At 55.8% G+C, this 134,562-nt stretch overlaps 11 protein-coding genes across 17 annotated transcripts in view; 6 read left to right on the forward strand and 5 right to left on the reverse strand.

The window, feature by feature from the left end:
* Window positions 1–7,663: 7,663 nt before the first annotated feature.
* HELZ2 (helicase with zinc finger 2) lies at window positions 7,664–28,085 on the forward strand. Of its 2 annotated transcripts, XM_064730037.1 has the most exons (19): window positions 7,664–8,803; window positions 8,898–9,081; window positions 9,458–9,565; window positions 10,108–10,631; window positions 10,964–11,596; window positions 12,715–13,498; window positions 13,902–13,977; window positions 15,281–18,791; window positions 19,616–19,701; window positions 20,031–20,162; window positions 20,404–20,571; window positions 20,787–20,928; window positions 21,406–21,522; window positions 21,949–22,141; window positions 22,936–23,070; window positions 23,305–23,523; window positions 23,786–23,942; window positions 24,445–24,612; window positions 25,087–28,085. In XM_064730037.1, exons 1-19 carry the CDS (start codon window positions 7,806–7,808, stop codon window positions 25,209–25,211), a joined length of 8,460 nt encoding a protein of 2,819 aa, XP_064586107.1. In that variant the 5' UTR covers window positions 7,664–7,805; the 3' UTR covers window positions 25,212–28,085. The 2 variants fall into 2 exon arrangements, with proteins under 2 accessions (XP_064586107.1, XP_064586108.1); XM_064730038.1 differs by lacking the exons at window positions 23,786–23,942; window positions 25,087–28,085 and having other exon boundaries at window positions 24,445–24,584.
* An 815-nt stretch (window positions 28,086–28,900) lies between these two features.
* FNDC11 (fibronectin type III domain containing 11) lies at window positions 28,901–32,004 on the reverse strand. The gene is made up of 2 exons (XM_064730136.1): window positions 31,914–32,004; window positions 28,901–29,897 (listed from the first exon to the last, which is right to left on the reverse strand). Exon 2 carries the CDS (start codon window positions 29,877–29,879, stop codon window positions 28,911–28,913), a length of 969 nt encoding a protein of 322 aa, XP_064586206.1. The 5' UTR covers window positions 29,880–29,897; window positions 31,914–32,004; the 3' UTR covers window positions 28,901–28,910.
* Window positions 32,005–42,682: 10,678 nt separating this feature from the next.
* STK35 (serine/threonine kinase 35) lies at window positions 42,683–56,638 on the reverse strand. Its single transcript, XM_064729967.1, has 3 exons — window positions 56,292–56,638; window positions 50,279–51,026; window positions 42,683–44,434 (listed from the first exon to the last, which is right to left on the reverse strand). Exons 1-2 carry the CDS (start codon window positions 56,632–56,634, stop codon window positions 50,314–50,316), a joined length of 1,056 nt encoding a protein of 351 aa, XP_064586037.1. The 5' UTR covers window positions 56,635–56,638; the 3' UTR covers window positions 42,683–44,434; window positions 50,279–50,313.
* A 4,708-nt stretch (window positions 56,639–61,346) lies between these two features.
* PDYN (prodynorphin) lies at window positions 61,347–65,873 on the forward strand. Its single transcript, XM_064729810.1, has 3 exons — window positions 61,347–61,537; window positions 64,324–64,471; window positions 64,714–65,873. Exons 2-3 carry the CDS (start codon window positions 64,343–64,345, stop codon window positions 65,263–65,265), a joined length of 681 nt encoding a protein of 226 aa, XP_064585880.1. The 5' UTR covers window positions 61,347–61,537; window positions 64,324–64,342; the 3' UTR covers window positions 65,266–65,873.
* A 1,166-nt stretch (window positions 65,874–67,039) lies between these two features.
* LOC135456126 (tyrosine-protein phosphatase non-receptor type substrate 1-like) lies at window positions 67,040–82,717 on the reverse strand. Of its 3 annotated transcripts, XM_064729807.1 has the most exons (10): window positions 82,490–82,659; window positions 77,551–77,680; window positions 71,306–71,422; window positions 71,063–71,175; window positions 70,543–70,854; window positions 70,082–70,429; window positions 69,724–69,822; window positions 69,289–69,313; window positions 68,867–68,906; window positions 67,822–68,202 (listed from the first exon to the last, which is right to left on the reverse strand). In XM_064729807.1, exons 1-10 carry the CDS (start codon window positions 82,515–82,517, stop codon window positions 67,948–67,950), a joined length of 1,467 nt encoding a protein of 488 aa, XP_064585877.1. In that variant the 5' UTR covers window positions 82,518–82,659; the 3' UTR covers window positions 67,822–67,947. The 3 variants fall into 3 exon arrangements, with proteins under 3 accessions (XP_064585875.1, XP_064585877.1, XP_064585876.1); XM_064729805.1 differs by having other exon boundaries at window positions 67,040–68,202; window positions 71,063–71,422; window positions 82,490–82,717; XM_064729806.1 differs by having other exon boundaries at window positions 69,289–69,310; window positions 71,063–71,422; window positions 82,490–82,637.
* An 8,215-nt stretch (window positions 82,718–90,932) lies between these two features.
* On the reverse strand, window positions 90,933–93,832 carry LOC135456127 (signal-regulatory protein beta-1-like). 2 transcript variants are annotated; one of them, XM_064729808.1, is made up of 5 exons: window positions 93,757–93,832; window positions 92,505–92,864; window positions 92,184–92,379; window positions 91,767–91,806; window positions 90,933–91,436 (listed from the first exon to the last, which is right to left on the reverse strand). In XM_064729808.1, exons 1-5 carry the CDS (start codon window positions 93,818–93,820, stop codon window positions 91,308–91,310), a joined length of 789 nt encoding a protein of 262 aa, XP_064585878.1. In that variant the 5' UTR covers window positions 93,821–93,832; the 3' UTR covers window positions 90,933–91,307. The 2 variants fall into 2 exon arrangements, with proteins under 2 accessions (XP_064585878.1, XP_064585879.1); XM_064729809.1 differs by having other exon boundaries at window positions 91,185–91,433; window positions 93,757–93,829.
* Window positions 93,833–94,487: 655 nt separating this feature from the next.
* LOC135456131 (signal-regulatory protein beta-1-like) lies at window positions 94,488–96,744 on the forward strand. Of its 2 annotated transcripts, none has more exons than XM_064729816.1 (5): window positions 94,488–94,707; window positions 95,032–95,391; window positions 95,600–95,911; window positions 96,025–96,339; window positions 96,513–96,744. In XM_064729816.1, exons 1-5 carry the CDS (start codon window positions 94,641–94,643, stop codon window positions 96,710–96,712), a joined length of 1,254 nt encoding a protein of 417 aa, XP_064585886.1. In that variant the 5' UTR covers window positions 94,488–94,640; the 3' UTR covers window positions 96,713–96,744. The 2 variants fall into 2 exon arrangements, with proteins under 2 accessions (XP_064585886.1, XP_064585884.1); XM_064729814.1 differs by having other exon boundaries at window positions 94,512–94,707; window positions 96,025–96,360; window positions 96,513–96,739.
* A 781-nt stretch (window positions 96,745–97,525) lies between these two features.
* On the forward strand, window positions 97,526–104,820 carry NSFL1C (NSFL1 cofactor). The gene is made up of 9 exons (XM_064729817.1): window positions 97,526–97,673; window positions 98,383–98,480; window positions 99,064–99,138; window positions 100,212–100,377; window positions 100,700–100,792; window positions 101,455–101,564; window positions 101,989–102,126; window positions 102,607–102,771; window positions 103,713–104,820. Exons 1-9 carry the CDS (start codon window positions 97,572–97,574, stop codon window positions 103,873–103,875), a joined length of 1,110 nt encoding a protein of 369 aa, XP_064585887.1. The 5' UTR covers window positions 97,526–97,571; the 3' UTR covers window positions 103,876–104,820.
* Window positions 104,821–120,011: 15,191 nt separating this feature from the next.
* FKBP1A (FKBP prolyl isomerase 1A) lies at window positions 120,012–129,006 on the forward strand. Its single transcript, XM_064730080.1, has 5 exons — window positions 120,012–120,161; window positions 120,268–120,315; window positions 126,042–126,154; window positions 126,833–126,985; window positions 127,981–129,006. Exons 1-4 carry the CDS (start codon window positions 120,038–120,040, stop codon window positions 126,959–126,961), a joined length of 414 nt encoding a protein of 137 aa, XP_064586150.1. The 5' UTR covers window positions 120,012–120,037; the 3' UTR covers window positions 126,962–126,985; window positions 127,981–129,006.
* A 2,131-nt stretch (window positions 129,007–131,137) lies between these two features.
* Window positions 131,138–134,208, forward strand: SDCBP2 (syndecan binding protein 2). Its single transcript, XM_064730079.1, has 9 exons — window positions 131,138–131,173; window positions 131,767–131,838; window positions 131,958–132,072; window positions 132,308–132,411; window positions 132,572–132,733; window positions 132,970–133,145; window positions 133,483–133,654; window positions 133,762–133,853; window positions 133,937–134,208. Exons 2-9 carry the CDS (start codon window positions 131,785–131,787, stop codon window positions 133,989–133,991), a joined length of 930 nt encoding a protein of 309 aa, XP_064586149.1. The 5' UTR covers window positions 131,138–131,173; window positions 131,767–131,784; the 3' UTR covers window positions 133,992–134,208.
* A 29-nt stretch (window positions 134,209–134,237) lies between these two features.
* Window positions 134,238–134,562, reverse strand: part of SNPH (syntaphilin) — a 12,648-nt gene continuing 12,323 nt past the window's right edge. For both annotated transcript variants that reach the window (XM_064730078.1, XM_064730077.1), the window contains one exon: window positions 134,238–134,562. This exon is cut by the window's right edge and continues 2,234 nt beyond it. The gene's annotated coding sequence lies outside the window, so the exon portion shown is untranslated.

Consider the following 134,562-nt stretch of genomic DNA (forward strand, 5'->3'; position numbering starts at 1 on the left):
CTCCAGGTATCCACGGGAGCAGAGTGCAGTGTTTGGGAAGAGCAGAGGCTCCCACTCCCCGGCAGCACTGCCAGCAGAGCTTTGCCACGGTCCTGCCTGGCAGCTGCCCGTGGTGTGGCAGTGAGAAATCACCAATTCCTCACTTTCTGCGTGTCTCCGGGCAGGTTAGGGCTGTTACCGGGACAGCAGATGCTCCAGCATCCTGGCGGGAAGGCTCTCCCAGCTCCCAGCAGCTTTCCCGGGACGAGCGGAGGTCGCGGCGCACAAAGGGCAGCGCGTCTGGCGCTGGGGCGGGGAGCGCAGCGATGGTTTCCTGGGGAAACCGCTCCGTGACTGCCGCCGTGCTACCTCAGGAATGGAAACCGAAACTCACGGCTTTCGGCTCGGCGTTTGTTTGTCTAAAATCGGCAGATCCCGGGTTTCGGCTCTCCCCCGCCCTAAAGCTGTGGATGTGGTGACGCTGCTTTGCCTCCTCCCTGCTCCAGCAGTGCCTTCCTCCCGCAGGCAGCGATGGAGGGACGGCAGAGCCCGTGCTCCCTGCGCTGCTCCTTGCTGAGCGATGAGCACGGCCGGAAGCTTTATGTAACACAGCGAAAGCTGTTTGTTTGCTTCTAGAGCTGGAGGGAAAATATCCCACCTGTAAAATCAGTGAAACCTCCCGATATCCCACCTGTAAGTCCAGAGTGAAGCCTCAGTGCCAAGGCTGTTCTGCCTGGGTGAGCTGGGCACGGCCCGTCCTGGCTGGGGCACCTCAGGGGAGTGGTGCCAGGTATTTTGTTTGTTTTTCACTGTTGTCTGATGCTGTCACAGAGACCTTTGCTGTGGTTTAGAGTCAGGGCTGCAGAGAGGATGATTCCTGCCCCAGGCAAATGGAGATGGACTCCATCACCATGGACCGCTGATACCAGAGCTGGCCTTTGCGTGGTCACTCCTTCCCAGGCAGGGATGGGATTGGTGCTGCTCAAACCATAACAGTTCCCATGGCAGCTGCAAGGACAAAGCTGGAGAGCCCTTTCCTGGATGGGAACACTGAGCACAGGGGCTGCATGGGGTCAGATCCTGCTGTGAGGCTGAGCCACCCCCTGCTCCTCGCTGGCAGAGCACAGAGTGCAGCAGAGCCAGGCAGCTGTGGCTGTCCTGCCACTGATCCAGCAGTGACCAGGGTGTTGTTGGGCAGCCCTGGTGGCTTTGCTGCCCAGGAATCTCTGGTTCCCAGACACCCAGTGCTCTGCTGGGATCCATCCAGTGCCCTCTGCTCCAATGGGGTCCGTTCAGCACCCACAGACCTGGGCTGCCCCACTCCTCTCCTTGGTGGGAAAACCCTTTCCTTGGCTCCCCAGGGTGCTGCTGATGGGAGCAAGGTGAGAGCTCCCTCTGAGGCTCCCAGTGCCTGCGACTGCACAGGACAGGAAGGTCAAAAACATCGTTTCTCTTCCTCTTTCCACTGGTGCTGACAAACGTGCCAGGTACCAGTCTCTGCCCCTCCTTCCTTCCTGCACCCGTGCCTGCGTGCCCCACGTGCTGGCTCTGTGTTTCCTCCTCCCATTTGCTCTGCGGAAAAACTTTTCTTTTGTCGCTAAGGTTGGCTTTGTTTGAGGTGGCACCACCAAGGACGTGCCCATCTGTTGCTGGAAGGATTGAGCAGTGTCCCCATCAGCAGGGACACTTTGCCTCTGGGGCCTGGATTTCCAACAGCCACTTGTAGCTGGAGGTGTGTTCGTTTTCCCTGGTTGTTTCCAGGGCTTGCAGCTGGCTTCTGGCACGAAGATAATTCCATTAAGTGGGAATGCTGAGGCTTGACCGCAGTGTTTGGCACAGCAGCTGCTGTACAGGTTAGGGCTCTCTGAAGCCTTGTGTCCAGGCTGGGGAGGTGGGGCTGCTGTTGTGGTTTCCTGGGGCTGGCGCTGTTAGGGGAACTTCCTGTGATTTTACTGGGGTGCGTGTGTTTTGGGGTCATCGGGTTGCAGGGTTTTTGGTTCTGTGTGGTTTATCCCGCAAATTTGCGCCATCACCAAACCGCGCAGGGGGAGAGCTGGGATGAGGTGCTAAACTGTTGTGGGATGGGTTTGGTGAGGTGAGAAGGGGCTGAGAAGGGGCTGCACAGCCCCGGTGCTGAGGATCCCCCACTCCTCGGGCGCTGAGCATCAGCTGATGGTGCTTGTGTGGTAACCCGTGCCCACAAACTGGGGTGCGGGTGTTGCCCCCCGGCTGCCGGTGCTGCCCCAGGAAACAGGATGCAAATGAGACTCGGCTGCTGCCAGGGGTGTATTTGAGGTTTGAGGGGTTTTTTTTGGCTCGAGGCTGAGCTCTGCAGCGGGCGCATCGCGCCAGGCGAGGAACCGAACGGAAAACGAAAGTGGTGATGAACAGAAAGGAGGGCAGCGCTCCGCACCGCACCCCCGCGCCCCGTTAAAAGGAGGCGGCCGCGGGCGCCGGGCTGAGGACCGGGACTGCTGCTCAGTATTCACTTCAGACTCCGGTGCCGGCTCTGGACCGAATCTGAGCGCGGGGAATCCCGACCTGCGGGTGAGCAGCGCCCCCGGAGCGGCCCCTCGGCACCTGCTGGGGCAGCACCGGACCGGGGGAGACTCGGCCCGGGATGCGCGGGGATGCGGGGGTGGGTCGGGGCCGGGTGTGAGGCTGGTACCCCCAGGAGAGCCCGTCCTGTTCACTGTGCCATGCGGGCGGTGCTGTCCCGCCGCTGCCGGTACCGGTACCGGAGTCTGCTGCCCTGAATGCCGGTGCCCGCTCCCCTTGCTGCCCCTTCCCCCCGGTGCCTGTCCCTGCTGTCCGGTGCCGGCTCCCCCCTCCCGGTGGCGGTCCCGGTGCCCGCTGTGCCTCCCGGCGGTGCCGGTGCCGCCCCCCCCGCCCGGTGCCCGCCCGGTGGCCGTGCCGGCTCCTGCTCCCCCCGGTGCCGGCGGGCGGGGCGGGGCGGGGCCGCCGTGATGCAATTTCCGTGAAGTCCGGCCCCGGTTTGAATGCAGGGAGGCCCCAGAAGCGAAACTACCGCCGGCGGCGAGTCCCGGGTCCCCGCGGGTCCCCGCAGCGCGGCGGCGGCGGCGGTGAGAGCGGCGGGGGCGCTCCGGGGGTGCGGGAGCTCCGGGCACGGGCGGTCAGCGGAGCGCTCGGGGGGCTGCAGGAGCGGGGGTGCCTCCGGTAGCCCCGGAGCAGCCGTGGGTGCTGCGGGATGCTGGGGGGTGCAGGGAGCGCATCCCGCTCAGCCCCGGCCCGGCTCGCTGCGTCCCTGCTGGGATGGGATGCGTTCGGCAGGGCAGGGTCATGGCCAGGGTGCAGGTTTGAGGTGCAGAGCTCTGTTTGGAGGGTGGGGAGAACCCCGGGGATGCACAGTGCTGCGATCCCCGACCGCGATATTCTAACCCTGCTGCCGCCTCAGAGCTCCGGGAATGGCATCTGGGAGCTCCCGGTGAACTTCTTACAGTTGGATAAAAGCAAACGCAGCATCCGGGGGTCCACGTGTCTCAGGGCTCCGCACACACTGCAGGGTCTGTGCCTGCACACACTGGGGCAGTGGTGTGGCGGCGGTCACTGCAGTATCCGGGCTGGTAGTGCCGAATCTTGGGCGGGATGTGGAGGGAGCTGTCTGGTTGAAAAAGGCTGGGAAGGAGGGGCGCCAAGAACTCTGGCGGCTGTTTTTGCACTGGACGGAGATTCCAGAGCGGTGTGGTTTCGGTGCAGCCAGGAGGACTGCGGGTGGTGGGGTGGCACTGCCCGGCATCTGCCAGGCAGCTCCTCTGCCACCGTTCCCAAACGCTCCCGGCCGGCCCGGCTGCACTGATCGCTGGTGCGATGCTGGAGATGCTGGGAAGCTCTTGCACTGTTGCTCTGAGTGCTGCTTGCAGCTGTAGAAAAACTTCCAAGGGCCCGTGCTTGGCTAGGTCCGGTAACTGGGATGTGGGGCTGCAGCCCCCCGAGGCACACAGATGTCCCCTGTCCCCATCCCACTCCCAACACTGACCCACATCCCTTGCTCTGATCGAGGGGCACTTGGCTTACTCCAGCGTAGCGCGTTGCCCAACGTTCTGTCAATAATTAATGAAGCCAGGAGCTCAGGGAAGGGCCACCTTCCTCCTGGTGGGACAGGATGGGTGCAGAGCATCGGGATGCAGAGGCACAATGAGCATTTCTCCACCACGGCCGTGCTTCCCCTCGCCATTTCCAGGGAAATGTGATTATCTCCGGCCACAGCACTGCCCTGCAAGGCGCCTGCCAGGGGCGATGCTCGGACACAGCGTGGCCCGGCCCTGACCCACAGCGTTTTCCCGAGCGCAGAGGAAATGCCATCAGCGAGGCCATGGTGTGCTCTGTTTGGGTTTGGTTTGTGGCAAGGCTGAACCAGAGCTGGGAAGAGGGTGTGGGGGGGTGTGTTGGTGTCTGAGAGAGAGGCAGAACTTGCCCAGATGGGGCTGAGGGTACAATAAACCATCCTTTGTCACCAGGCATCAGGGTGTGAGTGGCTTTAAATGCCAGGCTGAGCTTTTCAGGATCAGTGTAAAAAACGTCGCTTTTTCTTTAAATATACAAAATTCAGCTTGTAAATCATGGTCTGTGGCTTGCTGGTAAATACTGCTCCCCTTTCGTTCTTACCTGCCCTGAAGCAGTTGGATTTTGCCCTGTTGACATCAGTTTTATTCCCAGTGGGACGGTTGTCTTGGGGCACACCTCCTGGAGCTTCCTCGTGCTTTGTGTCTTCCCTCCACCCGAGCTTGGATTGCAAAAGTTCCCTTAGCATTTTCTTTTTTTTTTTCTTTTTTTTTTTGTTTTTTCCTTTCCTAGTACAAGAGTGCTGTAGAGAGAGAAAAGCTTTAATTTGGCGTCAGCACTAGTGCTGTGCAGATACTTTGAGCGGGGTTTGCACTTCCTCTTCCCTCCCACCTCCAGACCCAGAGCATGTTCTGGCAGTTTGCTCAGAATCAAACGCCTTCTTAAAAAAAATAAACAGCAAGGAAATTGACCCCTTTAAAGGTGGAATATTCCCTCTTATCTTTTTCCAGCTGGGATGCCCTGCCTAGCCATGAATTCTAGTGGCACCCCGGCTGTCCTGCTCGGATTTACGGGCAGTTCTTCAGCGTTCAGCCGGGTGGGTCGGTACCGGCGGGACCGCGTCTCCCGTGAGCTCTGCGGCCCTGGATGTGCCGGGACCGGGAAGTTCGGCTCCCTGAGCACGGAGCCGAGTGCCAGCCGTCAGGTTTGGTCCTCTCCCGCGTGTGGAGCTGAGGTTTGCTGGATTTTCACAGTTACGATGTTGCACGGATGTCGCACAAACCCTGAGCGCCTTTCCCAGGAAGGCTCGGCCGGAGGCGGAGACTTCCAGAGGGAGGAAGGAAGGTGGAAGTGCTGAAGGGCGGGATGCCGGAGTGTTCCCGAAAGTGCCGGAGTCAGTTCCACCGGGAACGCGCTGCCCTGGCCAGCTCCAGAGCAGCTGGAGGCTGAGCGTGACCTGTGTCCCGCTCCGGGTGCGGGTTCGGGAACAGCCCGGCCCCGCTGCCAGCGCCGCCCTCCGTGTCCCCCTGCCTGTGCCGAGCCCCGGGGCAGCTGAGCCTGCGGTCACTCTGCCCTGGGGTCCCGCCTGGCTCCAGCCCATCCCTATCTCCCGGGGAATGCCCAGTGGGAATGCTCCCTTGGAGCAAACAGGCTCAGACAGGAGGGATTTTGGCCCCCGCGAGGTGCAGGGTTTTTCCCTCCTGCAGCCCAGCCCTCGGAGCAGGCTGTGTCTCCCCAGACTCTGCCTGGTTCCCGGTGTCTGGGGGTTTTCTGGTGCTCACAACCCAGAGCAGCTCCAGGGGGTCTGCAGCCCCCCACCAGCACTGTGCTGCCTTTGCTGGGAATCAGAGGAGCATCCCTTGATGCCCTTGGGCATGAGACAGATTCTTCCACTCTCCCTCCTCTCTTCATAGGTGCTTATTTCCAAATTTTCCCAAATTGTTTCATTTCAGTGCAAAGCATTTTATCTGCATCAGTCAGCAATTAGGCAGCACCAAAACCTCAGCTGTGGCTCCAATTTTTCTTTTTCTGTAGTAGAACCAGAACAAACAAAGAGCTCCTGACCCCTGGACTACAGAAAGTTTTATTCCAATGACCATGACCTTGTTTCAGCCAGAGGATAGGAATACCCTGGCTGTCTGCTGGCCCCAGCCAGCTCAGGGTCACTGCTCTTCTTTCACTGCCAGCCTGCACTGACAGCTTCAAGTACAGGTTTGGAATTGAAGGCACAGAGCTGACTCTGGGTGATTCAGCCCTGGATGCAGAGCCCGTGGCATGGCACAGTGGTGTGGCACAGTGACCCCAATCAAGGCAGCGCTGGCGTGGGAGTCTGCCACGGAATCCCACAGCTTCCCAGAATGGAAACCTGCAGCTCTGCCCAGTGCCAGGCTTGCTGCCAGGTCTTGAGAGATAAACTGAGCGGGTGTTTATCCACCGAGCACGTGTCTGACCTGATGCACACACACAAGTAGGATTAGATGGCTCCTTCATGGCTCAGCAGCAGGTGGATGCTGTGAGGAGCTCTCTAAGGGTATGCTGGGAATGTGGGTGATGCTCCAGCCACTTCCAGCTTTGTGTTTGTTGTCTGGAGCTCCAGCAGCCTCAGCACTCCCTGCCCACTTTGCCCAGCACCCTGTTTATCCCAGAAAAGAGCAAAGGATACTTAATTAAAAATGCAGAAGCAATGCAGGATTTGCCTTCCTGCTCCATTGTCCACTGGACCTCAGCTGTAAATCCTGCTCTTCCCTGGCATTGCCAGAGAGCCAGTCTGTGGTGGCTGCTGGCCAGGAGCCCAAGTTGGGTGCTCAGCATGAGGCCGGTGGCTTTTCTTGGCCGCACACCCTGCCCAGAAATGTGCCCCGGCATGTTCCCTTCACCCTGACCACGTGGCCCAGCCACCAAACCCTGCAGCATCATTCCCAGGGCTGCTCCTGGCCTCTGGTTACCCAGGAAACTGATGGCAAATGCCGGAGCTGGTGGCTGGAAGGGGCAGCGAGCTGTGAGTTGCCTTCCCCGCCGCCAGGGCCGAGCTCTCCCAGCCGGATGTTTACGGAGCTGTCGGCCCCTGTTCCAGCATGCCCATCTCCCGGCCTTGGGTGCTGCAACCCAGGAGCAAAGAGGCTGGTTGCTTCATTAATTAGTTCTAATTAATATCTTGTGCTACGGGGTGGATGGGCTGAGGGGCTGGAGCTGGGTTCCTCCTGCTCAGCGTGGAGCTGCCTGGCCAATTTGGGGAAGAAAACAGGATAAAGAAAGAGAAAGTTGGCAGGAGGGACCCAAGGTGGGGCAGGTGCTGGCAGCAGGAGGAGGAAGTTGGATCACGTGTCCATGGTCTGGGGAGATCAGTGGCTGCTGTGGGGACCGTGCTGGGCCCTCTGGAGCAGTTACTGCTTTGCCACTTTGGATGGTAAATGCTGATGGTCTATAGGGACATTGGGGACCAGGCTGAGCCCTGCCAGGAACCAGCACCACTCAGCAGCCTGATCCCTGAGCAAAACACTCCCCTGGGACCTGGGCTGGTGGGGGAACAGAGCTAAGGGAGAGCTGAGGCAGAGATTGCCTGGGTGAGGTTCCTGACTGTGCCAGTGCCTCTGTGTGCACCTGCCAGGGACTGTCTGGTATTTCCTGCTAAGTCACTTGTTGCTTGTTCCTTTGTCAGGCTTCATGAGTTCACACCGATGACCAGCAGGTATGCAGTGAGCTAGGACAAGGCCACTAGCTCCATGGCACCTCCTCTCCACGGCAGCATCACCTTCTAAGATCTTCCCACCATTAATTGTGCCCTGCTCAAGCTGCTGCCCAAGATGCCAACAGCCAACGTCCCAAAGGTGCCGCTGGGCAGCCTCCTGCAGCAGCTGGAGCTGCTCCTGGTCTGTTCCAAGTGCAGTGTGAAGGAGAACGAGATCACCTACCACCCTCAGGAGGTGGAGCACAAGTGCATGTACGAGATCCTGCTGGCGCGCTGCCGCAGCCGCCGGAGCACGGCATGGAGGAAGGTGTCCCGGCGGCCCGGCTTCCCCAACCCGGCGCGCTACGCTGTCTGCAGGTACTACGTGATGGGGCTGGGATGCAGCAGGCACAAGAACCAGTGCACCTTTGCCTGGAGCGCGGAGGAGGCCATGGTCTGGAACTTTGAGAGGGAGCACCAGCTGGAGCGGCGCTGGCTGAAGGCGGCGGTGCTGCAGGCACAGCTGGGGGGCCACCCCGCTGCCGCCCCCCACCTCACTGCCAGCGCTGCCAGCGAGATCACCAGCGAGTTCGGGGGGCAATTCCAGGAGATCTGCAAGCAATGCTTTCTTGGCTGCCCCCGGCGCATCACGGCGGGCGGCTGCGGGTGGCTCTGCGAGTCCCACCGCACCTGGGACCCGCTCCTGGTGCACGCCGTGCTGGACAGCCAGAAGAAGCAGCAGTACACGCCCATCCGGCCCTGCCCCGAGTTCATCGAGAAGCTCTCCTACTGCCGGTACGTGTCCCGGGGCCAGCCCTGCCGGCACGGCCTGCAGCGCTGCCAGTACGCCCACAGCGACGTGGAGATGGCCGTGTGGGAGGCCGAGAGGGAGCGCGGATTGCAGCGCTCCGACCTGCTGCCGTCCGTGGGCGGCAGCACCAGCAGCAAGCCAGCAGCGCCTGAGCCCGTGTACTTCTACTGCCACGTCTGCCTGGTGACCTGCAGCTCGCAGGAGAGCTTTGAGAACCACTGCTCCTCCATCGAGCACGTGCAGATGCTCTCGGCCGACAGCTCCATGCAGTGGGTGCACCGTGCACCACCGCTCGGGCTGACCAAGTTCTCACTGTGCAGCAGGTAAGGCGTCCAGCAGGGAAGAGGGAAGGGGCAGCAGGGAGCTGCTGGCTCCCTGAGGATCCCTGTGCCACCAGGAACGCCTCTCTCCTGACAGAGCGGAGGTGTGTGAAATGGGGAACAGCTGCACCAAGGCTCATTCCAAAGAGGAGCTGCAGGAGTGGATCCAGAGGGTGAAGGTTTCTGTGAAGAAAAAGAAGCAAGCCCTGAAGGACGGGCTCTTGTCCTACCAGGACCGGCTCCTTGCTGAGTATCAGAAGTGCTCCAACGAGGTGTTAATTGTGAGTGGTGGGCACAGGGTGGGAGTGCTTTGGTCCAGACATCGCAGGAATCCTCTGGTGTGAGAGCTTGGGAATGGAGCCCACTGCTCACCTTCCTAATGGGAATGCAAAAAGGGATGTGGCATCCTCCTTCCTCCTTTGGAGACAGCAACCTGAGAGCCTGCTCAGGGTACTTGAGCTATGCCGTGGGTCCTCTTGCTTCCCAAGGCTGCTGTGTGGAGCAGCTGTGGGTGAGGATGGAATATGAGGATGTACTCTTGATCGCTCTTGGGAGGATGTAGCGTAAAGGCAAGGATGAAGATGGCACTGTGGAGGGCTGTGAGGTGTGTCCCTGGGATGCTGCCTTCAGTCCTTCTCCTCTTATGACTCCCCACAGATGGCTGAGCACGTCGAGGGTGTCAAAGTTGTGTGTGAGCAGCCTCTGCATGTGCAGCTGGAGGACAGGAAGAAGAAATACCAGTGGCAGTTCAAGGTCCACTCTAAGGTTAGCTCAGTCCTTTGCAGGGTTTTGTTTGCTGGGGGGGGTTTAGTTATAATTTCTGCAAGGGGCAGAAGGGTGGGGATTTGGGCATGTTTAAATGAGAACATGTGCTGGGTGCACAGGAGCTGCTCAGGTGGTGCCTGCACTGTGGCTGTGTGTAGAGGGTGTAGCCCCTGTCTTGTGCAGTGGTCCTGGGGCAGACCTGGCTGCTCTCAACACCTCCCCTGTATCATCACAAATAACAACATTCAGTTGATTTCCTGACCAGGATTTTGTAGATGTTGAGGGCAAGAGCCTGTCTTCTCCAAAGGAGATTTCCCATTTACTGCACACTGGTTGATGTTAAACTGAAACCTGAGGTTCTCTGAGACCTTAGAGTAATTGCTGTGTGATTGCATGAGGCATAAGCTGTGGTGAGGCTGATACCTCAGAGTTTGGCTCCTCTAGCAGCTTTTTCTAGGGAACGCTGCTGGAGCAGCTCGCCAGCTGCTGGGCTCTTCCCATGGGCTGCCCTCACTGTGTCCCTGTCTTCTCCTCAATGGCAGATGCACCTGCAGCACGTGGCCCTGCTGAAGCGGGACCCTGGAATCAACTTCTACTTCTCGGGGAATGGGCTTTCCCGGGGCCTGCAGTACCTCCGTGGGGACCACGTGGCCACCATGTCCTCCTCGCCCCGCGTCGCGCAGGTGGAGATCAGCATGGAGTGCTGCATCCTGGGCATCTTTGAGCAGTGGGTGGTCTTCGACTTTGGCCAGCGCCCCGTGCTCATACAGAAGCTCAGGGTGAGGGTGGGCCGGCAGGAGGCCCCCCAGCACGTCCCCAGCACCAGGGAGAGCGCCCGCCCCATCAACTTTGTGCGCTGGGATCGCGGCAACCGCATCATCGTTCCCAGCATGCCAAGGACTGAAGAAGACGTGGCGCTGCTGGCAAAGTACAAACCTCCTGCTCTGGCACTGGATTACCAAAGTGAGAGTAGTGCAGTCGTTCCCATCACCCGGCTCAACTATCGGGAGAGGATGCATAGATTCCTGTTCTGTGAGGAAGAAGCTGAGCAGGCTCTGATTGCCAAGTAAGTGCCAGGTGTGAACCCTTTTGGAGATCCCTTTCACTAGGTACCATAAGCCTGTTGCTCACCTTTGGGGCCATGCTGCTCCTGGGGTCTTCTGTTCATTCTGGGTTAGGTCCTGTGGTGCCTTCCCAGAAAACTGGAAACAAGAAGCATGGCTTGCTGGGTCTCATCCTGTGGCCATGGATTAGCTAGAGCATGATTTCTCTCTGTATGTGCTTGGGGGGCTGGCAGACCCTCCCTGGGTGTAGGTGGCAATCCCCTCTCCATGGAGGATGGCCCAGCAACTGACAGATCCTTTCTCTGCTCTTCATTTGGGTGTTTCCTCCTTTCAGACTCAACCTGCGTGTGCTCATCTCACTGACCCCCATGCTGCAGAGCCTCTCCATGGGGGCGAAGTTTGCTCTCTCTGGGGAGCTGTTTGCTGAAGTGCCTACCCCTTACAACCTCTCACCAGACACGGACGAGGGGTACCTGCTCAGCAGGTCTGTGCCCACCGCCTTCCTGGCGCTTGACCCGCCTGTGGACAATAAGGTTTATGAAGTTTTTGTGGAGCATAAGGCCACCACGGAGAACACCATCTGGCTACAGATACCAAGCAGATGCTGCTCGGACCTGAACTTCCAGGCAGACACCTCCCATAAGGTGGAGATCCAGTTCCAAATAGACCAGCTGCTGTTCCGGCAGTGGCACCAAGCTGTGGACAGCCTGTTTGATGAGAAGCTGGTCCTGCCAGATGTTGCCAGTTGCTCCATCCCCTACTCCCTTGGGTCCCCACAGAGAGGGAACAGCAAGCAGAAACAAGCCATCTCCTTCATCACGGGCCAGCCGACCACCAGCCGGCAGGTCCCACCTCTGCTCATCTATGGGCCCTTCGGCACAGGGAAGACATTCACCTTGGCCATGGCCACCTTGGAGATCCTCAGGCAGCCCAACACACGCGTGCTGATCTGCACTCACACAAACAGGTTAGCAGGGAAGAGGCAGTGAGAACTGTGGGCAAGCATTGCTCACTGAGGGGGTGAAGGGGAGTCAGGGTGTATGAGACAGAGTTGACCTTTTCTCAGTGTGCCCTTCAATTGCTTTTTAAATTAAATTAGTTTTTGTTGAATTTGTCTTAAACTGCTCTACTTCCTGTTAGGAGGAAGCCTGGCATAGGTGGAAGTCTTTGCGGAAGAGCCAATGCAGACTTATAGAATCCCTGAATGGTTTGGGTTGGAAAGGACATTACAGCTTGTCCTGCTCCAAAGCCTTCCCCTAGATCGTGTTGCTCCAAGCCCTGTCCATCCTGGCCTTGAGCACTTCACATATTCCTACCTCATCATAAAATGGGAATGTGGCTGGAGAGAGAGTTCTCTCCAGCCTTTACAGTGTACTGCAAGAAGTAGAAAGCTGCTGCCTGACCATGCTATGATGTTGTGCTCTAGTTGCCCTTGAAGGCTGTTTGGCTCTGTATACGTGCCAATCTATTGACTTTTCAAGGGAGAGTTTGGGGAAGAGAAAATGCAGATCTGGTCTGTATGCCATTGGATCTGCCTTTAGAGAAACCAGGCCAAGACTGTTAAAATTAGAGCAGTTACACTGAAAAGAGTGTCCACATCTGATCCTGCAGGCTGTTACTGCCTGCCTTAGTTTTTAATGCATAATAGATGGTGACTGCTAATCTTAGCCTGTTCCAGGCTGTTTGCTTGCACGGAAGCTTCTCCTGTAGGTCTTGTCTCACCAGGGGATGGGGATGCTTTGCTGTCAGAGGAGAGCTCCTTGTCACTTGGCCCTGCACAGCATCAGGGCCTCAGCTTTTGTGAGGCACATCACATTTTTCCATAAGAGTGTCAAGAGTTGTCGTAGTCTCAAATACCAACTCCTATTTTAAATCATGCTGTTGAAAGAGGCTGGGAATTGGTGGCTGCGTAGGCACCCGCTCCTTTGTGCAGTTGTGAATGTCTGCTGTGACAAGTGTGGTGTCACCAGAGCCAGGAGAGAAACTGCATGAGTGTTGCAGAATGATGAGAGAGAACTTTGTGTTGCAGAATTTAAGAACAGCACCGACGATTCCTTGACGCTTTTCCCTTTTGCTCCCCTGCAGCGCTGCTGACATTTACATCCGGGAGTATTTCCACAGCTACGTGACCTCGGGGCACCCCTGGGCCGTTCCCCTGCGGGTCATGTACACGGACCGGCCCGTCAGCGCCACGGACCCCATCACCCAGATGTACTGCTGCCTCTCGCCGGACCAGCGCTCCTTCCGCCACCCCACACCGGCCGAGATCGACAAGCACCGCATCATCATCACCACCTCCATGCTGTCCAAGGACCTGAAGGTGACCCCTGGCTACTTCACCCACATCATGATCGACGAGGCCGCGCAGATGCTGGAGTGCGAAGCTTTGGTTCCACTCTCCTATGCCACTTCGGAGACCCGCATTGTCCTGGCTGGGGACCACATGCAGATAACCCCGAAGCTGTTCTGTGTTGGGGGTGGGCAATCTGCTGATCACACCCTCCTGAACCGGCTCTTTCAGTTCTACCAGAAGGAGACGCATGAGGTGGCCAAGAAGAGCAGGATCATCTTCAATGAGAATTACCGTTCCACCGCCGGCATCATTGAGTTCGTCTCCAAGCACTTCTACGTCGGCAAGGGCAACGCTATCCACGCCAGTGGGAACATCCCACCCCACCCTGAAATTTATCCCCTCGTGTTCTGCCATGTGTCTGGTGTGGCTGAAAGGGATATCTCCATGATTTCTTGGCAAAACATCTCTGAGATAATACAAGTGGTTGAGAAAGTGAAGGAGATCTATCAGAGGTGGCCAGATGAGTGGGGTGTCCGGGATCTGAAGAAGATCTGTGTGGTCTCCCATGGGACACAGGTACCTAGAGGAATCCTGCATTCCACCTGAGGGGGCTATGCCTGCACTGCTGACTAAACACTCCCTAAGAAAGACCCTTTAAATCTATTTATCTGTATTTGTGCTAGTAAAAATAGGAAATCTGGGGTCTCCTGTGCCTTCAGTGGTTTTTTGAGCACTCTCCATTTAGGTAGAGTGTTTGGGTGGTTGGAGCAGAGATGGTGGGATGGCTTAGTTAAACACTTCTATCAGCATCTTCTAGGCAGGTTAATTACAGGGCAGTGGGAGCTCTGGCTGAAGTCAGTCCACATGTGTGGCTGCTTTCAAGTAGTTTGGAGAACCTGCAGCTGGGCAGGATGAGGGACCCTGGTGTTTGGTGGGTGGCCTTTCTGAGCTGAGATCAGTTGTGCCTCTTTCTTACCAGGTTTCTGCAACAAGACAAGAGCTGAGGAAAAAGCAGCTACAAGAAGTGGTGGTGGAAAACTATGAAAATTTGCCAGGTTTGTGTTTTGTGCAACAGTCCCTCATGCCTGGCTGCATTTTGGGGTCTTCTATGTGAGAGTCATACACAGCTTTTGCAGTCATGCTGGTGGACATGAGGGTCCATAGCAACTACAGCCACGGGGTAACAGTCAGGGGGAAGAGACACTGGGGTGTTAGCAGAGGAATTTCCAACATCTTTACATTTTCCTCCTTGTTAACACGCGAAATATTGGCTGTTGTTGTGGAAAACTACCTCTCTGGGAGGTGCTGCCAGACAGAGCTCCCCTGCCCTCTCAGTGTCTCTGCCACCACCACAGTCCCAGTTAGGAGGGAGTGCCTGGAACTCCTTTGGCTGATTTCCATACCCTTCTGGTTGGTAGAGCTTTGATTTTGTCTTTTCCTGCGTGAATAAGATTTCACACTGAATTAAATCTGTGCCCAGCTGATTACTCATTTCAAGTATATGGACTTTGCTTTGTAGGAGGGTAGAAACCCTGTAAGTGCCATCCCAGAGACTTGAGTATGTGTGAATCATGTGAAGCCCTAAGTACCAGTGAGGGAGGCTAGTGACAGAAGGGAATTGAAACCAGGATGGGTACCAATCACAGAACAGCTCACTAGAGGAGGAGTCTCCTGCTCGGGATGACAAGAGGCTGATTTTGTCCTCAAGGACTTAATTTATGACTCATCCGTGTTTGTTTTCTTTTTTTTCTTTTTTTCTTTTATTTTTTATTGCGCAGCTGGGACTCCTCTGGTGAGAATAACTGACCCCAAGGGGTGTTTGTGATCTCCACACTCTTTCTTTGCAGCCTCTTCCCAGCTCTGACATCACTAGGATGCCTCTTGTTGGTTGTTATTTGTTTTGTGACCAGCAGAGCTCTTCCTGACGGGAGAGAGAGATCCTGGCAAATGATCATTGCTCTTGTTCCTGCAAGACCCTCAGTTCCTCATGGAATTTGAGATTCACAGCAAACTCTACCCCTGTTTACTAGGAGGGGCTACTGGTGGCACTGGGCATGCTGGGCTACTCTGTGGGTGCTCATGGGTGCGCTGGTGCAGTGCTCTGCCTTTATCCCATCTCCAGGCTGTCCTTCCCTCCCTGGTGGGTGGGTGGTGGTGCCTGTGATGTCCACCCTGGTTCATGCACAGAGAATCTCAGGATCCCCCTGCTTTACTCACATGGGGTGATCCCCATGTTTCAGCCAAGCAGGGTTACATCAGTCCATGGCCATGTGACACAGCATAGACAGGTGGCAGCCAGGCAAGGTCTTCCCTGCTGGGATCTCATGAGTGACCTTTCCCTTGTCCCCTCTGGTGCAGGGCGTGAGTTTCGGGTCATCATCATCAGCACGGTGCACACCAGTGAGAGCCTGCGTGTCTCAGCCTCCCACCACCTCGAGTTCTTCAACGAGGCCAGAGTGCTCAACACCATCATGACCCGGGCTCAGTCGCTGGTGGCCGTGGTGGGGGACGCCGTGGCCTTGTGCTCCCACGGCCAGTGCAGCAAGGTGTGGAAACGGTTCATCCAGCAGTGCATCGACAAGGGGAGCATCTTCCCGGAGAGCCTGACAATGGCTCACATCAAACAGGCTGCGTGTGACAAGGAGAGCTGGAGCAGGAGCCTGGAGGGGGACAAGGACGACAGTGACGCGGAATCCTCGAGCTCTGACAACGACAGCATGAATGCTGATGATCCCATCCTGCAGGAGCTCTTAGATGAGAGTAAGAACATGCTGGTGACAGTGTCTGACGAAGGGCTGCTGAATGTGAAGGCCGAGGCTTCAAAGCAGTGGAAAGACAAGCGGGAGTACGTCAGCTTCTCCTCTCAGATGATGCAGCAGTACCAGCATATGCACCCCCAAATGTACAAGAGGTGTGAGCTGATCAAAGAGGCGTTCGACAGAGCTTCTGCCTTCACCCTCAATGACTCCCCTGCCATGAACATCCAGATCAAAGGCAGAGTTAACTGTGGGACAGCTTTCACTGGGGACGAGGTGCTGGTGGAAATCCTGCAGAACAGCACAGGTGATGGCAGCAGCCACCGCCCACAGGGGAGGGTGGTGGGCATCCTGAAACGTGCCGAGAGAGAACCCACCTTCATCTGCATGATGGATGAATTTGATCCCCGTGTGATGATACCCATCGATCCCACTGTCACCAAAATATTCGTCCCGGGGCTGAAGGAGAAACCCAATGTCATCCCCATCCGCAGGCTTGTCAAGGGGCAGTACAGAGTGGTCAGCTGTGAGAAGATCAGCCAGGAGATGAGGAGGTGCCAGTTCTTCTGTGTCCAGGTCATCTCCTGGAGGGAAGGATTTTACTACCCTTTGGGGATAATAACAGAGGTACTGCAGGCAGCAGTGACTTTGGAAGAAGGCTTAAAGATCCTCGCCTTGGAGTATGGTTTGGAGAAGAAATACCCAGCTGCTGTCACCAAAGAGTCAGCCAAATACACCTCCAACAACAACATAAACCTCACCAAGGAAGCTCGGAAGGACTGTCGGAATTACATGACCTTCACAATTGACCCCGAAGGTGCCAGGGATTTGGACGATGCCATCAGCGTTAGGGATCTTGGGCGTCACTATGAGATTGGGATCCACATTGCAGATGTGGCTGGCATCATTCCCAAAGGCAGTGCCTTGGACCTGGAAGCAAAGAAGCGGGGTGTCACCTTCTATGCTCCCAAGCAGGAGCCTCTGTGCATGTTCCCACCCAAAATCAGCCAAGATGTCTGCAGCCTCCTGCCGCAGAAAGACCGACGGGTGATCTCCTTGTTTGTCACCATAGAGAAGGAGACTGATCAGATGTTAAAGGGAATCTTCACCATCTCCGTGATCCGCTCCGACAGGCAGCTGTCCTACGAAGAGGCAGAGCTCTGCATTAAGAACTGCTACAGGGGATCAGCAAAAGCCCTTCGTTTTGATACCCTGGAGGACTGCATCGCTGTGGCTTATCACTTCTCCAGGATCCATCGGAAGTCTCGGCTACAGGAGGACTGTTTCTATGACCGGCTGGATGAGGAAAGTTCCCCAGGTAACAGGGGGTCCCATCAGATGATAGAGGAGTTAATGATCATGTTCAATAGTTTCGTGGCCGAGTTCCTCACCAACCAGGAGGTGACCAGAAATGTCACTCCTCTCCGGTGTCAGTGTGAGCCAAGTCTTGCACAGCTGTCACACATGAAAAACAAGTACAGCCACATCATTCCTTTGTCTATTCATCTCTTGCATCACCTTGGAGAAATGCCTCCTGCTCAAGACTCCCCTAAAAATGTGGAGTTCAGCCTTCTGGGCCCCATCTGGGAGCACCTGCAGTCAGCTGCTAATGCCCGTGACTTCCAGAAGATGCTCGACCTCGTTGTCACTGATGACATCCACCCAAAGCTGGCCCCCGTGGTCCTGGAGTTCAGGAGACTGCTCAGCCGCTCCTACTTCTGTCGCTCCAACTCCACCGTGCAGTCGAAGGCAGGCCATTACTCCCTGCACGTTGACTCCTACACCTGGGCCTCCTCTCCCATCCGCCGGTACGTGGACGTGGTGGTGCAGCGGCACCTTCACTCTGTGCTCCGCAAGAAGCCCCTCATCTATTCTGCGGACGACATTGAGTTCCTCTGTCACGACTTCAACAGGAAAAATAGCCAGGCGATGATGTATGAAAAGAGAGCCCACTCCCTGCAGATGGCCAGCCAGCTGAAGGACCAAGTCCTGCAGAAGATTGCCTTTGTGGTGGATATCGAAGAGATGAGCAGGTTCTTTAAAGCCCTGTTTCCCCTGAACAACGAGAGTCTTCCAGATCCGCAGAGAATTAGCTACAGGTCCCTTCAGCTAATAGAGCAGCCTGTGTTCATCCAGCAGCGGAACAGCATCAGGCTGACCTGGAAGAGGAGGATGTACTCTGCAGAGACAAAGGAGCAGAGCCTGCGGGAAGGACGCCTCTCTGACAAGAGTGTCACCCTCTTCCGCACCCAGACGTGGCAGGAGGTGCTGATGGCCATCAGGAATGAGGAGTTTGACAGGGCCGCATCCCTCCTGCGGCAGAGCAAGGACCTGTACCACCGGCACATAGGCTGGGTGAAGAAGAGCTCCTGCTCCCACTACATGGAGCTGTCCCTGGAGCTGAGCGCCGGCGACGCGCTGTGGTTCCAGCTCACCACCGACATCAGCCGCGGCTTCCTGGTGCCCTTTGTGCAGCTGTGGTGTGTGACACCGGGCTTTGAGGTCTGCCTGCAGCACACGGAGAAGCCAATCGACTGCTTCTCGGCCTACGCCACGCTGCAGTCCAAGGACAAGTACAAGAGCGCAACGGAGTACAACAAGGTGTGGATGCCCATGAGTGCCATGGAGTCTGCGTCGTGTGCCGTGGCCGAGAATGACTCGATTGTCCTCCATGATATTAAAATAAAGTGGGCAAAGCAAAGGACGAGCAAAGGACAGCTGCAAGGGAGCTTTGTGGTGAAAAAGAAGTGGTTGGAGGACTGCTCCATTGAAGTGGACTTCTTCCACTGTTACCTGTGCATTCGTTTAGGTGAGCTGAAGCTTCCCAAGAGCCCTCAGAGCGATGAGGAATGCCTCAGCCATGGCCTCCAGAACCTGTCTTTGCTTGACAATGGTAAATCAGAGAACAAACTTGTGGTTGATCCCGATACCTACACCTGGGTGGCTCACGGGGTCACAGAGGAGCTCAACGATGACCAGAAGTTGGACAGGACTAGTCATCAGACTGTGAATTTTTACATCCACTATATGTCTATGGAGACCATCCCTGTGGAGATCTCACAGGATTCTGCAAGGTTCACAGTGGAGCTCATTCCAAAGATGCTGCCAGACATGTAAGTGGGCTCAGCAGTGTGCTCTGGTTAACCTGGCTTCCCACAGGACCCCTCTGCTGCACCCCCAGGGCCTTTTCTCACTGCTGTGGCTGATCCCCTGAAAAACCTGCTCTTATCCTTGCTCTGACTGGCCATACTGTTGGGCTGTGGGTCTTTGTGGGGGAATGGCAGCACCCCTCCTGTCCATTTTCCTGAGGGTCTCATGCTCTTCTGGTTGTCCCTGATAATGGGGAGATAGGGGAAGGTGATGAAATTTCCCTGAGCACCTGCTTCTTATATTACTTCAATATGTGTTTTAAAAGGCCAAGTGAAGCCCTGGAGTGGGATTTGCTTAGTGGAAGAGTTCCCTGATTTCCAAATCATTCCCTTTTGCTGTTGCTGCAAAGCAAGTTGTGCTCTTTTTAAATCAGAGCTAGTGTCTAGTTTGCCTTTCCTCGTACACCGCACAGGCTGCTATGCACCCCCAGTGCTGTAGCATTCTCAGGGCAGAATGTGCTTCCTTTTGCTCTGTGAATTTTAGGAAACATTAGAAGCTAACCCAATAAAAGGGTGTGGGCCATAACAAAACAGACTTGGGACAGGAGTTGTGTTCCTTGCTCTCAACATCTTTGTGGGCTCAGCTTCTCAGTCAGTTGAGAAACGGTCCCATATGCAGAGGAGCAGAATAAGTTTATGTTATTTGTGGTTTAAGTTCTTTATGGAAGGAGTTAATGCAACAACAAAGAAGAGAGTAAGAATAAGTAAGGCAGTTAAGCAAAGCTGTATTACAACTTTTGCTATTTTATGCTAAATTCCATTCATTCCTATTTTTCATTGCCTGTCAGACGGAAAGAAAAAGCAATTTGGAGGCTCAAGTATGCCTCTGACCTTGCTACAAGCATTGCCCTTGGCCACGAACCTCCTCAGAAACGTAAGTGCAAATATTAACCTTTCTTACCTTGTGGCTATTTACTTCTGGCCAGGCAGGTGCCCTGGCAGTTTCTGTGGGTGATAGGGGTGATGCTGCCACGTAATTTGGGATGCTCTGCTGGTGGCTGGCACAGCTGAGATTGTCATCCCCAGGATTCACAGAGATGGTTCACGGGCAGAGTATCTTGGCATGGGACAAGGATTATTTCTAGGTGGTCTTGTAATGGACCACCATCACTAGGTACCTGCTACACCCTCTTGCTGGATCATTTCTGTGCTGCCCTCAGTAACCTTCTTTAAATTTGTTTTCTTGGCTCTTTGTTCTAACAGTGACAAAATCCAAAATACTGCAGCAAAAATCCTTTGATATCCCTGGCAGCAACTGGAAACTTAACAAGAGTCAGAACCAGGCTGTTCTGGATGCTCTAAGAAAATCCTTCATGCTCATCCAAGGCCCACCAGGTAAGAGGGGAGAGCAGAATACACCTGCTGTGGTATGAATGGCAGGTGAGAGGTCATCTGCTGCTTTCCATTGGACCCTTGGTGAAGCCAGGTGAAGGGAGCATGGGTTGGCATCACCCACAGCTGTGCAAGGCAATCCCCTCCATTCTTGATTTTATTTTGTGACTGATCAGCTGGATGCAGGTCCAGAGCATGAGTGTTGTGGTTAAAATGTTCTCAGCAAGTTCCTTTCTTTTTCTAGGCACAGGGAAGACTGTTGTTGGAACTCACATTGTCTACTGGTTCCATAAACTGAATGAGGAGAGTGTTGAGAAGGACCAAACACAGTGCTTGGAAGATGAAAAGGACAAGAAGAGAAAGTGCATCTTGTACTGTGGCCCATCCAACAAGTCTGTTGATGTTGTTGCTGGTAACTACCATCTTTTAAGGCCCTGATGTGGCTTGTACTGGTGGGAGGGAGAACATGTGGAGTGCAGGGGCCAAAAGTGGGGCTGGTCCTTACAGAGGACCCTGCACTGCAGGGCAAGGACCAGAGGTGGGATGATGAGAGAGGGACAGGGAGAGACAGGCCTGAGCACCACCAGTGCCTGGTGCTGTCTGAGCAGACCTGCCCTCCTTCTCCAGAGATGCTGCTGAAGATGAAGAAGCTGAAACCACTGAGGGTTTATGGGGAGGCCATTGAGACGATGGAATTCCCATACCCGGGGAGCAACCGGAACATCTCCCGTAAATCCCTACGGGATGCAAAGCCAAAACATGAGCTCAGGTAGGATGGCATGGCCCTGCAGGCTCCTAGGGTGCTGGGGAGAGGTGGCTTCTACATCAGTAATGCTGAGCAAACCACAGCAAATAGCTTCATTCCACCACTGCAGAGCAGCACTATTAATCTGCTTTCTAATTAATTTGTAATTAATTTTTTCAAGTGAATGTGTACACTCTAATCTGGCACCTAGTCAGGAAATCCAGGTTGTTGAAAAGTCTCTATATGTTTTAATTTCCTTTTGGAACAGCCCTGAACATCTCTGACTTCATTCCTGCTTGCAGCTGCTAAAGGGAAGCAGTTGTATTTTATGTCCTCAAGGCTGAATTATTTGGGCTACAAAGATGGGAAAGTTTGGCTGTGAGTTTTTTAGCTAGTGGGGTTTCTCAACATAGGCAGGTGGTGTGATCTGCTTCACTGTAGAAGAAATTACTCAGGTCTCAGTGTTGAGGGAAAATATTTATATATTGACTCTTTATTCAGTGAAATAATCCTGCACCATCGCATCCGGCGGGCGCCAAGCCCCTTCTGGCAGAGGATCTGTCACTTTGACGCACGGGTGAGGAACGGAGAGGAGATCACAGAAGAAGAAACAAAGGAGTGAGTAGGAAGAGACCGTGGTGAGAGATGGGTGGCTTTGGCTGTGTGCCACCTCTGAAGCACAGATTAATAAACTGTGTGTTCAGAATAATGATAAAAAGTGATGAGCTCGAGGTTACAGGTACAGCACAGAGCCTCTGAATCACTTTTGCACTCGTGCTGTTGTCCTTTTGGACCAAAAATTCCTATTCTGCCTGTGTGACCCTTGAATCCTTCACCTGGACCCCCTGCCCTGTTGAGCTCAGGACAAAGTACATTTCCTACAGTGTCCATCCAAAGCCCTTTTCTGGGAACACCAGCTCATCCTGGGGAGGGAGGTGAAGCCATAAGCTTTTGGGAAAGCACAACCTCTGCCTGGTTCCCACGTGAAGAATCTTGAGGTGTTTCCCTTATGCATTAACCTGGTGTTTTCTGCATCAACACTAGGTACAAAGTTTGGTTGGCACAAGGTCGTTCGTATCAGCTGGCGTGTCACGATGTCATCCTGTGCACCTGCTCTGTCTCGTCTGCCAGCGCCCTGGAGAACCTCAATGTCAAGCAGATAATCATTGATGAGTGTGCCATGTCCACAGAGCCCGAGACCCTCATCCCCTTGGTCTGCCACGGCCGTGCTGAGAAGGTATGTCCCTGCCAAAGACGAGTCTCTGGGACAGCTGCTCAGGGCTCTCAAACCTTTTCCATCCCTTACCATGCTGCTCTTACAAGAACGGTTAGGATTTTAAGGTTTGTGCTTCTTTATGGGGTGGGTGTCGCTGCCACCAAAAAAATATTCTGGCCCAGGTACAAAGTATTAGCATGACAAGAAGCATAGACAGAGTTTGGGCTGTTCAGCCTGGAGAAGAGAAGGGTCCAGGGAGACCTTAGAGCCCTTTACAATGCCTAAAGGGACTCCAAGAGCAATGGAGAGGGACCTTGGACAAGGGCATGGAGTGACTGGACAAGGAGGAATGGCTTCACACTGATAGAGGACAGAGTTAGATTGGATATTAGGAAGAAATTCTTCCCTGTGAGGATTGTGAGGCTCTGGCACAGTTTGCCCAGAAAAGCTGTGGCTGCCCCATCTTTGGAAATGTTCCAGGACAGGTTGGATGGGACTTGGGGCAACCTGAGATAGTGGAAGGTCTCACTGTCCATGGTATGGGGTTGGAACAAGATGAACTTTTAAGGTTCCTTCCAACCCAAACTATTCTGTGCCTCTAGAATTCTTTGGTTCTTTGTGTTCCTCTCATCAGATGGAAACATTATCTAGGACAGCATCTTTACGTCATGTCCAATGTGGTCTTTGGCTGAGGTTGCTGTAAATGTAATATAAATAAGTAGCACCAAATACCTGCGTGCAAACAGCCTTTCAAAGAGCTGATGGCCTTTGCAGTGCCTCCACCTTGCAGCTCAGGTGTCTGCTCTTCCTTGCAGGTTGTTTTGCTGGGGGATCACAAACAGCTGAGGCCGGTGGTTAACAACGATGTCTGCAAGACCCTTGGCATGGAGACGTCTCTCTTTGAGCGCTACCAGGAGCAGGCCTGGATGCTGGACACGCAGTACCGCATGGTGAGGCCCTGCAGTGGGTTGTCTTCTCTCCATCACGGAAAATCCAGGCTTGCCTTAAGCATCAGATAGTCTCCATTAGTGCTTCCCCTTCCTAGACACGGGATTATATGTAGGAATATGCCAGTGCCAGCTCCAGCAGAATGGCATTGTGCTGAAGCCTGCCCAGAAAGATGCTGCAGGCTGAGAAGTTCATTGGGTTTTGTTCACCTCAGTTTCCCTCCCTTTCTCTGCCAGCACAAGAGCATTTGTGAGTTCCCATCCCAGGAGTTCTATGAAAAGCGGCTGAAAACGTGTCCCCAGCTCACTCGGAAACCCAGCATGCTCCACCACAGAGACAACAACTGCTGCCCCATCATCTTCGGGCACGTGGAAGGGAAGGAGCACTCCCTCATGGTTTCCACTGAGGAAGGAAACGAGAACTCCAAAGCTAACCTGGAGGAAGTGGCACAGGCGGTGAGCAGGGTCCTGGGGAATTGCTGGGGATGCAGAAAGGAGGGAGTTTTGTTGGAATTGTGGAGGGATGATAAAGATACAAAGATCAGCAGTGTCTGGCTGGTGCCTCCCGGCTCTGGAGCACACCAGGACGCCCCTGGGCAGAGGCAGGTGTAGGGCAAGGTGATCACAAGGCAGGTGCCATGGGTGGCCTGGGGAGGGCTGCTGGGGGTCTCTTCCCTCCGGCCCCGCTGCCAGGTGAGCAGGACGCTGGTGTCTCCAGGTGAGGATAGCCAAGCAGCTGACACTAGATGGCACCATCCGGCCGGACAGCATCGCCATCCTGAGCCCCTACAGCGCCCAGGTGTCCGAGATCAACAAGAGCCTGAAGAGGGAGGGCATCCGCGGGGTGACCGTCTGCACCATCACCAAGAGTCAAGGTGAGGGGACAGCAGGGACACGGTTGGGCCTGTCCCCTCCTGCCTTCCTGAGGAGCTGCTCACTGATACAGTCCTTGAGCAAACCCTACCCCAGGGTCATTGCAGCCGTGGAAAACCAGATTTCTGGGTGATTTGTGATTATAGTAAATCCTCTGAAAGCCTCTGGAGTGCTTGGGCAGGGTGAGGCTGCTGAAGGCAAGAAGGTGAAGGATCTCTAGTGAATTTCTAATGAAAGGTTCCCTGCCCATGTCAGGGAAGTTGGAACACAGAATGTCCCTTCCAAACAAAACCATTCTGTGATTCTGTGCTTCTATACCTGAGAAGGGTGTTAGAGAACTGCCAGAAGACATTTGTTCTCTTTGGAAAGCAATGACCAGGCGTCCAAAGGCCTCCAAAGCTGGAGAAACCCATAGGGTGGAAGTAGAGAAATGAATGTCCTGTGGGGTAGAGAAATGCTCAGATGCTTCCTTCTAAGAAAATCTGGTTTGTTTCCACTTTCTAGGGAGTGAATGGAAATATGTGATCCTGTCAACTGTACGCTCCTGCCCCCGGTCTGAGATCGACAGGAAGCCCACAAAGAGCTGGCAGAAGAAATACCTGGGCTTTGTTACCGACCCAAACCAGGTCAATGTTGGCATCACACGAGCTCAGGAAGGACTCTGCATCATAGGTTGGTATCCTTGGACCATGCACAAGCCTTCAGGGGAATAGGATTCTTGGATAAAGGGATGGTGATCCAAACTATTACAACCAGTGATCGTGCTTTATTCTTCTGCCCTTTAGTCTGGGGTTTTGAAAACTGGGGAGTCTGGGCAAAGCAGGGTTCATTCCCAGCTTGAATACAGCAACTATAGTTAGTTTTTCTTACCCTTTGTTTTGGACCATGTTGTTTCTGTTGCTTTCATGCTAGAACTCTGTCCTAACAAAAATCTGGCTGCTCATTTTGCTCCTAATCACAAAGGTGTAGGCTGTGATGTGTAGGGAAGCTGCTCACAGATATGACAGCACGGAAAAGGGAGCTGGGATTTCACAGATATCTCCCTGCAAGTGACCCAGCCCCCTTAGCTAGAGGTTATAGACAAAAATGGTATCAGCCAAGCCTCTTCTGGCCACTCACCTGCTGTCCCCATCCCGCTGCCCACAGGGAACCGGTACCTCCTGGAGTGCAACCCTCTGTGGAAGAGACTGGTCCAGCATTACTACCACCACAACAGCTGCACTACAGCCCAGGAGATCCGTGTCAGGAGGACCCCAGCCCTCTCCCGGTGAGGAAGGGCCCTCTCTGCCTGAACTGCATCATGTGTGCCTTGGGAAGGACCAAATCTTTCCAATATTCAATGACCCATGGAGCCAAATGCAGCGGGGGATCTGGGAGCTTCCCGTGACAACTCAGCTTCAGCGTCTGCTTCAGCATCTTGAGGTGTTTTTAATCAGTGCAATCCTGGGCAGGAACTTTCAATTCTAGCAAACCAAAAAGGCATTGGAAATAGATGATGGGCATGTGACTTTAACGATGATGATACTATTTTTGTAACCAAGCTGCTCAGCAGAACAGTCATCCTACTGCAGCTGCAGTTTGGGGGGACCAAATATTTACTCCAGCTGTCAGGGTTGCACTTTGGGGATCAAATGCTCAGTCTGTTCATTGGGGGGGAACGACTGCAAGCAGTGGAGCAGCACAGCAAGATGCTGTTTGCCATGGAGGACCAAAGCTTCTGAGTACTGCCTCTCATTTTAAATCCAAGGACAGGAGATTTTTAAGACTTTTCACTTTTTACTCTTTTTTTTTTTTAAGTGAAGGAGGAAAGCAACAAGAGATGCATGCACCACTCTTTGTCTAGCCAAAATGATGTTGTCTGAGTGTGTAAATATCGCAGTGGCAAGGCCAAGGTGATTTTGTAAATAGATTTATGTGTTCTTTGTAGGAAGGAGGTTTGTCCTCACCAGCATAAAGGCAACGAAAAGCGGGGACCTCTCCTACCAGGAAACCTTGGGATTTGTCAGGCCATTTTAAACTGTTCAGAATTTTATTTGAAATCTCCTGTTGATCCCCCTCTCCCTTTCCTACCCCACTTTTTTTAAAGCTGCTTTTAATTTATTAACTTTTAACTCTGTGAATTTGTTTCACAGCCTTATGGCCTGAGTTTTTAAGAGCAGTGAAAGAGTGTATGTGTATAATGTATTTTTATATTTTCTGTAGCCAAACTGCTGTGAGCTGGAAGCTGTGGTTCACCAGAGAGGCTGCTTTCACCCAGTGACATGTGGCTGGTAGAGATGTATTGTGGTGAATGGTGCCTCTGAAAATCATGGAGCTGCTTTTGGAAGCATGACAGTTTTGAGGGAGGGTGTCTTTTATCTCATTTCAATTCTGAATGTATGAAGTGCCTGCCTCAGCTCTCCCCAAACCACATGCTTGGCTGTCCTTGGGTGTTCATGTGGGATGGAGCTGAGATGCAATCACACAAGTTTCCCTTGTGGTGTGGATCCCTGTGATGTCACTATGGCAGGAGGAATTTTGTCCTGTTTGCAACTGAAATCCAGCGTGGCTCTTTCCCATGTGGAGGAATGGCAATAGGAAAGCATTGTGTCTGTGAAAGTCTCTGTTTAACTCTGTGTTTCTTCTCATGACTCTGTGTAAGACTTGCCTCCAGAACCTATGGAGAGGTTTTCTTCTCTTCCTAGTTAAAACTACCTTCCTGCAGCCTGCCCTTGGGGGGTTTGAGCTGTATGCCAAAGACCACCCAGGCTTGCTCTTGTCCTACTGAAGCATAATAGTGGGCATATGGCTGGCAATTCCATGAAGGATAAAAACCCATAGGAAGTATCTCCTGCTGTTCTAAAGATGCTTGGTAAAAGTTGGTAAGGTGTAAAATTAATTGTTCCTCTTTGAAGTCATCCTGTGTGGGATCTTACAAGATTCTGCAACAGCCTGATTAGCAAATATTATTGCAATTCCAAAATAAGATTGTCTGTGGATCATTCTGTGGACTACTGTAATGAAATCATCTGGTTCCAAAGATGCTATGGAGAATTGCAAAAAATGCTGGAGTTGTTGGGATAACTACTTTAGCACAGTACCAGCTTCATTTAACAAAGCCACCTTGGTTCCTTTAGAACCAGTGGGTCTCATTTTCATTATCTCCTTTAAGTGAAGAGTTTGTCCCCTGGGTTTTGTGCTGGTTATTTCATACATGTAACACAAACAAGGAGACTCAGCCCAAGATTTGTGGCTTAGTCAGTGCTCTTGGGGTGGTTTGGCCAAGAGAGAGTCCTCATAAAGCAACTCCCTTTGTCCTTAGTGGGAAAAAAAGTGTTTATTTCTATTCCATGGAGGTAGAATGAAATGTTTTGCTTGGTCTGTGTTGCAAGACAATATACATGTTATTTTTTTTTTTCCTCTGAGGATGTATTTTATAACTGGTGATTAGGAAATGCACCCAAGCAGCAGGTACAGCCAGGCTGGGCCCTCGGGCTGCTGGTGCTGTCAGCAGGTTCCTGGAGAGATGGTCATGAATAGTCAGGGATAGCAGAAAGTGCAATTAAACTTTTTATAGACTGTAGCTGAGTATCATGTTCTTGTCCTTATGCTCATGGAGTGAATCATAGAAATCAATAGAGGAAAAAAAGTTCAAATTAGCCTGGTTTCATTTGCATGCAGAGTTTTGAATTTACTTTTGGAAGAATTTTATGTTCAAGCAATATTCTTTAAATACCAAACTTTTGGTAATCCCAACAGGAAGACCCTGGCAGTGTGGTGCCCAGGGCATCTGTCCAGTCACAGGCTCTGTGTTCTCCACACTCAAAGACAAAAGCACATGGCTGCAGGACACAAATGTCAGTTCATCCAACAGCATTAACTTAATTTCCTCAGCACTAGCTAGAGCTTGAGCACAAATTGAACAAGGGGAACCTGTGCAGGCAGCCCAGCATCAGGCAGGCTGGACTGTTTTTGAGGATATGGACAGATCTGTGTAGGACAATCAATTTACTGCAATAAATCGGTGGGGTTTTTAAAAATAGAAATGAAATGTCAAGTGTCATGAAGTCTGAATTAAGGAACTTGAAATGGGGCAGGTTTTTATCTTTTGTATGTCTGTGACTCGCAGCAAACCTCAAATGACCTTTTGGATACCAATATTTTTATCTGCTTTGACTGTTCATAAGAATGAATCTCAACATTCCTTTTTTGATATTTAAGCCATAATTGTAAAAATTATTTGAATTTATTTAAATAATAAATTTTATTACTAAAAGGTCTGTTTATGTGATGGTCTGACTAGAATCTGTGTGGGGACAGCTCTCTTTGGACTGAACCAAATGGTAAAAAAGAAAATCAACATTAACTGCGAGTTTTTGGCAGAGAATAATTTTTTATATATTGATGTATTACCCTTCCCTCTTTGTTGGGAGGCTTGGGGATTTATTGTTGGGTTTTTGTTGGTGGGTTTTTTTATTAAAGTGATCTTATCATGCACTATAGAGGTACCATGCTTAGGTACCTATATGGCACAGGGTGTAAAGGGTGAGAGAAAGCAGTGACGGACATACCTCTGGGTGGGTGATTTGAAGAGCTTAAGAATTCAGTTTAGGTATTTTGGAAGAAGGACAATACAAACCCAAAACATCATTGGAAGTAGTTGACACTGATCATCCTTCAGAGGATGGAAAGCACTGGATGGTAGAGATGCTTCTGTCTCTTGTGCTCTGCTTCAGAGGTGTCCTGCAAGATTTTCTGGTTCTGGCTGCTCCTACCATTGCCTCTGGCAGTGGGACAAAACTCTTGAGTCCCAAATGCTGCCTAAAGGTGTTATTTTTTGTGAGAAATTTCAAATGGATTACTGCTAACCTGGAGAGATTTTGGGAAGGCACCTGTACAACTGCTTTTGAAAACAGAACGAGTTTGATTTAAAACAAACTGTTTAAACAATTTCTTTTTAATTACTCTTATTCATCCTTTTCATTAAACCATTAAACTGAGGGAGTCGGTCTCGTGAGCCGCCTCATCAGGCTGCGGTTGGGGGCTTCCTTGGTGTCTTCAGCAGGGTGAGTTTTTGTCTTCAATATAATGCAGTCGTGCCACTGCGAGTAGACGAGCGTGTGCGTGTCGGATCTCCTCACTTTGAACTCGTACAACCTGCCAGGCAGCAGGTGGTTGATTACACATGGGTTGGAGATGACTTCCTGGGTCCGACCGTATCCTGGTTCTGTCTGACTGTCATCTGTCACCAGCTTGATCTCCAGCTGCCATCGTTCCAGGTGGGACTCTTGACTCTCAGTGAACCACTTGAGCTGGGCCCAGGTCTGGCACGCAAACGACTCTATCCGATCAAAAATCGGCGGCTTCTTCGTGTAGAGAGAAAAAGTGATGGGAGGGTGTAGAGCACCCCCGAGATGTATCTGTGACACCAAACTGTGCTTGACGTGCAGCTTCCTTGGCTCTTCCAAGGAAATGAGCTTATTGAAAAACATGGAGAGCTTGAGCACTCTCTTTATATTCAAGTCCCACTGGGAGAGGAAATCTTCTACGTCACAGATCTGTACGTAACGGCTCAGCTCCTCACGGCCTCGTTCCAGCTGTTCCAACAGCTCTGTTAAAAGTGCCAGCTGGATTTCAGTCTGTTTTCTTCCCACCTTCTTGATCTTCTGGAGTTGGCAGGGATTTGCTATTTGCAAGATATCGGCAAAAATCATCATATTGTTCTGGTCTCTCACGCACACGTGTCTGGGCTCAAACTTCAAGTAAAAGTAACACTTCTTCAGAAGATGAACTTTGTTCCAGTGGTACTGGAGGTGGTGGGGGTTCAGGTCAGAGCGCAGGAAATCCAGAACAAGGTTTTTGTTTCTCAGGTACTGCTTCATGCTGGCATTGTCATCCTGTTCTTCTCTGGGTGGGGTAGTGTCCGGAGTGGTTTCAGATTCATGCAAAACCTTAGCCATGTTTCCAAAGCTTGGGTGCTGTGTAGGAAAGCAACAACAAAAACATTAAGAACCAAAGGAAAAGCAGCTGGGAGGGAGTACAATCATGGCTGTGACTCTTCTCTCTTAATTAAAGCTTAGCTTATAAAGAACTGTCAGACTAGATGTAGTTTCAGAGGAATTTTCCTTTATACTTGTCTGGTGTCTAATGTTTTGTATCCTCTACTTATATGTGTTCCAACTGGTCTCCCTCTACCCGCCCTTGAGAGGTTCTACCTCTACTTAATAGATTCACTGACAGGAACTATTCTCTGATACACTCTGCCAAAATTTCTCCCTATCTTATTATCTTGTTTCATTCTAATTAGCTGCCTTTGTACTCCTGTAAGCAATTTCTTTCCATTCTTCTGCCTCTCTGGAGATGCCTATTTTTCTCTCTTTGTAATCTGCCAGGCTGTTGAGGTTTGAGGCCCATCTTCTCAGCCAGTTCTACATAATCACATTGGTGATTCAAATTAACCCTCTGCCCCCACACGAGCTGGAATGCAGCAAGCAGAACAACACACTCCACCAAGTGCCACCTCACGACAGCTTCCAAGAGGAATGACAGCATTTTCCTTGCGCTTCTACCTTCACCAGTGGATTGACAGTCACAACCTGACAGTGTTTTCTGTGATGTGCTGCTTTCCCTGTCTTTGGGTTTAGTTTGAATCATCTCAGACCATGAGGTCTACTTGGATTTTCTGCAATGTACAGCAAGAGGATGACACACATGTAAAGCACCTCTAAACAGGTAACAGTTTGCTGTGGGGGTGTTTAGGCACTGTTTCTTGCAGCACCACTTCTGCTGGCTTAATCTTAGCTGTTTACAGCTAAGTGTAAGGGTGTGGAGTGACAGGACAAGGGGGAATGGCCTCAAACTGACAGAGGGCAAGATTAGATTGGATATTGGGAAGAAATTCTTCCTTGTGAGGGTGGTGAAGCTCTGGCACAGACTGCCCAGAGAAGCTGTGGCTGCCCCATCCCTGGAAGTGTTCAAGGCCAGGTTGGATGGGGCTGGGAGCAACCTGGTCTACTGGAAGGTGTCCCTGCCAAGTCAGGGCATTGGAATGAAATGAGCTTCAAGGTCCTTTCCAACTCAAACCATTCTGGGATGATTTTATATCTCATTTACTGGCAAAGATATGCCCTGCCTGATGATGCCATCTGTGCCAAGGTGGAAGGTGTTTCTGTGTTGTTCTTTAACCGAAGTGCCTGTGGCTCACACAGCTTATGTACCACAAACAACAATTAGCTAAATAAATGCCTGTGTCCCTGTTGTCAGTGATACTGTAATGAAAACCCAGATGGATATTTAGGTGGCTTTCACAAGCTGAATACACTTGATTTGAAAACAAAATAAATATAGCATTCTGAAACCAAGATCTAATTGGGATATCTTAATTCTTACATGCCCTGTAGAAGCTAGATGGGGAAATCTACTTAACAAAGCAATTTTTCTTGGCCTCATTTTCCCTAAATTCATAACAGAGCTAATAACACTTCCTCATAGGAATTCCAAGCATTTGTAAACCTTTCAGCTGTCTGGCCCTGAGCTGCACCACAGTTTATAGTAAGTCATTCATATTCAACTTTATCATCCAAGAGAGCTGTCAACTGAAGAAAAACAAGCTGTATTTCCTTTTCACTTTTTTCTTTCCACAAAAAATCCCGACCTAAACTAAAGCAGTGCCAGCTCCCGGCATCGTGTATGAAGCAGCAGGACCAGCACATGTGCCAGGTGACATTCCCCACTCTTGGAGGGATTTGGCTCTGCTGAGCAATGTGTTTGCCCACAGACCGAGCTGTCATTGTGCTTATTTTCCCTTGCTTTTCCCCATGTTTTTACATCCCTATTTTTCTCTCCTGCCAGGGAGGGCTGGCTGCATTCCCTGCTGTTCTGTTTGCAGCCGGGAGGAGGTGCATCACCCAGGGAGAGGGCTCTGTGTTCACCCAGGATGGGCTTTGGAGAGGTCTCAGGGGCACCAGGGGCTGCCCCCTCGGGCCCTGGCCCACCTTGTCACATCCCAGGAGCAGTGTCCAGGTGCCATTCACCCCCGGGAGCAGTGTCCAGGTGCCGTTCAGACCCCAGGAGCAGTGTCCAGTTGATATTCACCCCCGGGAGCAGTGTCCGGTTGATATTCACCCCCGGGAGCAGTGTCCAGGTGCCGTTCACCCCCGGGATCTGCGTCCAGTTGCTATTCACCCCCGGGAGCAGTGTCCAGGTGCCGTTCAGACCCCGGGCGCAGTGTCCAGGTACTATTCACCCCCGGGAGCAGTGTCCAGGTGCTGTTCACCCCCGGGAGCAGTGTCCAGTTGCTATTCACCCCCAAGAGCAGTATCCAGGTGCTGTTCTCCCCCGGGATCTGTATCCGGTTGCTATTCACCCCCGGTATCTCTGTCCAGACGCTCCGGTCCCGGCGCGGCCCCGCCGGATTCCCCCGCGGCCTGGCCCGGCCCGGCCCGGCCCCGCAGGTCGCGGCCGTTGCCACGGCGACCCCTCGGCCTGGGGAGCTGCGGCCCAGCCGGGGCACCCCTGGAATCGTTCGTAACCCTGCCCTCCGTCACCCACGGAGCCGTTTGCCTTGGAAAGACCATAAAGCTCATCCCATTCCACGCCCCAGCCGTGGGTAGCGATGGCAGTGAATCCCGCTAATCTCCTCCCCAGGCGCTTCCCCCCCATGCCCGTCCCCCGGACCTTCGGAGGCCTCAGGCTCGGTGACACCGGGCGTCGTGGGGAGAGCGGCTCTGCTCTGCCCGTGCGGCCGGATGTGCCCGCGGCGTCTGCGGAGCGGTGACACGGCGGTGACACGGGCCAGCACCGCGGCGCTCGGTGCCCGCCGCTGCATCACAATGGCACCGATGGTGGAACCCGGGAAGGTGGAACGCTGCGGGATGGAACCGTGAAATCACAGGTTCACAAAAGGGCTGGGGCTGGAAGGTCACCCCCTTCCACACCTTACACTAACCCAGGTTGCTGTGTTGCCCTGATTTTTAAAGATTTTTTAAGCCTTCTGGTGTTTACATTCTTGTAGCAAACTTTCTCACACACTTTCTGTAAATAACTTATAGTTTTGCACTCTTTTATGGAGGAGGAGAAATTTATTGGACTGTTGGTCTGTCCAGTGTCATTGGAGAGGTGGCACTGTCACCCTCCAATCCACTGTCACTTTTGGAAAACTATAAATGTTGGAGTCAGAAAATAAACTTCCCTTTTCTTCACCTTGAGAGCAGCATTGTGTGGCTTGTGTTATTCTGTGTCCTATAGTGACATTGCTCCAAGCCCTGTCCAACCTGGCCTTGGACACTTCCAGGAATGGAGCAGCCACAGCTTCTCTGGGCAGTCTGTGCCAGGGTCTCACCACGCTCACATGGAAGAATTTCTTCTTAATATCCCATCTAAATCTCAGATAAAGCCCTCTGGGCTTTATGACATTGCTGCAAATGGGGAGAATCCTGCAAAGTCCTTTTGGGGGAGAATCTTGCAATTCCTTCTGAGGCCAGACACCAGACTTCACTCTCTACAGTGAGACTGAGGCTGTTTCACACTGTCAAGAGTTTTGTTAAACACATAATCCTTATAAAAGAGCTGTGTTGAAATAGGATATAAAATGCTCCATTAAGTGCAGTGAACTTCCTTCTGGGAAGGAAGGGATTTTCCTGCTCTACTTTCCTATGGGACCTGGCTGCCCAACACAGTCAGCTGTGTTGCTGTGGAGAGGAGAGTGGCTGGTCTGGTTCAAGATGGCAAGCTCCACATCACAACTGGTGAACTCATCAGCAAACTGGTCAAGCCTCTGGGGCTGCAGGTGCCTTCGTACTCCCTGTTATTAAATCTTTGGGTCAGGGCTCAGCCTTAATGCTGTCTGGTGTGCTCAGCTGGAGCATCTCTGCTAAGCTTTTTTAATTGAATGACAGGCAAGATTCATAACACCAGCCCTGGGCTCCTGCTCGAACATCAAGGGAGGAGGCGATGTGTCATTTTAAGAAATCAATGCATCTTCTCAAGGCAGCCAGAGCTTACGGTTTCATTTCACAGCTGCCAAGAGATTAACTATACAACTGTCAGGTGTGATCCTCTAACAGACAAGGGAGATAACAAATATGAGTGAAAGCAGGTTGGTACCTTTGTTTGGAGAGGAGGGCCAGCAGAGATTAATATTTTATAATTATACAAAGTTTCTGTGGGAAACGAATGTTCGTGCTTGTGTCATGGGTCTTGATCCTGCTGTTTGGATGGTGTGTGCTGGGAAAAGGAGCTGTCCCTTCCAATCAGCCTTGGTGGTCTGAGGGTGTGAGAAGAGCCCTGTGGAGGTGCAGCTTACCCTGACTCCTGCTCCAGCTGGGCCCTGTGCCAGATGCCCGAGGAGGAATCATGGAATCATAGAATCACAGGGTGGCTTGGTCTGGAAGGGGCCTTACTGCTCATCTCATTCCACCTGAGCACAGCACAGTGCATGTTTGAAATGGGCTTTATTGCACTGAGAGACTTGCACTGAGCTTGCTTGTACTTCTATTGCCATAAATACTAACCTGAATCTCAACTTTAGTGTGGAAAAAGGGAATCCCTTTGGTTGCCCCTACCCTGAGCTGCTGGCCAAGCTGTTTTCTTGGTTTTAGGGATGGGAGAATAAACCTGCTTAGAGTCTGAAGCTGAAATTTTAGTGTTTTCCATCCCTTTGCAACAGGGATCAATTCAGCCACAGGATTTTATAGCCTTCTATGAATGTCTTTGAATTAATACACATACAAATGTGTTTGAAGGCTCCAACACCATGTAACCCTTTGCCCCTCTCATCAGATGAGCTGCCTCTGTGACAGAGCTGACAGCCACTGTCACCCTTTTGTCACTCTGCCTGTTCTGTCCACAGCATCAAAATAAAGAACTTGTTAGTCCTGTCTGAGATCAAGATATAAGCAGACAATTGATTTTCCTCCTTCCTCTCATTAGTGAGTCCTGACACTTAATAAAACATATATTTCCACACTCAGGGTAAGCAAAACATCCAGATAGTGCCTGTCAGAGAAGGCTGGGAGCAAGGATTAGTCTTTATGGAAAATCAATAGCTGGAACAGAAAAATTGGCAGAACCCAAATTAAAAGTCACTGGCAATTTCTGTCTTCATATTTCACATCTGCATTTCTGAGAAAGAGATTTGCTGTAAAGGTAACAACCACAGAGGCAGGGAGGACTTTGTGCCTGGTTCCTCTTCTGTTGTTTCCAGGTGGTACCTGGCAGGTGGAGGTGGGTGCCAGGTTTGGAGCAGCTCTTTGGGCAGCACCTGGTGCAAGGTGATCCCTGTTCCAGGACAGAGGGCTGTGCAACACTGACCTTTCTGCTAGAGGTTGTGTCCCAATGGCAGCACTGTTATTAAATCTCCCAACACCACCTCCTCCAGGGTGCCTGAGTTATCCCTGCAGCCCCAAATCTTACCCATCCTTCATGATATTCACCTGGCTGCGTGGAAGCAGGATTTTCAGAGCAACATAAAGGCTCCAGCCCCCATCATCACAAGGGTATGACTGATTTACTCACTGCTCACTCCCAGTTTCGCTGGTGCCTCAGATACCTGAAATAAATTATACATTCCAAATATATTCCAGCTCTAAATCACAGCCACACATCAGTGAACTCGTGGTGTTCGTCAGACTCTGATTCAGAGGCTCACTTTGAGAAGGAAGAGGAATTGAAGTTTTCTAAGGAACCCGGGGGAAGCAGGGAGGGAATTGCTCCCGTGGGATGCAAAAGCCCCAGCTGGACCAGGGCAGGAAAGAGTTAATTGTGTCCCCGAGGCAGCAATTATCTCCAGCTCATTACACCCACTAATGGCACCCGAGGAGGGAGCCCCAAAGCCTGGACGTGCCAGAGTTTGTAGTGGCTGTTTGTCAATAAATTTGGGGGGTTGGAGGCTGGTTTGGGACAAAAACCTTCTCTGGTCTGAGCCCCGCGATCACGCAGGGCTGAGACCCCCGGATTTCCTCAGGAGCATTTTCCTTCTAGGCTCTGCTTTCTTCCCCTGCTGATGGACGGACAGCCCGGACAAGCCTTGGCACCAAAGGGGACCCCTGGGGTGGACACCGCCTCCTTTCTCCGGCGGTGACATTAATTTAAGCACGTGTGGACATGGGAGTGGAGAGCCCGTCTGAGCCGCAGGCTGCGGCGGGGCTGGGTTATTGATGATCCCGCTCAGGGAGATGGAGCGGGGTCAGGGGAGCTCCTTTATCTTGCTGGAAGCTCATCAAAAGCCCGTTCGGATCTCTTTGTGCTGTGCAAGACAGACGTCCTTGAGCGTGAGTTCAAGGCAGGTTGTCCTGTCCCGGATCCCATGAGACATTCTTGCTGGCAGCCTCATCCCAGCAGCGACTGTGATTCCCCTTTTCCCAGGAAACTTCCCAAGGGAGTCACGTTTCCTTGGATGTGGAAGTGGGAAGCTTGCTGAGCCTGCAGCTCTGTCCCCATGTCACTGCTCGGGTGCAGCACGCCGGGGGAGCTGGACGCCTGCCCTCCCTAGGGAATGGGGCACGGACACAGCTCCGAGCATTGATCCCGCTGGGATCGCGCTGCCGGCACGGCAGGCAGAGCTGCCCTGCTGTGATTTATCGCCCGGCTGGGCTTGTGCTCCCTCCCATCTGTCTGGGCTGCCGTGTCCCGTGGATAAATCAGCCTGGAGCGTTTGATCCCACAACAGCCTACGAGCAAGGGGACTGCAAACTGCCAGGGCAGGAGCAGGGCAGGGGCTTTTATTTCTTGAATGCTACAGTGATTTGAGGAACATTTGTGTGAAGGGCCAGGACTGGGGCATGTCTGTACCTCAAGGAGGGATTGAGGCTCACAGAGAGATAATTGCCTGCTTGGGTTTGTGGACAAGGGGAGGTGAACTCTGCACAGCCAGTTTAGTGCCCTCACTGATTCCCAAAAAGCTTTTCAGGGAGGCACGAGCACCTTTCACACAAGCACAGACACTGGCCCTTCCTGGGTTAAACAGGAGTGTCTGTGGGGCTGGATCTGTGCAAAGGGAGCAGAGTCAGAGCTTGGAGTGATGTTGATGTTTTGCTGCTCACAGGGATGTTCTCCCCCGGCCCTGGGGCTGGGGCAGGGGCTGTGGCACCCCATGGCTGTGGTCTGGGGGTTGATCCAGGGGGGCTGGAGGGGCTGCAGCACAGAGCCAGAGCAGGGGGGTCCCTCTGGGAATCCTGACAGCCCCTGGTTGCAGCAGCAGGACAGAAGGGTGAAATCATGCCCATGTCATCCCATCCATCTCTGCCTCTTGCAGGCTGGTCCCGGGGGAAGTGCAGGCTTTGGCAGCTCTAAGTGGGGTTGGAGGCGGATGCAATTCTGGAGAATAAGATTCCGTTGCAAAACCTGTAAAATAAAAAAAAAATTAAAGTTCTTGGCTGAGAAGCTTGTTTAGAGATCTTATCTCTGGCAGAGGAAATAGTTCTTAATTCCCTCCCTCGCTGCCTCCCAGCAATTTCTGGGTCCCCAGAGGGGCACAGGGCATCAGCTCTGTCAGGAAACGAGCTGGGGAAGCAGCTTTTGTTCACGGAACTGAGACTGACCCAAAGTGGCTCTGGGTGAAGCTGCTGCTACTGCCACGTGCAGTCCCTGCTGTGGGGAGAGGCAGGTGGGGTGTGCGTGGGGTGGGCAGACTGCACAATGCATTTGAGACAGATTGCAGGCAAAAATTACATATTTTGAAGCCTTGGGTGGAATCAGGAGGTGGTTTGGGTAATGTTGCTCCCCCTGCTCCATCCCCAGGTCCCCTGGGCAGGGCTGCCTGGTTTCTGCAGAAGGAGGGATGGGAGCCACAGCCATTCCACACACACGGGGGGCTGCACTGCTCTGTCTGAGCTGGTGAGCTGCTGGCATATTGTGTGCAATGGGATGGAATGTATTTAAGCTTGGTGCCATCCACAGCCTTGTCTGCAGTGTGCCATGGGGCTGGGCTGTCCGAGAGCCCTCGTGACTGTCCTGCCATTGAACAGGGGGACAGAGGGTGAGGCTTCTGCTTCACAATGGGTCAGTGGGGAGAGCAGAGTCCCTGCTCACTCAGCTTTTGTCCCTTGTGTTCATTGTCACCTCCGCCCGCATCGCACCGAGAGCCTCCTGTGAGTCATCTGCCGCTCAATGGAGTGTGTGGGCTTAGTGCAGCTTTAGCTGTTCATCCTCTGCTGTGCTGGAGCCTGACACGGGCAAGTGGAGCAATTCATCAGTGTGGGGATGAGGCAAATGAATGTCCTTTGCCGATACAATGGAGACCTTGCCCTCCTCCCACCAGCTCAAGCAGCAGCTTCCATCTGAGCTGGTGTCGCTCTGGCCCAGCGAGCGCTGCTGAAGTGGCTGCTGCTTGAGGAGCTCAGGAGATCTTAATAGAAATATGGACTTACGTTTTATGATGAATGACTTAGTGCTTCAGCTGTAAAACACAGCCTCTGTGGAGAGGAGGCTCTTGAAAATGTTCCTGTGTGCAGGCAGAGGGAGGGGGAGCAAAGCCATGGCTGCAGCAGCACCTCACCTCTACTCTGAGGTTTAATCCCACCAGGTGAGGTTGGTGCTGGCACTCAGGACTCTGACTGGCCTCATGGCCATGGTGCCTGCCAGGGCTGTCCTTGCCTTCCCCACCCTGGCCCTGCTGCCTGGCTGTGGCCTTTGCCACGTGCAGTTCTGCCCAGCACGCGCTCCACTGCTGGTCCCTGAGGAGCACAGGGCTGGTGGCTCCTGGGGGATTCTGTCAGCTGTCAAATGCTTGAAGCACCTTTGTGGAGTTCAGCAAACCTCTTTGCATATGAAATAGCAGGTCTCCAGAGAGCAAATCCAGAGTGAAACATCTCTCCTGATGACTGACATCAACTTCCTCATTAATGGTGCTTTTCTGCTGTGCTGTGGGGTCACCTGCCCTTACTGGCTCCTCACCTGCAGCACACGTGAGAGGTGAGCCAGGCTCCAAGGCCAAGCTCCTGCTGGGGTTCAGTTTCATCCCATTTGCAAGGGCTGAGTTGGGAGTCAGGGGCCGTGGGGCTCATGGAGCAAATTTTGTGTCTGGTCACAGAGACGAGTGAGATGCCACAAGCCTGGAGTCAACATGATCCTTGTCACCAGTGTAGCTTAAACCAGGGAGAAGTCACAAGAGCAGAAGTGTTTTTGGAGGTGCCCCACAGCATTTGTGACAGAGGTTTTGGGAGTGCCTGCATTTGGTGGGGAGCAGCAGTGTAGCACAATGGGTCTCTGCAGCTGCGTTTCTCACCAGGACAGGGACAGTCTTGGGGCTTGTCCCACGCTGGGAGCCAGTGTGACTGGAGCCAGTGCAGCCCCTTCCCTGCCTGCAGGCAGGATGCTCTGGGCAGGACTGGGGGGATGTTTGAGCCCCCAGGCTGCCCCTCACAGGGTGCCACAGTCAATGCCCGAGCCAACCCAGCAGGAAGAGGGAGGAAGCACAGCTTGGGGCCCCTCGGCATCGCTGCGGCTGCGGTCGAGCAGCCTCCCTGCGGCCCCACTGGGCTGAAAACATCCATTTTAGGTGCCTGTCGGCAGCGATTAAGGCGCACAATGGTGACGGCCGTGCGGGGGGAGCCCACGGCCAGGCGGCCGGCGGCGCTGGGGCTGCCGCAGGGGGAGCGCAGTGAGCACTGCCGGCCCTGCACGTCCCAGCGCGGCTGCCGCGGGTCGTGCGAGGCTGCGGGGCCGTTACGCAAGGGCCGAGGGTGCCGGGACATCCTGAGCCCCACGCCGGCTCGGGGTGGCCCCAGGCTGCTGCACTCCTGTGGGCATCACCCACAGGAAAACCTCCCGTGGCTGCAGGATGCGGCTCAGCCTCGTGATGCTTTTCTCATCCTGGCACCTGAGGCTCCCAGCTGCTGTGACCAGCTTGGGCATCTGGGATTTGGGGCAGAGGGTCTGTGCAAAGGGAGAAGCCCATTGTGGCTGCTCAAGTGGCAGCTCTGCTGGGGATTTTCCTTAGGGGGGTTTGCAGGCACCTCCAAGAGTGGGCAGCCGGTCCTTTCTGGCTCCTGAACCATGGGGGTGCCAGCTTGTGGTCATATGGGGAGGAAGGGGCAGGATGGGGAGGTGTTTCTGTAAGGACAGAGGCCAAGCCTGCCTGTCCTGCTAATCACAATGTCCTACTTGGTGTCTGCATCAAGAACAGGGCTAATCCTAATCCAGGGCAAGGATAAAGGGCCACAAGTGCTCCATGCCAGGGAGCCACGTTGTGGTTGGCACTGGCCAGGGTGCCTTGGTTTAGTGCCCTAAGCCCCGAGGTCAGTGCAGCTAGCCCAGTTCCAGGTAGCCCAGTTCCAGTTCAGGCTTAGCTGGACCTGCCCTCCAGGATGGAGCCAGAGCTGCTTTAGGGCCTTGGTCTGCCCACTGCTGCCAGGGACACCCTTTCAACCTCACTGCTGTCAGCACAGCACAGGACAAACACACAAAGCTCCCGTTTCAAGTTGTGTGTGGCTTTTCAACCCCATCAAATAACTTTATTCACACAAACGTCCCTTAATTTACAAAGCCTCTGCCATTCATACACATCAGGGGATCCACAGTGTTCAAAAAACTTAAATAGAACGTTTCATACCAACCCAAGGAAACCAAGTACAAAAAATATTTATATAAAGTTGTTCACACATAGGTCCTAGATAACCAGCTTCTGTGCAAAAAAAAAAAAAAAAAAAAAAGAAAGAAAAATACAGATTCATTTACTAATATTATCTTTAGTTTGGAGTCTGGGTTTAAGCCTTCTGCTCTTGCTAACTCAGCACAGGAGCTGCGGGGAGAGCCCTCAGCAGGGCTGGGGCAGCCATGAGCCCCTGTCCTGGGGCTCACCCAGAACCCCTCTGGTGTGGTAGTGAAGCAGCTCACCCTGCAAAGCTGCTGTTTTCTGCTGGGTGAGTGAGCTGAAGGTCCATGCTGGCCTGGGCAGCTGCTGGGCATAGGTGCCAGGCTGGGGCCACCAGGCATTCTCATGTGGCCCCTGTGAGCTCTTGCAGCAGCCCAGACACCCTCAGGGCTAAAAGCATTTGTGCAGGCTGCAGAGAAATGATCTGGCAGATCACAGCTGGAAGAGAGCAGCTCCCTGCACTTCCCTTCCAGCTACACCCACCAGACACCCTGCCCTGAAGTGAGAAATGCTTCTGGACACGAAGGGCCCACATGCTGGATGTGCCTGTAGCCAGCTGAGGAGCACAGGCACAACTCCTCCCACAGCAGTGGCACAAGCATTGGCTGCACCCCTGTTCAAAGGAAATGGGGCTCTGCTTTCCCACTGGCTGATGGGATGGGGGCTGTGAGGAGTGGAGCACTGAGCTCACCCACCCCATGCCAGCATGGCCAGGAAGGGGACCAGGAGCAGCCTTGCCCTGGGCAGCTGTAGTGTGAGCCTTGGGCAGCACAGGCCTGGGCTAAGGAAGGAAAGCAGCAGCGTTTCCCTGTTCTCCCGACCTGCAGAGAGCCCAGGGAAACAAATCCCAGTTTGTGGCCTGCAGCAGCTCCCCTGTGATGCTTGGCAGGCTTAAACCCAGACTCGTACTGCATACGGAGGAGACAGACACCGCACACAACGGAGGATTTCCACGACGATGGTAACGCTTGGTTTACATCTTATTGCTCCAGAAAGGCTCTGGGAGCCTGTGATATGTGAAGGAGCTGGGTCCTGAGGAGTAGAGGAAGACCACAGGGGTAACTCTTATCTGTCACTAGCACTGCTGAACCTCAAACACAGCAGCAAGGGGATATAGGGGAGCTAATCTAACCCCTCTAGGCTACAGCCACCTCTGCTTTCCTCCCCATGGACCAAAGCTGGCCGGGAGATCCCCGTGACACCTGCACGATGCCGGTGCTGTCGGCCTTGCTGCAGGCTGGTGCAGATAACACAGTTCCCAATCCTCCTGAGGCTTGGCTTGTTCCCCCCACCCACCCCACATCCCTCTTGTAAACAGCAAAATCAGAAGTAAACAGTTTCATACAATCACTCCCCTGGCGTGGGCACCATCTGAGGCCAACGAGCTCAGAGAGTTCTGCAAGGGGGGCTTGGCTCCCCCCACACCAACCAGCTACCCCCAGCACCTGGATGCTCAGCTTCACTGCAGCCAGGAAGAGACAGACAGCATGGCCCTGGGCTGGGAAATGGGCCATAGGCTCGGGATTGCCTTCTTAAACTTGGAATATCCCAGCAGTGCATCCTGGTGCCAAACATCCACAGCAGAGGAAGAAGTTTGGCCTGCAGGGGCTGGGCAGGTAAGGCCCAAAAGACCCACCTGGGAAAAGACTAAACATTCTCCATCCCACAGCATATGCAGGTTTGAGCTGTTCCCACCTTGTTCTAGAGGGAGTGCTGGTCTGGGCCAAAGTAACTGAAGGAGAGATGTGGGGAGCTGTAAACACAAGGCAGGTTCCTATATAGTCTGGAGAGTTGAGTACAAACAGCAGCAAAATCAGAGAGAAATGCTCTTAAAAGGACAAACTAATCAGGGAAACATCCATGATGGCCAAAGGCTAGCAGCCCTAGGACTCCTCCTTGGAAGTGTTTGCTAAATGCTAAGTAAGGCACTACGGTCTAGCTCACTAACATCAAGCTGCTTGAAAAACACATCTGCAATGCAAAAGCTGAGGTGGACACGTGTGGTTTGAAGATGGCCTGAAACAGCAGTGGACCAAGAGGGCTGACCCTCCCAGGGCCTGCTGGACTCACTCCTGTCCTGAGAAGAACAGGGCAATGCACTCACTGCCTTCCAGCTTCCCCTCCTGCCCTCTTACTGCGCCCCTTCAGGCCAGGGTTTGCTTAGAACAGCTGTGACAGTCAGGAGCAAAGGCTCTGCCAGGTGGAGGAAGGATGGTCCAGTGATCAGGGCACTAACACTGCACTGTTGAGCTAAATGGTTCATTCTCCCCTCCCTGTGGGATGCAGCACAGGAAGCTGCAGGAATCCCACCCATCTGCAGCCCATAGAAACATCCCTAGGGACAAACACAGTGTGAGAACAAGGGCTTGGCAGTGCATTTGTGCTGTCCAAACCTTCACAAGTCACAGACAGCCAGTCTGGAGCCTCCCGGTCCCCCTAAGAAGGACTAGGCCTTTCTGCAGCCACAGCTTTAGCTTTGTGTTCTGGAAAAGATGGAAAAAAAAGAAAGAAGCCCCTCCAACCTTTCCCTGCTCTGCCTGAGCCCACCTGAATTTCCTCCATTTCCATTCATTCCTGTGAGCTCAGCACAGTACACTGAGGAGATACATGGAGGTGCTGCCAGTTAGGAACCTTCCAGTGATGGCAGAGGAAAGCTGCAGGCAAAGAGCAGTTCCCACAGCCAGGGATGAGGGGACCAGGGGGACTCTGTCCTGCTCATGGCCATGGACAGCTCCAGACTGAGCACCCTGGGTCAGACCAGCCCCACTTCCCAAACCACTGCTGGTGATTTCACCTGCTGAGAAACATTTTAGGTGGTTCAGAAGCTGCAGAGTGGAGAAGAGGTGGTGCTTTACATTGCATTTACAGTGAGCAAAGTCTAAAGATCATCAACACAGGGCAGCCCCAGAAAATGAGTTTTGCTTTAAATATAGGCAAGGAAATAGAGTTTTAAGTGCTCAGCCTGAGGTTCCAATCTCCTGACCTGAGCTGTACTATACTGTAGCCTATCCTGAATAGCAGCATTGCCTTTTGCTTCCTGGAGATCATTAGCTAGCAGGGAAAAGTGTCCTGTGGGAGGCTAAAATCCAGCCCTTGACCCATTAGGCCAAACCTCCTTCTCTCCACAGCATTGTTCCTATCGACTGAAGTTTGGCATTAAATGGATCAGAGCAGTGGACTGCTTTTTGTTTCTCTTGTACTCAGATGATGTCAACCTGAAAATGTACTCAGCAGCTCCCCAGTTCCCTCTGTACAGAAATACAGTCACAAAGATGATCATAAAATCCAGCTTGGGAAGACCTACTTTGCCAAATGGCTTTCCAGCTTGTTTATCCTAATGTCAGCTGCTCACAAGCCTGGGCAGCACCACCTATTCAGGAGCTGCCTGGCTATGAAATTATTTAGCTGCTTGCAACATGTGGACCAAGAGATTCCTCTTTCCTAAAGCACTGCACTCCCAATCCAAGCCTACCCACCACTTTGCTCCCATTTTCCCTAGGCAAAATCAATAGCTTTGAACCCAAAGCTGTGCCCAGCTGGACTTAGAGCTGGTGCCTGGCAGTACACCTCACCATCAGGCTGCTGATTCCCACTTCCTTATGGAACCACATCCCTAAAAACATCTAATGAGTCAAACAGCAGCAGAGGAGACACGGGGAGGACTGGGCAAGGGCAGCTCTGCTCTCTGGATCTTGTTTCAAAGTTTTGTGAGTGACAGCTGCCAGCTTGTGTTCTTCCACAGGCACATGCAGCCCCCTCCCACACCCCCACAACACCCTTCCCAACACAAAAAAGTAACACTCAAATATTTCACATTGCAAGAGATCCTGTAGACCAGGGATCTTCTGTATTATCATCTTCCCTTATCTTTGATTTCCTTCTTGCACGTAAATAATGGAGATTATGGGTCCCTGGTAAATAAATCTGCAAGAAAAAACAAGAGAGGAGAAAGAGAGGTCAGGTTTGTCAGTGGTTTGTCTCAGTTACTACATTGTGACTGCAGGCATTGGCTCCTGGATGGAAGGGGTGTAGGACACCACTCCTGCCACCTGCCCACTTACTCCAGTTAGCCCAAAATGGGTGCTGCCACATCTCTCTACTGCCCAGTGCTTTGGCTATTGATCCAGACAGGGACTGGGCTCAGTTTACAGTCAGATTTTATCCCAGAAGGACTCAGACAGCAGTGCATGGAGCACACTGCCAAGGACAGCACACATCCAGCTGCCCCAGGGACAGGCTGGCTGGGGCTGAGCATCTCCTCACACCCCCACACACAGCCCCATCCCACACAGTCCTGCTGGAACAAGGACAAGTGTTCCCACAGCAGAGCCTGGCCTTGAGAGTCCATGTGATGTGTCTGTGAGTGCTGGCTCCATGCACTCCACAGGAAAGGTGGAACAAGCTGCAAGCCCAGAGCTGCCCTGCACCACTCGCCTGCTGCGTCAGCAGCAGCTCGGGCAGCACAAGTGGCTCTGCAAAAGCTGAGTAAAATCCAGGCTGGTGCAACTGGAAACAGAGCAGGAGAGGTTTGGTGGGTAAAATCCAGGCTGGTGCAACTGGAAACAGAGCAGGAGAGGTTTGGTGGGTAAAATCCAGGCTGGTGCAACTGGAAGCAGGGCAGGAGAGGTTCACAGCTCAGCCCACAAGGATGCTCAATGCCAGGGATTTTAGAGTTGGATTTGTTGCATCAATCCTTGCTTTGACAGACCAACCCCCATGGTCTCTGTAGCAGCAGTGGTGCTGCACTCATTCATTCACAGCCCTGGCACCCTCCTGTCCTCTGAGCTCAGGGACATGGAATGCTCAATGCTGCACATAAGCCACCAGCATTTTCCACATAGTTTGTCTGCAACCCAGAAAATTCCCTCTGGACAGCAGAAGAACAGCACACCTATATACACATGACGTCACTTCTGTACTGAAAATCCATCCTTTAGGATGTCCCAAACTCAAGGAGGCACCAGCAGAGCTGAGGGCAGTGGTTGTGCTGGGAAGCAGTGGGGGTGGTTCATGAGCTCTAAACTCAGATGGGAAAAAAATGTGTGGGGTGGATTTAACTCCCCCATTCAGCAGGGGCAGGTCCCAGGCCACCAGGCATGGGCAAAGGGTTCTGCAGGGACACCAAGGGAGCAGTGGGAAAGACTTGCTGCAGAAAAAATGCCACTGCCCAGCAAATTACTCCAATACCTTAGCCCTAGGAAATCTCATTAAAGAAATCCCTGCCTGAGGAACACATTTCTAAAGGACAAGGCTGCTCAGAGCAGAAGGCAAGGTCATGGGCACACTCCTTTCCAGGAGAGGTTAACCAAAGGGATGCCACTTTTGCAAGCTGCCATCAGAATAAAGCCTCTCTGTTTGAGGAGGCGAGAGGCACACAGACATCAGGTCAGGACAAACACAAGGATTCTTCTGGAAGGTTTCTCCTATTTTTCAGCTTTGTTAGCAAGTAGGGCAGGGTTTCTGTTTGTGCTTCCCTGGAGTAGGAACATTATCAGGGAAGGAGCTTGCTTGAGCAGCCCTGAGCTCGCTGCTCTGAGACAGGAAAGCTCGTCCTACTGACGCACGTTTTTGCAGGGGCTTGTTCAAGAGCTTTTAATCCCTCCACTGATGCCACTTATAGCTTTAATCAGCTCCAATGTTCATTTGGCATCAGCAGGATGTGAAGCAGCAGCCCATGGAGCCCTCACCCAGCACACAAGATGACACCAGTGTGTGGGTCACACAGAGGGGCAGTGGGGTCTACATGGCAGAGAGGACTCAGTGCAGAGGAGGGAGAGACAAACCAGCAGCTCCTGGTGTTAGCCATGTCATCTGCCCCTGGGTGGGGACACAGAGTGCAAGGGAACAGAGCTGAGTGCCTGATTTACCTCCTGAGCCTTCCCTCATGCTCTGTACCTATACTTGTGACACATTCCTTGGGTGCATCCTTAAACCCAACTGCAGTGACCTCCCCCAGAGGGCAAAGCAGGGATGACAGCAAGTAAACACAAACACCAATACAACTGGCCAGAGCTGACATGGTCCAGGTCACCCTCAGGCTTCATTTCACCCCAGGTAGAATCAACACTGTCCAGAAAGGTGCCACCACTCCATGGGGTGGCCCCTGTGATGCTGCATTCACTACTACGGCTAAGAGGAACTGACCTTGCTTTTACTGTGGCTTTTGTCCATGCCAACATCCACAAACCACACTGAAAACAGTCCAAAGTCAAAACCAACATTGTTTTAGGAATGAAATTGCTGTTCTTTAGGCCAGTGAGTAAAACTTGAGCTGAGTGATACCAACAGCCAAAATCTAATTGGATGCAGCAGTCCCTGCTCACTGACAGCTCTCAGAGCTGCTGCTGTGTCCCTGATCCCTGTCCTTCCTTCAGCTCTGAAATTCCACAGGGCAGCAGTTTATCAGCAGTGCTGGGGGTGGCTGGGCACAGCACCAGAGAGCTCTGGCCAGGGCAGACACCATCGTGCAGGGTGAGCAGATAAGCTTGTTCAGCATCAGCTCTTGGTGCACGTGTAAAATGCAAAGAGCAGAACAATGCAAACACAAACAGCCACTTTCAGCTGAAACTGGAATAATCAAACCCAGTGAGAGAGGAGTGCTGGAGAGAACCAGACTGGCCACAACTATTGAACACCATCCTGCTCATGACAGCCCCTGAGAGGCTTCAGCCTGCACAGATTCTTGCCATTCATCTTGAGCATCCACCCAAAATCAGACCAACTGTTTTATCCACAGTGAAAATATCATGGAATACAAATCTACCAGAAGAAGCTGCCTCTACACTGATCACAACCATCATAGTTTGATGTCCTGTGTGAACCAAAACTGCAAAGTTTCTTAAACACATAACTGTCAGTGGTGGGTGATGCACAACTCAGCCACTCCCCAATTGTACTAGAAAGGCTTTTGTCCTCTTTGCCCAAAAGGCAGCTTTTGCCAACAACTCTAGAGAGCTGTAGATAAACTTGGCTTTATCTAAATATTTGCAGAAGGTAGGGAAGAAGTGTTCAAATGAAAAACAGAATACCTTTGTTTTTCCCACAGAAATGCTGCCCACCTCTGCTTGAACTACTTGCACCAGTGCCACCAGCAGTGGGAAAAGCAAGGAGATAATGAGTTATCTCCACCTCAGGCAGCCCGCATAAACCAAGCAAAAAACACCTTCCTTTCTGAGAACTGACATTTCCTATCTGCATTTTGGAAGGGTAACAGAGCATGAAGCTCTCAGGTGTGAGCAGCATCTGTGGCAGAACTGAAGCTGAAGCTGCTGAGACATGAAGCAAAATCTGAAGAGGTCAGTGGCATAGCAAAGAATAAGCAAAAATCCGATTCCCTGGGTCAGGAAGGGTTACAGTTTTCCAGGTTATGACATGAACCAAGGCTGAGCAGGTCTGAACTGTCCTGGGGAGGAACCTGCTGCATGACCCAGCAGAGCAAAGCCACACGCCAGTGCCACAAATAAGTTGGGAGAGGTTACGTGAGTTTCTCGGTCAACTAAAATTACCTGAGAGCAGAATTCAGGCTCTGCTCTAAATCCCATTTTAAGCTTCTCAAGCAGGTTTCCAATTTAAGATTTGCATTTAATAGCAGCCAGAAGAAGGCTGATTTGAATACACAAGTACACCAGGAAAACCACACAGAAAGTGCACCATATATATATATATTCTGGCTGCCCCACGAGTGAGGCAAAGAACACTGTGGCTTTGCAGGGACATATGGCTGGTGCTGGGCTCTATGTGGGCCAGGCAGCCACGCTCCATGTGCCAGGTTGGGTTATGTAAGAGCATCCCTGGCTGCCGCAGCTGTGTCACGACGGAGCCATCGGTGCAGACTCACGGATGGACTTGGGGGGGGCTGCAGGAGGCAGCTGGGTCTGAGCAAACAGCCGCGGGGTAGGACTGTCCCCTCGGTGTTTGTTATCCCTTCATGTACTATTCCGCAGATCTGCGCAGGATGAATTTCCCCCGAGGGCAGGGGCCGGTTGCATAACGCAGCAGCATCGTGGCAGCACAGAGGCAGCGCAGATGGCAGAGCCCGGCCTGACCCTCCACGTGCGGCAGCGCTGCTCCCACAGCCCCGGGCACGGGGCAGGGTGTCTGCCCCGCGGCTGGAGCACACCCATCTTAAGGGCTCTCATTTCCAGATTCACTCCCCCACCCTAATCCCCAGCCCACACTTCACTGGGACCAGTATCCAGCCCCAGGCAGCAGTGCTTGAATCAGTTACTCGCACTTGAGATGGGTGGTAAACATTTTGTGGGTGGAAGAGTGCAGAGGGGATGTCTGTGGACTAGTTTGGACAAACCAACAGAGAAGAACAAGATCCACCCAATGGGTTTTTCCATTTCCATCCCTATTTCTCTACAAACAGCACAGAGTGTACCTGGGCACACAGACGGGGGGGTCAGGCCCCACAGCATTTTCCTTAAGCTCAGGAACCCTCAGGTGGCAGCAAAGAGGGGTTTTAACAAAACCTGCCAAAACACCTCCACCTTCCCCACTGCCTGCTGCTGGGGGCTTGCTCTCAGAGCTGGACAGGCACACAGCCATCAGCTGAGGGCTGGTGCATGCTGGCCAGGGACATGATTTCCTCCCTCTTTGCCCTCTTGCATCCATGGTCAGCTCCAGTCCAGCTGGCTGTTTGTGGTTTTGGGGTGAGATGAGGGCTGGGCCCAAGCTGTGGTGACAGCACCTGACACAGGCAGGCTGTCAAAGACCTCCTGGGACCAGTGATGGGCAGGCAGCTCTGCAGGAGCCTGAGAAAGGATGTGGGCTGGAAAGATGTCAGCCTCACCCCTGGTAATCTGTAATTCTTCAGTTTCATTGAAATGTTTGGCTGGGAGAATCCCTAGTAACAGCTTCTGTTTACAGACAGCTTTGCCATGTAGGCAACACCTCCCAGTCCTTCTGTGTCACTGCTGAGGGACACTGCCAGCTAAACCACATCCCTGGGGTCCTTCCTGGCCTGGTGTGACCACCCAGGCCTCAGGATCAAGACCTCTGAGCTTAAGATTGTTTAGCAGGGGGGGAGAAGGGAGGGGACTCTGGACAGAGCTGAGCTCAGTCTGAGCAGAGCTGTTTTTATGCTTCCTTCCTTAGCAGACACAGGTCTACAAACACAGATGCTGGAGACCAAAGCATCTCCTGGGTCTGGGCACTGACGTTCACACCAAAGGGAAGTCCTGCCTTGAATAGGGAAATGAAACAGAGCCACAGGATGGACCCATGTGCCTCGTAGGTGAAAGCAAAGAGTTCTGTGCCAAGCCAGATGTGCCACTTGGTGCTACTCACTGAGCCAGCTGGGCCCCGAGGTGTCCTGTCCAAGTGTCACAGGGGAGGGGGAGGGTGCTAGACAGGGAGCTCTAGCACAGACTGTGAAAATTACATCACACAGCAGAGGAGGCAGAACTGGCAGATCCCTCCCTGACCCTGAGAGAGACAGATGTCACCAAAGCTTATACCAAGTGCTTGCAGGTGTCTCTGCAGTGCCCCAGCCTGTCTCAGTCACTAGCCAGGACTTCTGAGGAGCAAGGCTCCTGCCCAGTCCTTCCAGCTCCACTGGGCCCTTGGGCAGTGACAGGATGTGCAGCTGCTAATTCTATTTCTCACCTCTACTTTATTTTTGCAGTAGAATAGGTGAAAACAACCTCAGAAGCAGTGCTCTGATGAGTCACTATAGAAATAGCTCTAAGAACATAAAAGACTCCTTTGTGTCACTACAAACTGCACTATTGGACAGAAACAAGACAAAAAATGTGAATCACTTACCCAGCTGCAAAGCACAGCGGTGCCTTGCCCTGAATTTAAGCAGCACATGTAACCTGGTCCATTCTGGTTTCAAGCTCAAAGGCATCAGGTCGATCCTGTGGGTTAGCAGCCAACATGTCTTTCAAGAGCTGCTTGATCCCCTCAGACATGGAAGTCCTGCGTTTCTGAGGGATGTGCAGCTCCATCTTTGGGTTTTCTAGCAGCGCTTCCCCGACGGGCACAATCTCGGTCCCCTGCTTGATGTAAGTCCCCAGCAGCTCCTTCTTGGTCTCAGCATCAATGAAGGTGATCCTCTCAATCATGGCCCAGATGATGATGCCGAGGGCAAAGATGTCAGCCTTGGCAGTGTAGTGTCCCTCCCACACCTCGGGTGCCATGTAGAAATCAGAGCCACAGGCTGAGGACAGCCAGTACTTGTTCACATTCACATTTTTGTTTTCATACCCACCCTCCTTGCCCCGAGCAGTCAGGCCAGCACAGACCTTGCTCAGCCCAAAGTCAGCCACCTTGAGCACAGGAGTGCCAGATTTCTCAGTTATCAGGATGTTGTCTGGCTTCAGGTCCCGGTGGACAATGTGGTTCTTGTGCAGGAAGGCAATGGCACTGGTCAGCTGCAGCATGAAGCTCTTGTTGGTGGCAGGGTCGGGCCTTCGGGACAGCACGTACTGGTTGAGGTCTCCTCCTTCACAGAACTCCATGACAAACCACAGGTAGCAAGGCTCCTCTGCATAGCCCAGTATCCTCTCACCTGACCAGAAGAGATAAAAAAAAGTGGGTTTTGTCATACACATTTTAAAGTCCACACTAAGCCAGGATGGCTGAGGAACAGGTCTGGTTTATGTGGATAACAAAAATTTTGGGAATGTGACTGGGACCTATTGCACTGCAGTGATGCTGGCACTGCTGTGGCTTCAAGTGCTTTGGGATCCTGTTGAGCAGGACACACCAGCACCATGTTTACCCAAACCCACTGCTGGGAACCAGCTCAGGGACCTCCTCCTCCCAGCAAAGTGCAGAGAACACATGTTCTTCAGTCCTACCAGCAGGCCATTCTCCCCAGGCTCTGACAGCCAAAGCAGCAGAGGCTAAAAGCATAATTAGCAGTGAGTCTACAGGAAAAATAAATCACTTCTGTGAATGCCTCCTCTCCCACCTCAGCTCTGCTGCAGGAGGCAAGGGCTGGCTCATTGCATACACTTTACTGGAACTGCACACAGGGAGTAAATCACAGCCCTTCACACTGCCAGCACAGACCTGCCAAGAGTGGTCACAGCAGTGTCCAAGCCCTATGGCCCACTGGGTCTTCCCAGAACACATCGGTGCACTTAAGGATTGCATTTGTGCTGGGGAAACTCTGCCACTTCATACAGCTTTCATTAAGTGCCAAGTCTTTAATGAGAAGAAACTGGAGGTCCAAGCTGCAAAATGTTTGGTGAGTGTAATCTCAGCCACACTTGTGACTGTAAATACTCCTACTACTCAGTATTTCACCCCAAACAGCTTCTTCCTTCACCAGACATCAAACTGAGCTCCTCAAGCTCAGAGCATCTCAGGTTTACTCCATAGAACTCCTGCCTAAGGAAGGACTCTCTTGTACATCAATTAGACATGTGAAGAACACAACAGCATCATATCAGCTAATGGGACCAGGTCTGCCACTGGTGCTCCCCAGGGATGCCAGGATGCCCCAGGGAGCATTGGCAACAGACCCATCCCCATTAGCTGATGCCAGGAATGCAAACCCCAGGGTCAGACCCCAAGTCTCCTCCAGAGAGCACCCAGGTGATTGGCAGAGCCTGCACACACCACCAGAGCACCATTTTGCTCCAGAAATTGATTTCTTATCTTCAAGCACCATAAGAGAGAAGCTGGAGGATACCACTCACCTCTGCCACAGCTATAAAGTCCCACAGCTGAACTCAAGTGTTTTGGAAAGCAGTTACATAACTCCACCCATTTGACAAAGTTGGGTTTTGTTTGAGCAAAGCCCTAGAGAGCATCTGGGAAAGCAAAAAACTTCCAGCAGCAGGTAAAGCCAAGGACTACCAGGGCCACCCAGCCCTGGGCTGCACTGGTCAGCAGTCAGTGTGGGTGGGAATATTGGTTATTTGCACAAACAGTCTGTATCCATGGCTACTGCTATGGAAATGGAAATCTGCACAACAGAAAGATTTGGCTGCACCTCCCCATCCTCAGCAATCTTCTGCTGAGATTAGGTCTGAAGGTCAGATCTAGGGGATGAAAGAACAGGGTGGAGTTACACAGGGCACTGGGTGCACTCTGGGGGTCCCATCTGGCTGGAAGGAGGCTCACCATGAAAGGACCAGCTGGGAGCAGCACAGGACAGCTTGGCTCTGGAGACCAAAATGCTGACCAGGAAAAGCAGCTTCTCTGGTGCAAGCCACCTTTGGCATGACAGCATGGGAGCAGAGACCCTGGCACAGCCAGGACAGCCCCAGCTCACACAGCTGCCATCACTTTGATTTGTTAAATCTTAGAGACATCACAGCAGGACACAGGGGCTGGCTTTCCTGCTCCCCTCTGCAGCCACACAGCCCCAACACAGGCAGCAGGAGTGTCTGTCTCTTCTCTGCCAGGAGTCAAACCATGACAGGGAGCACGGCAGAGCCCCACATCCCTCACACACAGCCAGGGGGAGCATCCACACAGCACTGCTGGCAGCCCCTTCCCACAGGCAGTGGCTCAAACACTGGCTCAGCAGCAGCCAGGACCTGTTAGCTCTGACAAGCCAAGGTTTGTTTTTAGCATAAGGAAGGCTCTGACTTAAAACTTGGCCCCTGAACGTCAGCAAACGCAGGAAAGATGACGGGGATCCAGCAGTGGCTACGAGCACCAGGCACTTCACTTTGGGTGGAGCATTGTGAGTGGAGGCTTAAGCCAAAAGTAATATTTCCTCATTTTCTTTCTATAATCTGAAAGTGTTTTAGTTGTTAAATCATCTTCCTGCCTTCAAAACAAACAGCTTTAAACATAAAGAGCTGGCAAGACGCTCCCTAAAGATGAGATGTTAGCAAACTGCAGACAAGCAGTCAGGAGCTGAGGAGATGCCAATGACAGGCTGGACCTGTTCTCTATCACCAAGCCAGCATCCCCATGTGCTCCCTGCCCAAACACAGCATGGCACACACTCACACTCCATCTTTCCAGCAGCACACACACACCTCCCCCACCCCATCCCGGGGAGCTCATTAACAGCGTGCTAATTTGCTTAGCTGCACAGGGGAAATGAAAATCCAGTGAGAGCAGAAGCAGCATCCCAGTGCCCACCAGCACATGCAACCTCTGACTCCCTCTGTGCAAGGAGGCTGCACCAGAGACATGGGAGCTGGCAGCATGGAATTCCAGGCAGTTGGAATGATGGCAACACACAGAGGTGATGCCAGGGCAACCCATGAGTGAGGCTGAGTGCTGGTGGCAGGTTGATGGCCCCACAGATGACATAGGAGGAACAGGAAGCAACACCTTATACCTGTTCACTTAAGGCAGCTCTGTCACTGCTCTAGGTTGGGAACAAGAAGGGCATGTGATGTGCACAAGCACTGGAGGTGCTCTGTAACAGGGCTCTGAGCACATAGCACGGGTGCCTCTCCTCCAGCTCAGCACCGAGCTTCCACCTTCCTTTTCACACCCTGCCCTTTAAATTTAATTATTCCTTCAAATTTAATTACTCCACACCTCGTTAAAACGCTAAAGGTTCAGCCTCTGGCCGTAGCAGAGAGCAAACCCCGCCTGTATCCCGACAGTTGTGCTCCAATTCAGAGTCTCAGATTAATCCTGGCCGTGCCCTGAGCCCCGGCACGTTGGCACAGCATCTGTGCTGGCCCGTAAATAGCCCAGCTGCGGTCGTGCAGAATGGCACGGAGCGCAGCGCCACGGACACCACAGGCAGGCAGGGACAGACCTGCAGGGCTCATCCAGCACAGCCTTTTGTTGTGAAAACATTTATCCACATCTATCAGAGCCAAGGCTTGGGAAGGCAGCGAGCACAGGCTGCCTGGAACAACGCAGCCCCAGGCAGAGGGGAAGGAGAATGTGCCCCAGCTTGGTTTGGGGAGTCCTGCTCTGCTCCTGTCCAGCTCTGCTCCCCTCTGAGGGGCTGCTGTAGGACAAGGGCAGGCAAAGCTCTCCCCACTGCTGGGAATTCAGAAGGCTCAACCCCCTCCAGAGATGGAGCATCTATGGGTCTCCTTCCCCACCTGCACATGGGGCACCTGCAGCTACCCAAGGGCTCTCCCCAAGCCAAGCCAGCTCGCCTCAGGGTGTGCAACACGACAGAGGGGGGAGGACCCCTCACTCCTGCTACAGCTGGACACACCCGAAGGGAAGAGCTGGCTCCTGTCCCAGGGAGCTGTGTGCCCTGGCTGTACAGGAATTTGGACACTGCCCTTCTCAGGGAGCCTCCCTTGGGTGGCTGTGTGAAGAAGATCAGGAGCTGGGATGCACGGGGAGAGCCAGGCACGTTTGGACATGTCCACACAGAGGGGACAGGCAAGGCAGAGACAGTCAGAGCCACAGGTTTGCTCAGAGGATGGATCTCGGGAGCTTTGCATGAACTCTGTGCTTGCCACAGGGTCTGGGGGCTGCCTACACTGGGGATCAGGGACACTGAGCACCCCAAGGAGCTGACAGGAATTCTGGCACAGAAGTTTGGGGAAGGAAGGATTGGGGGGGTTGGTTTTCCTCACAGCAGGCTGGGTGGCACAGGGGCAGTGAGGGCACAGGGCTCCTGTATTTTTCCACATCTTCACAGCACATTGGCAAAGCTGGGTCTGACAAGCAGCCAAGGGAGCAAAGGGAGGGAGCACTTTGGAGATGTCACCATCACAACCATCGACACTGTGACAGGAGAAGGTGACCTCTGACAGCCCCGCGATGCTGCTGAGGGACCCCAGGGAAAATGGAGGTATCAGCCCAGGCTACAGGCATTGGTGCCTCCAGGGCTGTTCCCATAGAGCCAGCAATGGGAGGGACACGGGGACAGTCCTAAAGCTGTGAGAGCTTGAGCCCTAACAGGCTGCAGCCTTGGGGTGCTCAGAGATGGGACAGTACATTGAGCAGAGAGGGGGAGATGTCCCCTTGGTGTGACTGGGGCACAGTCACAGGCTGTGAAGGTCCCCAAGGGGATGTGTGTGGGCTGTGGCACAGGCCAGGGTAGCAGATGGAGCCCCAGGATTTGGGGTGTAAGGGAGGACAAGTAGTGCTGGCCAGGGATCCAGCACACAGGGATGTTCCCCAAGGGTTAGGTTTGAGCCTGGAGGTGGCAAGAGGGCTCCTCAGGACTGGAAGGCACATGGAGGGACCCCACTGGCACTCCTGCAAGACAATGGGTGGGGCTTAGGGAATGGTTTCCTGGGAGAATAGTACAGGAGAGTGGAAGGGATGCAGAGCACAGGGGCATAGAGTCCAGACAAGGGTCCCTCAGGTGTGTTCAGGGTGAGTGGCAGCAAAGTGACCCTGTGGGGAGCCCTGTAGGGACAGGACAGAGATGGGTGATAGGAGCAAGCCTGGAGCAGATAGCCCAGAGAGGACCCCAAGCGTGCAGGGGTGATGGGTGCTGAGGGAAGAGCCCAGAGTGGTTACACTGGAAATGCAGTGAGGCAAGGTGGGAGGAAGGACATTGTGACAGCTCGGGGGAGCTTTGGGTGCTGCTAATCACAGGCAATGCCCAGGAAGGATTTGAGCACTGGGGTGATGGGTAGCAAACAAGGCAGCAGCAGTGCCTGAGGTGTGGGTACTGTGGAAGGGTGTCCATGAAGAAAGGGGACAAACCCAGATGTCCCGCATGGGGCATCCCAGCAGCCACCTGCTCCGGGGGTGTAACTTGGGACTGGGGCAGGAGGATCCGGGTGCGGGGGTCACTGAGGGCAGCAGGGAGGCGGCACATCCAGGGGGTCAGGGCTGGGGATGGGTGACACGGGTGCCAGGGACAGGGCCCCCGCAGGCCCCGGAGGGCGTTGGAGCCGAGCCGGGGCGGCCCCGGGGGTGCCGGTACCTTTGAGGGAGGTCTCGACGAGGCGCAGGTAGAACTGGCTGCGCTTGTTGCCGTGGCTCATGCGCTGCCCCAGGCCGTGCCGCTGCAGGACGCACTCCTCGAAGCGCACCACGTTGGGGTGCTGCCGCCGGAGGCTCGTCAGGGCCCAGAACTCGGCCAGCGCCAGCTCCACATTCTCGGGAGCGTCGCAACGGATCCGCTTCACCGCCAGCCGGGCGCCGCTGCGGCCCGACACCGCCTCGTACACCACGCCGTAGGCGCCGCGGCCGATCTCGGCCAGCAGGCTGTACCGCGGGCCGCCGCCGCCGCCGATGCCCGGCCCGGCCGCCACCGCCGCCGCCATGGCCCCTCGCCGCGTCGCCCGCCGCCGCCGCCCTATCCTTTGTGTCCCGCGGCGGCCGCCGTCCATGGCCCCCCCCGCCCCGCGTGCCGGGCAGCGCCGCGCGGGCGAGGGGGCACGCGCCGATGCCGCCGCCGCGCCGCGGGGCGGAAAAGCGCGCGCTGCCGGCCGCTTTAAGCGCTCGGCCAATCGCGGCCGCGCGGCGCGAACCACCGCGGCGCCGGGGGGGGGCGGCGGCCGCCGCGACGGGGCTCGGCCTCTCCCCGGTGCCGGCCCCGTACTCGGAAAGAGAGGTCCGGGTTTGCCGCCCCGGGCGCGGTAACCGGGTCGCGGGGCCGCCAGCGCGGCTCGGCGCGGCCGGGGCTCAGCGCGGCGGCAGGCCCCTCCCGCTCCCCCGCCACGGTGGTACGCGCCGCGCCGGTGTAAACAGGCCGGTCATGGGGGCCCCGGCGTCCGCCGCGGGTCTCCCCCCTCCGTCCCTTCCCTCCGGGCCTGGCCCGCGGGAGGCGCTGCGGGCTGGGGCCCAGCCCGCGGGGCTCACCTGGGGAGCGGCGGCAGCTCCGGGCCGGGCGCTGCACGGCGCAGTGTGAATGGGCGGGGTGGGGGAGCGGCGGCGGTGGGATAAGAGCGTGACCGCGCGCCCTGACGTAACCCCTTATGTAACGGCGGGGGGTGACCCGCCCCCAGCAGCCCCCTCCCCCCGCCCCGGGACGGGCGGCGCACCGGGGGGGCGGGATGCCCCGGCATGGGATGTACCGGCGGGACAGGGGTGCACCGGGGAGGGCTGCGTGTGATGCCGCTGGGGGTGGGGAATGATGCTCCGGGACACGGTGCACCGGGGAGGGGGGCGGTGCGCACGTTGTAGGTGATGACCCGGCGGGGAGGTGATTCCCCGGGGAGGGGGTGTTGCCCCGGGACCCAATAAATCCTCGGCACCCGGTAAATCCCGGGACGCGCTGCGCCGGGAGCAGCCGCGCGGTGCTGGGTGCTCGGCGAGCTGGCGCTGTGCAGCCGCACCGGGAGGCGCGGGCATGAGGCTCGGGGCCGGTTTCGCAGCTCTGGCGGCATTCGGGGACCCTCCCGGGCGCTGCGCCCACCCCGAGGGTTCGACCCCACTGCCGGGGATCCCCGAGGAGTTTCCAGCTGGAAGTTCCTCGGGAAAGTGGCTGCGATCCCGAGAGGATCCCTGCGGGCCAGGATCGAGGGTTTTGGGGGCGCCCCAATGTGGCGCGGCACCCACCGGGTGTCCCCGTGGTGGAACGGGCACTGGTCACCAAGAGCGGGACACGGTGACCACCCTACGCCGGGACCCCGAGGGGCGGCGAGGGCCGGGGGAGACCGCGGGGCTGCAGTGTGTCCTCCCGGGCTGGCCGTGTCCCCGTGGGGTTGAATCTTTGCTGGTTTGGTGGCCTTTCTCCTGCGAGCAGGTGGGGTGAACCACAGAGGTCCCCGTCCCTAAATTGCTTTTCACTCCCTGAGCCATGAGCATCACCAGTGTCCATCCACTCCGGGCTGCCCGGAGCTCTCATCCTCTTCCTGGCGCTGCTGGCAGCCCCCGGGCTCGGGGCTTTGCACGCCGCCGCCCCGCTCCTCGGGAGGAGGAGGGAATATCTGGGGAGGGAATTGCGATCCAACCCAAATGAACTTTTCCAGCCGCCTCTCCCGCGTTCTCCCGCCCCCCGCGCGGTGCCGCTGGCAGCGGGCACTGCTGCCGGTCAGAGACAGCGTCTGCAGAGCCGGTTCACGGAGGAGCTCTCAAATTCCCAGATTTCTTGCCCCACTGCTGGGCCATGTGCCGCTGCCATCACGCAGCCCCAGCAGCTCCCGGCTGCGTCACGCCGGTGCCCGCGGGGAAGGGACGGCGACCCCCGGAGCCACCGGCGACTCTAATGCGGGGCTGCCCCCGGTGTCACGGCGCCGGCTGCAGCTCCTGCAAGTGGTTTGACCTCAATTTATTTTTAAATGGAGCCGCTTCACCTGCCGGGGAGGCTGCGGGGGTCGCGCCGCAGCCCCGCGCCCCCGGTGCCGCTCGGCAGCGACGGTGGCAGCGGCGTGACTCGCCGTGTTTACGAGAGCGCCGCTCCTCGTACCGCCGTGGAGTGGCACTTGTGCCTCCTGCCCACGCAGGGAGGTCACCGTGTGCCCGCCTGGGCAGCGCTGGCCGTCCCCTGCTCGGTGCTCCATTCGCCGGAGGCTCGCTGGACCGGAGCTCCGCCGGCGGTTTGGAGCAGAAACCGCGGTGTTTCTCCCCATGTCCCGCAAAATGCGTCTGAACACCTCCCTCTCCTGCTTACGGCAAGGCCAGGCAGGAGTGCAAACGTTTTGGGAGTTTCTGGAAAAGCCGTGTCCCTGAACGGGATAAAGCTGACCGTGCTGGAGCACCCACAGCAGCCACTGCCTTCCTGGGGATGCTCCCGCCGGAGCTCTGGGTCGCGGTCCCCCTGCTCAGGGACAGCCCCGGCAGAGCTTGTACCAGCTGCAGGGCCGATTTACCGCACCCCAGAGCATGGGGAGCCCTGGCTGCTCCGGGGCAGGGTCCTTCGGGGGGGCCTGGGGGCTCAGGGACAGAGCGGCAGCGCCGTGTGACGCCAGCTGGCATTAACTCCCACTGCTTCCGCGGGTGCCTGGCACGCTCGGCCCCCTCCGCGCCTTCCACTCATGTAGTTAGGAAAAGTTAACTTTTCTATTACCGCACATTTCACTTACCCAGGTACTTAATTACCATTGTCCCAGGGAAATGTCAGTGTGACTCAGAGACACTTTCCCATTAGGAAGAGACAGATGAATATTAAGTTGAGTTGCTGGTGGGTGGGCTGGCTTCCAGCTCCTCTCCCGGGGGACCCTGTCACCCTCCACGCCCTGGACCCGTGCAGGACCCTCTTACCCAGCTCAGTAGACCGGTGGCACTGTGCTCTGGGGACAGGAGTAATTCGACCTCCCACCCGGAGCAAAGGGAAGGCGCCTCATTCCAAACGACTTTTCCCTCTGCGTCCTGGGGATTTGTTCAATCTCTAACACGTCTCCCTCGTGTGCAATTACCCTGTGCGGGGAGGTGACTGCACCCCAGGCCGCTGGGTGCATATATACATATACACATATTCATACAAAAATAATGGCTTTGGTGTAGAAATGCTCCACCCCGCCGTGTCTGTGGTGCCCGCACGGCCATCAGTCCCAGCAGCACGGGTTAAACTGCCCGAGGGCTGCCCACAGCCCCTCGCCCGGGGTGCTGTGGTCGTTTGCAGATGGGTTTTGTTCTTCTCAGCTTTGTTCTGTGCCTGCCCACCCCAGCACACCCCGACACAGCGAGGCGGGGCCGTGGCCGCCCTCTGCCCCTGCGGGGCCTGAGCTCCATCCGCCCTCCCTGCAGCCCCAGGGATGGAGGGGTGGGTTCCTCCCTTGGCCCTGAGGGGGCTGCAGGGTCTGCCCTGCTCCCTTGGTCCCTCCGTGTTGGCACAGCCCCAGCCTGGATGAGTTAAAATCCACCTCCAGACAAAAGCCTGGGGTCCCGCCTGCTTTTCAAGGAGCGGGGGAATGCCGAAGGACCTGATCACCAGCCCTGGCAGAGAACCACGGGCACAGGCTGCCGTGGCTGCCGGGCGCCCAGCAGAGGGTCCCAGCCGTGTCGATGGCCCCCACTTCCCTCAGCAGTGCTGGAAGGGCTGAGCAAGGGGGGCACCAGGTCCAGCAGCTGGTGTTCGAGCTGGGAGAACAGCAGGTTGCTGGGAAACATCCCTCTTGAGCTCCGATAAAAATAGCTCCATCTTCAAGGCGAGAGGACTGGCTGCACTGCCAGCGGCGCAGGGGATGTGTCTGCACCCTCCGGGGTGTGGGGGCCGGTGTGGGATGTCCTGTGGGGTCTGCACCTCGGACCCCCGTCCCACACGTCTGTTGTGACATGGTGCAGTGGGACAGACGTGCAGGGGATCAGGGATTGCCTGTCATTGCCCCAATGCTGTTCGCCTTTATCCCCAAATCAGACTTGGAAATGTGTGAGAACAGGAATCGGGGCTGAGTGGGGAAAGTGAGGGTGTCTTTTTCCCCCCAGCCAGCTCCCCCTGCCTCTTTGGCTCATCTCAGTGTTTGCCCTCATGAGGAGGGGGTTCAGGGAGATGTGGAGCTGCGCTCTGAGCCCTGGCATTGCAGAGCTTGGGGGGTTTCTATGCAAAGGCTTTTTCACTGACAGCAGCTAGGCTGGGTGGTTTGGGACATCCCTTTCCCGGGCCATGAAGACCCTCTCTCCCTTCTGCAGCTCTGGATGGGCTCACTTCCCTCCTCAGCATCTCCACGAGGTCGGTGCCTCTCCCCAGCCTGGGGAGCAGTGTGAGGGCAGGTCAGGGATTCACCTTTCCCCCTCCACCCTTCTTGGACACGATTTGAATTCACTATCCAGGGGCCAAACCCTTCTGGGACGCAGCTGGGCAGGAAGGCACACAGACCCCATCCCGGTCCTCTGCCACCTTCCTTGTCTGGGGCAGGCGTTTCAGCCCCGAGGACCGAGGCTGGGCACGATGGATGCCTCCGAGCGCACCCCGGGATGCGCACCCCGATTCCCGGGGCGGCCGGGGGCTGCGGGGAGGCCTCGGCGGTGCGGGCGAGCCTGCTGGGGAGGTGGCGGGGATGCTGCGGGGCTGATTATTCACAGCTTCCCTCGCCCCGATTGGCTCTGCCGCCGCGCACAGCCGGGCCCCGCCGCAGGAGGAGACTCCGTGGCCATAAAAGCGGGGTGAGAGGCAGCCGCCGGCGAGTCCGGTGGGCAACCGGGGCGGCACCGCGGGGCCACCTGCCAGTGTGGCCTTGCCACCGATGACTGGCGCAGCCTGACGCTCGTGGAGGGACAGCCACCGGCCACGAGCCGTCCTGACTTGGCGAAGCGGGTGCTCGGCGGGACGGGGAGCAGCGGCAGGTAGGGCTGCCGGGGGTGGCATCCCCCTTCCATTGTGTGGGTACAGTCAGGGCATCGCTCTTGCTCCCCAAAAAGCAACAGTTTAAGAACAGCACTGCTGAGAGTGGCTTGTGGTTGGACTTGTGTTATTTTGGGGAGCTTCCACATGGCTGTAGGTCCCTCCTGTCCCTTGAGTGGTTTCAGAGCCCGTGAGCAGCAGTCCCGAGCTCTGCTGGGGTTCATTTATGCGCTGATGCTGTGCCTGCCATCCTGGCAGCAGAATCACCCAGGGCTTGGAGGGGCAAAGGGAGGGGGCAGAGAGGATGGGAGGGTTCTCTCTCCCCCTTCTTGGCTCAGGCAGCAGTGTGGCTGCAGTGCTTGAGTGATTCTATTCCAAAAGTTACCAGCTTTTTGGAGAAGCCTTGTCCTGATGGTGTTTCCAGGAAATTTTTGGAGGTGAGGAAAGGAGACGTTGGAAGGTTGATTGTTCTCCACAAGAACTATGTGCAGGACCCAAACCCGTGGAGTTGGACCTGTGTGGGAGGAGGGATCTGCTCAGTGTGGGAGAGCTGTTCACATCCTTTGTTAGGTATAATCACAGGTTAGTCAGGATGGGACCAGTCTCTGCTGTCCAGCACACACAGTCCTGATTCCTCATCCCTCCTTGGGTCACCAGGTCTGTAACTGGCCCCTGGGGTGCATGGATGATGCTTGGGGGTTTTCCAAAGCAAAGCCTGGTATTTGAAGTGGAAATGGGACAGGGGAGGAAGGGACATCAGCAGGCACCTGGCACAGGTAGGATGTGCTGAGAGTGGCCACAGAGGCTGGGACTCAATGCTGGCATTGCCAGACCCTGCCATGGACCTTCCAAGGTGTTCCTGCAGGAAGGATGGCTCCGGAGCCTTGGGCTCCTCCAGGTAACGCAGGATTGAGCTCGAACTCTGCTTTTCTTCTTCCTCCCTTTGTGTTCTTTTTGCTTTTTCCTCCCCGCTGCTTCTTTCCTCTTTTGTCCAAAGCCCTTTGTTTTCTTCCCCTTTTCCTGCTCCCGTTTTGCCAGTCCTCCTCATCCCAGCTCCAGGAGCAGGCAGAGCACTGCTGGGACATTTGTGGCACCACCTGGACACGGTACATTTGCAGTGGGGTGTCCCAGGGTGTCCTTGGCCATGCTGTGCTCAGGGAACTGCAGCTCCCCTGAGTGCCATGAAATCCCCCGTCGGCAGTAGGGTGACAGAGATGGGACACACCGTGTCTGGAATGCCAGAGGTCTGAACTGTGCAGTGTCAGACAAACCAGCATGGGAACGTGCCCGGTGCCGTCCCTGTGTGCTGCTCTGGCAGCACCCACGGGGATAGAGGCAGCGGAGGAGCAAGGGAGGGGAGCGGGTGGGAAAGGGAAAGAAAAGGTTCCCGGCGGGGCTCGGCGAAGCAGTTGTCAGCTCTTTGTCGGAGCTTCATTCCCCCTGGAGCTGCAGCTGGCACTTACCTGTGCGGCGGGCACGTCCTCGCTCCTCGGGGCAGTCTCGGTGGCCCTGATGCAATAAGGGACTGTCCCCGTGTCTCAGAGTCCAGGCTGGCTGAGGTCCCACCGTGCCCCTGCCATCCTGGGCAGCTGCCATCCCGTGCCCTGCCACACTGCCAGGGCACTGCGAGGATTCACGGAGCTGGTGGCTGTGCAGCCAAGGAATGCAGACAGCTTGACACACGATGGTGCAGATAATTTAAATTAAATTTTAATCCAGCATGAATTAATACTGTGGCATTAACAATTCTTCATCAGTACCAATTACAGTACATTAGCTGCTACTGCTGGAGAGCACAATAGTCTCTAATATGCGTCATTAATGTGTAACAGATCCCTCTGGGTCATGCCTTACCCACCCTAGATAAAAGCAGCAATGGAGGCGGGCAGGGATTTGCAGCCAGTGCACCCCTTTGGGGCTGGCTCTTACTCCAGGGCTATCATGGTCCCAGTGGCACCGTGATCCTGTGGCAATGCTGCTGGGGTTGGCAGGGGCCCCTCCAGCCTCACCCAGGGTCAGGTTTAGCACTGCCACCTGCAGAGCCCCTCTCCCAGCTGAGCACAGTGTCCTCATCCATCCACAGAGGCCAGAGGCTCTCAAACATCTGGAGGATGGCAATGGTGGTGTGCAGGTAGGCTGGAACCCAGAGTCCTCCTTTTTCCCTTCTCCTGATGCACCAGCCCAGCAGACTTGGTGAGTGGGAAGGAGGGGAGATGAGGCTGCTCTGGTGTGGGGTACAGCAGCCTGGGGTGAGTCCACACTGGGCCATGGCATCCCCCCATCCACCTGCCACCACAGCTCCGTTTGCTGGGGCTCTTTTCCCCAGGGCCAAGGGGAAGAGCTGGTGATTCATCTGCCTGCGCCATGCAGACGTGGCAATCACAGAGAAACCCAGTGCTGGGGGAAAAAAGGGACTTTTCTTTTTAGTGGTATGGTAAGAGATGGAGAGGAACCGAGAGGAACTGAGATATGAGATGAGATGAGATACGAGATGCAATACTGTGGTCCTGCCCACAGTGACTTGGTGGCCACCAGGGGCTGGCAATGGCTCTGGCCTTGTGCCAAGGACCAGGCTGCAGCCAGGGTAAGGGCTCACATCTTGTGGTGTCCTTGCTGGGAGCAGCACCCACAGGTGAATCATGTGGGAATGGGCACAGGCACAGGTCCCTGCATATGATCCCAAGAGCAGCTCACAGATGGAGGTGGTAGGTGCCCAGTGCCTGTGGTGATGGCCCCCAGAGCTGGCACAGGGATGGTGACAGGCTCTGTGCTGTCTTCCCCTCTCCAGGCAGCGTCTGCAGGGCGAGATGGCACGGTGGGCACTGGCACTGGCACTCTGCCTGTCCCTGTCTGCAGTGGCATCTGCCGACTGTGTCACCCAGTGCTCCCTCTGCGCAGCCCAGAGCCGCGGTGCCGAGAGCAGCGTCCAGCCCCTGGTGAGTGCCAGCCCCACGGGGACGTGAGCCAGGGAGCCACAGCAGTGGAGTGTCATGGGTGCAGGGTGGCAGAGCTGGGTGGCACCTGGTGTGCTGGTCATGGGCACCCCAAGGTGCTGGGGTTGTGCAAATTTGGCTTCTCACCGAGCTGAGCAGCACGGTGGGCATGGACCCCTGGGCTCGGGGTGGGGTGGGAGGAAGGCAGGGGCTCACCCCGAGCACCTGTGGCCGCTGTTTTACAGATGTGCCTGTGGGAATGCCAGGGCTCCTTGTCACCCGGCCCCGAGTGGGAGATGTGCAGGAAGGCGCTGGCGCTCCTGGCCCCACTGGTGGCCCTGGCCGAGGGGACAGAGCCATCCCCACAGGAGGCAGAGGAGGATGAGGCAGAGCCAGAGCAGGCTCTGGGCGCTGCAGAGCTGCCACCAGCGCCGGCCAAGCGCTACGGGGGCTTCATGAAGATGATGTCCAAGGCGAGGCTGCTGTCCCTGCTCCGCGAGAACGCTCACGCCAAGGGTGGCCTCAGCAAGAAGTCCGGGGGCTTCGGCCGCAAGCCGGGCGAGCGAGCGGCCCCCGAGGACTACCCAGGGCCAGCAGGGGACGGGGACGAGGAGCCCACGGGGGCCGAGGGGCCGGAGCTGCACAAGCGCTACGGGGGCTTCCTGCGCCGCATCCGGCCCAAGCTCAAGTGGGACAATCAGAAGCGCTACGGGGGCTTCCTGCGGCGGCAGTTCAAGGTGACCACGCGGTCGGACGAGGAGCCCAGCGCCTACTCAGGGGAGGTCTCAGACCTATAGAGCCAGGCGTGGCTCCCCACACTGCCACTGCCACCCCGACCGTGCCATCACCCCCAGCCCTGTCCCCTGCCCGGCCCCGTGTGGCCGGTGTCACCCTTGCCTCATTCGCTCAGGGGACCGTGAGTTCCATCCCATTGTCCCTCTCTGGTTCACCTGCCCATCCTGTGTGCGGAGGGGACAGTGCCACTCCTCCGGCTGCTGGTGGGGTAGCTGTGGCCCAGCCCAGGGTTCCCGGGGGGTATTGCTGGGGACAGAGATCCTCCATCCTCCCGTGGCTGCTGGAGCACAGCAGCATCTGCAAACCACCAGAGCTGAGCTACAGGGCAGGGGGCTCCGAGCACTGGGAAGGATGAAGCAGGGCTGGACTGGGGAGGCCACGGGCAGAGGTGGCTGGTGGAACCACAGCACCATCACCAGGTGTTCAAGCACTGCTGAGCCCAGCCCTCACTCCCCTCCCCGAGCCTCTCACAGTGCCCCACCGATCCCAGCACCCTCCTGGTGCCCCTGGGCTCCCCCTCCAAGAGCGACTCCAGAGGCAGGGTCAGCCCCAAGCCCCAACACCCAACTCCCCCTGCAGTCAATAAAAGGCAGATGCCAACGAAGCTGAAGCCATCTGGGTGCTGAGTGTGCTCTGCAGGGCAGAGCAAGCACCCCAAACTGGGGTGCCCAAATGGGCCAGGGGTGCTGGCTGTGAGAGCTGCAGGCAGCACACAGTAGTGTCCTTCCAGTGCCATGGGTGCCAAAAGGAATGTGGGGCCCCACACACCTCTGGAGCCATATCCTGAGGGTGAAAGGGCCATCTCAGCTGAGCAAGCCATGCTCAGCCTGCTGCAGGGGGCTGTAGGGTGCTGGCAAGGTACCCCCTGCAGCAGCAGGCAGGGGAGACTCCCTTGGGAATCACCACTGCTGCCCAGCTGGGAAGGGGCAGTTGTGCTGAGGGCAGGGGGCAAACTGTCCCTTTTCTGCTCAGTGACCCCTCCAGCAGCAGCTCAGAGCTGAGGAAGCCCAGCCTGGGCAGCAAGTTCCCTTTTGACTGTCTGTGTAGCCCCACATGGCAGTTCCTGGCTCTGGTGAGACAGTTCATGCCCCAGACACATCCCAGGCACCAGCTCCAGCTTGGGAAAGGGGGGAGGTCACTGCAGAGCACTGAACACTCAGCTCACTCACAGCACAGGCTGGAGCCAGCACCCAGCCTGCCTGCACACCAGTCTGGGCACCCCAGCTCAGCTCCCTGCCCATGGGGTGCACTGCTCCCCTCCCTCATGGTGCCCAGGGGAACCAGCACCACAGCCCCCATCCCAGCCTTGACCTCCTGCCTTCCCTGCAGCACACACGACAGGGCTGTGCAGGACGAGCCCTCCTCTCCTCCTGCCTGCAGGACACACAGACCCCCAAGCCCACCCTGCAGCCCCAATGCCAGTGCCAAGGTGACCCCCCTGAGCACAGGGACACGCTCACGTGCGGGAGCAGCACAGGACTTTTCACTTTTATTATAAAAATATCTTGCAAGCAAAAAGAAAAAAAAAAAAACAACAAAAAATGTCTGTACAAGCAGTCACATTGCTCCCAAAGCACCCCAAGGACCCCAGGTGCCCTCAAGCCCCCTGCACTTCCACTGCTGCAGGAGCCAACAGAGGGTCAGACTCCACACGGTGGCCCAGGTAGGGGGCACAGGGAAGACATTTGTCCCCATGGGTGGGCTGGGGGGAGCCTGTCTGGCCCCCAAGACAGAGCTGGGGTGGGGGGAGCATAGAAGTCTCTTATAAACTCTGTAGGGTTTGGGGGATTCTTTACTGAGGCCTCGGTCTTAATTTTGCACATCTTATTCTAGTGTTAAGTACACAGCAGTACACCCACGTACAACACAAAACATTGGGGGTTTCAGCTCTAAAAATTAACAGTTACATGTCAAACAGTCAAAACATGTTACACGGTACCTGCGGGGAGCTCCCGGGGGGAGCCAGGCTGGGGGGGCCCTCGCACGCTTTGTACAAGCCTGGGGCAGCGCTGGTGGGTCCCAGGGCAGGGCAAGGCTGAGCACAGGAAGGTGATGATGATGATGAGGAGGAGGATGCTTGGTGCTGAGGAGCCAGACCTGGAGCTCCCCTGGACGGCAGGGCGGGGGCCTTGGCTCGTTGGCCTTCCAGCCTCTTGGCCTTGTGGCGAGACAGAGGTCCCGCAGAAGGGACACTTGGGAAGAGAGGCGGACACTCGGGTCCTTCCTTTAAAGCCAGAGTTTGGTGTCCAGGCGTGGTGGCAGAGCCCCAGAAGGCAGTGTGGGGGCCCTGCTGGTCCTGGGGAGCCGTGGGCCAGGCAGTGGCATCCCCATGAGAGCTGGTGTGGAGGCACTGTACCTGTCCCCTCAGCGCAGCTGGAGCTTCCCAAGGAGCTGCTGCTCCGCTGGCTGAATCTGCTTGCGGGCAAACCCGGCACACTGAGGTTGAGCAACCCTTGATGGGGGTCCTGAAGGGATGGAGCTGGCAGCCCCAGGACCAAACTGCCCCCAAAAACCATGTCTCTCTGGATGGAAGAAGACCCCCACAAGTACTGAGGGCTCCATTTCCATCCTAAAACACAGGTACCGCAGCGCATCCTCACATCGCTCCCGCTGCTTCCAAGAGAACAGTCTTAGGGAGGAGCAGAGCTGTTCCCAGCAGGACAGGGGGTCCCTGCAGCCACTGCTCACTTCCTGGTGATCTGGACGCTGGCATACTCGGAGCCAGCCTCCTCGGGGCGCGGGGCCGGCCGCTTGGGCGCCTTGCTGAGGTGCACCATGTCCAGGTCGGCGTAGGTGAGGTTGTCGTCGCCGTTGGGCGCCTGGTTGCTCTGGATGCAGGCGTACTCCGACTGCTGGCTCATCTCCACCATCCGCCGGATGCTCTTCCTCTCCTTGTCGAAGTTCAGGTCCGCGTAGGTCAGGTTGTTGGGGTCGGATTCCTGCATGAGGCACCAAGAGTTCCTCCTATGGAACGATGCCCCTGGACCCACAGCCCTGTTCTGGAGTCAATCCCACTGCAGCTCGGCCCGGGGCACCTCAACCTTGCTTCTATGGGGGAACAATGCCAGCAGCCACCACCCTGAAGCCATGCTCTACCCCATGCTACAGCTTCACATCGTGAGCCACCCCATCACCCTGCTCTGGCTTCAAAACCACTGCCACAATTCCAGAGCTGTCACTGAAGCCACTGCATCCCAGCAAGGCCAGACTGCCCAGTGATGCCCACGTGGGAGCTGGCAGTGCCTGGGTGGGATGGACAGATTGCTGCTGATCACGACTTCGCTCGTAGCTGCGTCACCAAATGCAAAATAACTCCACAAATAGCCTGGCTGGCTATCGCACAGCTGGTTCTCCAGGCAGCACCAACCCAGACTTTACTGGGAGGAGAAGGAGAAGAAGAAGGAGGAGGAGGAGGTGGTGGAGGAGGGAGGGTGAAGGCAGAAAAGGTTCAGGGAAGTGGCTATCCTCTTCCTGGGGCAGCCTCTCTTCCACCTCTGGCCACAGAGTGGAGACACTGAGATGTTTCACTGAGAACCACCACCCTCCACTCCCATCTCCAGTGGCTCCCAGCCACTCTCCCTCCCCAGTCCCAGCATCACCCACCTGGGTCGTGGCCTCGCTGCTTTTCTCTGGCTCATGTAACCTGGAAGGAGGGACAAGAACAGTCAGATGGATGGAGGGTCCTGTTGCCCTTTCCCTGGTGATGGAGCAGCTGGGGAGGTCAGATGCAAGCCAAGGTCCTTGCAGCTGCACCCAGCAAGACAGGTCCTGAACATTGGCTTGTGCTGGTCCAGCTGCCTCTCTGCTGGCCAGAGACCAGCTCCCACCATTCTGCTCAGCCCCACCACAAGCAAAAATCCCCAGAGCCCCAGCTGGGGAGATGGGCAGAGACTGTGCTCCTGCCTTCCCCTTCACAAGTTTTGGGGATACAGCTCTGTCCCAGTCCTGAGGGACTCTGTGGACTGGGGGTGTCTAGCTCAGAGTTCCCACAGGTTACCCAGTGACTAGAAGAGATTTGCACTCACCTGGCAGACGGTGAGCTTTTACCTGCTGAAAGAGAAGGAAAAAATTAGGAAAAAACTTAGGGAAAAAATAATTCAGGAAACAAGATAAACGCCCCATTTCCCTGGGCACAGAGATCACATGCAGAGACTGCTTCAAGGACAAGGACATATCTTTTCCCAGAGGCAAATGCTTGCAATTCCCTGGAGTTTCAATCAATTTCATTCAGGACTGCTCCTGGGGGAGCACAGGAGGTGCAGGGCAGGATTCAGACCAGCCAGAGTTTTCCCTGCAGCCTCAAACAACATGGGCAGCTCTATCCATCACCCCACTGGGCAGGACCTGCAGCTGCACTGCCAGGAGTTATTGTCCAATAGGGCAATGTGAAACACATGGGAAAGAGAGGAAAAACGGGGTTGGGAGCAGCTGTCTCCCTGCCCCACACTTGGCTCCCTTACCCTTGATCTGCTTGGTCCGGATCAGGTACAGAATGGCAGCCACCAGCAGGGCCAGCACGGTGCAGACCACACCCACCACGATGTAGATGAGCATATCATCTGAAACATCAATGAAAAGGTCACCATGGCCCAGGAACGTGGTACCACACAGTCCCAGCAGCCTCACAACTGGGACTGGCCCAGTGATGCATGAGGCACCAAGGAGGACAGCTCAGTGCCTGCCACCGTCACATCCCCCAGCCCCCTGATATGGAGATTTGGTCCTTCAACCAGATTTTGACTGGGGCTTTGAGCTTCCTCAGGGGTGACACCACACAGCCACCCTGCCAGGCACCCCATCCCAGCAGCTCTGACGCACCTTTATTAATCTGGAACTTGTTGCTCAATCCTCCCAGGGTTGGGTTGGAGATCCACAGGACGGCTGAGTAGTTGGCAGGGGCCTGGCCATCGTGCACCACCCTGCAGGTGATCGTGGACCCGTTTTTCTCCTCCGTCGCTTGCACCTCCACCCGGCTTCTCAGCTCAAACAAGCCCCGGGACACCTCCAGTGGCCCAGAGAGGTTCTGCCCCTTTATCTCAATCCCATTCTCCAGCCAGGAAACAGACACATTAGGTGGGTAAAACTCCTTCAGGAGGCAGGTGAAGGCCACGGTCTTGTTCACCTCAGCGGGGCTCGGCTCAGGCTGCACATCAATGCTGGGAGGAACTGGGAAGAGAGGCAGAGCTTGGTGTTTGCTGTGCCCCGCAGGGTGCCCTGCCCTCCTCCCAGGGACCCCAGCCCCACAGAGCAGCACCCCCATGCGAGCCCCCAGCCCTCACCTCTCAGCACCCTGCTGAGCCGGAAGCTCCCTTGCAGCGGGGCCGGCAGCGTGGGGTGCGTCACCTCACAGGTGATCTGTGAGCGGGCATCGTCCTTCTGCAGGGCCACCTCCACTGTGCTGGACATGTTGTAGGTTTTCATCCTTGACTGAGTGACCTGGGGTGGCTGAGCCGTCATGGAGTTGCCGTTCTTGGACCATTTCACGCCAATCTTGTCAGGAAAGAACCCTCCAGTCGTGCAGGTGAAAGGCACCGACTTATCCGGCATCGCTCTCTGCTCAGGCCCGGACACGAGCGGGGGGCTGGGTTTGGCTGTGGGGAGAAGCACGGGGCCCTCAGACCAGGCTCTGCCCCCTGCCCAGCCCTGGGCCTGCCTGGAGCAGAGTCTCACACAAGGGCACGGGGATGGCCCATGGGATCCTCTCCTGGAGCAGCCCTGAGCCCCTTCCCCATCCCTGCTCCAGCTGAGCAGAGCCCGCTGGGTGGCTCCCAGCAGGAGCTGCTCCAGAGCCCCACTCACCTTGCACAGTCACCTCGGTGCCACTGCCACGCCTAAAGAACTCATCAGCACCAGTGCTCCCCTTGACAAACTTCACACAGTAGTAGGTGCCCATGTCCTCAGGCTGGACGTTCCTGATGTGGATGGTGAAGTTTGTGTCAGACCCAGGCACTGCCACCGTCACACGGGAGGAGGGATCCTCGTTATTGGGGTCATAGACAGTCTTGCTCCCACTGCCCAGGCCTTTCAGCCACATCACAGGACCTGGTCCAGCATCTCCAGATGCGATGCAGTTCAGGGTGAGATTGTCCCCCGCTGTCACCGTCACCTTGGCCTGGGGCTGCTGCAGAGTGAAGGCCTGACTCGCCTGGGCATCCACACCTAGAGAAAAAAGAGACAAAGTCTTGCCTGGCACCACACATCCAGACTCCTGACGGTTCTCCCAGCCCTAGGACAGGCTGAGCACCCCAGGTGATGGGCTATGGCTACACTGCTCTGCCTGCAGGGCTTGGCAGCAGAGCTGGACAGAGGTTTGCTTGGTGACTGTGCTGAGCCCTGTACAGATGGAGCCCATCCCAGCTGCCCGTGTCTCCAGCACGCTGGGCTGCCTCCCACAGCCACCTGGCTTTGTCAGCCAGGAGAAAGAAGCACACAAAACGAGATGCTCCAAAGAGCCAGCTCCCATCACCAATGTGATACTGCATTTTCTATCCTGAATCTGTCCCATTTTTGCATGGAATCCCAGCCCTGGTGATCCCAGCAGAGCACAGCCAATCCCCCACCAATGCCAGCCAAGCAGGTGCTGTTCCTGCTCAGCAGCAAGCACAGGGAGACATCACCTTTGGAGCATCTCCATACCACTGGTCCCTAATCCAGTCACTTGTGCCACACCTCCCTGCACAGACAGACAGACAGTAACATCCCAGATAACCCTCACTACACACCCATGGCTTACCCAGGGGTTAATTTTGTCAGTGCTTCCTATGCCAATATAGTTATTGCAACCAAATTCACACAAGATTTCAGTCCTGGTCACTGCCTAAAGGAACAGTTTTTTAAGCTGCATGGGGAGAGAAGTGGGGGAACCACTTGGATCCACCTGCTGGTAACAGGTGGCTGTGGCACCCAGAACCAGTGTCATGGTCACACAGAGATCTCTGTGTTTGAGCAGGTAATGCTGAGCAGCACGGGGAGCACATGGACCAGCAGCCCACATCCCTCACAGCAAAATCATGGAATCACAGAATCCTTTAGGCTGGAAAAGCCCTAAGATCGCTGAGCCCAACCATTAAACCAGCACTGCCCAAGCCCCTGACCAAACCACGACCGCAAGTGCCACATCCACACATCTTTTAAATAACTCCAGGGATGGTGACCCCACCACTGCCCTGGACAGCTCTCTTACCTTTTCAGTGAAGAACTCTTCCCAAATATCTAACCTAAACCTCCCCTATACAACTTGAAGCCTCCTGTCCTGTTGTTTGTTATTTGGGAGAGGAGAATGACCTCCACCTGGCTACAGCCTCCTTTCAGGGAAATCCAGGACAGCAACTCGTGCCAAGGCTTCCCTTGGGACCCAGCAGGATAATCTCTGGCTGGATGCTCCCAGGAGGACCTGCTGCAGGACAAGCTGCTCTGACCCCTCTGGCCACAGCTGGCTGTCACAGAGACCAGAGCTGATTTTTGGCAGCTGTTAATCCCTCCTGACTCACAGCGGTATGTGCTGTACCCACAGATGTTTTCACTGTTGCACTGTGTGTGGAATTACTCAATCTCCATGGTCAGAATTAGCAGGAGCAGTTTCTCCAGACTGCCCCAGTTAAAGGCTTTTTGCCCAGGGCACCAGTCCACAGCATCCTCAGCCAAAACCTTCAGGCCTTGGTGTTTTCCTTTGAAGCCATGTCAGGGTTAACACACCAGCAGCATTCAACATGAGAACAAGTTTTTCCCACAAAACAAGCAGAGAGGGACAGAGTTGGTTTGTGTCACGTCCAGATGAGTCACTCACTCTGAGCCTTGGTCCTGCACCTGAGCAGTGGCGCCCTGAGCACCTGCAAGACAACCCTGTGTTTCTCAGATGACACCAAAATTGTGGGGAGCAGCCCTGGAGCAGAGGCCTCGTGCACTCCATATGCTGAACACAGCACTGACACAGGGCAAACACCACCAGATCTGCTTCTGTGGCAGCTCCTGAACTTCTCCATCTCCTGCTGCCGAGAGACCTTTTGCAAGAAATGGTTGAGAAACACACAGAGGAAGTTCACAAGCACAGAAGCATCATCACATCATCTGTCTCATGCCAACCCACTGCACGTGGATGTGACACAGGCAGGGACCAGGCTGCCACAGGCACAGAGACTGGCACCCCCAGCCCTCCCAGGTACCCAGGGGGCCACAACACCAAGCACTGGCTCCACCAAACTGGGCAAACAAAGCTCATTAGCAGGCAGCACTCAGCAAAGCAAGGGACTGCGGCCACAGGAGCAGGGCCACCCCCTCCACTCACTCTGTGCCCTGTGATGAGTGAGTTACTCACTCTTCCCCTCTGCAAAAGCAACTTCTGTGGAGTGGTTACCCCCATGAGGGTCCCCTGCACCGGACAGAACTGCCTGCACGGCCCCACAGAGCCCAACCTGAGCAAGCCGAGCGCCTCCTCCTCATCCTCCCTCTCTCCATCTGCCCATCTCCCCATGAGGCACGCGGTGTGCTGAGGGGGAGAGCTGGGCAAGTGCCTGCTTTGGGACCCCAGAGCTGACCCCAACACCAAAGAGCGTCAGGGTGGGCACTGCTCAGCTCCAAAGGTCATTTCTTGACTGCAGTGGAACATTGAGCTGAGCGTGGCTGGGTGCCTTGCCTGTGGCTGGTGGGCAGCAAGGGCTCCCCACCACCTTGGCACAAGGGTCCTGCCTTCCTGGAGCCGCAGGGATTTATCCCGGCAAGCAGCAGGGATCTCTCCCAGGGTGCAGATTTGCAGCCACAAGTGGATGGTGTGTATGCATTCCACAGCCCCGAGCTCACATTCCCTCCTCACCGGGGCAGCAGCGTGCCCGCCTCCCCTGCGCAGGGATTAGCAGGCACAGAGCGTGCTGTTGTCCAGGGACAGGATGCAAGGTGCTTTCCTGCTTTCCTGACTGCTGCTGCTCCCAGAGGATTGAAGGGAAAAAGGGCTTCATGCTGCCGGCTTCACTGGCAGCTCTTGGTCACTGCACAAGAGTCACACCATGAGGCTCCAGGCAGCCCCTCAGACAGGACTGAAATGGGGCTTTGGGGTATTTTCCCTCATGTTCTGCTCTGCTGCCTCAGAGACCCTCACCCAGCTCTGCTCAGATCACCCTGTTCAGGATTTCTGATCTATGACACAAAGCTCCAGCCAGATCCACCACAGAACACCCCAACCAGGACCACCCCATACCTGGCTCCTCCACTTCCTGCCTGCATCCACCACCCCAACCAGGACCAGCCTGACCCCTTCCTGCTCAGAACGACCCCAACCCCCTGCAGCAGCTCAGAGCAATGCTCCCAACCCCTCCACCCCAAAGGGAAAACACAAAGGGGAAGTCGGCAGAAAACCCCAGAATACATTAGTTAGAAAATGCAAAGTTTCCACCAAAGCTTCTTTCCTCTTTCTCCCTGAACACAGCTTCTCCTCACATGCAGCTGATGCCTTTCCTTCCCCTTTTGAGGTGCTCACCCAGTGGGAGTGGGAGTGAGAGCCCAGCCAAGCTCCCTCCCAGCAGCTCACGATGTGCTTGTGCACCAGGAGTAGGACATTCAGGGGCTTCAGGCCACAAAAACATGAGACACCACAATTTCTGTTTCCCTGCTTCTCCCCTGCTGCCTGATGACACCTTTTTCCTTAGATTTCAAGCCACTAGGAATTGGAACACGATCCTCTTGCCCCCAAGATCATGGGGAACTTAGGTGCTCTGACCCTGTAATCTGTTCTATCCTACACTCCAGAATTAGCCAAGGGTTTTAGAGCCCTGAAATGCATCACCTGACAGTTCCCACGTAGGTGGGAGCACCCTCGCAGTGCAGACCCAGAGCACTTCCAGCCCAGAGCAGAGGCAGGAGCACGATCTAGCAGAGCCTGCCTCCTTCCCCTTATTCAGTTTAATTTGGGAGCAAAATAATCCCAGCTCTCGCTGCAGTGCAAGTTTTCCATGTCGGTGACACATTTTTTTCTATATTCCACCTTTTGAAGTATTTGATATTGAACAGATTGCAAGAGGCCGGGGTTTAATTCAGGAGAGGCTGCTTGGATGCTTCCTGGTAAAAATAGATTTTTTTCCTCTGAAGGAGCTGGGTAAGGAGCTCCGGGATGGCTGCGTGCTCCAGAAACAACGTGCAGCTGGTCACCGGCATCCCAAGCCCCACAGTCACTCACTGAAGGAGCAGGCCAACGGGCAGGGGAACCCCAAAATAATCTTGCTGGAATTTCACCTGCAGCAGGGCTGCCAGGGGCGGAAACTAACAGGTGCTGTCTATAAAAGGCCTGGAATCTGCTGTTTAGGGAAGGCAAGGAGAGCCCTGGGGATAGCTGCTGAGCCCAGAGCAGACCCCAGGGCGCTCAGGGAGGGCTGTAGTAAAGGCTGTGCTTCACATCCGCGACATCAGAGGAAGCCTCAGCTCACAGGCAGCCTCCATTTCCAAGCTCCCCTCCTCCAGCATCAGCAGAAATTCATCCCAAGAGCCAGAGCCCCAGCAGGAAACTGAATTCCCCTTTGGAAGAGGCTCTGCGGAGCACAGCTGAAACCTCTGTGGGGACAGACCGGCCTGGAAGGGCTCTGCAGGGCACAGTTCCTCAATGGGGCTTTGCTGTTTGGTTTCCCACATCTCGCTGCCTTTGCCCCACAGGAAGGTCTCCTCCAGGACCTTTCCTTTTCCCCTTCACTTCTGCAGAAGCTGTCAGAACAGCCGGCAGTGGGAGCCTGGGCCAACTCTGCTGGAGTTCAGCTCAGTTTGAGCCACGGCCCAGGAGGGATTCGCCATATGGAAAAAAAAGACGTGCACGTTTGCACCTAAAATCAGGGATGCAAACCACTTCAAAACACCAGGGTGGTTTTTTCCCATGGCTGGCTCAAAGAAATGGGGTTCTTACTCCAAGACCACATTTAATTAAGTTCAGGAGCTTTGCTGGAGCTATTCTTTCACGCAGGAAATCGCAGTGGCTCACTGGGAAGCCGTACTCACCGCCAAAGCCTTCTTGGCTCTCAGCAGCCTGAGTTTTCAGTTTGGGGCCAACACTTCTCAGTTGTGATCAGGCGACTCAAAGCAAGGAGCGTTGTGCTGAAAGCATTTGCTTTCTACCCAAGTTCGCATCCAACTCTTTGCCCAAGCAAAGCTTTGATGGTAACTATTTCAATGGGCTCGGGAGAATGCGGGTTTCCCCCGCGGAACCTGGGCTGGGCTGCTTGTAGTGGGATCTGGCTGGAAGGGATGGGGTTGGAATTGAGCAGAAAGCTCAGCAGCGAGATGCTCCTGAAGATGCATCATTATTGCTGCAGGTTTGCCTCAAAAACCCCGTCCCTCTTTGGCAGGGAGAGCAATTCCTTCGAAATCACCCAAAACGAAACACCCTAGAAAGGAAGCATCCTTGAAAGCAGCAGTCAGCACAGGGCTCGGTTCCTGGTGGGATGAGAGACTTCCCGCTGCCGGCAAGGGAAACAGCCAAGAGTGGCACACTCTGACTGGTCCTTTGCAGTGTCCCCCAGCTTTTACAAGGGTTTGGTGGAGCCATGAGCCTGTGGGAGGTCTGGGGCACCCTGAGGCGACACAGGACTACACGGCCAGAGGTGTTGCAATTCCACCGCCTCAGTGCCCAACAGCTGAGAGCCCACGGTGGGGTGAAGCAGGAGGGCAGCAAGAAAAACAAGTTCTTGGCAGAGAAAACAGGCAGCCCTCACCAATGCCCCCTCCACTACCATCTCCAAGTGGGAATTCCGGCTGCTTGCTGAGTTTTGCCTCACCCATAGCTGGCAGGGGGTGCTCGCAGATGGGTGGGAACAACATGCCTCTTCATGCCCCTGCCGAATTCCCTGCCTCGCTGGGAAAGGGCATGTCTGCCTGCCTTGAAGTTGGGTTTGGGAAGAGGCAAGGGCCCCGCGGGAGCCCCTCGGCCACCGCCGCTCTCTAGGTCACCGCAGAAAGGTCAAAGCAACCGTGCGCGGAGAGGCGGCGTCATGTCGGTACCGGAGGTGTGCGGGGAGAGGATCGGGGGAAACGGGGGACAGGGCAGGGAGACAAGGGGGGCACAGGGCAGAGGAGAGGAGCAGGGAAAAGGGGGGAAACAGGGCAGAGCGGGGAGAGGAGCTGTGTGGGAGGGAAAGCTGGAAAACAGGACAGAGGAGGCAGGAGCAGGATGGAAAAAAGGGGGGAAACAGGGCAAAGCAGAGGAGAGGAGCAGTGAGAAAGGGGAGGACAGGGCAGAGCAGGGTAGCAGGGTGGGAGGGATAGGGAAGAATAGGGCTAGGAAAGGAGCAGGAAGGCAGGCAGGAGCCATGGCTTACCGGGCAGGGCGAGCAGCAGCAGGCACGGCAATGCCCAGGCGGTACGGCCGGGATCCCGGGGATGCGGCTCCATCGGTGCGGGGAGCGGAGCCCGCGGCTTCAGAGCGCGGCCCCGCGCCCGGCTCGGCGGCTGGGTTTGATAAATAAAACAAATTAAAAAAAAAAAAAAAAAGAAAGGCAAAAAAAAAAAACAAACCAAAAAAAAGCAAGAAGCGCAGAACTGCAGCTGGCGAAGGAAATCGCCCTTCTCAGCCCCAAAATGAGGAAGGAGGCCGGGCTCCCCCCGTTCTCCCCCCGCGGCGGGCGGGCAGCGCACACGCACGCACCGACACGGACCCGCGGCCCCGCCGCGCCCGTGGGCACCGGAGCGGGCTCGGGGCCGCTGACGGGGCCGCCGCGGCGGGGCCCCGGGCGGGCGCGTGCCCCGGTGCCGCGCGGAGCCGCCTCCCCCCGCGCCGCGCCGCCTCCGTTGCCGTGGTACCGGGGAGGGACCGAGCCGGCCCCAGCTCCGAGACCCCTCCGGCTCCCAGCAGCCCCGGTGCGGCGCCGCTTCCCACCGTGGCGGGGGCGAAGCCAGCCCCGCCCGCCCCGGGCAGAGTCCTCCGGTCAGCCCGGTGTGCGGCTGCCTTAAGGTGGGCTGGGAGGGGATCCCCGGCACCGGCCGCCAGCAGCCCCGCGGTGCCCGGCCCCTGCCCGCCGGGACAGAGCGAGGCGGCTCCGTGGCCCCTGGAATGGGGGCTGGGGATCCGCTCACTCGCCACAGGCTGCCGGTGTAGGCAGCGCTTGGGCACGGCCACAACACACAGCCCTGCATCCCCGAGCTGGGAATGGGGACAGGAGCACACAGGGATCACAACACACAGCCCTGCATCCCCGAGCTGGGACTGGGGACAGGAGCACACAGGGATCACAACACACAGCCCTGCATCCCCGAGCTGGGACTGGGGACAGGAGCACACACAGCCTTCGGGGTCCTGAACACACAGGGACCACCGGGGCTGAGCCAGGACCGCCCGTGGCAGAGGCACAAACAGCACACAGTGTTGGGGTGCCCAGTGCCCTCCCAAGGGACAGGTGAGCCCATGGCAGAGGCACAGGGGGTGTTTTGCCGGTGCCACAGGGACAGGTCAGCTTGGCCCACAGGGCTCAGGGCCAGGAGGGGACACTGGTGCAGCACAGACAGGCACAGGGTGGATGGGGAGGGAGAGGAGATTCCTGCCCAGAACGCTGGGAGAATGGGGACATTCCCGTGATGTCCCCTCCGAGGGAGCCTGCAGCAGGCAGAAGCAAGACTCTGAGGACAAGGCAGCTGTAGTGGTGGGCAGGGCTGAGGAAGAGGCTGTCGGGGTGTCAGCATCCATGGGATTCGTGTCCCTGCACCGCCCTGCTTCTCCCTGACACCAAGTCCTTCCCAGGGGAGTCACAAGGACACATTCTCCACTGCCTGCACCTGTCACAGCTTCTCACACCGCCCAGGGGCACTTCAGCCAGGCCAGGCCAGGTACCTGGGATGCCAGGTGCGATGCTGGCAGCTCCCAGCACCACCCCACTGTCCCCTCTGCCCTGGCAGGCACGGGGCAGGCGCTGCAGAGCAGGAGCTGCCAGCCCACGCAGCTCACACCATCACTCTCCCACACTGGGCCGGGTCCCCGAGGACAGCGCTGGGTGCACACTGGAGGACCCGCTGCCGGCTCCCCCTCCTCCTCCTCTCCCTCCCTCTGCAGGCAGCCGCCAGGGCTGTCGGTTTTATTTAGAGCCTCGCACAAACACAGCCGAGATATCTGAAGTGACTTGGCACCATCAATCTGCGCACGGCGTCCGCCCGCGCATCCCCGGCCCCGCCAGCCTCCCCCTCAGCCCCAGCTACGCCCATGGGGCACATCCAGCCTTAATTTAGCGCTGCTGGGACCGGGAACCACTCCCCAGGCTTCTGCACCCACCTCCCTCTGCCATCCCCTGGCAGCTGGAGGCTGCACTCAAGCGTTGTGGCCAGTTCTGATCCCGCTGGAAAAACTTTTGTGGCCAGCAGCATTGGTCCTGGAAAGCCCAGCACAGCCATCATTTCCCTTCACAGAGCTGGCCAGAGTGGCCAACAGGGAGCAGGGGTCCAGAGGAGCACTTGGATTTGGCCTTTTGTGCACAGCAATAATTTCTTTGCACAGGGATGGGACACAGGGAGGACACATCACTACAAGAGGGACACTACACCTCAGAGGAAGCAAAGGTGCTGAGCTCTGCTCTCTGGTGACCAGTGATAAGCCTCCAGGGAACTGCATGAAGCTCTGTCAGGGAAGTTTGAGGTTGGTATTGGAAAAAGGTTCTTCTACCACAGGGTGTTTGGGTACTGGAAGAGGCTCCCCAGTCACAACCCTGAGCCTGTCAGAGTACGAAAAGCATTTGGACAATGCTCTTGGGCACAGAGTGGGGTTCTTGGGGTGTCCTGTGCCAGGACAGGAGTTGGACTTGCTGATCCTTTGGGTGGGTCACTTTCAGCTCTGGATATTCCACAGGATTAGCAGTGGATTGTGGAAGCCCTGCAGCTACACCACCATGGGCAGCGCATCCCACCCAGCCCAAGTCCAGGAGCAGAGACCCTCAGGGCAAGTGAGTGCCCAGCATGAGGGCAAATGCCAGGGACACACTGCAGCCGTTCACAGCCACCTCTCCTGGTTTATTTTTACATGGAAGCACAGATCCTGGAGGCCTGGTTGGCTTCAGCCTGCCTGGGATGCTCTGCTCGGTGTGGAAGGTTCAGACAACCTGTTCTGAGGCGATTTCAGAGCAGAGCCAGCCTGCACACAAGCAGCAGCCACCGCAGAGCGCTCGGGAAGGGAAGTTAGAGCTTTAAAAAGCTCTGCAAGAGAAGGTACTGCACAGAGCAGATGGTGCGGCGCGAGCTTCCCGGGAAGAGCTGCTATTGCTCCCCATTAGGAAGCATATGGGCAGGCTCAGCTGCCTCCCCTCCCACCCATGGCCCTTCCACTCTGCATCACAGGGGCCCTGCTCCAACATGAGAGGTCTGGAGGATTCACCCTGTCAGGGCAGCCCTTGCCCTGCACTGAGAGCCAGGGAGAGAGAAGCATTTGGCTCCTTGCGCTCCTGAGACAGAGGGACAAGGCAAAATTTTGGGAGTGCAACTCTGCCATCATCATCATCATCCTTCTGTACAGAACACCCACGGTGAGCAGGAGGCTGCAGCACTGCTTGGCAGGCCGGGCAGCAGTGCCAGGCTCTCTGTGCTGCCAGCGGGCACCCAGGCTGTGCTTGCTCTGCAGCATCTCCCTGCTTCAGCTCAAAACCCCTGCTCCGGCAGGGAGGATTCCAGAGACCCCAGAGCTGGGCTCTCCCTGGCCCCAGGAGCTGGGCAGCAGCCAGCATGGGGACAGGGCAGTGTTTCTGGAGAGCTTTTCAAGAATGAGTTGATTTTCACAGCTTTGAGGCACAGTGAGGAACTCACATCACGCTGCTAGCACCTGTTTGGGGAAGGCACGAGCTCCACGTGGGCTGGGCCAGGCTCAGCCACCCCTGTGGGTTTGGGTGCTGGGCAGGCAGGGGTCTGCTCCCCTTCCCTATTCCCAACCACAGGCTCAATGTCCTTTTTGCATTCCCAGCTGGGCAGCTCTGCAGGATCTGCTCCCTCACCCATCCACACACAGGGACCCCCAGCCAGAGCAGCAGCACCCCATCTCTTGTCAGAGCCTGGCAGCATGCAGTGGGAACAATTACAACACCAATCCCAGTGGAAAGTCCTGCAGCACTGGTTTTGCCCAGACTGTTCTCTCATGCCTTAATCAGCTCCTGTGTGATCCTCTCCCAGCCCGACTGCCCCCGGGAGCAGCGGTGCCTCCCCTGGCTGCAGGGCATTCACAGGGGATGGAGCTGGGAGAGGCTCCAGTCCCTGCCCTGCAGGGCCAAACCTGGGCCTGCCAATGAATCCCATTTCACTGAGGGAGGTGGCTGCAGTCTTTCTCTGCCTGGAATCCCCATCCTAGCAATGGGGTGGCACAGTGGGCAAAGCACCAATAGCCTGAGTGGCCACATCACACCTGGACACAGCAGCTGTCCCAAAATGCTCAGTCCACCCTTCAAAATCCAAACCAGCTTAGGGATATAGAAAAAAATACCAATACTTTAGACATCAGCCTGGAAAATACCCCAAATTTAGCATCCACAGGTGCTGTTTTGGGGCTGTGGGCACAGAGCCATGCCCAAGCACCAGTGAGCAGCCAGTACTTATGGGAGCCCTCCACAATAATGACTCAATGCTCTTAAAGGTCTTTTCCAACCTCAAAGATTCCTTGATAAACCAAAAAACCCAGTGCCGCAGGGACTCACCACCCTGGGGAAACTCAGAGCCAGCCTGGCCCGGTCCCAGCCACCACCACCTCCCAGCCCAGCCCCTGAGAGGTGCTACTTTCACAGCTCACCACAACAAAACACCCTGTGGGACCACATCAGAGCACCAGGCCCACACAAGGTCTGTTCTGGCACCCACAAGACAGTGCAGCCTTCATAGTGCTTCATGTTCCCCCCATCCATCCTCCAGCTTCAAAAACTAATTCCAAGACCCCTCCAGCTTCAGATCCAGGTGGGCACATCCTCCAGCCTCCCCCCACCCCACCTCTCAGGCTTCAGTCAGCACCCAGAGAGGGCTTTCAGCTGGGAGAGAAGCACAAATGTCTCTTGAAGCGGGGAGCACCAATTACACTGCTGATATTTAGGGCTTCCAGCACAACAAATGGAGCTGCAGCTTCATTAGGTACCTTGCCAATTTAATCCGAGACATGCAGTACAGGGGAAGCTTAAATTAGTTTATCTCATGTTAACTTATAACAAGCAATATGTTAATGTGGGCATGGCTTTCATGGACTGTGACCCAGGGAAGGGGCACCCACAGCCCTCTAAAAGTGGATTTTAGAAGCAGGGGTATGTAGCCTACCTGTCTCCTCATACTCCTGTGGTAGCATCCACCATCATAAACACTTGCAGCCAGGGAAGGGGTGCATCACATCACCCCCTTATATATGGGAGAGACCCTGGATGAGCTGCAGGGGCCTCGTTCAGGGCCCTGGTTGCCAGGAAAGGGTGGGGTAGGCTGTGCAGGATGCTCTGTGGGCAGCCTGTGCCTGGGTTTGCTCCTCACCTCTTGAGGGGGCTCATGAGAACTACCTGTAATTGATTTAGCCAAGCTTTTATTGGGTGATTTAGGAGTTACAGCTGAGTTATATCAGCTCTCTCAGGTCTTTGTTGGGGCTGTGGGGCACAGTTGGTGTAGGCTGGAGGTGAGGTGCTCCTTGGCATGGGGCATTTTCTGAGGAGGCCCCTCTGTGCGCACTGCCTGGACCCCTTATTTCTGCCCCCTCCTTAGGGTTTTGAATCACAGCCCACTTAATTTTAGTGTCCCTCTACCACTGAATTAATCCCCAGCACTGCCAGGATCAGCTGGTTCCCTCCAAGCCCCTGCAATGACAATGAGGGAGGGCTGCAGCTCTGCCTGCTCAGCTGGGCTTTGCTGGGTTGGGGTGATGCTCTGAGTGTCCCCATGGCACACTCACACTGTCACCCTGGCCTTCAGCAGTGGCAGCAGAGCCCAGTGTCAGCCCACCCACCCCCATTAGAACATCCACCATCCACAAGCAAGCAGGAAAACCCGCAGGCTCCAGCAGGGACTGTATCCACAGGGCAGCTGAGCCATCCTGGGGCCGGGCTGTGCTCCCAGGCTGTGCCAGCCAGCAGTGGTGTCCCGTGGGATGCTGCAGAGCAGGGAATTGCCCGGGCTTCCTTAATGCAGCCCAACACAATCACACTGCTCACACTCTGGGGGAATTCCTCACGGCTGTGTCAGAGCAGGAAAGGTGGCTTATATCCTGTGCCTGGCCTGGAAACGGCCCTGGCTGACCTGAAGTGAGGGGTTTTAGGGTAAAACTGCTGACAGGCTGGGAAAACACAGCAGCAGCGTGGGCTGGGAAGGACAGGGCTGGCAGTGCTGGCGCCTGTGCCCGCCGAGGTGCTGCGAGTCCTGGCAGGGCTGTGCTGACCTTGGCTGGCAAACAGGATCCTCCCCTTGCCCCAGAGAAGGGTTTGCTCTCTGTGTGGGTCTGCAACACGTGCACAGCCCCGGGACTAAGCTGCACGGGAAGTGCTGCAGTGACCATCCCTGGAAATGTCCAAAAACATGTGGATGTGGCACTGGGGACATGGTGGGTTGGCAGTGCTGGGAGAATGATTGGACTCAATCTGAGGGGGCTGTTCCAACCTTAACTGATGACAGGGACAGGGCACAAGGGAGACCCTGCTCGGGGCAGCTCAGCAGGGACACAGGGTGGCCTCAATCCTGCACCCTTAGTGCAGTGGCTGCAAAACTGGGAGATGTCTGTGCTGTCTGTATGGGGCATGACTGGGCTCACCCCAGCCCTGATGGGCTCCAGAGCCACAGAGAGCCTTGGTGCCCACCCTGGGACCCTGCCCCAGCCCCAGGAGCAGAAATGCTGTGGAGGAGGAAGCAGCAGGAGCAGGGGGGAGGGCAGGCAGGGTGCAGGCAGAGCTCCAGCCATGCAGGGACAGTTCAGAGCTGGGTGTTAATCATTGATGGACTCCTGGGAGCTGTTTAAACTAAAGCCTCCCTCCCTGCTCTGGAGGGGGAAGTTCTGCACCGTGCTGGCTCCTGGGGATGTGGTGGCAGTGCCAGCACCCAGATTCCCAGCACACAGCCAGCCCCACAGAGCAATGCTGGAGAAGACCTTGATCTCCCCTTGGTGGTACCAGCAGGACTGTGGTGGAGCCTGGCCGAGGGAAGAGAGATACCATCTCAGTTTCCAATGCCAGTTGTTGGGGTTTTTCTCTGCATCCTCTCCAAGTTCTTTGTTGATTGCAAATCGTTATCATGAAAGCGCATCCGAGGCTGCAGCAGCAGATAACGCTGGAGCTCAGAGAGGCTGCACTGCCTCAGAGTCCTGCGGCAGCTGCGGATGGAAATAAAACTGCTAACGTGGGGGATTGATCATGTTCAGCCAGCTCAGCCCATTGCTTCCTGCTTGGCAGAGCCCTTGCTGTGAAGTGCTAAAATCCGGGCTCAGAGGTGGGATTTGTGCTGTGGAACCTGGCGTGTGGGCATGGCCCCTGGGATGCCCCATGGAGGGCTGACACATGGCACATGAGGGGTAGGAGACCTGGTATGACCCTGTGCCACTCTTTACTGCAAAGGAAGGTGCTGTGTCCAGCAGTGGGGACTTTGTGGGGTCATTTGCTGGGTCTGATGCCTCACAGTGGGAATGGCACGACTGCTGGCATGCAGGGGGGCTGCACCCCCTGAAACAGCCAGCCCTTGGAAGAGGATGCTGCCCAGCCCTCAATGCCATCCCCAGCTCTCCTGCCAGGCTGTCCCTGTGTCACTGTTCCCATGTTGTCCCCATAGCCGCCCCAAGGCTCAGGAGCCACATTCCAGACCTGTTGGCTCTATTTTGGCCCCGTTGAGACTCAGTGCTCTCAGATCTGTGGGGCTGGGCTTATTCTTGCCCTGCTGGAGAAAAACGCTTCTCCGTGGGGTTTCTCTTGGTCTGTCCTTTTTTTTTTTAAGTTGAAAGCAACAAAAATCTGGGGGATTATTTCTGGTCGGCAGGATCCACCATGCTCCCGGTGACTGCATCGCTCCGAGGGGCTGGCCCTGATAAGAAGCTGCAAATCCGAGCTGCCAAGCGCTGCCATCCCGCTGGAGCCTTGGAGGGGGATCAGGGATTTAGAGGGTCTGTGTGATGTCTAACAGGTTTAGAAAATATTGCCTGGGATTATCCACTGGCGGCGGTGCCCAGAGACCTCTGAGCCGCGGCGGGTGCCGGCACTGGCTGGTGTTTGCTGAGGGGGGTCCTGTGTGCTGAAATCTGATCTGAGTGTGCCCGCTCGCCTTCGTGGGCACGTTCCCTCGTGTGCACACGCGTGGCTGTGCAGGAGCAGCGGCTCTGGGGCTGTGAATGGGGCTGGTGGGGGCTGAGCCGTGTCCGACCCCCGTGGCTGCCAGCCCCGTGCTGGGTCTGGGGTGCCAGAGGGGTGCTCCAGCCTTCGCCGTGCTGCAACCCTGTAAGGGCAGCTCCTGACCGCCAGCGTTAATGATATCCACCCAATTAGCCCAGCCTAGCCGCAAGGATTAGCGGATGGAACCATCATCCCAAGGCGTAAGCAGTTAACGCTGCTAATTAACCATCGCGTGAATCCCAGCCCGGGCACAGAGCGCAGCGGCCGCGGGCAAGGGGCGATGCCCACCCAGCCGGGCTCCGGGAGACCGGAGCTGTTTACGGAGAATTCGCCGGGCTCGGAGATCCGTTATTTTTACACGTTGCCATAGCTACTGATGCCATTATAAAATTAAGCCTGAACCATGTGGAAGAAATGGATCTGTCAGGAGGAATTATTTTCGGGAGCGCGCTGTGGGTCCGAGCCCAGCCGAGGGGTGATGGGGGTCCCCGCTGGAGGCATCCCGACCACGGGCACGTCCCTGCACCGAGGCGCCGGGCAGGCTGCGGAGCTCCGGCATCGCCGGGAGCCACCGGCGCCAGCACAGCCCCTCCGGGCTGGCAGCAGCGCTGGGCACGTCCAGGGCGAACAAAAGCCCGCTGAGAGGGAGCTTTCAGGCCGTGCTGTGCTCCCTCCCGCAGCGCCTGCTTTCCCCCTTCTCCTGCCTCTCTCAATATTTTTCCCTTTCCCTGCACTTCTCTGCAGAGGGACACTCGTGCGGGCTCGGGGCAGCCAGCGCTGGGGACACGGCCAAGCACAGCCACGCTTTAACCTCGCTCGGTGCCGGGAGGGACAGCGAGCTCCAGGGACCCCACAGCATCCTGCCCTCAGGACAGGGAGCTCCAGGCACCCCACAGCATCCTGCCCTCGGGACAGCGAGCTCCACAAGGAGTTTCCCTACCCTGAGCTCTTCTGGCTGGACAAAACCCCCTGGAGCATGCCCAGGAGCATGCACAGCTCACTTCAGGTACAATGTACATGGGGATGTTGGAGGACCAGGACCACACCAAGAGCTGATCCAGCATGAAGAGCCCTGGGAACTCCAGTGCAGGCAGAGCCCGTCTCCCACCCACTCTGGGACCCTCCCTCGGGCACTGTCAGGGCCCAGCCCTGCAGCTTGATCTGCCCTCCCGTGCCGGCTCCAGAGGGTGATTGTCTTTGGGCAATGTCCCGTCCAACACTGAAAGCACAGTGTGACTCTTTCTTAAGCACTGGATGTTTCTGTTTGTCCCATGGCCCTGGAAACCCCTCTTTAATCACTGCCAGAGCCTTGGCCTCACGGTGTCCTGCAGTGCAGGAGCACACGGCCAAAGGAGCGTTGGGCACAAAGGATGTGCGTGACACTTCTCAGTTTCACTGCCTACCCCTTCCCCTTGTGACTGAAGAGATGAGGAATGGTCCTAGGGCAGCCCCCCATCCACTCCACACCCCTTCAGCTCCAGGGATTTAATGAAAATTATTCCAGGTTGGCCAGAGAGGTTCCCAGCAGCAATAACTGCAATAACACAACCTCCTACTGGGCACCAGAGAACCCACAGGGAAAAGCAGCATCCTCCAAACACCTTCAGCTCTTAGCTAAAAGCCCTGGTCTGCAGCCTGGGGGTCCCAGTTTGCTTCGTGGGCCTGGCTGGGCAGTGCCTGGGAGTCCATCTCCTCCCTGAGCACCCCAAGTGTCCCAGTGCCATGGGGGGCTGCCCTGTACCCCAGCTGTCACTGGGGCTGTGCCTGGGGGCTGGAGACACCCCTGCTGTTCTGGCCAGAGCCCTCACTCTGTCAGGAGGGGACGAGGCTGGCAGTGAGGCTGTGGCACAGAAACTGTTCCTATGACAACCCCAAATCCCAGACCTGTTTATCCCCTTTGGTGAAAATCCACAACAACCGTGAAAACAGGGAATAAGACTCAATAGTAAGAACTGAAATAAATCAGAACCAGTGTAAAGCATGTCACCATTTTACTCTGGCTTCGTTCCTTTCCAAGGAAAAGCCTGAGAAACAGGGAGCTGCAAAGGGGTGAGCTCACAGATTTGGAATTTGAGGGAGCAGGTTCCAACTGTGCAGCATCACAGGACTTCTCCCTCCTGTTGTCTCTTCTGGAAGGGACCCAGCCCAGGCTAGCCAGCAGGCACAAACAAGACCCATGAGGCATTTTTGGGGGACAATCAAAGTATCTTTGACACTGTCTCACTCTCTCCAACCCCCTCAAAGCACCCAACTGCTCCTCCAGCTTCTGCTGCCACACTGGCACAATGTCCCCACGGCTTTGCCTGCTCCCCTTGGTATCATGGGGTCCCTATGGCATCAGGAGGTCCCCAAACCATCACTGGCTGCCTGTAGCACTGTGAGGGCCCTGTGGGGTCCCTGTGGCATCGGATGCTCTCAGACCTGTGGCTGTTTGGGTTATGCTGACGTGCAAACAGACTGGCCTGTCTCTCCCTGGTGACTTGTGGGCACCACGGTCTCACGGAAGCAAGGACAGGGATGGGGACAGGGCTGGGGACAGAGCAGGGGCACAAGGATGTCTTGGGCAGAGACAGCCACAGACCAGGCCCTTGGCTGGAGCTGCTGCCCTGTCAGACCAGCTGGAGCGATGCCTGCTCCTGGGGACACAACATCCCCTGGGCACCCACCCTGTGACAGGCACTGCCTCTGTGAGTGCCTCTGCTTCCCATGGCTGAGCCAGAGCACCCCAGGACAGGGCACAGGGCATTTATCCCTGTCTGTCCCTTGGTCGCCTTGCCCAGCCTGGCCCCAGCACAGCTCAGCATTGTCCCATTCCTCGTGGGTGCAGCCAGCCCTCTGCTGTCCCCAGGACACAAAGGAGGCACCTGCATCCCCCATTTCAGCCAGCCCGTGCACTGACACCGTGCTCTTCCTCGGTGTTAATTGATCGCTGCTCCCCTCCCCTGGCTGCCCGGAGCAGCCCCTCCCATCCAGGCTAATTGCTCCTGTCACTGTGTGCTGCCTGCTGGAGGCTCAGGCTCCCCTTGGCTCCGGGCACAGCCCACGCTTCGCATCCCGGCTCCCTGGCACAGCGGGAACAGCACACCATGGTGCAGACCATGGCACAGACCGTGGCACACAGCATGGTACAGACCACAGCACACCATGGTGCAGACCATGGCACACACTGTGGCACACAGCATGGCACACACTGTGGCACACTGTGGCTGACACTATGGCACACACCATGGTACAGACCATGGCACATACCGTGGCACACACCATGGCACACACTGTGTTACACACCACAGCACACACCATGGCACACACCGTGGCACACAGCATGGCATACACAGTGGCACACTCCATGGCACACACTGTGTTACACACCACAGCACACTCCATGGCACACACAGTGGCACACACCGCTGCCTGGCAAGCCCTGCCAGCCCTCTCACCCTGGCACCTCCAAGGGATGTTTCCCACCTCCTGGCATCAGGAGTGGGTCAGACGCCAGAGCAGCCCCTGGGCATCCCCTGGCAGCCCAGAAACCCATCAGAGTGCAGCCCAGATCAGCCTCCCCAGCCCTTTTCCTTGGCCTTGCCATTGCACAAGGTCCTGGCACTGGGCTCACACACCATGCTGAGGGACAGTCAAGGTAAACCTGGCATGGCACCGCCCCAGAGTGTCCATGCACAGGGACAGAGCCCAAACCTGCTTGAAGCCAGCGTGTTCTCTCCCCCTGGGACACCAACACTGTCCCAGTACCCATCCAGGCACCACCTCTGCTCTGCCCCAAAGTCCCCAGTGGTGGCAGCAGGAGCCTGGTGGTGCCAGCCCCAATCCCAGCACTGCCCTGTGCCTCCCCAGCAATGGCAGCTCCCGGCCTCCCACACACACCCTGGGACCAAGCAGGTCACTCAGTGGCATATGGCAACCAGCAGCACCAGGAAAGCAGCCTGGATGAGCAGTGAATCCATGACCCCAGCACTGCCTGGTGCTGCCCCCTGATCCAGGCTCTGCCCCCCAATCCAGGCTCTGCCCCCCAGCACGCTCCTACCTTGTGTCCGTGCCCAGGCGCTTGTTTGTGCTTTCACTGCCGGCACACCCCAGGCTGAAGGCTTAAAGGATTTTCCTTTAATAACCACTAAATCCCTCCCCTGGGCAGTAAGCTGCAGACCTGGGCCCTTTCCTAGGTGCAGAGCATTCTGCCGGTGCTCTGCTCACTCCCTGCTTTGCATATGCTCCTATCGAACTGGATTTCCCCCCCTCCTGATTCAGCCCCGTGCTTAAAAAGCCCTAAATCCCCTCGAATTTCGTTTCCTCTGGTCCTCGAGGTCTATCCCCGGTTTCGGTCTCACCCACGTATTTTACATACTCGTGTTCACAGCCTTGATGGGAGATTTCTGCCACTTTTGGTGCTGTCCCTGCACAGAGCCTGGGCAGCCCAAGCCCTGCTCAGAGCAGCCACTGCCTCAGCTGGGAAATGATCCAGGGCCTGGTCATGGCTCCAGCATTTCTCCATCACTGGAGAAATGATGCTGGGAGAGGCTTCATCCCAGCACCCCAACCCTCCCACTGAGGGAGCCAGTGCTGGATCCCTGACCTGGCAAACTCATCACCACCACCGTGCCTACAGGGTGCTGAGTGTCCCCTGAGAAAGGACTGGCTCCAAACTGTCCCCACTTCACATCCCCGGTGCAGGTGACTCACATTCAGTCGTGCAAATCAATTTCCGTAGTGGCTTTTCTCCCCACTGTGAAAATTTTGTCCCCTCAAGGATCTCCCTGCCAGCCTCGCTCCCCTGGGTCACACTGTCTTGTTTCACTTCTCTTTTCTTATTTCACAGAACAAAAGTAGATAAAGCTGAAAACTGGTGATCGTATCAACTTTCAAGGTCACAGGCAGCGGTGCTGGCAGCAGGTTCCTCTGCCTGGAAAGTCTGTTTGGGGCTCAGTTCCTCCTGCCAAGGAGGTGCTTGCTGGGGCCACACGTGGTGGGAGCTCAGCTGCCACAGCTGGGACATCATGGCTGTGGGGCTGTGTGTGCTGCCTGCTGTTGCTGGGGGCTGCAGCAGTGCCCAGCGTGGAGTGTGACCTGCAGCCTCCTGCCACGGCCACCTCGCCCCTCTGGCTTGCTTCCCTTGGAGGTGGGCACCACCAAACATGTGGGCACAAAGCAGGGAATGTGCACAGGGCAGATGTGCACTGAGCAGGGGTTCTGCATGGAGCAGATGTGCATGGAGCAGGGGTTCTGCATGGAGCAGATGTGCATGGAGCAGATGCAGGTTTTGTGGGACTGGGCAGGTTCCCTCCCTGGGGCAAGTGGGAGTTGGGAGCTGAGCAGGGGCTTGGCAGTAGCAGAGGGGTGGCACACATCCCCCCAGGACCCTGCAGGACTGGCACTCTTGCTCTTGCTCTGAGCACAGCAGGACTGGACAGCAGGCTGTTTGCTGGCTTTAATGAGGCTGGTGAAAAGATAACACAAATTATGGACCTGTGGGCCAGGAAAGGGCCAGTGGAAGCCCATGCTGGTGGACACAGGTGTGTGTAAGGTCCTCCTGGTGTTATCAGCACAAAACAGATTGCACAAGGCAGAGGTGCTTGGCCTCGTGGTCTGATCCTGTGGTTGAGAAGGCTTCCAGGTCCTGGGAGAGCTCCTCTGAGATGCAAACTTGGTGAGCATGGCGTGCCGAGCTGAGATCAGGGTGCGCCATGCAAACAGCTCCACTTCTTCTTTATGGTGTCCTGCAGAAACGTCCCTTCTTCCACCCTGACACGTCCTGGCTGCACAGGCAGTGGTTCCAGGTGTCACTTGGCAGCTACCCTGAGGCTGGCATACTCGGTGGGGGCTGTGCCCGGGCTCCTGCCATGCCGTGGTGCCGGGGGCAGGGGCTGCAGGTCGGCGTAGTGGATGTTGCTCTCCTCCTTGCTGCTCTGCTGCGAAAGTGCACACAAATGGGGAATGATGCCGCAAGGAAAGTCCCACAAAAATAACCCTAAATCAGAATGTTGAGAGTTGGAAGTGACCCACAAGGATCACCAAGACCACCTTGTGGCCCTGCACAGGACAAGAGCAAGAATCAGGTTCAAGCCAGGCTGGTGATGCCACAGCTGCAGAGGTGGTGCCATGGAGCAGAGGGTGCAGGGACCACATCAGGCAGCTGTTGCCCACCCAGTGTCCCCCTTGCCCCCAGAGACTTGCAGGGCTCCTGCAAGCCAGGGCACCAGCATGGGATGTGCTTCCCCATACTCACAGCTCACTCTTACCTGGCTGGGCAGGTGGGAGCTCTCTGCATCCAGGACTTCACTGTAGGGAGAAGGATAAGGATGGGCATCAGAACTAAAGGAAGCTGGGTCCTTTCCCCACCCAGCACAGCCCTCAATTCCCCTCCTGAATTTCAGCAGGATGTCCCTGTTGAAGGCAAATAGGGACAGAGTGCTGACTGAACATGTGGGCTGGGCTCAGACACACAGTGAGGGGCTGCAGGAGCTTCCTGGTACTGGGTGCTCCCTACCATGAAGTTTCCATGAAACGCAGAAAGAACCAACAGAGCAGTGCACCTGTAAGCAAAGGACCTTTTCTGGGGTGAGTTACAGCTCCAGACAAGAAAGGAAGCCAAGATAAAGCAGGTGGATAAGGCAGTTTGCTCATTTAAGTGAGCAGTAGAGGTGCTGAGTACAAACCTGGGGGTGCTGGGGGTCTCTGCACAGCACTGCAGAGGGACAGACGAGAGGCTGCCCACGGCCACTGTCCTGGCTGGGCAGGGGCTGCCCGCCCCACCTTGGCGCTTCCTCCTGTACATGCAAAGGGCCACGAAGAGGCCGAGGAGGAAGCAGAGCACTACAGCTGCAGCCACCATTCCAGGAACCAGGGCTGCCTCTGTGGAGAGAGAATCAGAGCAGGAGAGGGTGGTGGCTGTGGGGCAGAGCAGGACGTGGCTGTGGGCAGGGTGGGGGCTGTGGGATGGGCTCCCTGGGAGAGGTGTTCTGTGGGGCTGCACTCACCTTGCACAGTCACCTCGGTGCCACTACCATGCTTAAACACCTCATCAGCACCAGTGGTCTCCTTGGCAAATTTCACACAGTAGTAGGTGCCAGCATCATCAGGCTGAAAGTTCCTGATGCGGATGGTGAAGTCTGTGTTAGACCCAGGTGCTGCTGCCATCACACGGGAGGAGGGATCCTCGTTATTCTGGTCATAGACAGTCTTGTTCCCACTGCCCCAGCCCTTCAGCCACATCACAGGACCTGGTCCAGCATCTTGAGATACGATGCAGTTCAGGGTGAGCGTCTCCCCCACCGCCACTGACACCTTGGCCTGGGGCTGCTGCACAGTGAAGCCCTGACCCATCTGGGCACTCATACCTGGGCACAGAGACAGGAGGGTTCAGGGATGAGTGATGGGGTGAGGCAAGGGCAGCCTCACAGGCAGAGAAGTCCCAGTATCCCCCAATTTGCAGCTGAGAGATATCCTGGGATGTGGCACAGACAACATGCAGGCACTGGGAAGGAGGAAACCCTTCAAAAACCGGTTCAAAATTAACAAGGGGCAAATCTGAAAAAAGAGCAGGCTGCCCAGGGCAGTGGTGGAGTCACCACCCTTGGAGGGATGTAAATGACATGTAGATGTGGCAGTTGGTGGCCTTGGCAGAGCTGGGGTAAGGGTTGGACACGAGGATTTCAGAAGGCTTTTGCAACCCAAACAGTTCTGCGATTCTATGATTTGATAAATCTACATCCTGTTCTGTCATTTGCAGGGGGTGCTGCAGCTGCCTGGAGGCCAGAGAGGTGCAGAGGGAGCCAAGGGGAACTCCTGGCAGGAAAAAATTCCTGAGTGCTGTTAAACATTAACACCCTGCCTCTGCTCCACACCAGCCAGGATCATTCTGTGAGGAATTGGGGTTCACAGCCAGGAACCAGAGTTCAGGAAGGATGTGCAGCCCTGGAGCCCAGCACAGCCCCCCGACCCCTTCTTGTCCCAAAACCCCTCCTGCTCCCCAAAACCCCACCTGATCCCCAAACCTCTCCTGCCCACAGTCCCCGACAGGTGCGGCAGCGGCTCGGCAGGGCTGGACCCGGCTGTGCCCACCCCCGGGGCTGGGGCTGCTCTGCCAGCACGGTTTGGGCACGGTTTGACCCCAAAAAGTGCTGGGGAAGGACCACCCTCCGCCCCGCCCGGTGTTTATCCTTGCCGCCCACTCGTGTTCATGGGCAGGGCAGCTCCGGGGGGCTCTGGGGGGCCCCACTTCCCACTCACCCAAGAGCCGCCGCTGGACGGGGCTTCGCTGCCCAGACAGGAGCGGAGCTGCTGCCGCGGCCATGGGTTCTGCCCAAACTTTGGGGAGGAAAAGGGGAAGCGGCACAGGAAATTGAGGCGAGCGGGTGGTTAACGCTTTGGTGTCTGCCCGGGGCGGGCGGGAGCCGGCAGAGCAGCCGGGCATCATCCCCGGCGGGCATAACCCCTGGTGGGCATCACCTGCCGAGACCGTCCGGGCATCGCCTGCCGAGACCCTCCGGGAATCACCTGCCGAGACCCTCCGGGCATCACCCCCGGCGGGCATCACCCTGCCGGGACCCTCCGGGCATCGCTCCCGGGCCACCCGGCACCGAGCGGCTGCTCCGGGCTCGGGACAGGGGGCGGCTTTGCGTCCTCCCCGGTTCGGTGAGGGGCAGGAGCAGCGGAGCTTCGGAATGTGGGACGCTCGGTTTACCCCGGGCACTGCTCTGCACCACCGACCCATCCTGCACCCCGATCCTGCTGGGAAGGGCTGAGGGTCCTCTTTGCCCCCCAGGCTGGCCATGTATAGGGAGTCTGCTGGATCCAGGGTCCCTCTTGCTGGCTGTGCCCATGGCTGTGGCTGTGGCACACATCTGAGTGGAAAGTGGGGTGGACGTCGCCATTATGGACCAGCGCTGTGACAGGAGATGATGTAGGCCTTGAGAAGCAAATGGGACGTGATTGCGTGGAGGAACTGGGCTGGTGGTGGCTCCTTTCCTTCCCCTTTGCTAGGTAAGAGACCAGCACCCTGCTAAGATAAGGCCAGTCCAGCTGAGTCAGCTGAGCCCAGTGCAGCAGAGTCCCAGGGAGCCGAACCCAGCTGAGCAAAGCCCGGCCATCGCGGAGCAAGGTGTGGAATACCCATGGTTCTGGTGGCACAGGAGCTGCCTCTCGTGTGCCTGATGCTGCTCCTGCTCCGCAGAGAGCCGGGTAAGTGGGCCCTGCACAGCCCCATCACATTTCCCATGCACGCTTCCCCACCCTGCAGGCCTGGCAGTGCCTCCCTGTGCCCATGGGTACCCAGGGAGCTCCTCTCACTGCCTCCCTTCCAGCTTGCTTCTATCTCCAGATGAAATTCAGTTTACCCAGCAAGAGTCTGGGCTCTCCTCATCCTGCAGTCCCCAGCAGCCTGGGGATAAAGGGACAGGAATGTCTCTCTGTGCCCTGCTCCAGGCTCAGGGGGTCTGAGGATGCCTTCTGCTGTTCCAGGGCCCTGGGGCCCATTGTCAATTCCAAACCTGTCTCTGTGCCCAGGTGTGGATGCCCAGGCGGGTCAGGACTTCACTGTGCAGCAGCCCCAGGCCAAGGTGACGGTGACAGTGGGGGAGACGCTCACCCTGGACTGCATCACGTCTGGAGATGCTGGACCGGGTCCTGTGATGTGGCTGAAAGGCTGGGGCAGTGGGAGCAAGACTGTCTATGACCCCAATATCGAGGATCCCTCCTCCCGTGTGACGAGAGCAGTGAATGGGTCTGACACAAACTTCACCATCCACATCAGGAATGTCCAGCCTGAGGACATGGGCACCTACTACTGTGTGAAGTTTGTCAAGGGGATGACTGGTGCTGATGAGTTCTTTGGGCGTGGCAGTGGCACCGAGGTGACTGTGCAAGGTGAGTGGGGCTCTGGAGCAGCTCCTGCTGGGAGCCACCCAGCGGGCTCTGCTCGGCTGGAGCAGGGATGGGGAAGGGGCTCAGGGCTGCTCCAGGAGAGGATCCCATGGGCCATCCCCGTGCCCTTGTGTGAGACTCTGCTTCAGGCAGGCCCAGGGCAGGGCAGGGGGCAGAGCCTGGTCTGAGGGCCCCGTGCTTCTCCCCACAGCCAAACCCAGCCCCCCGCTCGTGTCCGGGCCTGAGCAGAGAGCGAGGCCGGATAAGTCGGTGCCTTTCACCTGCACGACTGGAGGGTTCTTTCCTGACAAGATTGACGTGAAATGGTCCAAGAACGGCAACCCCATGACGGCTCAGCCACCCCAGGTCACTCAGTCAAGGATGAAAACCTACAACATGTCCAGCACAGTGCAGGTGACCCTGCAGAAGGACGATGCCCGCTCACAGATCACCTGTGAGGTGACGCACCCCACACTGCCGGCCCCGCTGCAAGGGAGCTTCCAGCTCAGCAGGGTGCTGAGAGGTGAGGGCTGGAGGCTCGCATGGGGGTGCTGCTCTGTGAGGCTGGGGTCCCTGGGAGGAGGGCAGGGCGCCCTGTGGGGCACAGCAAACACCGAGCTCTGCCTCTCTTCCAAGTTCCCCCCAGTGTCGAAGTGCGCGCTGAGCCGAGCCCCGCTGAGGTGAATAAGACCGTGGCCTTCACCTGCCTCCTGAAGGAGTTTTACCCAGCTAAAGTGTCCATTTCCTGGCTGGAGAATGGGATTAGGATAAAGGGGCAGAACCTCTCTGGGCCACTGGAGGTGTCCCGGGGCTTGTTTGAGCTGAGAAGCCGGGTGGAGGTGCAAGCGACAGAAGAGAAAAACGGGTCCACGATCACCTGCAGGGTGGTGCACGATGGCCAGGCCCCTGCCAACGACTCAGCCGTCCTGTGGATCTCCAACACGGCCCAGGGTGGGTTCCAGATGGATAAAGGTGCGTTAGAGCTGCTGGGATGGGGTGCCTGGCAGGGTGGTTGTGTGGTGTCACCCCTGAGTAAGCTCGCAGTCCCAGGAAAGGCTCCCTGCAGGGGGTTGGGATGCCCCTCCCTGGGCCCTGCTCACTCACATCCTCTGTCCCCATTGCAGGTGCGAACGTTCTGTCCAGCCTCCTCCTCCTGTCGATGGGTGTCCTGCTGGAGAAGGGGCTCCTCGGGGGTCTCCTCTTCTTCCTCTTCAAGCGCATGAATAGAAAAGCATCAGAGATGTTGCCCTACCCTGCTGCACCTCAGTCCCCAGCTCCTGCAGTCGGGTCCCAGGGCTTGGCCACTGTCAGCAGTGATTTGTGAACCTGGAAATAAACGAGCCAGCATGCACAGGCTGCCGTGGGCTGTTCCGCGCCGCCATCCCGGCCCCGCCTGTGGCCATAATCCCGCCCTGCCCCGGGGCTTGGCACTGCCCATCCCGGGGCTCCGTGCTGCACACCGGGGCTCGGGGCTGCCCGTCCCAGTGCTCAGCGCCCAGTGCTGCACACACGGTGCCCGGTGCTCGATGCTGCCCGCTCTAGTGCTCGGTGCTGCCCATCCAGGAGCCAAGTGCTCGGGTCCCCCTGCCCGGTGCTGGGTGTTCGGTGCTCTGTGCCTGGTGCCCAGTGCTTGGTACGCCGAGCCCTGTTCCCGCTGCCCGGCACCCCGGTCCCGGTTCCCGGTGCCCAGTGCTCGGTACCCCGTGCCCTGTACCCTGTGCCCTGTGCTTGGTACCCCATGCCCTGTACTCGGTGCCCGGAGCCCGGTGCTCTGTGTCCGGTACCCGGTGCCGGTGCTCTGTGCTCGGTGCCCCGTGCTCAGTGCCCCGTGCCCGGTACCCCGTGCCCGGTACCCCGTGCCCGGTACCCGGTTCCCCCTACCCCATGCCCTGTACCCGGTACCCGTTGCCGGTGCCCGGTGCTCGGTGCTCTGTGCCCGGTGCTTGGTACCCCATGCCCTGTACGCGGTACCGGTGCTCTGTGCCCGGTGCCCTGTACCCGGTGCCCGGTGCTCGCTCCGGGGCCCGTTGCGGTGCAGTGCCACCTCCTGGCCGGCAGGGGCCGCTGTTCGCGGGCCGGGCGCCGCGCGTCGCCCCGGGTGTTTCCGGCCGGGCGGCTTTGGCGGCGCACGCGGGGGCGGCGCGGCGCGGCCCGGCGCGGTTTGGGCGCTGCACCGCGGCAAGATGGCGGACAGGGAGGAGGCGCTGAGGGAGTTCGTGGCCGTGACCGGCGCCGAGGAGGAGCGAGCGCGGTTCTTCCTCGAGTCCGCCGGCTGGGACCTCCAGGTACCTTTGCCGCTGCCCTCCCCGGCCCGGCGCGGGGATCGGCGGGGCCGCCGCTCAGGAGGCCGTGGCGCTGGCGGGGGCAGCGCCGGGCCGGAGGTCGGTGTCCCGCCGGCTCAGGCCTCGCCCCCGTCCATGGCCGCGCTCAGCCCTGGCGACGGGGCCGTGGGCTGGCTGAGGCTGAGGCTCCTCCTGGTTCTGTCGTTCACTTTGTAGGGCGAGGTGAGGGACGGTGGGCCCGGGGTTTGCTGGGGTTCTGCCGGTTTTCCTGGAATGCCGGTGGGGCTGTCAGTGCTGTGCTGTTGGCGCTGTCAGCAAACAATCTGAGGGGGAGTCAGCCACCATTCTGACCTGCTCCTGTCCCTGCTCCTCCTCAAACTGGCTGTGTTAAATTCCGAGTCTGCTCATGACGGCACAAAAGCTGCAGTTTCAGAGCAGTAATTTTGGCATAGTCCTGTGTAAGTGCTGCAGAAGAAGGGCCCTGACATTCCCTGACAGGGAGGGTGACATCCCTGCAGCACTGAGTGTCCTGCCATGACACAGCCAAATGACAAACCCTCTGAGGCCTCGTCTCTGCCAGGACCTGCAGCTGGGGGAATGGCATGAAGTGTCTTTAGTGTGAGGAGTCTCAGGAGATGCAGCGTGACAGATGTCTCAGCTGGGTTGTTTGTGTGTGTTTTTCCTGAGGAGCTTTGGTGGATTTCCTTTCCAGATTGCACTTGCCAGTTTCTATGAGGACGGCGGTGACGAGGACATCCTGACCCTTCCCCAGCCCACGCCCAGCTCCATCTCCAGAGGCACTGGAGCCAGGTGAGGAGGCAGCTTCAGCTCCATACTGGGAAGCTGGCAAAGCACACACGCTCCCTAAAGCACTGTTAATTGTGTTCATTTTCAGGGGGAGTAGCTCTGTGTTTAGATTTGCTTCCCCTTGTGTGGCTCTCTAGAAATTGTGAAAACCTGAGTGTTTGTACATCACAGGCATGGCTGTTATTGCACAACTAAGCCAGGGATCAGTTAGGAAAACTTGCCTCATTGCTCAGGAAAAGCTTGATTTATCTTTTGACATTAAAAACAGTCTGATAGTGACCTTCCATTTAAGCAGATCGTATCTCAGCAGGAAGAGTATTTTCTCATTTTGTGTGACAACTGAGCTGATCAAGCTGAGCATTTTACAAAACAAAAAAGTGAATTTTACCTTACCAAATCCCTTTGCAGTAAGGGAATGCTGTCCAGTCCCAAAGAGGAGCTGCTGCCTTTGTCACGAAGGAAAAGTTCTCTGGGGTCAGGTGCTGTTGAACAGAGCCCACCTTGCAGAAGGAGCCTGTTGCAGTGTGGAATGTTCCAGCTGGGAATGTGCATGGAGGCTGACATCCTTCTTGCTGGATTTTTGCAGTGACCACCGAGTAACCTCGTTCAGAGACCTTGTGCATGCTCAGGAGGAGGATGATGAAGAGGAGGAGGGACAGCGGTGAGTTTGCAGCTGAAGGCTCCAATGCTGGGTGTTTGTCCTTCTGGGAGGACTTGCTGCTTGTGTACAGCTTCTTTGAAAGAATCAGGTTTACATGGATATGAAGTTCTTGTCTTGAAACATTTGAGGTTTGTCTGGGCAGGTTGGTCAGTGCAAAGCCTGTGCACAGCTGTGTAAGCACCAGCTCTCAGCACTGAGAGAAAGCCTAGAGTGGGATGTGGAAGGCCTGGGTTAAGAATAGAAAACAGCCCAGATCCTCATTTGTGTCCACAGGAAATGTGGGAATTATGCAGGGATTGGTTTTCTTACTGCTTGGGGTTTTGGGGGTTTATTTTGGTGGGGGTTTTGGCTTTGTGGTTTTTTTTTTTAAGTGTTGCTTAAAGGTAAGGTAAGGGAGTGTGGAGTCAGAAATAAAAAAGTAGGGACCATTTTCAGAGGAACATGGAGTATTAGTAGGCCAATCTCTTACAGTGTCAGCTCTAAGTAGTTAAATACCCTTAAGGCTGACAGGCAAGGTAAATGGAATGGAACTGATGTATCTGAAGAGGTGGCTCAGCCTGGATGGGCCCTGGTCTGCAGGCAGCTGGGAGCTCACTGTGTGTTACAAGCCATCTGGAAGCTAATAAACCAAATCTTCCAGAAGTGCTTAATTGCACTTCACTGACTGTGCATCCATTGCTTCCAGTTGAGATCCATCCTTTGTGTGGCATGGACGTGTGCCTTCCCTCACAATTCCAGCTGCACGTTGCTCTGCCAGGTCAGAGATTTGCTGCAAGCTTTGCTCAGCTGGGTAACCGAGCTGGAACCGGTGTTTAAAACTGGGCTTGTCCCTCTGGGCTGTTCCTCCTCCCAGCTCTGAGCATTGTTACCACTTTATTGCTATTGATCCACGGGTAATTTACAGGAATTGACATAAAGTCTTTGCAGCACAGGAGCTTGCACATGGCTGGTGGTAGCCAGTGTTTGCAGATCCAGGGGGTTTCATGAGCTGCACCAAGCGAGCCCTGATCCAGCCCGGGGCTCCTGCAGAGGCAGCAGGCAGGGCTGACCAGGAGCTGGGTGCTTTCTGTCAGGTTTTATGCCGGTGGCTCAGAGAGGAGTGGGCAGCAGATCGTGGGTCCTCCGAGGAAGAAGAGTCCCAACGAGCTGGTGGAGGATCTGTTCAAGGGAGCCAAGGAGCACGGCGCCGTGGCCGTCGATCGGACAGCCAAGAGCGGCGGCGAGACCAGCAAGCCAAAGGTGAGGAGGGAGGAGTTCTTCCTTCTGTCCCCCATTTCTGTTCCACCCTGCCAGCTCTTTGGTACTGAGGAGTCCTGGAATTATCTCAGCAGCTAAGTCTGGACTCCTCTCTTAGTGCAGCTCCATTTTGTGTGTCACAGTGACAAGAAAAGCTGCTCTGTTGTGCCACATTTATTAACTTGCTGAAGCAGTCACTGCCTGCAGGGCAGGAGATGTTGCTGATGCCATGAAGGCCCTGTTCAGCCACAGGGGTGGTGGGAGCAGGGAAGCAGCTCTTTGGTCTGTGTGGTTCTGTAACCCTGTGCCTGCCTCTCTCTCACAGCCTTTTGCAGGGGGAGGATATCGCCTTGGGGCTACTCCAGAGGAGGAGTCAGCTTATGTGGCAGGAGAGAGGAGACCGAGCTCTTCTCAGGATGTGAGTATCTCTGCTTGGCTTTGTAGCTGTCACTCCAGGGATTTCTCTGCTCCAGCTACTGAGCTTGCTAGCCCTGAGAGATACAAAGCTTGATAGAAATTCACAAGGACAGAAATATGGTAAATCTTGCTTCCTGTGGGATTTTCAAGTAGAGAATAATAGATGATTAGGTCTTGGGTAAGCAGTTTTCTGGTGATCTTTTAATTAAGAATCTGAGCTTTTCTTAGAAGTGCAGATCAGGAAAAATAGTGTGCAAAGAGCATTGGGAAATCAACTCTTCTTTATCCATTATTATATACATCCAATATACACCCAGAGATGGGAGCTGACAGCATCAGTTCAAGATTCCCTTGTGCTTGGTTTGTGACCAGACAAGGTCGTGGCTGTGGTGGGAGCCTGGTTTAGGCTCCTCACCCACCACATTCCTGGCTCTTCAGCCATATTTATCCAAAAGGGGACCATGGTGCCATCTTCTAGGAATTGACACCTGACCATTACATAAAAGCCAGTGCTTTGGGTTTTTTCCTTAGCTCAGAGAAACCTGCTGGAATGTTTTTGCACCTTGAAGCTTCTCTGCCCATCTGAAACTTTTCACTTTGCCTCAGTTTTTGTTGTCACCAAGAAGCTCAGTGAGGCTGATTGTTCTTTTGGGGCTGCTGCAGGTGCACGTTGTACTGAAGCTTTGGAAGAGTGGATTTAGCCTGGATAGTGGAGAACTGAGGAGCTACCAGGATCCATCCAATGCCCAGTTCCTCGATGATATCCGCAGAGGGTACGTAGTGAGAGGGGAGAAAAGGGACAGCTGCTCCCTGAAACACCAGTGTTTGTGGAATCCAGGCTTCTGAATCCATGGCACATTTCACCTGAGCTTTCTTGCAAGAAATTAGTTACTCTTAATATGGAACATTTGGTTCAGGTAAACAGGGAATGGGTTTGATTTATGTGGGGGCTTGAGAGCTGAAGTAAACAAACATGTTGATATTTGTGTTGAGAAATTTCTGATGCAGTGTCACGGCAGGTGAGGGCCAGGGAGAAGTAACCTTTAATTTGTGTCTGCCAGTGGGGAGGTGTGCATCTGCCCTGTCAGTTAAGCAAAGGCTCTCTGTGATTCCTGAAATTCCACAGATCTTGGGCTTTTTGTCTACACATTCCTGCCTTGCTGCCTCAGGCTCTGCCTTAGAGCTTTCTCTTTGCAGGGAAGTCCCAGCTGAGCTGCGCAGGTTAGCACGGGGCGGACAGGTGAACCTGGACATGGAGGATCACCGTGATGAGGAGTATGTGAAACCTAAAAGTGTCTTCAGAGCTTTTACTGGAGAAGGACAGAAGCTGGGCAGGTGAGAAGATGGTGACACTGGTTTACTACATGTAATGTGAGAGTCACTCAGGCCTTGCAAGGTGGAGCCTTCTGATTCATCCTTCTGAAGTAAAGGTGCTGGGTGCCTGTGGGATGGGAGTTGTTCCTCTAAGGAAACAAGGCTCACTGACGTACTGTGAGGTAGCTCAGCCTCTCCCTGCCAGGAGCCAGATCCCTGGCTTGCAACCTCCATGCTGTGTTGCATTGGAGCAGTGTTTACAATTCACGTTTCCCCTGTTAACTTGTGGGTGTGAGGACCCGTGGCACCAAAGGGGATGGTAGAGTTGAACTTCTAGACAAGTTCCTGCTTGGCTGACTGCAGAATTCTGACTTGCAGCTTGCTTGTGGAGGAGCCCTGGTAGTTGGGCCTGGCAGACAGTGAGCTTGCTGCCTGATCTGCTACCCTGTGGGCAGGTGAGTTTGGTTTCTAACAGCTCACCTTGCGTCTCCCTGTTGGCAGCACCGCGCCCCAGGTGATGGGCACCAGCTCTCCGGCCCAGCAGGCAGAGAACGAGGCCAAAGCCAGCTCTGCCATCGTGATCGATGAGTCAGAGCCCATCACCAACATCCAGATCCGGCTGGCGGACGGCGGGCGCCTGGTGCAGAAGTTCAACCACAGTCACAGGTACGAGCACAACAGGGAGCACAGGCCAGGCATAGATGGCCCTGCAAGGCAGAGAGCAAGTGCTAAAATGCTGCATAGCCTGCCAGAAGGAGCTCTGGGCATCCTTCTGTACAAGTGAAAGGGAATAAAGTTGTTGTGGTGTTTTTAAGTTAGCTGCTAACTGTTGGGTAGGATTTGCTTCCCAAATTGGGATAGATTATAGCCAGTGACACAACACCTGGGAGCATAAGTGTTACCCACAGAACTTTCCTTGATGTCACCTGTGAAAAACTGATTTTCTTCTAAAGGCTTTGGAAGCTGGCAGATAATTAGGAGCCTGGTTCAGTTACTCTGACTCAATTTAGGCTTTTCTATGAGGCTGTTCCCTGTGCTGAATGGAGCACCAAGGGATGCTGTTACCACAGTTCTGTTCTTTAGATGAGCAAAGTTGGCTTAGGTACGCCATTGCTTCACTTGAAATCTCTTTAAATCATTCTCACCTTCTTGATCTTGTAATTTATACTCATTCCTCCAGTTTCTATCAGGGTCAAGCTCAGAGCAAAAAGTTCAAAAAACCTGTGCCTGTGACTGAGTTCCAGAAATGGATCTTGTGTCACTGTGTGGCCGCTGACAGGAGCTGAAATCCTCTGGGTTCTGCTGTGTGTGACAAGCTCAGAGAGTGTCAGTTTGTTAATTGTTCATAGCAAAGGGTCTGGAGACTTTCAGTTTCAGATAACCCCCTGACAACACACACAGAGAACACCGAGCTGAGCCTGTAGCCCAGAAAGCAGCTGCTGCTATTCCACTAAATGGGAGGAGGTTGAATCAGAATAGCCTGGTGTGGCCTGGTGAGAGCTGCAGTACAGACACAGAGCTGCAGGGCGGCACACTCTGGGCAGAGCAGTCCCTTGTCCAGGCTGTGCAGTGACAGCACCACCCTTGTGTTTGATCCCTTTGCACAGGATCCGTGACATCCGGCTCTTCATCGCAGATGCTCGGCCAGCGATGGCTGCCACCAGTTTCGTCCTCATGACCACCTTCCCCAATAAAGAGCTGACTGATGAGAACCAGACCCTGAAGGAAGCCAACCTGCTCAACGCTGTCATTGTGCAGAGGTTGACATAAAGGACCCCAGCTCTGGCCACACAACTGCGGCGCGCAGGGCCGTCTCCTCGCGCCGGCGCCGTGCCACGCAGGCCACATCTGCTCCTAGCTCTGGGTTCTTAGGTCTTGGTTGGACTTTTTCTCTTTAGTTGCATTTCCCATGGGGTTTTTTTGTGATGATGATGATGATGATGATGATCAGTGGACTTTAAAATAAAGAAATGAAACGAATTCGTTTGGAAAGGAGCTGCAGCCTCTTGTGCCCCAGATTCCCCCAGGAGAGTTCAGTTACCTTGTGGATTGAGTTACTGCACTCGGAGAGGGGAGGAAGGCAAGGGGGAAGGGAACTCCAGGGAGCAGTTTCTGTCAGTGGACTGCTCACCACAGTCCTTTCTCTTCTCTCCAGGGACTGCTGTGAAGTACTCCCTTTATTTTCACACATTAAATATAAGTTATCTGAGAATGGGTGATCTGATTGTCAGGATAACGGTTCCACTCCTGTAAAAGCATTGTGGGGGACGTCTTTGTGAAAGAGCTCAGTGTGGGGAAAACTCCGACATGTGTGAGGTGCGAGGTTTAACACTTCCCATGCTCTTCTGGAGAGAAATCCCTGACTTTCCTTCCTTCAGCAGAACTCTTGGGGCATTCATTGCAGTCCCCACCTGCTCTGCCTTCACTTTTTCTGACAGGCCAGACTGGCTGCAGGTTTAAATTGCTGTATTGCATTTCTCTGAGAAACACTGCTGCTGACTTCTTCTTTCCAAGAAGGCACAAAGCTGAATCAGCTTGAAGTGACTGGAAGTAAAAGGCAAACAGAGTCTGTCTGACTGGAAAGCAAGTTCTCTCCTGAGGTGAATTACTGAGATGATTGCAACAGCTTGGGTGGGAAAACTCAAGGCTGTAGTACCTTTGATGTATTTCCTCTCCTCTGCTGAGGACTAACATAGCTGAACTCCTGGAACTCTCCAGCGTTGATCTGTTCTGTTTGTGTTTTGGGCTCAGGTCTTCATCTCTTTCCCTCCTTTGAACGGTATCCAGTGGGTGAATTCCTAACGCCCAGACAGGAGGCACTGGTAAGGCTGGCATAGCTGTCATGGAGTATTGTGCCAGGGCACTTTGCAGTGCTCCTCAGCTGCTTCTGTCTTTGTTCTGGGCTTCCAAGCAGAGGCCAGAGCTGTGCTGAGCTGTGGGCTGCAGCCACCGGCTCCCTGCAGGGGGATCCTTGGGAAAGGCTGCACTGCTGCCCTGCTCAGGGCTGGGATGCTCCCTCCCCATCCTGCCTTAGGCACACCTGAGCCCCGCGGCCGCTGAGCTGTCACTCCCCGCCCTCAGCGCTTGGAAACTTCCAGGTCCTCCCCTTGGTGCGAGCAGAGGGAGCTCGGGAGCAGCCTGGGGAGGGCGGGCAGGTTGGGCAGGTTCAGCGTGAGGAACTCGCTTGGCTGCCTGTAGAGCACAAAGCAGAGAGCAGCCCTCAGCAAGGGCATCTTTACAGCAGTTCCTCAACTGAGAGCTGAATTAACTCACAGTTTTCATTACTAAATGGACATAAGTGTGCGTAACAACCAATTTGTAAATTATTGTGAAAATTGTCATTAAAAGCCCACAAACAGGAAAACAGTGTTTGACCCTTTCTAATAACAGCTGCCATCTGTCTCAGATTTTGGATCGTGCTCATTGAGGGTGTCTCCTCTTTGGGTTGCTCTGCAAGCAGACTTCCTGTGCTGAGCTGTCTTCTGCTAAATGAGATTCAACCTCTCAGCAGCATTTTTAAAGATTATTTTTGGTGACAGGAGAGCCTGGGGTTCACCTGCCTGTGCATCACTTACTGGTGATGTGTGATAACCTGTGTGAACCAGCAGGGGGAATTAAGAAAGGGAATTTCCCTCGGAGCGAAATAGAGTCACAACTGCCTTGTGGAGTTCTTGAATCCTGATCTTCACATGTGCCATTCTGGGGACTTGGGACAGAATCTTCCAGACTGCTGGACAGGATGCACCCCTAAACCCAGAAAGAAAGTTTATCTAACAGAAGGGATGCAAGTTACCTGTCTCCTGCTTCTGCATTTGTTAGCCATGGGCATCAGAGCTCTGAGGTGCTGTCTGGGGTCTTTGGATGAACTGGCCACGTTGGTGCCCCCAAATTGTGTTGGCAGCCAGACTGCAACTCCTCCAAGCTGCTGATCCCAAGGGTTTGCTGTGGAGATTCTGCTTACCCATGGGAACTTTCCCATCCAGCTTTGCTGCCAGCTCTCTCCTTGTCGGTGGGAGGGAAAGAGGATAAACCCAAGGGCTCCGGGATTTTTCTCTGCCAGGAAGAGGGAATTTTCCCTGGGGCCGGAGGGTGGCAGTGCTGCAGAAAAGCCGCTCCTCCTCGAAGGCTTCTTTGAGGAGCTCTGCCGACTCCTGCTGGGAGCTGCACCTTGTGCTGTGCTGTGAGCACCTCCTGGACACCGCTGCCAGCTCCTCCTGCCTCTGAGTCTCTCCTTGGTTTTTGTAAGTAATGAGCAGTGCTTGTCTCCTGGTGAGCAGGTCAGCTCTGCCCCACTGCCCCAGGGAGTGCTGAGGTGGGATCAATGACCAAGGCAGACATGTCTTCTTCCAAACCTGACAGAAGAGCCTGTGGAACCAACTGGAAGTGACATACATGCAATCTCCTACATTAAACTGTTTCCTTCTGTGAGCTGGTGAAGTGTTTCACTATAAAATAAAATAAGCTGTAAAGCAAAGATGATAAGCTAATTAATGAGAAGGGGTAACACACCAGAACAGGGAAAAAAGAGAAAAGGAAAGAGACACCACACAGTCACATCCCTGGAAGATTTGAAGGTCAGGCTGGACAGGGCTTGGAGCAACCTGATCTAGTGGAAAGTGTCCCTGCCTGTGGCAGGGGGTTGGAACCAGATGAGGTTTAACATCCCTTCCAACCCAAACCACTCCTTGATTCCATGATTCTATTTGGTGCTGTGCCACTGCAGTAGACGAATCCTTATTTCTGACACTTGTGCAGCTTTTGATTATTAGTGAGTTTGACTTCCTCTCTAGTAAAACCTCTTGCCTTTGTCATTCCATTTCTGTGTTCTAACAAAGTCATAGGCCAAGACTAGGCTTTTCTAAAACTGGTATTCATGGTCACAAAAAGTCTTTTCTTTCTCCTTCTTTGACTTAGAAGTGTTTCCCTGCAAAATTTTCCTTTTTTTCTTCATTGATCATTCTCCCACAAGGAGGTTGTGCCTGTAGTCCTGGCCTTTCACACCCCAGTGTTAAGGCAGTGCTCCACATCTGACATGAAAACTCAATTTCTTTTCAACTTCTGGGTTAGATACAGCTCAATTTCAGGACTGTGCTGTTCCATCTGGAGCTGATGTCTTTCCCTGTATCCAACTGTTTTCTCCAAATGCTGCATTTTAACAGTTTTCCTCACTTGGGTAATTGTAGAACTTCCTGGGATTTTTTTTCCCTTTGTATGCAGTTTTTGTTTCCTCTTCTTTTCTTTCATGTCCTCGTTGCTAAGGTTTAGTTCCTGTGTTTTCTGATAGCATTTCACACCATTTCCTGGGAACTTTTCCTCCCCCTCTGTAATGCTGCTTTTTCTGTGGGATGTTTCCTGGTCTGTGTTTCTTACATGGTCAGTGCTCTGCTTGCCTCAGGAAGTTCTGCTATCCCAGGGCCATGTAGTTTTTCAGTGATCCTGCTGTAGGAATACCCATTTCTAGGTGTAGCTGTACCTTCAGCTGCCTGTTCAGGTAAAATAAAATTAACAACATAAACCAGAGAGTTTTGATTGGCTTGTTTTGGCCCCAAACTTGACTAGCTCAGCTGGCAAATAAGTGGAAACAGCATAAAAGATATGGAGAAAGAAATCCCAGTGGGCACAGGAGCCCTACTAGAGGATGACTGAGAATTTAGGTGGTTTTTTTTGTCTGGTTGCTTTTTGTTATAATCAGTTATATTCAATTTAGTCTTTGCTTCTCATTGTTGGACAACCCTCCATCCTTCCAGAAAGAAAAAGTGACCTTCTGCTTCTTGAATAGATCTTCACCTCCTTGTGTCTTGACTTGGAGGAGTGATTAAAAAGATGTCAGCTTGCTCCTGGGATGTTATCTGGAAGTTCAGCCAGGAGGTTTTCTTTTGAAAGCAGCTCTGCTTTACAGATCCTTTGTTACCAAGAAAAAGGACCTTGAATTGAGATTTCTTCCAATTCTGTAGTTAGACTGGGAAATGTGCTCAGGGGATTGATGTCACAGTCACATAAAACAAGATGCTGTGGGGTTCTTCAAAGCCCAGCGCCACGAGGGGAGGAGCTGTGACACCTGTGTTAATCCTTGGGCAGGAGCTGCTGTCTGTGCAGGAGTTTGCTGCTCAAGGTACCTGCATGAAGGATTGCTGGGTTGTGAAAGGAAGAGGGCCAGCCCCCTACTGTTTCTGAATGGCCTTGTTGGTGAACTAGATGGAGACTGGTACTCTTAAATGAGAGATTTAATTAAGAATGAAGCTGCTTTTCTTACAGAGTTGTGAGTTTTCATTGATGCTTGTGTGGTAAATGTGGCATCCTCTGAGGCAGGGTGTCTGACAGCCACCCCAGGCAGGGCTGGGAGCTGGAGCCCACATTTCTCAGCTCTGCCTGCTGCCAGCAGTGCTTTCCTGGCATCCCAGCTGCATGCCCATGAAAGAAAAGCCTGACAGCTCCTCTCATGCTGGGAGACTCAGAGCAGACCTCTCTGAGCTGTGTTTTTGTGTACCTGCAGGCACACGTACACAACCACATCCCTGCTCTGCCTGCTGTGAGGAGAAGCAGCCATGGCACACAGGCACTGAATGCTGCAGAGCTGGGTCTCCTCACCCTCATCCTTGTGAACGAGGCCCCACTGCCCTGCCACATTTATGACGTGCTTTGGGCAGTTTCATTTTGCCTCAGGAAGGAAAAAAAATGACTGAAATTATTTGATGTCTGCTGAGAGTTCAGCTGCAAGTCTGCTCCTCGCTCAGGTAAGTGGTGCAGGTGCTGTGCCACATGCCATGACCACACATGGCTGGCACAGTGGCCCTGGGAGCTGGTGCAGTGTCCCTGCAGGTCACCTGGGGACTTCCATAGCTTGCAGAGTGCTGAGTGGGCTCCTGGGGCAGCACTGGTGGGCAGCTAAACAAACACACACCAAGGGAGCAGCTCTCTGCAGGTGCAGGCCAGGTGATGGGGCTGCCAGAATCCTGCAGGATTCCACAGAAATGGGAGGTGAAATCCTTTCTAGTTACCTGTGAGCAGTTTTTCCCAATGAGTCCCATGTTTCCCAATTACACAGGTGTACAGAGAGTAGTGCAATACTAACGATGCCACGGGCTCCCAACATTGGCAGTTGAACAGCTCCAATGTCAAGCACCTCTCAATTTACTAATTTATCATTTTGTGACTTACTTACAACATTCCTAAATGCTTATCTTATTTACTGTTCTGTGTTGTCTGTTGTCTGAACCTGTCAGTCCCAGCCCTGGGAGTTCCTAAATAGATTCCAGATGTTCTTATTTACTCAGGTACAATTCATGACTCCTCCTTAAATTAACTCTTTTATGGCTTATGGGGCCTATGGTGGCAACAAGGTCTCTCCTGCCTCATCCATCTTGGTGGCTTTTAAGTCCTGGCTCCTGTTCCACCACGAGAAGGCAGCTGTGCTGAGGGGAGCCCAAGAGGCACTGCTCTACAGCAGTGAAGGGGAGGTGAACTTTTGGAGGAATGGTTGGTGGAACACATCCAAATGCTGCCACTTGCTGCTGTGCCAAAATAAAAAATCCCCATTTGCTGGCTTTAGACTGTGTTTCACTTTATTTGTTTTCAGTGGGGCTTCCTTGCCTGAGCAGTCCATCTCCAGGTCACAGGGCCCTGAGAAAGCCCTGTTCAGCCAGTGTGGCTCAGGTGGAAGCTGTTGGTATCACATTCCTGGGCCCTGGGCTGGCTGGACAGGGATCTGATGGCTCTGCAGTAGAGAGGGGGTTCTGGGGAAGTTCCTTTGCAATGAGTAATTCCAACAGGGCTTTGTTTCTCAAGCTGCAGAGCTTTAGTTTCGCTGAGCCTTTTGCTGAATATCTGCCACAGAACATAGAGTGTAGCTACTGTGTTCATGTGTATTTCCATTTTCTTTCAAAATATATTTTTAAGCAACTGATAGAAAAAGATCAGTTAGTGATGGAAGAGGCATCATCCTTTCATTCCAGCCCCTTGGTGAGGTCCCAGGCCTTGGCACAGGGTGTTACTGGAGAGCTCACTGCTTGCAGCAAGTCACCAGTGTACAGCACCAATTAACACTGGGACTGGTGAATTTTGTTTTCACCAAAATCTGCCTTTCCAGCACCAAGCTGAGCCCTGCTGTCACACAGAGAGGCTGAGAGCTCCCCATGCTGCTCCAGCAATCGTGACATCCTGTCGAGCTCCAGTGGGTGACGCTGCCTCCTGCGAGGCACCGAGGGCACGACAGAGGCTTTGGGAGGAGCTGAGCACGGCAGGAATAAAGGTTCCCTGTGTTTGGGGATAATTGTGCACTGACTTAGCCAGGAAGCAAGAGCTACTCAGCTCCTTGGAGAGGTAACTGCTGGTCAGCTCTTTGCTTTGTAGTCTGTGAGCAGCAAATGCAGCTCTGTGCACCTGGGGAGTAAATGAGTGCCAAAGAGGCAGAGGATTAAGTGCTGAGTACAATTTCCAAAGTACCTTGTGTCTGTCCAAATGTAATTGAGTGGTGTGTGGGTAGAAAATGGCCTCAGAAAAAAAAATAAATAAAGATTTAATATTTCCTTTTGAGTTTCCCCTTTCCTTTTGAATGGGGAGAGATGTATTTTGCTTTCTTACAGAGATGTATGCCAAGATACACTGGTGGGAGATGGGGATTTGGATCCCACCACACTGGCTGTGGTCCAGCATGAGTGATATTTGTTATCTGGGATGTCAGTAAAACAGCAGTGAGGAGAGATGCCACTGACTCACTTGTACTGTGCCTTATTAACCAAGTTCTGAGTCAGCCTGTGAAATTCAGGTGGTTTAGATTAACCCCCACTGGACAAGGCAAGGCTGAGCTGAAGATGGCACATTGTAATGAACCTTGCAGAGAGGATGCTCCTTTCCCCCTGGATACAGGATGTGGTACAGAGACACTAACACAAATTTAATGCTTGCACTGGGAGCAGGGAGAGAGTTTTGCCTCTGTTCTTGTGCCTTGGCTGCTGCAGATAAGTCCAGTCTCAGGGTCTGAGGCAGGATCTGCTTTTAAAGAGCTGCCTGATGAGATGTGCCAAACAGACAATTAGCGGGCAGAGTGGTGGTGCCATCCCTCCCTGCCAGCCTTTTCCAGTGCCTTCTGTCCTCTGGAGCCAATTTCTCCCTGTGCTTTGCTGTGCCCAGCGCTTGCAGCAGTGCTGGCTGTGAGCTGTGAGCACGGCTGCCTTGGGAACGCCGCTGCTCCCACACAGCCAGCGCCAAGGCACCGGAATCCCACTGCTCCTCGGGCAGGAGCAACTCCTGGTCTGTCATGCTGGCACTGGTGGATGCTCTGGGCTACAAAAGGACTGTGAAAGGGAACTGAACTGCACCTTCCTGTCACCAGGTTAAAACACTGCACTGCTAGGGGAGATCTCTTGGGAGCTCACAGGCTGAAGGAGGGTGGAAATTGCAGATCTTCCAATATAAAGGAAAAACATATCCGTATCCACATGGATGTATCCACACTTGCCATGCTCACTGACCTTGTCCTTTGCACAAGGGCCTGGAATGACAGGACTAGGGGTAATGGCTTTACACTGACAGAGGGCAGTCAGATGGGATATTAGGAAAAAATTCTTCCTTGTGAGGGTGGTGAGGCCCTGGCACATGGTGCCCAGAGAAGCTGTGGCTGTCCCATCCCTGGAAGTGTCCAAGCCCAGGCTGGATGGGGCTTGGAGCAACTTGGTCTAATGGAAGGTGTCCCTGCCTGTGGTAGGGGGTTGGAATAAAATGAGGTCTCTTCCAACCCAAAGCATTCTGTAATTCTGTGAATAAGGAGTCCAAGCTGGGTTCCAGGTCTTCTTTGGGAGAGAGGGGCCTTTGTTGTGGAGTGACCTGTGGCAGGGACCTGCCTGTTCCCACTGCCCTCTCCCTGCCTATTGCTGCCACTCTGCCTGCCTGCTCTGGGTTTCTCATGCTGGTTCTTTGCAGCTGGTGGTTGCTGGTGCAGGAGTGCTGGGCTGGCTCCAGTGTGCTCCTGTGGTGCTCTGGAGCTCAGGCAAAGGCCTCTTCCACACATCCCTGAGATCTCATTGTGGGATGGGGAAAAAATGCTGGACACAGCTTGACCTTTGGGGAGCAGTAGATTTCTCCACTTGGCTGCAGAAAGCCTGGGAACCACTGCCCCAAGTACATGCTGCACTGTGAGCCCTGACAGGGCTCCTGCCTCTGTGGGCAGGGTCTGGCCACACTCCTCCCGCAGGGCAGGCCATTTCCCCCATATCAGCTCCCCCTGGAGCCTCACAGATGCTGCACCTTCACTTGTCAAACCCCCAGCCAGCTCAGATCTGCACTTGCAGCAGCTCCTTGATGTGCAAGGCAGAGTCTTCCTCACCGTGGCCAAGGAAGGCTCTGCCTCCCTGCCACGCGCAGGATGCGGCCGTGTCTGCCATCACACTTTGGGCATTGTGAAAGTGCTGAGCTGCACTGCTCGACCCGAGGGGCTCTCCCAGAGAGGAGAGGGGTCTGCAGAGAGGCAGGATCAGAGTCCCAGGGTGCTGCAGCCTCACATGCAGCGGCGCATTTCACACGTGCAGCTCACCCTCTCGAGCGCGCTCGCCCACACAGAGCCTGCCCAGCTCGAGCCGCAGGCTGTGGGGGTGGTTTGAAGTGTTTATGACTCAGGCTCGAGAACACATTGTTAAAGCAGAGCTCTGCGTTGTGGTGTTGTTGCTGACTTTCAAGTGAAACGGGCAGAGCCGTGCAGAGCGCTGTCCTACCTGCTGAGAGCATCAAGGGAACAAAAGCTACCACAAAACCGTGCAGCCCAGAGAAATGCCTTTGTAATTTTAGAAATACAACTGCTGTGGAAATAAGATGTTGTATGAGTAAGTGCTCCTTGGCGGTGCAAGCCTAATGCCTCAGCCTTCCCCACGGGACAAGGCTTTTGAGATTGCATGCCTGCAGTTTGGAATACAAGGACCTGACTCTCGCTGTGGGCTGTAAAAGGCAGAAAGTAAACTGGGACTGAAAGCTGAGAGGCAGGAACAGGCTGGCACAGGGAATGCTGGCACTCTGCTCCCCTGGGTGTGCAGGGAGAAGCTGGGCCCTCCAGCCTGGTGGGCAGAGCAGCATCAGTGCTTTTTCCGTGGCAGGGGCTGTGGAGGAGTTATTGCTAATTGCTGCGTGAGGGAAACTCATTCAGTGCCTTCTGGAATGCTGCTTTTTTGGGACTGTGCCCCTGATTTTGTGCACTGCTCCCTAGTACCATTACAATGAGGGTCTCTCATCCGTCAAGGATAGATATTACCTTGACTGATGTTAGTGGCACAGCAAACTGTCCCTCACCCTAAAAGAGATGGCAGGTATCACCCCAGTGAGCTGGCAGGTTGCCCCCTCACCCTAAAAGAGATGAGAGAAGTGGGAATCTGAGGCATTCTTTGACTCAGTTTTCTGGTTCTCCAGCTGTCCATGTGATCCTGCAGCCTGTCCCTCAGCCCAGCCCTATGCCCAGTGTTCATCCCTCCTCACTCTCTGCAGGGCTCTTCTGGACGAGCTCACAGCCTTTTACAGCTCTCTGAACCAGGCCTGGTGCCTGAGATGGCTGTGTGCCCCACAGGGCAAGGGAGCCTTCTGTGTCCTTCAAAAGGTGCTGAGGATTTTCTGAGTGCAGGACAGAGCACTGGAGCTGCTCAGGGATCAGGAAAGCTGAAACGTGGTGTGACCAAGAGCCTGAGGTGCTCACGAGCTTGTCAGCCCTGAGCATCATCCAGAATGGCCTCGGCTGACAGGGGAGCTCAGCCCTGGTCTGCACTGTCCTGACAGAATGGCCTCAGGACAGGTCTGCTTGTAGGAGAGCGAGTGTCACCAAGGCCACACGCTGCTCCAGCCGAGCCTGGGTGAGCTGTCCACTCTCAGTGTGGCCTTAGCCTGAATCCCACAGGATACTCCTGGTCTTGTTTGATGCTGAGGTGTATCACACTAGATAGCAAATTCAGTTTGGGGCTGGGGGAAAATCAGTGCTGTAGCTTGCCCCTGGGAACTTGCCAGATACTTGAGGATCCATGTGGTGTTTACTGAAGTTAACCACATCCAAATAAAAGAGAGCTTTTGCCATCAGCCCTTTTCCTGCTTGCTGAAACATTCCTTGTGCTTCCCCTGCTGATCTGCAGAAATCCCCTGGGCTCTGGTCTTTGCAGTCTCTCCTCCCTGCCTCCATTACAGTCACTTTAAGCCTGATGCAATTTATACTTTTTAATGTTACAGAACTTGAGGCACTGGATTGTGGTTCAATAGAACAGGAAAGGACAATGTCAGAGCTCAGCAGAGCACTATGCCTCAATTAGATCTGTGTCTCATTTGTTAGCAGCCTCTCATCTCCTGCAAATACGCCTTGAGGAGGATCAGGGGAAACACCAGAGATGTGACCCTGTTGACAAGACAAGCCCAAGAGGAGCAAATGACACAGATGCTCAGTGATCAGCTTTTGCCTTGGAGCTCTGGCTGGTGGAGGAGTGGGTGTGGGATCAGAGAAAGGTTTGGTTTGTAACAGACCTTACCGCTTATCTCATTCCAACTGCTGCCACGGGCAGGGACACCTTCCACCAGACCAGACTGTGCCAAACCCCACCCAGCCTGGCCTTGAACAATTCCAGGGATGGGGCATCAACAACTTCTCTGTGCCAGTGCCTCACCACCCTCAAACAGTGGGCTGGAGCAGGAAAAGAGGCTGCCAGTGTGCCTGGTCCCTCAAATTTGCTGTGCAAGAGGCTAAAGATGATGGAACACTGAGCAGGACCTGGGGATCCGGGCTGGCCCAAGAGAGGGCTGTGTGTTGGAAGAACTGCACCCTGACTAGCGAGATTCCAGCAGCTGGGAAAGGGCCCCACAGCACCCCAAGTGCCATGAGCAGCTTGTCTGTGGGTGTCAGGTGAAGCAATGCCCTGCCAAGGACAGGTATGTTTGTCCTGGGGGGCCATGACATCACTTGGGGTTAAATCATCCTCAGAGAGAAGCAGCAGCTGAGGTTTAGCTGTCAGCCAGAGGTGTGTGCCATTTCTAAGGTGGGATCGTTCCCTGGAGTCTCAGCTGCAGGAGAAGCCAGGGCTGCTCTTGCACAAAGGCTTGCTCTGATGCTGGGCCATTCCCCACCAGATGACAGATTATGCCCTGTGGTTTTTCTTCCAGACCTTCCTGCTGGATGTTGTGCAGGTTGAGTGTCCACATGAGATGGGGTTACCTGCAAAGGGGTTCAGCAGTCTGGGGCAAAGGTGGAGTATGGTAGGTAGCTGAAAGCCATTGGGAATGCATTCAAACTGGATCAGAATCACATGATTGTAAATATTGGTGGTGGAGATGTTTCTGTGCCATTTCAGCACTTGGAAGGGCGTCCAGGGAATGCAGATGAAACACTGGCTGGAACAAGCTGCATCATGCTGCTGCTCAGGACTTCTTTCCCTTTCAAACTGTTGTTTCCCTTTCCCCCCCTGGTTGGAGCCATTCCACATCTCTTTGATCATTTTCCTTGGAAGACACTGGGGTGCAGTCTGCCACTGGCTTCCTGGTCAGCAAGAGCCCAAGGAGAAAATACAGCAAAAAGCTGGTCCCGTTGTGAATGTCCATGAAGATACCTCAGGAGGGTCTTTGCTGTGTTCAAATTCCTTGAGTGGTAGCACAAAGAGGCAGCTGGGACACTCCACTGGGAGGTGAGGTTTTTGAGGGATTCAGAGCTCTGAGAAGCCACTGTGGTGGGACATAAGGAATCAGTTGTGCCAGCAGCTCTCCTCCAGGCTCTCACTGGGGGCTGGATGCATGCAGAGGGTCACTGCTGCCCCAGGGCTCTGCTGCAGGGCAAGGACTTGAAGCAGTTAAGCAAGAAAATAAGAGATGTTAGAAACTCAGACATCAGGTTTTCTCTCAGATGTTACTGCTTCCTCTCACAGACCTTGATCTCTTGGTAGCTGGGCTGTGGTTTGGAGGCTGGGTAAGAGGCTGTACTGGGCAGCTCAGCTTGTGCAAGAAGCAGTGTGACCACCTTATCTGAGGGTTGCATCTGCCCAGCTCTGCTTCCTCCTCAGGGCTGCTCCAAGCTCTGGGCTGGCCAGGGTGCTCTGCTACAGCATGGTGTGATCCCTGCCCTGCCTCCCTGACATTCCTGTAGCACCTGTTCAGGTACAGCTCCTTCCAGACTGCAGGAACATGATGCCTGGGGCTGTCTCACACACCATCCTGTGCTGCTAGGGATGGGGCACAGCCAGCTGGGAAGGGACCTGGAACAGAGCCTGTGAGAGCTGCAGCTGGGTTCTACGAGGGATGGATGCAGTTTGAAGCCACTGCCCACTGTCCTACCCCTGCCTGGCTTCTCGCCAGGTTTCATGAGAGCTTAGGTTCCTTTTAACCCATGCCAGGTACAGTGTGGCAGCTGGGAATAAACCCAGGCTGGAGAGGCTGAGTTCATCCAGACATGGATTTGCTGCTCTGTCAGGATGTGCTGCTGTGGGGGAAAGTCATTGCTTCCTGTTGCTCCCTGTTCCCTGTCCCAAAGGCCTGCTTTGTGTCCCAAACCCCTCCCTCTCCCAGCTGGAGGGGGTCCTGCTGCAGCCCCCATCCTGCCACCTCACCAGAGCTTCTTCCAGGGGTTGGCCTGGCAGGTCCTGACAGGTCTGGGCAAGGCAGATCTATGGTTTCCTTTAGGCTGCAGTGCTGGGAGGAAGGGCCCCCACCAGCCCCAGAGCAGCACTGAGACATCAGGGTGTGGAGGTGTCACTTAGCCTTGTGTTGCTTGTGGGAACACAAGCAACAAAGAGGTTGTTTTTGAGAGGAAACTATTTTTGACCAGTTTTTAGGGAAAATACTGTTGAGATAGTGGATGTCTTTGTGCTCAGACTGCCCTTTCATGAGGAAAGGTTTAGAATTTCTTTGAACAAAGGTGAAGTTGAAGCCAGCAGCGGGTTAAAGCATGAGCAGAAACAGCACCTGGCAGCAGGGGGGTGGGAGTCAGCTCTGTCCACCTGCCTGGGCCATGTCACCTGAGTCACTTCTGGGAAAACAGGAGAGAATGGGCTCTACTGCCTCGGGTCAGCAGCTGGGAGGGGTTGGCAGCTTGTCCTGGGTTTTGACAGGTTGGGAGGTTATGGAAGAAGTGTCAAATGAATTTCAGGAAGGGTTGAACTTTTAAATCGTAGCCCATAGCTACATCTCCCACAGCAGCATCTTCAAAAGCTGCTGGCACCCCCACATCTCTCCTGGCAACAGTGAGGGGGCAGTGGGGGGAGAGGGGGGAAATCAGCCATGCTGGGGCTGTACTGCTGGGCTGGGCTCAGCCCTGTGCACTGCCAGAGAGGGAGGCTGGTTATTTTTAGGGCTGGAGCTGGATCTGACCGTAGGGTGACCTTGCAGCTCTCCAGTCTGGTGCACACTGGCAGGATTTGAGCAAATTGCTCCCCAGTCGTGCGATGAATTAATGCAAAGCCTCAAGTCTCATGGTGCAATCAGGGGGGCGGATGGTGTTTGAGAGCAGTGTCAGGATGGTCACAGCAGCCCTGCTTCAAAACCATTTCTCTGATGCACAAAGAACCTCTTTTTTTTTCTTTTTTTTTTTTTCCTCTTTATTGTTGTTTAGTTTTCTGGAGAGTGAAGGCTCTTCCTTAGGATCAGCTGGCTCAGCCTGGTCAGGTGTTGGGATGCACTGCACTCTGCCACTGCCTCACTGCCAGTCTGGCTGCCTCTGGGTTTAGGAGCAGTACAGGAGCAGGATCAGTGCCCTGGTCCTGCTGGCCACACTCTTGCTCATCCAGGTGCCACTGCCCTTCTTGTCCACCTGAGCACACACAAGCTCATGTTCAGATGCTGCTGTTCAGCACCCCCACATCTCTTCCCAGATTTCCAGCCAATTTGTCCCAAATCTGGAGCACTGTGTGTGGTTGCTGTGACCTGAGGGCAGGACCTGGCACTTGTCCTTGTTGAATTTCATACCTGTGGCCTTTACCATCGATTTAGCCAGCCCAGATCCCTCTGTGGATCCATCCTTCCCTCCAGCAAACCCACAGCTGCTGCTGTGTGTGGTGCCTGCCAGCCCACTGCTGCCTGGGGTGGTGTTTCTGTAGCTCAATAATGTCCCTTTTATTTTTTACAGTATTAAATCTCAATGGTCACGCTTGTCCCTCTTTCTGACATTTCTGGCATTTCTGACTTTGTGAGTTCTGTCAGCGGATGATCCTGAGGGCAGGGAATGATTGGGGCAGAATTCACTAGTTTTCAAGCCTTTGTGCTTTCTCAAGAGTTTAGGCACCAGGATGTGACCTGGACCTGTCCTGCGTCTGACCAGCTGGATCCTGAGCAGTGAGGGGCTGGTCAAACCTGCCTGAGCTCCTTCCCCCAATGAAACACTGCTTGTTGCGGTGACCTTGCTGCTGGTAAGATGGGCAGGTTATGCCAGAGACTGAAAAAAAACCAAAAACGAACCAAAACACCCCACCCAGAGCAAGAGCTGTTGTGCCTGACGTGTGCAAGCGTGCCTGTGCCAGTGAGGCAAGGGCTCCAGCGTGGGCTTACATCCAGCAGCATTTTCCCCTTTCGGATCCTTGTTTATCACTAGTTCTTATAGAAAGAGCAGGCCCAGCTCTCAGCAAAGACAATATTACTAAGTAGGGATGAGAACATGCCCCTTTTTATACCCTGCTGTTTTTCACCTTGACTCACGGCCTCACACATCTGCCCTCCTGATGTGGAAAGTCAGAGACCACTGTCACCTTCAGTATGTTGGAGCTTTAATGTAAAACATAATGCTACAGCATCAAACAAGAAAAAAAACACCCTTGGTATTTCAGTATTTAAAAGATACTAGCAAGGGACACAAGCAATTACAACTTGCTTCATGCTATTATCTGTTATTTTAAGAGCCTCCTCCTCTTGTGTCCCATTTTAATGCACTTGCTGAGAATCCTGGCTTTTTATTAGTCTCTTGGCTGTCCTTGGAAATTCTCTGTTCCCTTGTGGAGGCTCAAGTTCACCTCCTTGAAGTAAAGAAATAGGACACTTTGAGGCAAAAATCCTGTGCCTGGAGTGATTCTTTTTTTGACCAAAAAAGAAAATAGTTGCTGCTGTACCAGAAAAAAAGTCCTTTTGAGTGTGGGATTGTTCAAACCTGCATATCTTGTGCTGAGCCTGTCCCAGCAATGCGGGGCCAGCACTGACCTCCATCTGCACAGTGGGGAGCACCATTAATCACAGAATCATTATGGTTGGAAAAGATATTTAAGATCATCAGGTCCCAACATGACCAAGGCCAACACTAAACCATGACCCCAGGTGCCACATGCACACGTCTTTTAAATTCCTTCAGGGATGGCAACTCCACTGCCCTGCACAGCCTGTGTCAGTGTCTGATCATCCTTTTGAACCAACTTTCCTCAATATCCAATCTAAACCTCCTCTGACACAACTTGAGACATTTTTTCTTGCTCTGTCCCTTGTTCCCTGGGAGCAGAGCCTGACCCCCACATGGCTGCAGGATGAGAGGACATGGTTTTAAGATGAACCAAGTGAGGTTTAGGCTGGACATTAGGTGACATTCCTTCACAAGAAGGGTGATCAGACTTTGGAATGGGCTGCCCAGAGTGATGGAGTCACGGTCCCTGGAGGTGTTCAAGGAAAGGCTGGACATGGCGCTCAGTGCCCTGCTGTAGCTGACATGGTGGTGTTGGGTCAGAGGTTGGACTCGCTGATCTCAGAGGCCTTTTCCAACCTCATTCACTCTGTGGTGGGCAGGCATGAGGGACCCTCCGGGCGCGGCTCTGCGGGCTGGAAATGGCGATACGGGGGCGAAGCGCGCAGGGCCCCGCGCCCGGAGGGTCCCTCATGGCCGGGCCCGCGTTCCCCCGGCAACCGCGCGGTGCCGAGATGGCGGCGGGGCGGGGGGGCGGAAGATGGCGGCGGCCAGGGCGGCACCGCCGGGCGGGATCTATGGAAGGTCGGGCGGGATCTATGGAAGTGACGGGCGGGCTCTATGGCGGTGACCGCCGCGGCTGCGCACACGCGGCCCCTCCTCCGTCGGGCTGCGGGCGCTGCGGGTGCGAGAGGCACCGGCACCGGCATGGGCGTGCATGTGGAGACCATCGCCCCCGGCGACGGTGAGCCGCGGCGAGCCCGCTCCCCCCTACCCCTTCTCCCTGCCCTCCCCGCGGCTCTCGGTGCGGGTGCCGGTGCCGCGGGGTGATGGCGCGTGTCTCCCCGCAGGGCGGACGTTCCCCAAGCGCGGCCAGACCTGCGTGGTGCACTACACGGGTGAGTGCGGGGCGAGCCCGGGAGCGGAGGGGCGGGAGAGTCGCACCGGCCCGGACACCGGGGGAGCGGGGCCTGCCGGTCCCCCCGCCCCCGGCTGCCTGCAGGGACCCCGGGCGCGGCGGCTCGCATGGCCCGCGGCGCTCCGTGGGGAGGAGGGGGGTCCGGGCCGCCTCGGGGGCCTTTCCCGGGGGGCGCGGATGAGGCCCCGGCGGGGGATGGAGGTCCTGTCGGCGCCCCGTGGCCGTGGGGAGGCCCCGTTGTCCCCGTCTTTCCCGCAGCCTTTTCAATGGAGGAGCCTTACCCACGCGTATCCAGCCTTCTTTGTGGGGGTGCACCGGGGAACGACCCAGAGGGGACCCGGGGCGCAGGCAGGGGCACCCCGGGTAGAGCCCCGGGGGTCCCAGGGCAGCCGGGACCCGTGGGCTGTGGGGCGGCCGGGCCCGGAGCCCTTATGGGCTCCACGAGTCACCCCCCGGCAGCTTTGGGGTCTGCTTCTTCAGAGAGGGGTCCCTCCTGCCACAGCTCCCTGCAGGAGTGCAATCCTCCGCCCCAGTCCTGCCCCAGTCCCTTCTCCCTTGTGGGGTGACACCAGGGGTACCCGTGGGGCCACACCAGACCCGCATCCTTGCGTTTTTTGGGGTGACCCCGGTGCGGGTAACCAGGGCGCTGTTGAGTGGTCGGGGTAGTGCTTTGATGAGAGGCTGCCCTAAAGCCAGGGAGGGTCATGTCCTCCAGCAGTCTTCTGCAAGCTGGGTGGGGAAAGAAACCAATCTTTGGACCCCAAAAATGCTTTGGGGATCACGTTGGGGGCTCTTGTCCCCCTGGGCTGCCTTTTGTACAGCGTTGGCTCAACGGCGTGGTGAAAACGAGTTAATGACTCATTTGTGACGGTTTTTGCTAATAACCAATTCCCCTTCCCGCCCCAGCACTTCCCGCCTCCCCTTGCTCCCCTTGGGGGGCTGGGGTTGCCCCTCTCTGCAGAATGGGGCCCGGCCTGCTGGGAGGGCTCGGCGGGCATCCAGCCCATCTGCTGCTCCTCCATCTCCCCCGTCCTTCCCGTTCCCTCGTCAGCAGGGAGAGGAAGCAGCTTGGTCTGCCCGGCCGCCCCGTTTCCTCCGCCGGTGGAAGAACAAAGAGAGGCTGGCAGGCAGTCAAGTGGCTCCCGGTGGGCCAGTCCTGCTGCCTGCCAGCCCTTCCGACTCCCAACCCTCCGGCTCCCTGCGCCGGCTCTCCCCTCCTGCGGCGCTGCTGGAGCTTGGCTGCTCTCCCCAGCCCTGTCCCCCACCCCGGCAGAGCTGTTTGGGGGTCACTAGCATCCTGTCCCCCACGTCATGGCTCTTCAGGCGAAGTGCTACGTGGTGACTTGCTCACAACGGACCCTCCCCAGCAGCAGTGATGTGCTGCGCCTAGGAGACGTTCTCTAATTTCCTTTATTTTATTTTTTTGTTGTTGTTATTGTCTCCATTTGTCCTTTATCCCCACCCCCGTTCCGTCTGCAGGCAGCTCCTGCCCCCCTGCCTCGGCAGGCAGCAGGAATCAAACACCTCCAGGCCCTGATGCCATTTCCCTGCGTCTGCAGCGCAGTTCCTGCAGCCGGCTCTGCCAGAGACGGGAGCGGGGCTTGGCTCATGGGAAACCTTACAAACCTTTGATTCCCAGCCCGGCTGCAGCATTCCCGATCCCAGAGCAGCATCAGGGATGGTGGCAGAGTGCAGTGCTGGAGGTGCTGAGCTCCAGGACTCCTTCCAGAGCCTGCCTTGGCTCTGTCCCCAGCTGCCCTTTGCTCCACTGCTGGGGAGATCCAGGCTGTGGTGTGCAGGAGGCAGCTCTCCCTGTGCTGGGCTATGGATGCACACTGGTTTGGGTAAATACCATTTGGGGAAAAAAACAGTGATCCAAGGGGAGGGATTATGAGGAGCCAGCTTGGTCAGCCAGCAGCTGGTGCTGCTTCTTCCTGTGCCCAGGCTCCTGCTCCATGGGACATGGCCCTGCTGAGAGCATCCCAGAATGGACAGACAGCCCTGGTGCAGGAGGGCAGTGCAGAGGAAAGGGGTGGAGAGAAGAGCAACCTCCTTGGAGATGCCAGTTGCTTATGCTGGGGTTGCAGAGATGGAAATGTATAGGGGGAGCTGGTGAAATTGAACCTTTTCCCCCTCCTTCCTTCCAGATCTTGGGTCTTTTTGTGGCGAGCTTGTGCCACAGAGTGTCCAAAAGAGCCTTTGATGTGAAATCTGCTACGTGGGGCTCTTAAAGGGACTAAATCAAGTTCCCTGATGTGCCCAGTGTGTTCAGCACACTTTGCTTGCAGTAACTGGCATGGAATGGAACAGAGGGTGTGGACTGGAGCCAACAGAGCTAAGCCCCCCTGAGTCAGAGCAGGGAGCAGAGTGGGGCTCCACTCTGTGGGGCTACTGTGCAGCTGGGGGTCCTGCAGTGCTGGTGCCAGGGGGGACCAGCTGTGTGGGGAGACTGTGGGCACCCCACTGCACTTCAGGAGGGGAAATGGGGGGCTGTAGTCATTCTGGGGAGTGCCAGGACAGGAACAAGTCTGACACAGAATGGCCAAACAGCTTTGCCTGAGTGGCATGGGGGGGTCTCTGAGGGAGTTGGGCTTGGAGCAGAGGTGGATACTGGAGGAACCTACCTTTCTCTGGCAGGATAGCATTGAGGGGACTGCTCTCCTCCCATTGAGCCTCTGCACAGTCCCTGGGGCAGTGGTGCTCCCCTGGCTGCTCTGGGTGCTGCCCTTGATGCTCTTGCACTGCTCAGCGAACATCCTGTGGTGAGGAGGAGTTTCCTCCCCAGCGTGCCACTGCCGGTCCATGGGTTGTGGCAACTGTGGGAGCTCAGTGACATCTCCTGCACCTCCTTCCCTGCTTGTGCTGGAGTCCTGTGTCCTGCCAGGCCTTAAGAATGGTGGGCAGAGCCCTCTCCCCATCTACCTGTGGGTGATGATGGGGTGGGCTTGAGTGATGGCGAGTGCTGGTGGAGGCAGGATTGAACCTCATCCAGGCATCCCTGCCCTGAGCAGGGGTTTGGAGCATGCTGGGTATTCCAGGGCCTCTGGGAAGGGTTTTCCATCCTGTCCCAGCTGGAGCAGAGGTGCCTGCCCCACTGCTCTGGTCTCTTCCTGCCTCTCCTTGGTGGCTGGCTCTGTGCCAGAGCCCCTGGGCCATGGCCGTGCCAGGGATCAGCACCGAGAGGGGATGGAGGGGGTGCGGGTGGGGCTCCCCCGCAGAAGCCGACCCGGCAGGTTTGTGCCAGGGCTGACTGTGCCTGCTCCAGCAGCTCCCCGCCGCCTCTGCCCGCCCAGGGGGCCCCGAGCCAAGGCGCACGTTGCAGCCGGCGTCTCCCAGCTCCTGCCTGCCAAGTGTGCCAGAGACCTGGCAGGGCCACGCTGCCCCACTGGAGCTGTGCTCCAGAGCCCCCACTCCATCCCATGGCTGAGCTGTAGGGCTCTCTGTTCTTCCTCACTGTGATTCCCTGAGACCCCTTGGAGTCTGTATAGACCAGCTGGGATCTCTGGGGGCTCAGATGGAAGCCAGGGCTGTGGGTCTCCATAATCCACTCGTGTGAGCTCTGCCCTTCCTGCAGGACTGGGGGTGACAAGGGCAGAGCCCTGTCAGGGGCTTGGATAAGCTGGGATGTGCCAGGGGCTGTCTGCCGCTCCTGGGCTCTGCTGCGGTAACTGCTTTTGCCAGAGGATGCTTTTCCTCCATAATAGCTTTAAGATCTTGTTATCTCCTTGCTCAGGGATGGCAGGGAGGAGGAAATGGTTGCTCATACTTGTTCAGGGCTGGAGAAGTCTCCCAGGAGGCTTGTGGGCAGACGAAGTGCCTGAGATGAGGATGCAGTCTCCGAAGGATTGGAGCCTCTTTGTTTTCCCCTCTGGCATGATGGGGGAGCTTGGCCAGGCTCCCACATATGACCTTCTCCATCCTGGTTTGGGAGAGCTGAGTGATTGATCCCTCAGGCTGCTGCAACCAGTATAGTCCATCAGTCCCTCTCCTCTGCAGCTCTGAAACACTTCCTGGGGCTGCACTGGGACAGGTGAGCTTGGCAGTGGAGTCAGGCAGTGCCTTCTGCCCCTGTGCAAGGCTGGCAGCATCTCCTGCACTGCTGCTGATGCCTCTGGACATCGAATGGGATGCACTTCTGCAGGCTGCAGATGCCCTGGGAGCAGCCCAGTAGTCCCTGCTTGCTGTGACAAGCAGGGAGTTGTGCTGTGTGGCCCCTGGGGTTTTTCCTTGGTGGATGTGCAGGGAGAAGGGTGGCACAGAGCTGTCCTCTCTGTCCCACCTCGGCCCAGTGCTGCCCTGGAGGGCTCGGAGCCGGGGTCAGCTGGGGCCGCAGGCAGGCAGCGCTGCTGGTGCCAGCCAGCATGGGCTGCCCTGTCCCTGCTGCCCGGCGGGAGCGAGGAGCAGTGCCAGACAGGCTGGAAGCAGGTTCAGCAACAAGAGGTTTATCCTGGAAGGAGGAAATGAGAGAACTCCAGATTTACTATTCCAAAGTCCAGGGCTGCAGCGTGACCGGCTGAGCTGATTCTTGACACACTGGACAAGGGATTTTTGCTGTCTGTTAAATTAAAAACTTAATTCTGCTCCCTGAGAGGAGCCCACAGGTCTTGGTGCTTGTTGCCCCTGCAAAAGTGATGTATTTTTTCCCATTCCCTTCTTTGCATTCAGCATTCCCCATCCCTGTGTGCCATTCCCTCTGGTCACTGTGCAAGCAGGGGCTGAGCCCCCCCATCCCATCTTTTTCACAGACACATTTCCCTTGCATACATGCCCTGGCAAAAGGAAGCCAATCTGCCCGGTGCCATCCTGAGGAAGTTTGGTTTTTCAAGACTGTAGAGCAGTTTCCAGTCAGGATAGCAGGATTTTCTGGCTGTTTTGGGAAGTGAAGTGTTTTGGAAGAGAGTTTAAGTGTGCTCTTATCACACAGGGTTTATTGTACAGGGCAATGGCTGTGTTAATGTAGAGCTGGAGCTGCCTTACAGGAGTTGACTGGTGGAGTTACTGCTCCTATAAGGCAGCGCCAGCTCCAAGATTCCCCAAGAAGGTCAGGCAGGGAGCAAGGGAGGGGAGGAAATTCCTCCTTAGCTCATGTTGGGGAGTTATATTTAGCTCTGGGGATATCAGCCTGGCTCAGCCCGTGCTGGGGAATGAGGGCTGCCCCAGGCACTTGGTGCTGCCTCTCCCCATTGTCATTCCCGGGTCCAGGAGGGATTTGGCTTAGATCAGCTGGGCACAGGCAGGGCTGGAGGCCAATCACAGCCTCCAGATGGGGCACTGGAGTGTCATCAGTGTTTTGGGTGCCTGAAGATAGAAGCCTGGTGAGTGAGAGGTGTGTTTGCTGGTGGGATGGGAAGCACAAGGTCAGATCCTGCTGTCTGATGATAAATGGCTGTTGGTGGTCCTGCAAGATGGACAAGATTTTCTTCCCCCATCGATCTGCTCCCGTGTCAGTCCCTGGTCCTGACCCAGAGGAGCACTTCTCTTTGGGCTGAAACAGTTAAGTGTCATCCTTCCCTGCCCTGGGATGGGTGATGCCACGGGGGTTTCCCCTCCTGTACAGGTGTTTCCCAGGGAAAAGGAGGACAAGCTGAGACACATCTTTGACTCAGAGCCATGTGCCTGTCACCTGCTCGGGCTGCCGGGTCACAGCATCTCACGCTGGCGTGCGTGGCTCTGTCCCTGTATCACCGTCTCCCTCTGTCTCCCCAGGTATGCTGGAGGATGGGAAGAAGTTTGATTCCTCCCGCGACAGGAACAAGCCGTTCAAGTTTGTGATGGGCAAGCAGGAGGTGATCCGTGGCTGGGAGGAAGGCGTCGCTCAGGTGCCTGGAGCTCCTCTGCCTCGCGCTCCCCGTGCCGGGAGCCGCGGCGTGGGCAGCACTCAGTGTGCATGCAGCTCGTTCCCTCTTGTATTATTTCTTTATTTTATTCCCCTGTTCCACCCCCTCAGCGCTGGGAGGTGTGGGTGTGAATATCACCTTCTGCAGTGCCACCTGCCAGCTGGCAGCAATGGAGCCGGGCCAGGCCCCAGCAACACCTACGGCACGCCGGTGACTCAGCGGTGACATTTCTGCTCCGCAGGAGCACGGCGGGAGCGCTCAGGCCTCCCGGGCTCCTGAGCCCACGCACAGGGAGGGCTGGTGGGCACAGCACAGCTCCAGGCTGTGATCCCACGCTGTGGGCACAGCACAGCTTCAGCTCTGCCCGTGTGACACTGCTCGCTCTGTGCCGTGCTGGCAGCACAAGGGTGCTGGTGGCTGGAGGGAATTTCCTGGCATTCCCTGCCTTCCCTTGTGTGAAGGACATCTCAAGCCCTGCTCCTTTTCCAGCCCGTGCTGCCTACCTTTTCCCTCTGACATTCTTCCTGTTCCTCTCCTTTGAGTCTGTACTCCTGCCCAGTGTAGGGAAAACAGGGGACAGGTGTGTGTGTCCCTCCTCTGTCATTCCCCTGGCAGTTGTGCCCATCTCCTGACGTCCCTGTGTTTCTGTCCCTGCCTCAGATGAGCGTTGGTCAGCGGGCAAAGATGACCATCTCCCCAGATTATGCCTACGGCTCCACTGGGCACCCAGGAATCATCCCACCAAACGCCACTCTAATTTTTGACGTGGAGCTCATGAAATTGGAATGACCCATCCCAGCACCCTGTCCTCGGGTAAGGAGGGGCAGCTTCTGTCAGGGACTGTGTGCATTGAGGACAGCTCAAGGGCCCTGTGTTTGATCTTGGGGCAGTGTGGGGAGGTGGGATGGAGGCAAGGGGGGAGTGGGGAGTCATGGGGAATATGAGGAGGACAGGGCAGGTCTCTGGCTGTGGGTAGAAGTTGCTCTTGGGAGTCTGGTGAGCTGGAGTTCTGATCACTACAGTGCTACATGCAAAGTTCCCAGCCTGGCAGAGCAGGTTCACGTTGGTTCTTTGTGTCTTGGGTTCTGAGTGTTGTTGCACCAAGGGGGCTCAGTTGCCACACTTCCTCCTGCCTCTCAGGCTGCCAGGGCATGGGGCTGATGGTGTGGGCAGGAGGCAGTGACTATGACACAAAGGTTGGAGCACTTCTGCTATGGAGACAGGCTGAGAGCTGGAGCTGCTCAGCCTGGAGTGGAGAAGGCTCTGGGGAAACCTTGGAGCACCTTCCAGAGCCTAAAGGGGCTCCAAAAGAGCTGGAGAGGGACTTTGCACAAGGGCCTGAAGTGACAGGGCAAGGCAGAACAGCTTCACACTGACAGAGGGCAAGGGTACATTAGATACTATTACATATTAGGGAGAAATTCTTCCCTGTGTGGCTGGAGGAGCCCTGGCACTGGCTGTCCAGAGAAATTACAGCTGCCCCATCCCTGGAAGTGTCCAAGGCCAGGTTGCATGGGGCTTGGAACAACTAGACTAGTAGCCTGTGCCTACCTGTGCCAGGAGGCTGAAACAAGATGGGTCTTTAAGGTCCCTTCCAACCCGGCCCATTCTGTGATCCTGTGGGCTCTGCCCTGGGCTGTGGGGTCCCCACGGTGTGGGCAGCGTGGGGCTGTGCTCCCCCCTGTGATCAAGGCTTGGCTGCTGCTCTGAGGCCTGGTGTGGTTTGTGTGGAGGCTGCTGTGCCCTGGCACATTCCCTCCCTGTCCAGCAGGCAGCTCTGTCACACTGCCTCTCCTCTCTCCACACAGGTTTGGCACATGGAGGAATCCAGAATCTCAGCTTCAAGAAGAGTGCACATGACTTTGTACGGAGCTTTTCCTGATAGTCCACTACACTCATTGTATAACCTTACACCTTGATTGAATGCCTTTGGTCACTAAGCTTTGCGTCTGACTCTTCCTCCTTGTATCGTGTTTTTATGTCTTTTTAAACTATACACCGTAAACCTCAACTCTTTTTGGGTCAAGTTCTTAATCTTATTTTTGTTCCAGGTGTAGACTTCGTTTTCCCAGTAGCACGCAGATGGGCTGACCTTAGATAGGAGTCATTTGAACAAAAGGAATCCTGTTAGTTACTTGTTTTGGTGCAGATTTATGGTGTTTCCAAACCAGAAATTGCTGCTGCTGCAAAAGCCATAGCAGAGTGAGGTTGTTGAGGCTGAAGGGATGCAGAGAGCAAGGTAGCACTAGGATTGTTTATAGGAATTCTGCCTGGAGTGGGACAGCGAGGGAGCCTGGCCTTTCCCTGCTCCCTGGGGAGCACCACTGCAGGCCTTGTGGGTTTGCTCTGGGAAAGGAGGGCTGCCCTGCCCCTGCTTCACCCTGCCATCTCATGGTGGGCCTGCCTTCCCCTCCAGATCATTTTTGGATTTAGGGAGTTGGGTTTCCACCAGAGCTCCACCACACCCCGAAAATCCCGTAGCATGGAGCTTTCTTTAAAGAAAAAGAAAAACTGGACAAAGGGAAGGTGCTGTCTGCAGGGGAGGTGGTGGGGGCTCAACAAAAACGCCTCTGTCCTCCTCCTTCCCCATGAAAAGGAACCATCAGCCCCCCGCTGTCCTGCTCTGAGCACACCTGCCCATTCTCTCCTGCCACCTGATGCTGGTCATCGCTGCTTGCCTGGTCTCACAGGACGCATAGCTGTCCCCTGTGCCCCTCCCTCTGCCCTGCCCGGTCCCTTGGTAACAGAAATTCCCACCAGTCACTTCCTTCTCCGCCGCACAAAGGTATCCAGTTTATTATCGCAATAAAAACGCTTTATGCTGGCTTTTCTCAGCCCTGTGTCCTGAGGTTCTTCCCTCGCTCGTCTGTCGCTCAGCACAGCAGGGGCTGGGCTGGGCTGGGCTCAGGGGGTGCTGTGTGGGGTGCTCTGGGCTTGTGGGGTGCTGTGCCAGGCTCATGGGGTGCTTTGGGTGCTGTGCCAGAGTCACAGGTGCAGTGTGCCAGGCTCACGGGGTGCTTTGGGTGCTGTGCCAGGCTCATGGGGTGCTTTGGGTGCTGTGCCAGGGTCGCAGGTTGCAGTGCCAGGCTCAGGCAGTGCTGTGCCAGGGTTGTGTTGCTGTGCCTTGGTGTCAGGCTCAGGTGCTGGGGAGCACAATAGGGTGCCTGGGGCTCCTGTGCTCTGTGGGGAGGTGATGGTGGCCTGCTGGAATTTACATAATTAATTGCCTCACCATAACCTATTCAGCATTGCCCTCGCGGCCTCATGCCCTTGTGGCTGTGACTCAACCTGGACTGGATAGATGGGTGCATGTTCTCATGGTCCTTGCGGCTCCAGGGAAGCCTTTCCTTGCACCTTTCTGGATTTATTTCAGTGCTTTTTGGAAGCTGGACATGGCACCTGGGACACAGCACATCACCTGCTTTGGGCTTTGCTGCTGCCCTGTGGGTGTTGTGTGTGTAGGACCTGCTCAGGGCCAGTGCCTGGTTCCTCTGCTGACAACCTTTGATCAGTGTGCCACAACTGATAACACAGCCACGATCAATAACAGTCTGTCCCAGCTGCCAAGCAGTTTGTGTGTAATGTGTCCTGGAGGGAGCAGTGGCCCTGGGGCAGGAGCAGCTCAGCCATTGGGATCCATCCAGGAGCACTGGTGCCTGCACAGGGCCCTGCAGGAACGAGCACTGCCCTTAACTGCAGCTCAGTTAAGCAGAACAGGAGCTTGTGGGGCACCAGCACCCTGCTCTGTCCTTTGCTGTGGCCGTTTCTGGCTGGAAGCTTGAGGCCAGTTTGTGTTTCTCTTCCTGCAAAGCTTTTTGCTTTAATTATTAACCAATGCCAGGCAGTGCCATGGCTTCTGGCTGGGGCTAAGCCAGGGCAGGGGGGAGGCTGAGGGAAGCCCCCTGCCCTTGGGCCCTCAGCCCCTGCTCAGCTCCTGAAGCATCCATGAGCGCAGGTGGGGTGTGAGTCCCCACAGCTGTGGTTTTGTGGGGATGAGGGTTTAGGAAATGAACAGACTCCAGGAAACAATCCTCCCTGTCTGTGTAGGACTCTCCCTGCCACTGGCACTGTTCTTGTCCTGGGCTGGTCAAGGCAGCTGGGCGCGATCCAGCTAAAAATACCAGCAGTAAATAAAACACTTCCTCCTGGCCTGGCACGCTGGAGCGGAGGCACAGGGAGCTGGGACGTGCCTGGCTGCGGCTCCACAGTGGGACTGACCCCGTGCCAGGGAGCTCTGGGCTGGTGCCACCAGGTCCAGGCCTGCCCAAGCGCCCTCAGCGCCCCTGGGGACACGGTGGCCCATGGCACCCTCAATGCTGACAGCAGAATGTCACTGCTGGAGGGCTGGATCTGCAGGTGACATGGTGATGGCCCACGGCAGCAGGATGCCACGGGCACCCCAGCTGAGCTCTGTGCTGGCTCAGTTTCTCCACCTGCAGCATGGGACTCCCACAGCTGGCACGTGTCCCAGGTGACGTGGGGAAGGGTGTGGGACACGGGATCGCGGGCACGGCCGCGTCAGCCCCACGCGCCACGGCAGAGAGGTGTCAGCAGGAGCCACCACCCACGCAGGGAATCACAGAGGGGACCCCCTGCACCCCCAGCAGGGCCTGGGGAGCCCAGGAAGGATAATGGGGGGGGTCCCAGTCGGGGGGGGGCAAGCCATGTGCTGGGGGTGGCAGGAGAGGGGATGCAGTGGGGCAGGGGGACACCATGGGGGGGTACAGTCCCATCCCTGCTCCCCCAGGATGCCCAAACCTACAGAAAGTCATCCCTGTCTCTAATCTAATCCCTGTCCCTAATCCAATCCCTGTCCCACCCCTGCAGTGCCAGGGCTCTGTGCATTGTTGCCTTCATCCTCTTCTTCCTCTTCCTCACCTGTGCCCTACCTAGCGGGGGTGCAATCAGCTGAGGCTGTCTGGCCCCTCCCTGGGCTGGGCCTGGCTATAAAACCCAGGGGCCAGGCAGAGGGTGTCACAAGGATCTGGGAGCTGTTGGCAGGTGAGTCCAGGAGTGCCAGGGCTGGACTTGGGAGGTTTTGTCTGTTGGATGCTGCTGCTATCCCTGGGCTGGAGATGGGATCCTGCTTGGTTCCCACAGGACTCAGAGCTGGGTCTGGATTTGGCCTCGCCACAATAAATTTTGGATTATGCTTTTTGGGGCACAAGATGCCACAGAGGAGGTCTGGGGGCACAGCCTTGGGCACAACATGAGGTGCAGAGGGGGCTGCTGGTGTGTATGAGGGCTGTTCCCATGGGACACCTCAAGTGCTGTGTCTGGGTGATGCTGGAATGGCCCCAGCTGGACATGGGGAGCAGAGGGGTCTTATGAGGGGCAAAGGGGCCATTCCCGTGGGATATCCCCCTCCTGTGTGGGTGGTGTTGGGATGGCTCTGTGGGGCAGGTGGACATGGGGAGCAGGAGCTGCCATCCGTGTCCCAGCCACCAGGAAGTGGTGGTGGTGACCCTGGTGACATAGCCTTGAGTCACACTGGAGACTGCAGGTGACAGACAGCCCATGTCCGGTACACGGGCTGGGAGGGATGCTTGGAGAGAGGCAGCCCAGTCCCTGAACCGCCCCTTCCCTGTCCCCAGACAGCAGCAGCAGCAGCGATGGCAACACTCTACCCCTCCCTGGAGGACATGAAGGGCCACCAGGTCCTGCAGGTCAGTGCCAGCTCAGCAGCGTTACAGGGGTGAGCAGACCCCCATGGGGCCCTGTGGGGTCTCACCTCAGAGGGTCCCCAGGCTGGGGACACAGCATTGAGCACGCTGTCTCTTGGCAGGCACAGGCAGCAGCTGGGGTGAGGACCCCTGCCACCACAGTGGCCACAGAGAAGCCAAAGCTCACCTCTGCCACCACAGCGGCCACAGAGAAGCCAAAGCTCACCTCGGGCACTGGTAAGGTGGGACATGATCAGCTCACCCTGTGCAGGGGCTCTCTGGGTGGGCAATGATGCTCAGTGTGGGGAGGGCTCAGCTGAGACCCCCCCACAACTCAGTGCATGGGTTGGGGATGGGATTTTGGGGTCTCTTTTTGCTGGCCCACGGTCCCAGGGGGCTCCTGGGGTGGAGGGGGCCATGGCTGTGGGTTGAGGGCCCCAGGACCTGAGACCACCCTCGGTATGTCCCTCAGAGCCTCCTGTGCTGTACCCCAACCTGGCCGAGCTGGAGAACTACATGGGGCTGGCGCTCTCCAGCGAGGAGATCCAGAAGAACCTGGGCACGGAGGACAGCACCGTAGGTGTCTGGGCTGGCAGCTCCCTGCCCCTTGTGGCTCCCCGTGCCTGAACGGGGCTCCCTTGGGTTCCTCAGCCTGCCCGAGAAAGGCATGCAGCCCTCCCAAAGGGGGGCTGAGGTGTCCCCCTGTCCCCGCTGACCCGCAGCTCCCCCCCCGCAGGCGCTGACCCCCGTGGGGCCCTCCCCAGGCCAGCTGGTGGCTCCCCTGAGCGGGAACAGCGCGGGGCTGCGGCGGGCAGAGATCAAACCGGGCGTGCGGGAGATCCACCTGTGCAAGGACGAGCGCGGCAAGACGGGGCTGCAGCTCAAGAACGTCGACCAGGTGAGGAGCTGGGCTGGCACGGGGCTGGGCTGGCACGGGGCTGTGTCATGGCATAAGCACGACAGTAGAGCGCAGCGTGACGTGGCAGTGTATCACAGCCATTGTGTGTGGCATTAAATGTCACGGCGTGCCGCAGCACAGCAGGGTGCAGATGGCACGGCATGGCATACCATGGTGCAAGGCACAGCCACTGGTCCCTGTGCCAGCCCTATGCCACCACTCCACTGTGTCCCCAGGGCATCTTCGTGCAGCTGGTGAAGGCCAACTCGCCAGCAGCGCTGGTGGGGCTGCGCTTTGGGGACCAGGTGCTGCAGATCGATGGCAAGAACTGCGCGGGCTGGAGCAGTGACAAGGCACAGCGTGCCCTGAAGAAGGCCAACCCTGAGAAGATCGTCATGGTGGTGAGGGACAGGTGAGTCCTGGTGGCACCGGTGGGGGTGGCATTGTCATGGTGGTGAGGGACAGGTGAGTCCTGGTGGCACCGGTGGGGGTGGCATTGTCATGGTGGTGAGGGTGAGGGACAGGTGAGTCCTGGTGGCACCGGTGGTGGTGGCATTGTCATAGTGGTGAGGGACAGGTGAGTCCTGGTGACACTGGTGGGGTGGCACTGTCATGGTGGTGAGGGACAGGTGAGTCCTGGTGGCACCGGTGGTGGTGGCATTGTCATGGTGGTGAGGGACAGGTGAGTCCTGGTGGCACCGGTGGTGGTGGCAGTGCCGGTGGCAGCACTGACGGTGCTCCCCCCGCAGGCCGTTCCAGCGCACCGTGACCGTGCACAAGGACAGCACCGGCCACGTCGGCATCGTGGTGAAGAAGGGCAAGATTGTGTCGCTGGCCAAGGACAGCTCGGCCGCCCGCAACGGGCTCCTCACCCACCACTGCATCTGCGAGGTGAACGGCCAGAACGTCATCGGCATGAAGGTGGGGCTGTGCCCTGGGGCTGCAGGATGTGGCCAGAGAATCCAGGAGGGAGGGGGATACTGAGCAAAGCTGGGTGCCCCATGGACCCCCCTCTCTCTCTCCTGCAGGATAAGCAGCTCATGGAGGTGCTGGCAGGGGCTGGGAACGTGGTGACACTGACCATCATCCCTACTGTGATCTACGAGCACATGGTCAAACGGTGAGAATGTGGGGCTGCAGGGACCCCCACACCCCACAGGGACCCCTGGGCTCCCCCCATTGACCTCCCTTCCCTCTGCTCAGGCTCTCATCAGGGCTGGTGAAGTCGTCCATGGACCACTCCATCCCTGACCTGTGACACCATCGCTGCTGTTCCGGGAGCTGATGCTGGAAGCCCTGCTGAGAGGACCCCACAGCACCTCCAAAGAAGCTGTTCTGGCACAAAACCCTTTATCCTGTCAGAGCCTGGTGGCTGCTGGGTGGTTCCTCCTCTCCTCAGCAAGGATGGGGCAGCTGTCCTGTACCAGGGTCCCACTGTCCCCGTGTCCCTGCTTGGGCCACCCCCTCAGGGCAGATGCCAAGGGCTGGCTCCAGCCGAAGCAGACACAGACCCAGCGACATTTATTACATCCACCACAGACAGCGAGTACAGGACAGGGGAAACAAGAAGAGGGGGGTTACAGCTTTTTCAGTTCTGTATTTAAAAAATATATTATATAGATTTGTCTTTCAAATATAGTCGTTACATTTATTTCTTGGCAAAGCTTTGGATAGCCTAACAGACGTGTACACAGATCCACAAATACATTGCACGAGAGGCGAATATCCCAGCTCCACTTACATCTGCCCTGGTGGACACTGCTGCTCCCCAGATCGTTCCCCCAGCACCTGGTGCTGTGCTGGTGGCAGAGCTGCTGTCCCCACTGCCC

The sequence above is a fragment of the Zonotrichia leucophrys genome, chromosome 20 (genome assembly GCF_028769735.1).
Source record: "Zonotrichia leucophrys gambelii isolate GWCS_2022_RI chromosome 20, RI_Zleu_2.0, whole genome shotgun sequence".
Classification (NCBI taxonomy): domain Eukaryota; kingdom Metazoa; phylum Chordata; class Aves; order Passeriformes; family Passerellidae; genus Zonotrichia; species Zonotrichia leucophrys.

Coding starts and splice junctions, on each gene's coding strand:
- LOC135456126 (XM_064729805.1), bottom strand. Junction 70,430..70,542: donor GCTCAGCAGGGTGCTGAGAG/GTGAGGGCTGGG, acceptor CTCTCTTCCCAG/TTCCTCCCAGCATTGATGTG. Junction 69,823..70,081: donor CAAGTTCCAGATTAATAAAG/GTGCGTCAGAGC, acceptor TTGATGTTTCAG/ATGATATGCTCATCTACATC.
- SDCBP2 (XM_064730079.1), top strand. CDS start 131,785: ATGGCAACACTCTACCCCTCCCTGGAGGACATGAAGGGCCACCAGGTC. Junction 131,839..131,957: donor AGGGCCACCAGGTCCTGCAG/GTCAGTGCCAGC, acceptor GTCTCTTGGCAG/GCACAGGCAGCAGCTGGGGT. Junction 133,854..133,936: donor TACGAGCACATGGTCAAACG/GTGAGAATGTGG, acceptor CCCTCTGCTCAG/GCTCTCATCAGGGCTGGTGA.
- HELZ2 (XM_064730037.1), top strand. CDS start 7,806: ATGCCAACAGCCAACGTCCCAAAGGTGCCGCTGGGCAGCCTCCTGCAG. Junction 20,929..21,405: donor AAGCCAAAACATGAGCTCAG/GTAGGATGGCAT, acceptor CTCTTTATTCAG/TGAAATAATCCTGCACCATC. Junction 23,071..23,304: donor TGGACACGCAGTACCGCATG/GTGAGGCCCTGC, acceptor TTTCTCTGCCAG/CACAAGAGCATTTGTGAGTT.
- PDYN (XM_064729810.1), top strand. CDS start 64,343: ATGGCACGGTGGGCACTGGCACTGGCACTCTGCCTGTCCCTGTCTGCA. Junction 64,472..64,713: donor AGAGCAGCGTCCAGCCCCTG/GTGAGTGCCAGC, acceptor GCTGTTTTACAG/ATGTGCCTGTGGGAATGCCA.
- LOC135456127 (XM_064729808.1), bottom strand. CDS start 93,820: ATGGCCGCGGCAGCAGCTCCGCTCCTGTCTGGGCAGCGAAGCCCCGTC. Junction 91,807..92,183: donor GAGACCCCCAGCACCCCCAG/GTTTGTACTCAG, acceptor TTCTCCCTACAG/TGAAGTCCTGGATGCAGAGA. Junction 91,437..91,766: donor GCTCCCACCTGCCCAGCCAG/GTAAGAGTGAGC, acceptor GCACTTTCGCAG/CAGAGCAGCAAGGAGGAGAG.
- FNDC11 (XM_064730136.1), bottom strand. CDS start 29,879: ATGGCTAAGGTTTTGCATGAATCTGAAACCACTCCGGACACTACCCCA.
- FKBP1A (XM_064730080.1), top strand. CDS start 120,038: ATGGCGGTGACCGCCGCGGCTGCGCACACGCGGCCCCTCCTCCGTCGG. Junction 120,162..120,267: donor GACCATCGCCCCCGGCGACG/GTGAGCCGCGGC, acceptor GTCTCCCCGCAG/GGCGGACGTTCCCCAAGCGC. Junction 126,155..126,832: donor GGGAGGAAGGCGTCGCTCAG/GTGCCTGGAGCT, acceptor TCCCTGCCTCAG/ATGAGCGTTGGTCAGCGGGC.
- LOC135456131 (XM_064729814.1), top strand. CDS start 94,641: ATGGTTCTGGTGGCACAGGAGCTGCCTCTCGTGTGCCTGATGCTGCTC. Junction 94,708..95,031: donor CCTGCTCCGCAGAGAGCCGG/GTAAGTGGGCCC, acceptor CTCTGTGCCCAG/GTGTGGATGCCCAGGCGGGT. Junction 95,912..96,024: donor GCTCAGCAGGGTGCTGAGAG/GTGAGGGCTGGA, acceptor CTCTCTTCCAAG/TTCCCCCCAGTGTCGAAGTG.
- NSFL1C (XM_064729817.1), top strand. CDS start 97,572: ATGGCGGACAGGGAGGAGGCGCTGAGGGAGTTCGTGGCCGTGACCGGC. Junction 98,481..99,063: donor TCCAGAGGCACTGGAGCCAG/GTGAGGAGGCAG, acceptor GGATTTTTGCAG/TGACCACCGAGTAACCTCGT. Junction 102,127..102,606: donor GAAGGACAGAAGCTGGGCAG/GTGAGAAGATGG, acceptor CCCTGTTGGCAG/CACCGCGCCCCAGGTGATGG.
- STK35 (XM_064729967.1), bottom strand. CDS start 56,634: ATGGCGGCGGCGGTGGCGGCCGGGCCGGGCATCGGCGGCGGCGGCGGC. Junction 51,027..56,291: donor CGTCGAGACCTCCCTCAAAG/GTACCGGCACCC, acceptor TCTTCTGGTCAG/GTGAGAGGATACTGGGCTAT.